Below are 144,179 nucleotides of genomic sequence, written 5' to 3'. Positions count from 1 at the left end.
CAAAGCCAATAGACTTGACAGAGCTAGCACAGTCACAAGCTGACGATCTTGAGCTGAAACGACTGATAGAAGGAGAATCGTCTCTCAATCTACGTAAGACAATCATTCCTGGAACGCAAATACAGCTGTACTGCGATGACAAAAATCAGACTCTAAGACCCTTTGTCACATCACCGTTTCGCTACAGAGTATTCCAAAGCTTACATTCACTCAGCCATCCTGGCGCCAATGCCACTGCTAAACTTGTAGCTCAGCGTTTCGTATGGCCCGGCGTACGGAAAGATTGCCGTGAATGGACAAAGAAATGTCAAGCCTGTCAGCGAGCGAAGACTACTCGGAACGTTTCAACCAGTCCTGGGAATTTTCAACTTCCACGTGCCAGATTTACCACCGTCCATATCGATCTAATAGGACCACTGCCAATCTCAAACGGCTACAAATACTGTCTTACAGCCGTAGATAGATTCACGAGATGGCCAGAAGCTATTCCTATTATGGACATAACAGCAGAGACAGTAGCTAAGGCCTTGATATCCGGCTGGATAGCACGCTTTGGATGCCCTACTGCTATAATCACTGACAGAGGACGACAATTTGAATCTGCCCTTTTCAAGCACCTCTCTGAAATGGTTGGTTTTGAACACAAGAAAACTACTGCTTATCACCCTGCATGTAATGGCATGGTTGAGAGATTTCACCGCCAATTAAAAGCCGCCATTGTTTGTCATGAAAACTCACATTGGACAGAATCACTTCCATTGGTGTTGCTTGGAATCCGAAATGCAATTAAAGAAGATATTCAAGCATCTTCGGCAGAAATGGTATATGGCGAGACGCTTAGATTACCTGGAGAACTTTTTCAACCATCCACGAATAAGTCTGATGACATAACCGATTTTATGGCACGACTTCGGATTATTGCGAAGAACCTTCAACCGCAACCAGCTTCCAGGCACTGTAAGAAATCTATCTTCATATTCAAAGATCTTGCAACGACTAGTCATGTGTACCTCAGAGAAGATGCTAACAGAGGAGCACTCCAACTGGCTTATACTGGCCCACATGAAGTACTGGCGAGGAACGAAAAAGTCTTCAAAATACTTGTCCGAGGAAAACCTACCTCTGTAACAATAGAAAGACTGAAGCCTGCATACATGCTTACCGACGACGACGATCCAAGGGATATACCTCTTCCTCCTGCTACTCCACCTGAAATAAAAAATCACGATGATAAAATTAAAGATAAGGAAAATAATAACAAAAGGACACGATCGGGCAGAACAGTACACATACCTGATTATTATCGCCCGTAGGACGGTCTCTGGAGGGGAGTGGTGTGGCGAACGCGACACTTACCAGATCCCTACAACCTATATAACTTATATAAATAAAATATTATACATATAATCATATAATATCTTATATATTTTTCATACATTAAATAATAAAGGTAACATAAATACAAATATTACTATAACATATGTACATATAACTATACTATATATGTATACTATAATACTTATATACTTATATAAATTACATAATAAATACATATTATATATACATGTTATACACAGTATAAATATCTACACTTTAAAAATCATATAAATAATTAAAATATAATATAATAATTTATGTAATGTCGGAAGGCAGTCGCCGCGCGATCGTGTAATAGAAATGTCTTTTCTAAATAAATTACCGTTACTTTGAACAAAGAAACGTATGCGCATCGGTTCGGCCGCCTTCCGTCAAGCAGTCGAATCCTAGATCTCGTACTGAACGCACGTCGCTTATCGCTTAAATTTTGCTACACGATTTTGCACCTTAAGTCTTTGTATTAAGTCATACTTCCTTCTTTCATCTAAACTTACCTTCATATTTCTTTCTTCTCATTTCTATTCTGTGCTGTGCCTGCCTATCTTCGTGTTTATTATTTCTACGAGAAATAAATTAGTAGTGGAAGAAACTTTGTTTTAATCAAACCTCATCTACAACATCATACACAACTCCGCTACACAGCCATTCAACCAGTCATTCAACCAGCCATTCAACCAGTCATTCAACCTGTCATTCAACCAGTCATTCAACCAGTCATTTCAATCACTCACTCACTAATTTTTCAGTTAAAATAAAATATTCTCTCTTCTGGTCTCTTACGAACAAGTTGTTTTATTAAGCGCGTGAACCTTTGCTATCTTCGACCATAAATCAAAATCATGTCCCAATAGTGGACAGCAGTCATACTTTACAATTTATATAAAAAAGTAAAAAACAAACCTATAAACATTTTTTATTCGATAAATCCATAAAAAGGGTAATTCAGACACAAATTTTAATTCTAAAGCTGCGGGTTGGTAAAAATTATGCAGGAACAGAAAAATATGAAATAAAAAAAAAAAAAACACAATACACAGACGTGCCAAAGACGCATACAGATATAACAATAAAAAATGTTAATAGTTCGCCCTCGTCTCGGCGTCCATTTGTAACATGGAAATTGTGTTAAAATATTGCCATTCTCCATGATGGATGGGAGTTTTAAAACCGTGTGTGGTCTACGTGGGAATGCGCGGTGTAATATAATGTATATAATTATTGCATGATTTGCATGATCCATACATGTCTCTTGATAGTTCTTCTCGATATAATATCCATTCTGAGCGGATGGCAGCTTCCCGTTTAATTACTCCTCTAAAATATCAATTCAATCTCCAAATTAATTTCGGTCGATATAATTGATTTGCTAATGAGTAAATATTAACTGAGATAATTAATGTTATACTTTTGATTAAAACGCAATGTTCTTGATTTAAATAACTCATACTATTGATTTAAGTAACAATAATGTCACTGGCAACTTTAATGACAATTAGATAAATTAACAATGTAAAAACCTTTTTTAGAACAAACTTTATAAAGCGCTAAAAAGAAAGAAATCTGTTACCGTTAACTTGTTACATAATTTCACATTTGACACAAATTCAACAACTCATATTTATTTTGAAAATCTTAATAGCTAAATTTATTAACATTAAATTAATTAATATAGTAATTATCTATCCAAATAAAGCTCGCTACAAGCTTTTGTATCACATAAATTGTGTCAAATTGATATTACCAGAGCTTTCCGTCTCTCGTAAATTTAGCTTCGGTGCCTTATATATACATGCTGTTAATAGATGTATCATTAGTATATTATACGAATAGATTGATAGCACGATGCCAAGGGCCACTTCTTGGTCATATATTTAAAAAACAAGAAGTCCTAATCCCCTAAATATGTCGACACGGCTTATGTCAAAGTGACGAGGGTCGTATTGAGTTTTATAGATGTGTACGAGGCTATGATGAATATTAGATTTTAAAACGGGCATCATTATAAAACACCAGTTTATAGACAAAATATGGTTATTTAGGAGTCTCCCTCGATAGCGATTACCCTAAACTTTAAGGACACTGTCAGTCTTATAATCAAAATCAAAATATACTTTATTCAAGAAAGCTTGTACAAGCACTTTTGAATTGTCATTTAACAACTGTATCGAGTGAAGCTACCACCGGTTCGGAAAGTTTTTTTTTAGTTATTCTTAATTCTAAGTTATTCGGTAGAATCTACCGAGAATAACTAAAAAAAAATTTTTTATGGCTTGAAAAGTTATGAGTTGAAATAGATACATTAATACTTTTAATCTAAAATTCTTAGTCGCGTTGTATCCATCCTCTTGAACTCGACGGAGAATGCGAATTTGGGCATTGCGTTGTTTTGATAGATTTCATTTAAAAAATATATTTATCCTTCAACAAAGACTTAAACTTTATCTGCAAGTACAGCATTTATTCGCTCAGCGATGACATTTTGTAAAAAAAACATGAAGTTTGAAACTAAAGCTTATGTATTTAGCTTGGTTTTCATTCCTTGTTTTCACAAGAATAATAAAGGAACATTTTTTTTATTATTAATTGCAATAAAATCTATATACATATATATAAAAACGAAAAGCCAGTAGCTGATTAATCATGAAATAATAAAACTTACAAATTTGAAATTTGGTAGGTTGTTCCTTATAGGGTGTAAACATTCGGAAACTCCAACCCTAAGGGAGTAAAAAAGGGGTTGAATGTTTGAGTATTATAAATAAAACGCGGGTTAAGTCGCAGATTCAGCTAGTATAAAATATAATATGCCGATGGAAAAACACGAATACGCCTATTTCCAAGATTCGCCCATATAAGTAATTAATTGATAATGAGCCGAAAGCGATTTGACGATTGCAATTAAGGCGAAGTTAATTCTAAATTGTCAAACAATGTCAGGAATGAAAGGATTGAATACATTGTATCGCGTAATCCGAATTGCAATAGTCATGCAAATGGATTGATACTTGTTGATTGTGGCTTTATTTATGTACCAGCGTCGGGCACACCCACGCACTAGCGATTGAAAATTCTTTATAGAAATATTACGATATTATTGATGCAATCGCAATATATTTAAAATATATTTACGTATACATATATACAAATAAAAGATTTCTTGGTTTTAGGGCTTTGTCTTTGACTCATCAGAGATTCTACCACCAAACAGCAGTACTCAGTATTGTTGGGTTCCGGATTAAAGGGTGAGTGAGCCAGTGTAACCACAGGCGCAACGGAAATAATATCTTAGTTCCTAAGATTGTAGGTGCATTGCTGATGTAAGAAGCAGTGCCATTGTCTCTAGGCGGTGGTGACCATTTATCATCAGGTGGCCGATTTAATCGTCCGCCAATCTGTACCATAAAATAAAAAAGCCTATTGTCCCAATCTCTTGGAGAATCGTCGTGATCAGAAAACTCTGCGAAGAGTTGAATCCATTTTAATTGACGTTAACGTAATAGATTAACAAACAACTATGTCAATACCAGCGCAGCGCTTTTTATAGCTCATAAGTGTATTATCTAACACACGTGCATTCCCTCACTCACAACACTACGTAGTATAAAACAAAGTCCTCCCATAATATCTCTCTGTCTGTATCTTCGCGATAAACTCCAAAACTACTGATCGGGTTTTCGTACGGTTTTCACGAATAGATAGAGGGATTCATAAGGAGGGCTTAGGTGTATAATTTATTAAAATTTTTGTGTAAATAAGTTGAAATAGAACGATAATTGTTATCGTCAAAAAAAAGCAACAAAAAATGTAAAAATAAAAGCTATGTCCACCCGTGCGAAGTTGGGACGGGCTGTAGTGCATCTATATTCCCATTTAAAAACAATCACATATGAGTATAGAAATTGGAATATTGTTTTAGAAAGACTTTGTAATTTAAGAAAATGGACAAAACTAAACACAGATTTCAAATGTCCTGACTGATTCATCAATGTTCGGATCTCTTGGATCTAAAAAGGGTTTTCGAAATTCCCGCGGGATAGGATAAAAAGTGTTTTGTTTACTTTCTTTACTACAAGGTTTAGGAATGAAATTGTCCCAAAAAAAAACGCGGGTGGCAATGGGGAATACTTTGTTTTTTTCGTAAAAATGTACAGTGGATGTTTCTGGAGGTTTGCCGAATTATACTTATTAATCAAAACGAGTATCTTCTGTTTTAATTTAAACTAATTTGAAAATACATAATTCGAACATTTTATCTCAACGACATTGTCTGGCTCTCGTTGCTGATACTAAATTCAGAGAAATTTACACATCCAAAATATCCAGAGGTTAGTTATATAGCATTTAATACGATGTGGTATTTACTTAGAATTAAAATCTCTTAATTAACATAGAAGTTACACTTTTGTTATTGTTGTTGATTGATAAAAGTCTATCACCAGTTCAAAAAAAAACACCACAGACGTGAGAAGAACTGGCGACCGAATCTCAGTGGGTTCGTATTTATTTTTCAATCAATATTTAACTGTGATAAATTAAATTATTTATTCAGTAAATTTGTCGAATCACGGCTTCACCTCGAAAAGGCTCCAATTTTTTTTCTATCGTTCTTTACCATCAGTATTTAATATCCTTACTTATTAAGGAGACACATAGCTTATAATTAATTAATATATAATTCGATGGCTTATATTTAATTCGACTTAACCATTTATTTTTGGAACGGCCTGGAGGCGATCATGAAGTCTTTAATGTTATAATAACTTTTAGCATACATACGTATTAGTACACATACATAACGGTCTCTAACAGTCGAAAAGTTTTATACGTTGTTAGATCCTTATGTAAAAGCATAAACACAAAGGAATAACCTTGTGTAAGTCGGGTACAGGACTGATAAATTTATATTTGTCCCTTTTATTAATAGCGTGCACATCTCTAGTAGGACGGGATACAGCGCAGTACAGCGCTGGATATAATATTTAAATAATAATTATTATTACTCTGCTATATTATATCAACCCTTTGTAATAAATACAGTGCGTTATTATATGTAAGGAATTTATATGTAATCTTTACAAGTAATTCCGTGTACTTAATTAATTATGACTAGTGGCTCGCCAGCGAAATCCAGCGTTTGTTGCACAGATATTTAGGAGTATAGAAATGTTTGTTTATATTTAATTTCATTATAAACTAACGATGTCTGTTCACACGTCTTTCATTTGTTTTTTTTATACAGCTATAGCGCTGCTCTCTATCCGGCCAGTATCATTTTCCGCTCTCTTGCAATTGCAATCAAGAATCCTTTTTATTTTTCTTCACATCTACGGCTGGATCTTTTCAATATAAGACCCTAACCGACCTCCTTTGCAGCTGTCGTTCCATAATGATCAGCGGAACAAAAATTACGATACTAAAATATAGGTCAAATGAAAATACTCGAAACCCAACTATGGTCTGCTATCTAAGATTTTTCTATATAATGGAACGTAGGATTTTTTTTTATAAAAGGACTCTGTGCATATTAAGAGACGACGCGTATGAGAATGCATATTCCAGTGTTTGATTTGCATGTGAATAGAACGGATTAGAATTCTATCGTAGATTCACTGTTCGAGTTAAAAATAACAGCGGCAAAGTTCAGTTTTCTATTTATAATTCTGATTGTTTTACTCGTTCATTTGTTTTTTTATTGTTGTAATTACATTATGAAAAATAAAAATCATCTTAAGTATTATTTGTGACTTATTCAAAAAAAGAAAAAAAAATGTATTACTTTAAGGCTAAAAATAAGAGCAATACTCGACGTAAGGCCGAAAATTTGCTTTGAATAATTTAGGCGATGGGCCGACGTACTGGTGAGCACTAAGGTGCCAATTTAGTGTTACCATACCATGACTGCGGAACGAAAGCCCAAGTATTCCGATGTAGCTCTGGCAGAAATGGGAACGTCCTCAAATCGTACATATCGAAAAACGGCAAATGGTGCTATTAGCGGTTAACAAGCAAATTGTGTCTTTTTGGGGTTCAGTTGGATTAGATCCATTAATCGGCCCCAGACTGAGACATAGTTTATCAAAGATACAAGTTTGTTCCTTGTTATAATTTGTTGTTTGTTATAACATGCTTTCGGAACTGTCTCTGCACATATGTTGTGTCTCTGTACAAGTCGTTGATGTGCACAAAAAATAGGTCAAAAACAAAGTACATAGTAGCACATAAGAATTGACAAATTTTAAGTCGGAATTTGTAATGTCACCTTGATGCTCTCATCTAGCAAAAAACTAGCTAGCTAGCTGGTGATCCATTTGCATTGCTTTGACTATACGCGATTGAAGGCTTTCGCTATATTTAAACCGGTTGCTAATGCCTTCCGCTTAGATTCAACTGCTTATATATAAATTTATCATTTACCCGTGCCAGCTACGTTGACATGACCGTTTTGTGTTTAACTACGGTTTTCAAAAATACGTGCAAAAAAAATAACATATACGATTACAGTGATCAATATTATAGGCAATTATTTTTTATTAAAAATTTTTAATTTCAAAATTATCTAAACAATATTTTTAGGTATTATAGTATTATTTATGTTAATTTCAGTTACACAAAGTACAAAAATAAATATTTTTTATATATACATATAAAATTTAACGTCAGATCAAGACACACAAATCCACACAAAGGACCCACAATAGAATAAAATAGAACAATAAAAACTAAAGGAATACCATTTACTTGTTAAAATAGCACGCATAGAAGATTTAACATTGGCTGTTGTACAAAATACCTATTCCTCAACAATCAACAGGGATTACGGATCATTAAATATTTATAATTAATCACATCATGTGGTAGCACCACGTAAGTATGGCAAGGGTTCCATTAGTGCGTGCTAAATGCATATTAATTATTATTATCCAACGTGATCGTTCATTTCTGCGAAATGTATTATGTAATATTCGAATCGAAACAAATTACTTTTTTACACTATTTACAATATATAATACATATATATTACATATATATAACTTACTTTACTCACATGCTTTTATACTTTTTAATACTCTAAACAGATAAATTAAATAAAAACAATATGGATTTGGCCTAAATAAAATAGTCGTACAATTTTATCGACCATATCGCTACATACCGATCTCTTCCAGGAAATCAACGGTGTAAGATAGGACATAGAATATGAGGTGCTGTATAAATAAAACGACATTAATTTATTACTAAAACTATAAAGTGACTAAATGTAAATATAAAAGACACAATTTATATCATACATATAAAATACAAATATATACGATGTCTTCAAACATATCGAGATATAGAAAGAAAAAATAAATAAACAAGAAAAAAAACTAAATTAAATTATTGGCGTAAAGATATTTGAGACAAAAAGTAATCTTTTACGAGATTTTTTTTAAATATATATTTATTTAATATTTGTTGACGTATTAGAAAAATTGGATTGGTGGCTTTGTACAAATCCATCTGGTTAGGTTACCGCCAACTAACCATTCCACCGCAGTTCTTAGTATTGTGTTGCGGTCGTCAGAGTGAGTGGTCAGGGTAACTATAGTATAAAGGGCACAACATCTCAGTTCCCTAGGTCAGTGGAACATCTGTCAAGTAACCATTTTGTCCATTGCGAAAAATATAATTAATTGTTGCTTATAATAACACAAGAGGCTAATTGTCTGATTTTTAAAATCCATTTATTATATTTAGTAGAGGTTATGAAACCCACCATGATTTTTATTTCTAGTACACATTTGACGAAAAATATCATATTTAAATTTCCATATTTAAATAGCGAGCGAAAAGGCTACTTGGACAATATGGCGCTGCAATGGGGTCGGTGACGTCACTTGCCTGTATTTTATTCTGTTGTACATATAGAAGGCGAACAAGGGTACCAAGCAAGAGACTTCATCATAAGCCCGGCCAATCAAGAGCGTTTTGTGTCACGTGGCAAACGTTTAAAAAATGCATTTTTATTTACGGATTTTTGAATAAATTAAGAATTATTTTCAACTTTCATTAATGAATAACCATTTGTCAACTCATAATATATTTCACTTTTTTTTTCGTATTGTCAAATAGGCAATTGTTGTTCATCTCGTACCGACTCGGAAAAGGAAAGCATTGTGAGGAAACATGCAACGAATAAAAGTCTTCCTGTTTTAGAGAATATGCCTCCATTACTCCAGAAGGGGCATTTACTTCTTATACTTTATAATGCCCACATTCTGGTCCATAAAATTACAAAGTTAGAAGGAATATTAAAAGCAATATTACGGAGTTGAATCTCATATCTCAAATTGTGAATGTTAAAAATGTAAATTGTACAAGCTTTGAAATCTTCTACGGAAATATGAACGTATGAATGGCGTCCTGGGATGGACGTTTCATATCGAGACGAGACTGCAGACGCAGGGTAACGTAATGATATAAATTGTGTATTATATGAGGGCTAAATTCATATATAATATATGTACATATATGATGTATAAATAGCTTCGCCTGGCCATTCCACATGAATGGAGAGACTTCAATTATGTAGAGCAGGTTGTTAGGATTCCGTTGACAAAAAACTCATATATTTTATTTTCAATACTATACATTTTAATAATGCGATATTTATATAATTTGTTATAAATAAAAATATTAATAAATATTTTTGTGTGGTTTATAATATTTTTCTATCATAACTTATTCTTCAGTGAGTACATTTTATGACGCAACTTATTTTGCACTAGCGATCAGCCCCGGCTTCGGACGGGTACAATGCTGACACTAAATATACTACAGAATGTGTTATATACGACATCGCATTAAAATCTCCTAAATTTATCAGTGTTTCTTTTCTATAAATGTATTGCATACAAATACTGCATCTCGAATAATTCTATCTATTTAAAAAAACGCATGGGATGTAAGGGGGCGCAAACTACACCTTAGTGCCCCAAGACAACCTCACCTGCCCGTGGTGCATCCTGCCGACCAGCAAACGAGGCTCTGGCGACCGACTGATGGCGGTATAACCATCAACATAATAGGCGTAGCTAAATACCACAGGCCGGTGACGGGCAGCAGCGTCACCGGTGCGAGAAGCTACGCCCTGCGATCGCCAACCCACTATACCACCAATAATCGCCACGCTGGGCAGGCCCCAGCGTGGCGATTATGGGCACAACCTCCACATGCAGCACACACGCAAGCCACGGCCCCCAGTTCCCGGCAGCCCCGCTATTCCTCGTCATGGTGGCGACGATGGTAACGGCGGGACGGGGAGTGCTAAGAATCACCGGGCTACGGGAGGCCACCACAACCGACTGACCCTTGCGACGTACAACGGACGCACGCTACGGCTTGACTCGCATCTAGCGCAACTTGAGGTAGAACTTGGGAAAATTAGGTGGCACATATTAGGGCTATGTGAAGTCCGTAGAGAGGGAGAGGACACCGTAACCCTCGAATCAGGCCACCTAATGTACTTCCGAGAGGGTGACCAACAATCCCAAGATGGCGTTGGGTTTCTGGTAAATAAGTCCCTAGTTGACAACGTGGTGGAAATCTCCAGTGTGTCGAACAGGGTAGCGTACCTCATTATAAAGCTCACCGAGAGGTACAGCCTCAAGGTGGTGCAAGCGTACGCACCGACCTCGACACACTCGGACGATGAAGTGGAAGAATTATTCGATGACATATCGAGGGCCCTCCACTTCACCACGAAAACCCACTACAACGTTATCATGGGGGACTTCAACGCTAAAGTGGGAGTACAGAACTGCAGCGAATCGGTAGTAGGACCCCATGGATTTGGAAGCAGGAATCATAGGGGGCAAATGCTTGTCAACTTCCTCGAACGGGAGGGGCTCTTCTTGATGAACTCCTTCTTCAAGAAGCAGCCGCAAAGGAAGTGGACGTGGCAAAGCCCCGACACTATGACAAAAAACGAGATCGACTTCATAATGACGGACATGAGGCATATATTCAGAGACGTCTCAGTGATTAACAGGTTCAATACCGGTAGTGATCACCGACTCCTCCGAGGCTCTCTGAATATCAATTTTAAGGCCGAGCGCGCCCGTCTGATGAAGTCCACGCTCCGACGAAAGCTGCTCCAAACCATTGCGGGATCTGAAATATTCCAGTCAATCCTGGAGAACCGATTCGCTGCCGTGGAAACCACAACTGACGTAAACCAGAACCTCGAAAATGTAGTTCGAATTCTCAGGGAAGAAGGCACGAGATATTGTGGCATGCAGCGTAAGGGCAGGAAGTCGAACCTTCGGAAGAGACTTTGGGGCTCATGAAGAAACGACGTGAAAACCCACCTGTCACTTCGTCAGAGAAACGGCAATTAAACCAAGAGATCAGCAGGCGCGTACGACACGACCTCCGGTGCTCCAATACTCTTGCAATAGAAAGAGCTATTGAGCAGAATCGGGGGTTTAAGGTGTTCGTACAGTCTCTTGGAAGGAGCCACCTGACGAAGTTGACCGCAGCAAGTGGAGAAGTCGTTTCTTCTAAGCCGGCAGTACTTTCGGAAGTAGAGGACTTCTACGGCCGGTTATACGCAGCGCATGCATCTCGACCTGATCCCGAAAATGAGGATCCTAGAGCTACATTAACACGCCATTTCTCCGAAGACCTGCCTGAAGTCAGTATTGGCGAAATCGAGACTGCTCTTGGACAGCTTAAAAATGGAAAAGCCCCTGGAGAGGACGGCGTTACCACAGAGCTATTAAAAGCGGGAGGTAAACCGGTACTTAGGGAACTTCAGACGCTTTTTAACTCTGTCCTCTTCGAAGGGAGAACTCCGGAGGCGTGGAGTAGGAGTGTGGTCGTCCTGTTCTTCAAAAAGGGTGACAAAACCCTGCTGAAGAACTATCGTCCCATATCCCTACTGAGCCATGTCTATAAGCTGTTTTCAAGAGTGATCACGAACCGTCTTGCGCGAAGATTCGACGAATTCCAACCCTCGGAGCAGGCCGGGTTTCGGACCGGATACGGCACCATAGACCACATCCATACAGTGCGGCAGATTATACAGAAGTCCCATGAGTATAATCGGCCCCTGTGTCTTGCATTCGTGGACTATGAGAAGGCCTTTGACTCGGTTGAAATCTGGGCTGTTCTGGAGTCCCTGCAGCGTTGCCAAGTTGATTGGCGATACATCCAAGTGATGAGATGTCTCTACGAAGCTGCCACCATGTCCGTCCGAGTACAGAATCAGCAAAAAAATCCCATACCATTGCATCGAGGAGTGAGACAAGGGGACGTTATTTCCCCCAAATTGTTCACTAATGCAATGGAGGATATGTTCAAGACGCTGAACTGGAAAAGACAACAACAAGCGGGGGGAATATGTTGGCGCCTCCTACCGCCACCTATCGGCATGAGCCCGCAGTACTCCCACTCAACGCCAATTCAACCAGTCATTCAACCAGCCATTCAACCAGTCATTCAACCAGCCATTCAACCAGTCATTCAACCTGTCATTCAACCAGTCATTCAACCAGTCATTTCAATCACTCACTCACTAATTTTTCAGTTAAAATAAAATATTCTCTCTTCTGGTCTCTTACGAACAAGTTGTTTTATTAAGCGCGTGAACCTTTGCAATCTTCGAACATAAATCAAAATCATGTCCCAATAGTGGACAGCAGTCATACTTTACAATTTATATAAAAAAGTAAAAAACAAACCTATAAACATTTTTTATTCGATAAATCCATAAAAAGGGTAATTCAGACACAAATTTTAATTCTAAAGCTGCGGGTTGGTAAAAATTATGCAGGAACAGAAAAATATGAAATAAAAAAAAAAAAAAACACAATACACAGACGTGCCAAAGACGCATACAGATATAACAATAAAAAATGTTAATAGTTCGCCCTCGTCTCGGCGTCCATTTGTAACATGGAAATTGTGTTAAAATATTGCCATTCTCCATGATGGATGGGAGTTTTAAAACCGTGTGTGGTCTACGTGGGAATGCGCGGTGTAATATAATGTATATAATTATTGCATGATTTGCATGATCCATACATGTCTCTTGATAGTTCTTCTCGATATAATATCCATTCTGAGCGGATGGCAGCTTCCCGTTTAATTACTCCTCTAAAATATCAATTCAATCTCCAAATTAATTTCGGTCGATATAATTGATTTGCTAATGAGTAAATATTAACTGAGATAATTAATGTTATACTTTTGATTAAAACGCAATGTTCTTGATTTAAATAACTCATACTATTGATTTAAGTAACAATAATGTCACTGGCAACTTTAATGACAATTAGATAAATTAACAATGTAAAAACCTTTTTTAGAACAAACTTTATAAAGCGCTAAAAAGAAAGAAATCTGTTACCGTTAACTTGTTACATAATTTCACATTTGACACAAATTCAACAACTCATATTTATTTTGAAAATCTTAATAGCTAAATTTATTAACATTAAATTAATTAATATACTAATTATCTATCCAAATAAAGCTCGCTACAAGCTTTTGTATCACATAAATTGTGTCAAATTGATATTACCAGAGCTTTCCGTCTCTCGTAAATTTAGCTTCGGTGCCTTATATACATGCTATTAATAGATGTATCATTAGTATATTATACGAATAGATTGATAGCACGATGCCAAGGGCCACTTCTTGGTCATATATCTAAAAAACAAGAAGTCCTAATCCCCTAAATATGTCGACGCGGCTTATGTCAAAGTGACGAGGGTCGTATTGAGTTTTATAGATGTGTACGAGCCTATGATGAATATTAGATTTTAAAACGGGCATCATTATACTTAAAACACCAGTTTATAGACGAAAATATGGTTATTTAGGAGTCTCCCTCGATAGCGATTACCCTAAACTTTAAGGACACTGTCAGTCTTATAATCAAAATCAAAATATACTTTATTCAAGTAAGCTTGTACAAGCACTTTTGAATTGTCATTTAACAACTATATCGAGTGAAGCTACCACCGGTTCGGAAAGTAGATTCTACCGAGAATAACTAAAAAAAAATTTTTTATGGCTTGAAAAGTGTTTATGAGTTGAAATAGATACATTAATAATTTTAATCTAAACTTCTTAGTCACGTTGTATCCATCCTCTTGAACTCGACGGAGAATGCAAATTTGGGCATTGCGTTGTTTTGATAAATTTCATTTAAAAAATATATTTATCCTTCAACAAAGACTTAAACTTTATCTGCAAGTACAGCATTTATTCGCTCAGCGATGACATTTTGTAAAAAAAACATGAAGTTTGAAACTAAAGCTTATGTATTTAGCTTGGTTTTCATTCCTTGTTTTCACAAGAATAATAAAGGAACATTTTTTTTATTATTAGTTGCAATAAAATCTATATACATATATATAAAAGCGAAAAGCCAGTAGCTGATTAATCATGAAATAATAAAACTTACAAATTTGAAATTTGGTAGGTTGTTCCTTATAGGGTGTAAACATTCGGAAACTCCAACCCTAAGGGAGTAAAAAAGGGGTTGAATGTTTGAGTATTATAAATAAAACGCGGGTGAAGTCGCAGATTCAGCTAGTATAAAATATAATATGCCGATGGAAAAACACGAATACGCCTATTTCCAAGATTCGCCCATATCAGTAATTAATTGATAATGAGCCGAAAGCGATTTGACGATTGCAATTAAGGCGAAGTTAATTCTAAATTGTCAAACAATGTCAGGAATGAAAGGATTGAATACATTGTATCGCGTAATCCGAATTGCAATAGTCATGCAAATGGATTGATACTTGTTGATTGTGGCTTTATTTATGTACCAGCGTCGGGCACACCCACGCACTAGCGATTGAAAATTCTTTATAGAAATATTACGATATTATTGATGCAATCGCAATATATTTAAAATATATTTACGTATACATATATACAAATAAAAGATTTCTTGGTTTTAGGGCTTTGTCTTTGACTCATCAGAGATTCTACCACCAAACAGCAGTACTCAGTATTGTTGGGTTCCGGATTAAAGGGTGAGTGAGCCAGTGTAACCACAGGCGCAACGGAAATAATATCTTAGTTCCTAAGATTGTAGGTGCATTGCTGATGTAAGAAGCAGTGCCATTGTCTCTAGGCGGTGGTGACCATTTACCATCAGGTGGCCGATTTAATCGTCCGCCAATCTGTACCATAAAATAAAAAAGCCTATTGTCCCAATCTCTTGGAGAATCGTCGTGATCAGAAAACTCTGCGAAGAGTTGAATCCATTTTAATTGACGTTAACGTAATAGATTAACAAACAACTATGTCAATACCAGCGCAGCGCTTTTTATAGCTCATAATTGTATTATCTAACACACGTGCATTCCCTCACTCACAACACTACGTAGTATAAAACAAAGTCCTCCCATAATATCTCTCTGTCTGTATCTTCGCGATAAACTCCAAAACTACTGATCGGGTTTTCGTACGGTTTTCACGAATAGATAGAGGGATTCATAAGGAGGGTTTAGGTGTATAATTTATTAAATTTTTTGTGTAAATAAGTTGAAATAGAACGATAATTGTTATCGTCAAAAAAAAGCAACAAAAAATGTAAAAATAAAAGCTATGTCCACCCGTGCGAAGTTGGGACGGGCTATAGTGCATCTATATTCCCATTTAAAAACAATCACATATAAGTATAGAAATTGGAATATTGTTTTACTAACACTTTGTAATTTAAGAAAATGGACAAAACTAAACACAGATTTCAAATGTCCTGACTGATTCATCAATGTTCGGATCTCTTGGATCTAAAAAGGGTTTTCGAAATTCCCGCGGGATAGGATAAAAAGTGTTTTGTTTACTTTCTTTACTACAAGGTTTAGGAATGTAATTGTCCCAAAAAAAAACGCGGGTGGCAATGGGGAATACTTTGTTTTTTTCGTAAAAATGTACAGTGGATGTTTCTGGAGGTTTGCCGAATTATACTTATTAATCAAAACGAGTATCTTCTGTTTTAATTTAAACTAATTTGAAAATACATAATTCGAACATTTTATCTCAACGACATTGTCTGGCTCTCGTTGCTGATACTAAATTCAGTGAAATTTACACATCCAAAATATCCAGAGGTCATAGGTAGTCAGTTATATAGCATTTAATACGATGTGGTATTTACTTAGAATTAAAATCTCTTAATTAACATAGAAGTTACACTTTTGTTATTGTTGTTGATTGATAAAAGTCTATCACCAGTTCAAAAAAAAACACCACAGACGTGAGAAGAACTGGCGACCGAATCTCAGTGGGTTCTTATTTATTTTTCAATCAATATTTTTTTGTTAACAGTGATAAATTAAATTATTTATTTAGTAAATTTGTCGAACCACGGCTTCACCTCGAAAAGGCTCCAAATTTTTCTATCGTTCTTTACCATCAGTATGTAATACCCTTACTATTATTAAGGAGACTCATGGATTTGGTCACCGTAATAAAAATAAAAAAGTAATAAGTAGATTAGGTTCGTAATTCGACTTTACCATTTATTTTTGGCACGGCCTGGAGGCGATCCTGAAGTCTTTAATGTTATAATAACCTTCGGCATACATACGTTTTAGTATTTAGTACACACACATAACGTTTTATATGTTGTTAGATCCTGATGTAAAAGAATAAACACAAAGGAATTACACCTTGTGTAGTGTGTAAGTCGGGTACAGGACTAATAAATTTATGTTTGTCCCTTGTATTAATAGCGTGCACATCTCTAGTAGGACGGGAAAGAGCGCGGTACAGCGCTGGATATAATATTTAAATAATAATAATTATTACTCTGCTACTTTATATCAACCCTTTGTAATTAATACAGTGCGGTATTATATGTAAAGAATTTATATGTAATCATTACAAGTGATTCTGTGTACTTAATTAATTATGACTAGTGGCTCGCCCGCGAAACCAAGGGTTTATTCTACAGATTTTTAGGAATATAGAAACGTTTGTTTAGATTTAATTTCATTGTAAACTAACAATCTGTATTCACATGTCTTTCATTTGTTTTTTTTATATAGCTATAGCGCTGCTCTCTATCCGGCCAGTATCATATTCCGCTCTCTGGCAATTGCAATCAAGAATCCTTTTTATTTTTCTTCACATCTACGGCTGGATCTTTTCAATATAAGACCCTAACCGACCTACTGTGCAGCTGTCGTTTCATAATGATCAGCGGAACAAAAATTACGTTACTAAAATATAGGAATATTGTCAAATGAAAATCTATACTCGAAACGCAACTATGGTCTGCTATCTAAGATTTTTCTATATAATGGAACGTAGGATTTTTTTTTAAATAAAAAGAGTCGGTGCATATTAAGAGACGACGCGTATGAGAATGCATATTCCAGTGTTTGATTTGCATGTGAATAGAACGGATTAGAATTCTATCGTAGATTCACTGTTTGAGTTAAAAATAACAGCGGCAAAGTTCAATTTTTTTATTTATAATTCTGGGTTTTTTTCTCGTTCATTTGTATTTTTATATATAAAAATTATAAATCAATATGATCTTAAGTATTATTTGTGAATTATTCAAAACATGAAAAAAAATAATGTATTACTTTACGCCTAAAAATAAGAGCAATACTCGACGTAAGGCTGAAAATTTGCTTTGTATAATTTTAGGCGATGGGCCGACGTACAGTTTTCCCTGTTGACTACTTAGGTGCCAATTAAGCGTTACCATACAATTGACTGCGGAAGGGATAGAGGCCCGAAACGAAAGCCCAACTATTCCGATACTAGCTCTGGCAGAAATGGGAATGTCCTCAAATCGTACATATCGAAAAACGGCAAATGGTGTTATTTATTAAATATTTAGCAAATTTGTCCCTTTTTAGAGTTCAGTTGGATTAGGTTCACTAACCGGCCCCAGACAGAGACACAGTTTATCAAAGATACAAGTTTGTTCCTTGTTATAATTTGTTGTTTGTTATAACATGCTTTCGGAACTGTCTCTGCACATATGTTGTGTCTCTGTACAAGTCGTTGATGTGCACAAAAAATAGGTCAAAAACAAAGTACATAGTAGCACATAAGAATTGACAAATTTTAAGTCGGAATTTGTAATGTCACCTTGATGCTCTCATCTAGCAAAAAAACTAGCTAGCTAGCTGGTGATCCATTTGCATTGCTTTGACTATACGCGATTGAAGGCTCTCGCTATATTCAAACCGGTTGCTAATGCCTTCCGCTTAGATTCAACTGCTTATATATAAATATATCATTTATCCCGTGCCAACTATGTTGACATGACAGTTTTGTGTTCCACTACGTTTTTCAAATATACGTACAAAAAAAAAAATAATATATGCGATCACAGTGATCAATATTATAGGCATTTATTTTTTTTAATAATTAATCGTACCGTATGTTAATTTCAGTTATACAAGCAACCACCGGTTCGGAAAGTAGATTCTACCGAAAAGAACCGGCAAGAAACTCAGTAGTAACTCATTTTCAACATTTAAAAAATACAAAGTCATGTTAGTTAAATACAATTATTTAAATTAACATATCCTGCGTGGAAGTCAACAGGTACAGTTACAGTTTAAGTTAACTGCTTCTATTAATCAAATCAAAGTAAATATATGTAAAAAGTATAGATAGTCATTTATTGATTTAGAAAATCATCGATTATAGATAAATAATTAAGAATTAGTGTTTAATCAAATCAATCATCAATTATTACTTCAGTAAAAACAATGACAGTAATGTTGTCTTAAATTTTCGCGATTATTACACATTTAAATAAAACTAGTTATAACGGATTTGAATCGCGTATATTAATTTTTTTGGACATCCCGACGTTTCGAGCACTTTACAGCGTGGTCACGGATAGACTGTCTAGTCAGTCTACCCGTGACCACGAACGCTAGTTTGGCTTTACAGGCATACACCATACACCATAAAACTCATCTCTTATGAAGTTATTAATAAAATTTTACTACAAAATCTATGTTATATATTACGTTAAACTTATTTCTTATCTAAATTAATTTTATTTGTGTTTATTTCTAATTTTGTGCTATATCTTAGTGGTTTTGTTAATTATTATTCATTATGTAATATTTAAAAAATATATTAGATCTTTCATCTGTTTCATTGATTACGTTTACGTTTTTTATTTTAATACTTATTGTGCAATGTGATAGTACATGGTGAGAATCCTGTACTTCTTTTTGTTTAGATGTGATCTACTGTCATTTGAGTGACTTACGTCGGTTGTCCTTCTAAAATTAAAAAAAAATAGTAACATAGAGTCCCTTATTGTCTTAATAAACAGACTTACGTTAATGGCCGACCTCGTTCCGATATTCACATATAAAATTTAACGTCAGATCAAGACGCCACATAAAGGACCCACAATAGAATAAAGAAGAACAATAAAAACTAAAGGAATACCATTTACTTGTTAACATAGCACGCATAGCAGATTTAGCATTGGCTGTTGTACAAAATACCTATTCCTCAACAATCAACAGGGATTACGGATCATTAAATATTTATAATTAATCACATCATGTGGTAGCACCACGTAAGTATGGCAAGGGTTCCTATAGTACGTGCTAAATGCATATTAATTATTATTATCCAACGTGATCGTCCATTTCTGCGAAATGTATTATGTATTTACAATACATTTATATAACTTACTTTACTTACATGCTTTTATACTTTATAATACTCTAAACAGATAAATTAAATAAAAACAATATAGATTTGGCCTAAATAAAAGAGTCGTACAATTTTTACATAGCGATCTCTCCCAGGCAACCAACGGTGTAGGATAGGACATAGAATATAAGGTGCTGTATAAATAAAACGACATACATTTATTACTAAAAGTATAAAGTAAGTAAATGTAAATATAGAACACACAAATTATATCTCAATAAATAAATTGTATTATCAATAAATATAAAATACAAATATATAATCTAAATACACACTACATACAGTAAATTCAAATATATACGACGTGTTCAATATAACGAGAAATAGAAAGAAAAAAAAAATTATTTGCGAAAAGATATTTGAGACAAAAAGTGTTTTTTTTTTTTAATATGATATATATTAAAAAAAAACACTTATTTAATATTTGTTGACTTATAAGAAAAATTGACTTGGTGGCTTTGTACAAATCCATCTGGTTAGGTTACCGCCAACTAACCATTCTATCGCAGTTCTAGTATTGTGTTGCGGTCGTCAGAGTGAGTGGTCAGCGTAACTATAGTATAAAGGGCATGACGTCTTAGTTCCCTAGGTCGGCACGTCTGTCAAGTAACCATTTTGTCCATTGCGAAAAATCAACCATAAACTTAGAATCAATAAGAAACACATTTCGTGTGGTTAATTGTTGCTTATAATAACACAAGAGGCTAATTGACTGATTTTTAGAATCCATTTATTATATTTATATTATTTAGTAGAGGTTATGGAACCCAGTAAAAGTTGTTTTTTTTTTTATTTCTAATACATATTTGACGAAAAATATCATATTAAAAATTCCATATTTAAATAGCAGGAACAATATGGCGCTGCAATAGGGTCGGTGACGTCACTTGCCTGTATTTTAATCTGTAGTACATATATAAGAAGAACAAGGGTAAAAAGCAAGTGACTTCATCATAAGCCCGGCCAATGAAAATGCATTTTTATTTATGGATTTTTGAATAAATTAAGAATTATTTTTAACTTTCATTAATGAATAACCATTTCTCAACTCATAATATATTTCACTTTATTTTTCGTATTGTCAAATAGGCAATTGTTTTTCATCTCGTACCGACTCGGAAAAGGAAAGCATTGTGAGGAAACATGCAACGAATAAAAGTCTTCCTGTTTTAGAGAATATGCCTCCATTACTCCAGAAGGGGCATTTACTTCTTATACTTTATAATGCCCACATTCTGGTCCATAAAATTACAAAGTTAGAAGGAATATTAAAAGCAATATTACGGAGTTGAATCTCATATCTCAAATTGTGAATGTTAAAAATGTAAATTGTACAAGCTTTGAAATCTTCTACGGAAATATGAACGTATGAATGGCGTCCTGGGATGGACGTTTCATATCGAGACGAGACTGCAGACGCAGGGTAACGTAATGATATAAATTGTGCATTATATGAGGGCTAAATTTATATATTATATGTACATACAGATATGTATAAATAGCTACGATACCTGGGCATTCCACATGAATGGAGAGAGTTCAATTATGTAGCGCAGGTTGTTAGGATTCCGTTGACAAAAAACTCAGGTATTTTATTTTCAATTCAACATATTTTAATAAAACGATATTTATATGATTTGTTATAAATAAACATATTAATAAAGATTTTTGTGTGGTATAATATAATATTTTTGTATAAAATATTATATTTTTCTATCATTACTTATTCTTCAGTACATATTATGACGCAACTTATTTTGCACTAGCGATCAGCCCCAGCTTCGGACGGGTACAATGCTGATACTAAACATACTATAGAATGTGTTATATACGACATCACATTAGAACCTTCTAAAATTGTCAGTGTTTCTTTTCTATACATATATTGTATACAAATACTGCATCTCGAATAATTCTATCTATTAAAACAAATGCATAAAAACTTGTTGCGTAATTTTTAAGATCTAAGCATACATAAGGTTAGACAACGGTAAGCGACTTTGTGTTGTTTATATATATGTTGTTGTTGTGTTGTCATAAAATAATAAATAATAATAATAATATAGAGACGTAATAATACGTCAACAACTTAAAGGTAAACGGGCCGCCTTGCAACCTTAAACCACAAGCGCAATCCCTTTCCCTTGGGCTATTGTCATCCCCACTCCTAGCATACCTTTATGCAGGAGAGATAATTATAAATAATCTTATAAATCTCATAATATCACTAATTATTTAATTTAAAAAGGCTCATTTTATCTTCCGCAACCCCTCAGGCTTTCAATTCAGTAGAATATACTCGCTATATTGTATAACGGTAGGTTTACTGGAAATTTATTGTAGTTCTTTATACATCCTATATAACAGTAAAAAAAGTAAAGTAACAGCCTGTACATTTCCCACTGCTGGGCTAAGGCCTCCTTTCCCATTAAGGAGAGTGTTTGAACATATTCCACCACGCTGTTCCAATGCGGGTAGGTGGATGCGCATGTGACAGAATTTCGATGAAATTAGACACATGCAGGTTTCCTCAAAATGTTTTCTTTCACCGCCGAGCACGAGATGAATTATAAACACAAATTAAGCACGTATATATAGTGGTGCTTGCCTGAGTTTGATTGCCTCGCAATCATCGGTTAAGATGCACGCGTTCTAACCATTCTGGCCATCTCAGCTCTTACATCATATATAATAGATATAAAAATTAAACGAATATTATGTAATTCTTAAAACACCATACATCTTAAGGAATGATGAACTATAAAACAAAAACATTACCCGTTGAAAACGACAAGGAATACATTACAAGATAATTTCATGTACCTGATTGATTACGTGACAAATTGACATATTATTTAATACGAGCTCGACAATGCCGGTTTATCTGTAAGTACTCACTTCGTATGTCACTCGTGGCACTTACGGTAATACGAATATCTAGATCGGCGCTATCGGTAAACTGATATGTTGAGTTGAGTAAGATGCTTATGTCAATCGATTAGTAATGTATAGTACGACACAACTTAATTGTAGTATCGGCAAAATTCGTAAAACCGATCACATCCGAATTAAGTACGCTCTCCCAAACTATCAATATTTATTTCTCATGTGAATGAATATGATCTTTACGCAAATGTAATAACTTGTAATATCATATGACCTAATTATATATTATATTAATATTCGTCAATTTGACACGTCGATTTGCCTGCACTTTCTTTCTCTGACGCAAGAATCTATAGCGACGAATAGCGTCGAATGGCGCGATAGGGAACTATTTCTATTGTTCGTGTAAATCGGCAGTAATCGGCTTTATTTCCATTTCATTGCATTTTCCGATGCTACATCTAATTTGTGTCGTACTATAGTGTAATGCTTCTATTATTAAATATTCATTTTTATATTTTAGCTTTAAAATTTTCAATTAATAATGACGCAATACATCAGTTTTGAGTTATTGAGAAATTACTGTATTGTTTAATGCATCTTTAAGGTGTCTGCCCACTATCCCGTAGCATACCATGACCGTGCTAGGAATGTATCCGGCACGGAAAGCAATCCGATACGCTCTATTTCGCCTACTGAAGCGGGCCGACAGCGTTCTGAACCCGTTTACAACCCGTATGTAACCCGTATTTAATCTGTATGATGCCCGTACGTAACACGGCAGGAATCCTTTCAATACACTCGTAAAGCATCGCTTCATTCTCGTACAAATATCAGTGTTGCGTAGACGCGTTAAAGTGGTGAAATATTGAAATAGTTATGGCGACGATTGAACAACTGGCAATGATTGCTATCATTTTGGATGAAGAGGAAGAGGAATGCTCAAAAAACACTCGACGCTACTGGATTCACAGTTCTATAAAAAAACGCAAAACGGAAGGAGAATATTGGACATTATTCAGGCACTTAGTTGATGACGAAGAAAAGTTTTTTCAGTACTTCCGAATGTGTACATTCAAATTTAACGATTTGCTGAAAAAAATTGAAAATGACATTGTCAAAAAAAACACAAACTTTAGAGAATGCCTGCTACCTAAAGAAAAGCTTGCTGTGTGTTTACGGTAAGTAAAAAACAATTTGTTTATTATTAATATTTAATCAAACTTTTGATCTAGTATTCATGGTAAAGCTTTATGCTTGATTATTATTATTATTCCACTCGTTAGTGTTCCAAAGCTCAGGAGACGGAGGCATAGGTGTAGCACTCGCTTGTACGCCCGAAGAAGTCGATGCTGGAGATGAAGCATAGGCATACGGTGGTGAAGCTGTAACAAAGTTAGGTGGTGCGAGCTGCTGTAATTCCATTTCGGAAACTAAACTGAATATTTTGCTTTTTGCGATGGCTTGTAAGTAAGGAGAAAACTTCTTTACTGTATCTGATATGTGCAAAAAAAATCGGTCTAATTCATCGTCTTGCCGTGGAGATTTATTTTGCGCTTCTAACAATTTCGACATCAATACAGCAGATGCTGTTTGTGGTGGCTGGATTTTACTTCTCTTTATTGTCTTGGCCTTTTTTGCTTGACTGAGTAGTGGTTGTGAGGATTTGTTACTGGCAGTAATGTCATCTTCGTTCTGAATTTCGGTGGCTGTAATATTTTCTGCAGCAGGAATATCAACAGTATTATCGATCTCATTGTTGAAGTGATGGTTCTGAATTTCAGTTCCTGCGCTATTCGGCTGTGACTCTTCATCGTCACTTGTCAGCTCAACGGATTCTAAAGATTTTCTTTCGACAAAGAACGAAGCAACAAAAGCCATTTCATCTTCATACTTCCATTTCTTAATGTTTTTCGCTGCTTGTCCACTTTTGCCTTTTTTCTTATTTAATGCTCGTCTATATGCATCCCTTAGCCCTTGCCATCTTTGTTTGCAAGCTGCAGCTGTAAAAAATAATTACACGATTAATATTGATATTTTGTTTGCAGGTACTTAGCAACAGGCGATTCATTTACAACCATTGCTTTTAGTTATCGTTTGGGAATCAGTACTGTGAGACGTGCTGTGTTAGAAGTTTGTGATGCTGTAATAAAAAATGTACTGCGAGAAAGTATCCCGACGCCTGGCATCGAACAATGGGAAAAAAATATAGAAGAATTTTGGAATAAATGGAATTTTCCTAATTGTGTAGCTTCTATAGATGGCAAGCACGTTATTATTTTAGCACCACCAAACAGTGGTTCTTTGTATTTTAATTATAAAAAAACATTTTCTATCGTACTTATGGCTTTAGTTGACGCTAATTATAACTTCATAGCTGTTAACGTTGGTGCTTTCGGCAAAGATAGTGATGGGGGTATTTTGTCAAAATCAAAAATGGGCAGAGCTATATTCGAAAATAAATTTAATATCCCCAGTAATAGATGTTTGCCGGGGACTAATGTCAGTGCACCATGTGTAATATTAGGAGATGAAGCTTTCCCCTTAAAAAACAATCTTCTAAGACCTTATCCCTCACAACAGTCCATAAACGATAGCAAGAAACGCCATTTTAATTATCGCATTTGCCGTGCACGACGTGTTGTAGAAAATGCTTTTGGAATTTTAAGTCAAAAATTTCGTATTTATAATAGACGTATGCATTTAAAACCAGAATATGCCGAAAAAATTGTACTAACTACTTGCATATTGCATAATTTCATAAGACGCAGCGAAACTGTATCCTTTACGGAAACTAATACTCCTGTACAGTTTAACAACCTAAGACACCAAGGAGGTAATGCAGTTTCTACCGCTTTTGATATACGCAATAAATTTGCCGATTTTTTCCAAACGGCTCAAGGGCAATTAGATTGGATATCTACTTTGTAATTAAATAACTTACTCAAATAAACGATAATTGAATAATAATTGACATACCTGGTTGTTTTAGTTGTTCCGAAATATCCTTCCAAGCCATTTCTTTTTTTACACTATCCATATACTTCGGATGTTGTAAATTATATATAAACTCATATTTACGTACACATTCTATTAGTTTTTCGTCCTCCATTTTTACACATCTATACGCATTCGCGCCTCTCGTTGAACTAATGAACGGACAGGCAACAGAGCAACACTGCTACAACGCATTTAGAACGGGTTTGTAACGGTCATACTCCCCGCTCAGTCACCGTTTAGCCGCCTGCGCGCAGCGGTTTGGCAACGTCGCGTGCCATGCAAGTGGCGTGTCCGCACCGGCAAAATATTCCCTCCGACGAATAGTTGACGGCCCGTGCATGGCACGCTACGGTGTCGGCCGGTGACGGAACGGTCTAGTGGGCATAGTCGCATACTTCTCAATACAAATAATAGTTTTTTGTCTGAAACGGTCCTAGTACGGTCATGGTATGCTACGGGATAGTGGGCAGACACCTTTAACCGGAGTATACAGGAACATTCATGGTATGCGTAGCTTTATCGAACTTGCTGTGTTTATGGAATTAAGGTATATTCATTTCTATCCCTTGAGGCTGTCACGTTGATTCCAATTATCTGATGAACAAATAACAGGATACTCTAAATGTCATTAGACAGACTTCTCCAAATTAAATATTAGTATGAAATCAGAGACTTTAATATAAAACTTATTACATTTATATTATATACTTATGTTCGTTAATTCAGGAAACGATTAGTTTTAATAAATAATAGTAAAAGAGTCTATGATACGTGATTCAGAAACTACTTGTATTTGATACTTATGGATAAGAAAGCTACGAACAATGAATAGTAGATAAATAATACAATAGGCAACGCACGTAGGTTTACGCACTTGATCTGTAATATCAAACATTTAGATTGTGATGCTGCCTGGCAATAAAAGGCAACATCAAAACAACATACACAATTATCTTAGGAATAAAATAACAGCGGCACGTACACGTCTGTGGACAAATTATATAAAAAAAAACCTCTTATACAGGTGATTTGTCTAGATTAAGATTCATTCCGTGACTTCATTTAGTGAAGACTTCGTATCTTCACATTGCAGCACGACCATTTATGTAAATAAACAAATAATAATACTCTAAAACTTCTTATTACACAAATAAAATGATGAGTTCGAAATGTGGTATATTCGTAAGTTTAGACAGCTAATAATAAATATTATTTAAGGACCAACTTCACTTGAAAATTAATTCCAAATTAAGTATATTCTGATATCAAATTCGACTTCATTTAAATATCCAATTTGTACGTTATAGACGAGTGGGCTCGATAAATGACAAAGTTTTGAACTTATAAATTCAATTTTGGGGGGAATATGACCAGAAAAAGCCATTCTAATAAAGGTTTTAAAACAAAACTTCGTAATTTGATTATTACTTATTATATTTAGAGTGTCATAGACTTCCAACGAAACTTTTAATATTGTCTTTAAATATTGTATAAACAGATTCATAATAGAATAGAACCTTTGTAAGAGATTAGATACGGATATAATTAAAAAAAAAAGATTGTTTAATACAAAATTTCACTTTAAGTTTTAACTATTAAATGTGCAAGCCACACCAACCAGGCCAAACCGCTAAACTTAATTGTGATGTGAACACATGACTACCAACACCCTAAAACGAGCAATGTCACGGGCTACGGCTCTACTAGTTATACGTCATATATACTACTAGTAATACGTCATATACGTCAGATTTACACTAAATTATCTTAATATGATCACGAGTTTAAGCAACGATATTCTTCCAGATTCATTTGTTAACACTATTTTCACATGCATTTTATCCACTAACCAGTGTTTTACAATACATACCGTATTTTATATCCAAATTTAGCCTATCATTCTCATTATTTCCAAATTAATAATAATTATCACCAAACATTGCAGCCGCATTCGATTTCTTGACATTCCCTTTCTTACCGGCCAGTATCAGACAATCGGCCAGTATTAATCGTGAAAAATTAAAACATCACAACATATTCTAAAAATAGTCAATCGATATATTATTAACTAAATTATTGTAATAAATTATAGTTATACAAAGTGTAAAAAAATACTCTAACAAGTATATATCACCGTAAGATTACACACAGGCAGGCGGAGTGACGATATACGCAAGGCGGCAGGCAGAAGCTGGATGCGAGTAACCGGAGAAAGACCACAGTGGCGTACACTTGGAGAGGCCTATGTTCAGCAGTGGACTAAAACGGGCTGATGATGATGATGATGATGAAGATTACAAACATCGTTAGATTACAATCTATCTCGTGAGATTGTAAACTGACAAGTCTGTCGAAACATTGTGAACCGTGAAATATGATTGCAATATAGATTACAATGTTGTATAAATTGTAATCTGTATGCTTAGATCTTTAAAATTACGCAACGTATTTGGATGCGCTTTTTTCAATAGATAGAGTGATTCGAGAGGGAAGGTTTTCGTAAGTAATACATGAACAATATAGTAAAGAAACACTGATCATTTTAGAAGTTTCTAATGTGATGTAAATAAACAAATTCTTCAATACAGTATCAGTTTTGCACCCGTGCGAAGCCGGAGCGGGTCCCTAGTTATTTAATAGTTATATAGGTAGGTATATATATATATAATACAGGTAGGTATAGTTATTGAATAGTTTGATGGTGGTTCCTATGTGTATTTCGCCCTAAATATATGAAATATTAAATATTTATTCTATTTTTATTTTACTATGACAACATTAAAATATTTTTATTAGTTATGCTCTTAGCAGCTGAAAACTTTAAATCGTCGTTTTACAGGATTCACTTAAAATGTAAAGCTTCGGAATAATTCTCTTTGAAGAACCGGTAAGAAGCTCAGTAATTATTTTTCACCAACTATTAACAATATAATTAGTATAAAGGAATGTTATTACTAAAAAAGCCTATATATTATGTACGAAAAATCGTTAAACACCAACTCAAATTTTATTTTATTCAAACCACAAGCGGACAAAAGGAAAATAAACAACATTCTACATGGTTGAGAGCTTGAATAATATATGTGATATTCATTGTAGGTTTGCAAAAAATTGCGTGGAACACATGAATGTGTTACGTTCGCAATTGGAAAACGTTACATACGAGGTTTGTTCAAAAGAAAAAGTGAATTTTGAAATTTCGCGGGCTGTATGTATTCGATCGTCGATTTTTTCTTTTTGTTATTGTAGTAATATTGAACCTTTTTACTTTATATTATTTTATAACTAATGTCATTATGTCACACTAAGAACTATGTACTATTTTATGTAGAATATAGCCATTTATACGGTGTTGTCTTATTACAGTTATGTTGGTACATATATGGTTCTCAAATGTCGATATTATCAACCATTTTGAATTTGTAGTTTTTTTTGACAACTGAAAAAGAAAAAGGTGTTTTTGAGTGTTCTTCGATTTTTTATTTTTGAACAAAATGGATCAAAGAATCTGTATTAAATTTTGCGTTAAAAATGAAATAAAGTGTTCCAACGCTTATAAAATGTTGAATGTGGCATTCGGCGAGTCTACTTTATCTAAAAAAGTGTTTATAAGTGGTATAACCGCTTTACAAACGGCCGAGAAGATTTTGAAGACGATGAGCGTCCTGGAGTTGCAATCACGTCAACAAGCGAAGAAAACATCGAAGCAGCAAAGAAAATAGTTTTAGAAAATCGTCGAGTCACTATAAGGGAAGTTGCAGAGGATGTTGGCATATCAATTGGCTCATGCCATACAATTTTTTCCGATGTTTTGGGGATGAAACGTGTAGCAGCGAAGTTTGATCCGAAATTGCTAAATTTTTAGCAAAAGCAACGACGCATTAGTATCGCTCAGGAGTTGTTGAATGATGTTAACAACGATCCAGATTTGCTCAAAAGGCTCATAACTGGTGATGAAACCTGGGCGTATGGCTATGACGTCGAAACCAAGGCTCAATCATCCGAATGGAAGCGACCAGATGAACCGAGACCGAAAAAAGCACGTCAAGCTCGATCAAATGTGAAGGTTTTGCTCACTGTTTTCTTCGATTACAATGGCGTCGTACATCATGAGTTCTTGCCAACAGGTCGTACGGTCAATAAAGAGTATTACAACTTCCTTGCTTGCGAGTGGAAAAACAAATCATGGATTCTGCATCACGATAATGCACCAGCTCACACATCAATGCTTGTTCGTGAATTTTTGGCTAAAAACAACACCATAATCATGCCTCAGCCACCTTATTCACCAGATTTGGCTCCCTGCGACTTCTTTCTATTCCCTAATCTAAAGAAAACAATGAAAGGAAAGCGTTTTGCCACTATTAACGAGGTAAAGTCGAAATCGAAGTACGAGCTAATGGCCATACCGAAGATCGCATTTCAGAAGTGCTTCGAAGATTGGAAGAAGCGCTGGTATAAGTGCTGTCTATCTGAGGGGGATTACTTTGAAGGGGACAAAATTAATATTGACGAATAAATGAATACTTTTAAAAAATAATCAAAATTCACCTTTCCTTTTGAACAAACCTCGTATAGTATAATCTCTATTGAGTAATACGCATTATTTATGAAACTTTTTCACATAAGATAACGTTTATAATTGGCAAATTTCAAATTTGATACTTGCGGAATTTTAATATAAAAATAAACACGGAGACTGAACCTTTGTATAATTATGTTTTCGCTGCGATTTTTGAAGTGGATATTAGAAAAAAAAGAAAACATTGGCGGGAAATTTAAGGCTCTCTTAAATACGCTGGAACTTTATCTTACATTACATGCATTGTTTTACCTCACTAATAATGAATAAAGTGGGTAATTGATTGATTTCGAGAGGGATACATACAACTCCTATTAATATATGTCAAAATGTCAACAATTTATTAATATATGTATAACTTTAAAGTTAATAAATGTTTGGATTCAATATATTTTGTGCTCGTATAAATAAGTAAATATTATTACTTTTAGAGATATGTAAATATTGTTTTCTTTTTTAACGTACCATTAGTTCTTGAATTCTGGTTACATTTTATTCAATTATGTAACATGTTGATTTAATTTGCTTCTATAAATGGGTTTTCTACAATGTAACTTACCAATACTAATCGTCGTAAATATTTATATACTCTGACAAGTAGTCAGAGTCATTTTTAAATACAGCCCGAACAAAAAGACTCTTTAGGCCAACAAAGTTGTAGATGGCCTTTTTGGTGGTATTTTTGTTATAAATAAAATAAGACAATATGTCTCAAGATGGACAAATAAATCGAGTCATTGCAAAATGATGTGGACTTTCGTAAAGGTTACACATAATTTGATGATAATAGGAAATCTACGGAAGGTTTTAACAATCGAGCCATTGAAACGAAACTTCTTTAGAATTGAATGTGATTTGGAATACGAAAATTCATCGCGACAAAGAGACGTCGTTTAAATAATTTGATTATCAAGTTTTACGTCTACCGCGTGATAATTGATTTTATATATCTGTCCGATTATGTTACGACAAGATATCCTCAGTATGCTAATGCATTATCAATTCCTATCAGTAGTCTACGTTCAGATTATTTAAATTAATATTCTAAAAATAGATGTCTGAAATAGAACTTTTGACGTATTTAAGTTATGAAATTGTTAATTTGAATCAGAAATGTTTTGTTTACTTTGAATAGTGTAGAGTGTTTTAACTTTGAATCATTCAAATATTTCTCATTGTGGAAATACAAAGCTATAGTGTCACGTGACGCCGAATTTGATGATTTGGATTCAAAGTCAGCTTTGCTATTTGTGGTTACACCAGAAATCTCAGAAAAAAACTATACAATTTACTTGTTAAACAAAATTATTCAAATCAAATATTAACTGATCTTATTATAGCGATCTTTTTGTATCTTGTAACAAGATCAACTTTTTGTTTGCTTTGTTTGTTTGGGTCTTTGAGGATATATCTTGATCTTGCCGATATTTGGCGGTTACTTAGCGAATATCGATATATGTAACTAGTGATTTGGGTATTTATTATTTTCGAGTACTCGTTATATATCATGACGAACTCCGAGGTCCGAGGTCCCGGGTTCGATTCCCGGCCCAGTCGATATAAAAAAGGTTTATTAGTTTTCTATGTTATTTTATTTTATTTATTTATTTAAGATCCACCAGTGATAATTACATTAATACAATATTGGGTAAAAATAATTACAGTGTAGCTTAGTTCTAAATGCATTATCTTTTAAGGCAGATACAGCATGCAAATATTAGGAAGTTTATAAAACATTTATTACATTATATTAAAAATGTATTAACTTATTGGTAAAAAATTATTAAAATCTCTATATATAAAAATTAGGTTACAGGTGGTTCAAAAACTTATAACGAAATGTTTTAAGTGAGTCCCTAAAAGGGTCCAAATGTTTACAACTATCATTTAGAATTTTAGACATCCTGGAAATTGGTGAGTTATTGCCCAAAACAGTTTTTCGAAAAGGTCTTGTAAGAGGATTAATTGTTTTGCGTGGATATCGAGAGGGAACATTAAATTTTATCTTACATACTAAATCTGGATTATCATAGATATTGTTAAGGCTTTTATATAAAAACATCAAATCCAACAAATCTCTTCTTTGGCTCAAGCTATGTATCTTAAAAAATGCTAGCCTTTCATTATACGAAGAGAGTTCTTTAGCCTTTCTTTGAGAGAACGCCAGATGGTAGAGAAAACGCCTTTGTATCCTCTCTATTCTTAGGCAGTGTGTTGCATAATGTGGCCTCCAAATGACACTACCATACTCTAGTATACTTCTTACTAAGCTATTATATAGAATTATTTTGGTATGTACATTTCGGAATATTTTGCTGTTCCTCAGGACAAAACCCAACATCTTTGAGGCTTTGGTGACTATATTATCTATGTGTGGAATAAATGTAAGCTTCTCATCGAAAATCACACCAAGATCCCTGATTGTATTAAGGCGTTTTAGAGGGACATTAGCAATGACGTATGGGTAATAACTGGTGTTAACTTCAAGCTTATTCCGAGTGAACGATATACAAGAACATTTTTCTGTGTTGAGTACCATTCCGTTCACCTTACACCAATGATACAATCGATTTAGATCCTCCTGTAAGCGACTAGCATCTTCAAAATTTTCAATAACCTTTAGGAGTTTAAGGTCATCAGCGAACATGAAAGGTGTTGAGTGATGAAAACTTTTTGGTAGGTCGTTGATAAAAATATTAAAAAGTAAAGGACCTAGGTGTGAGCCTTGAGGGACTCCAGATGTTATGTTGAATTTTATAGATTCATAGCAACTACATAGAAACACCTATCATAAAGATATGATTTTAACCAGTCCAATATAGATTCAGTCATGCCAAATACTGATAATTTTGTAAGGAGAACTGAAATGGGAACCTAAAATTTTGACATAGCGAAGGCCTTCGATCGCGTATGGCACAAAGCGCTTCTTTCGAAGCTTCCTTCCTATGGGCTTCCCGGGAAATTATGCAATTGGATTACCAGCTTTTTGGCAGATCGGAGCATCAAGGTCGTTGTCGACGGTGCATGCTCTGACTTAAAATTCGTCAATGCTGGTGTTCCACAAGGCTGCGTTCTATCACCCACTCTGTTTCTTCTGCATATCAATGATTTGTTGCAAATCGGGAACATTCATTGCTATGCAGACGACAGTACCGTTGACACCTTATACACCGGCCGCGCTAATATTTCTCGGGAAAACGTCGAAGAGAACCGGAACAAACTTGTGTCTGAAATCGAGTCTTCATTAAACGAAGTCTCGAATTGGGGCCGGCTAAATCTAGTCCATTTCAACCCCAAAAAGACGCAAGTTTGCGCGTTAACCGCTAAAAAAACACCATTTGTCGTATCTCCACGATTTGAGAACATTCCGATAGCCGCTACAGGTAGTATCGGAATACTTGGCGTTGATATTTCGAGCCTCGTTCAGTTCCGCGGTCAATTGGAAGGCAAAGCCAAATTGGCTTCAAAAAAGCTGGGCGTGCTCAGCAAGGCGAGACAGTATTTCACGTCGGCCCATCGCCTAAAACTTTACAAGGCGCAAATTCGGCCTCACATGGAGTACTGCTCTCACCTCTGGGCGGGTGCTCCCCAGTACCAGCTCCTTCCATTTGACCGCATCCAACGTAGAGCGGCTCGAGTTATCGACGATCAAGCCCTTTCCGATCTCCTTGATCCTTTGGCTTTGCGTAGAGATGTCGGATCACTCTGCATCTTCTACCGAATTTTTCACGGGGAATGTTCCGAGGAATTGTTCGGATTAATCCCGGCTGCTGAATTTCACCTTCGGACATCTCGTCAAAATTCTAAGTTTCACCCGCATCATCTTGATGTCCGAAAATCCACAACAGCGCGATTTCTTAGACATTTTCTGCCTCGCACAACCACTTTGTGGAACCAGCTTTCGCCGGCGGTTTTTCCGAACCGATACGACATGGGAACCTTCAAGAAAAGAGCCTACTCCTTTCTCAAAGGCCGGCAACGCACCTGCAAGCCCCCGGGTGTTGCAGATGTCCATGGGCGGTGGTAGTCACTTTCCATCAGGTGAGCCTCCTGCTCGTTTGCCACCTATGCCATAAAAAAAAAAAAAAAAAAAAAAAAACCAGGTCAAATGCCTTGCTAAAATCTGTATAGACTACATCAACTCTTTTTCGTTTGTCAACAGACTCGATTAGTATTTCAGTATAGTTAACTAAATTCGTGTTAGTAGATCTCCCAGATATAAAACCGTGTTGATGCTGACTAATACCACCTTTAAACTGGGCATATATATACGGATAAACTAAAGACTCGAATACTTTGGCGAACACTGAAAGAATAGATATAGGCCTGTAGTTCTCTAATTTTTCGTTATTACCACTTTTAAAAATGGGAACCACTTTTGCCACCTTCCACTTAGTTGGAAATGCTCCCAAACTTAGTGATACATTATAAATTATTCTTAGAGGTTAGAGGCAAGAGATGATGCGCAGTTAATTAAATAAATTGGTGGTATATCGTCCGGTCCTGCACCTTTATGCGGATCTAGGTTCTGTAATTTCTTCAATATTTCGTGTTCATTTAGCTGAATACATGATAAGACACAGCTTTTGTTAGCGTCATCAAACATATTAGCTAGGATATCATTGACGTTGTATTGGGTAGCTGTATTACTATTGTAAATTTTAGAAAAATGTGACATTATTTCTCGTCATAGTAGATGGAAATGCACGAGAATTGTTTTGTCTTTTTGAGTTCGTAAATGTCCAAAAATATTTAGATTTAGTTTTGATGTTATCTTCTGAGCGTTTTATATAAGAGTTGTAACATTCTAATGATAATTTCTCACATCTCTTTTCTAGAATTATGAAGGAAATCTCGTCCATAGGATTTTTATATATTTTGTATCTTGTTCTTAGTTTTTCTTTTTCTTTAATTCTTTTAATAAGAGTTTTGTTGAACCATGGAGGATATTTAGTTTTATTTCTGTGTGTCTGTTTGGGTACGTATTGTTCTATTGAAGACCGTATGACAGAATAGAATATTTTTACCATTGTATCGACATCATTGTACACTGAAAGTTTTTCTGCCCAGTTTACATGATTGAGGAAACTATTTATTGCTGCGAAATCAGCCTTAAAAAAGTTATATTTTACATATTTGGAGTTTGACTCTAATAATTTTGCTGTATTGTCATCCTTGTTGACGCTAATATCTAAAGGTGGATGAAAAGGGTCTATTCGACTCAATACATTTGATGATGAGCTAACCGTAACTTTAAAATTATCACTATTAAAGAAAACGAGATCTAAGATTTTGTTTTGTTGATTTTTTATGTGATTCATTTGACAAAAAGAGTTCATTTGAGAAAAGTCTACAAGAGATTGAGCCAAAGAAGGTAAATTGCACTTGTTACTAGCTTTGCCTACCAAATCCCAGTTTATGCAGCTTAAATTAAAATCTCCAATGATAAGCGTATTGTAATGTGTAAATTCTGAAACACGATTAACATTGTCTATAAATCTGTTCAATACGGATTTATTGACCGGTGGGGGGATATAGGCAGCACACAAAACTATTTTATTATTTTTGTGTATGTCTATTGTGATCCATAAATCCTCACAGGAACTCTCCCAGGATTCCATTCGCCGAGAGTTAAGTTTAGTACTTACAGCTACCAATACTCCCCCACCATGTTTTTTGCTCGAATTGAGTCGGTCTCTATCTCTTCTGTAAACATTATAGTTATCGCTAAATAGTTCCGCACTTAAAATGCTACAACATAGCCAAGTTTCAGTCAATACAATAAGATCATAATTATTACAGCACACTTTTCTATGGAAATCAAGTGTTTTTGTACGAAGACCTTTAACATTTTGGTAATATACATTTAATGCCAACATTTTTGCAATGAATCAACGTATTTACATGCAACATAACTTAGGTCTAGGTTAATTTGTTGAGACATTCCACACTATTAATTAATTTGTAGTCGGAGATGTCCGTTTTTCTCATAAATATGCGCCCGTTACGAACCCAAATGTGTTTGTAGTTTAATTCTTTAGCTTTTTGACGAGCGGCAGCGTGAAGAGATTTATTCGATGCGGATAGATGTTCACATACATATATGGGAGCCTTGTTACCTGCTATGCCAAGATGGGATGTATTTAGTTTGTTGGAGGGATTATTTTTGTTGAATTTTATAACTGCCGCTAATAGTTGGTCGCGAATCATAGGTGCGCTGAGTTGTGCTATGATAGATCTGGGTCTTGTAGTTTTTGGATTCATTTTAGCGATACGTGTGCAGTGAACTATTTCATTATCTTTAATATTGAATCCTACAGATTTTGAGAGTTGTTTTATAACATTGATTATATTTTCGTTCTTTGACTCGGGAACACATTGTACTTCAACATTATTAGCTCGTGCATGTTGTTCCATTAAGTTTACTTTATTTTGTAGGTTAGTCACTGTACATTGAAGGGTTTGATTTTCTTGCTTTAATTTATTAACTAATTCCAAATGAGTATCAAGTTGTTTTTTCATATCATCGTACTGGTTGCTAATAAAAGAAACTGATGCTTGAAGTTCTTCAAATTTATTTTCTAAGTTTTTAAAATGAGTACTTATGGAATCTTTTATTGTTTTGTTAATATCTATCATAAGGTTTGACATTTGTTTATTAATTGCTTCATTGATGACATTTCGTATCAGTTCTTGTGAAGGTCCCTCACTTGCTATAGGTGACGTTGGAGAACTAAGCGCTTGTCTTTTTGATGATCTTTTGGTCACATTTGAATCGGTAATTTTATAACTTGTACGACTTATTGATGGTTTAACTGGAGTTTCATCATTATTAGTTCCTTTTAGTTTAGGTCTGCTGCATTTGGGACAATTCCAATCTGTGCACACTTTCGTACAAGAATCAATTCCCAAGCAACCAAAGTGGTACTTTTTTTTACATTCTATACATTGTATATGTTTGTCGTCCTTGTCTTTATTTACATTGCAGCATCCCCACGATGTCTGTTTCTCTGCCATTATAATATTAAATGTTATAATAATGCGAAGAAAAATACAATGTTGTTTAAAATTTAAAATGTAAAATATTTCTTGTTTTTACTGAGGATTGAACTCGGGTATTATCGTATGCGTATACCAATTTTATGCCACTGGTCCAATCTACAGTTGATCTTACTTGCGAAAAAGCGCTGTTTATTTGACTAATTTATATTTGATAATATATAAAAGTGGGTATATGGTAGACACCAACAATTTGATACACCGTCACTGTCTTAACATTGATAAGAATTCACTTTTAAATTTCTATTTTCATCATTGTTTTACACTTTCACTATGAATTTTATCACAAATTTAACCGAATGTCAATAGTAATCACCGTGTATCACAATTGTTTATTATAATTTTTACTTTTACTATTGTTTTTCGAATTAAAATGTTACAAGTGAAAGGAACACGTCTACCTCCTCCGAGATCGAAGTTTATTTTTATGTTATCTTGAGTCTGGGTCTTTGTACCGTCGTTACTTCTGATTTTCCAAAACACAAGTGCTTTAGCTACTTACATTGGGATCAGGGGAATGTATGTGATGGTGTCCAATATTTATTTATTATTTATTTATTTACATATATTGCAACTTACCTAGTACCAACTAACGAGTATTACTCACGTTTACTATCATACATTGACCTTTCACCTTTATTTACAAGCGTCGATTCTTGCGTGATCCCTAAAAATCAGTGTTGATGCGATGTATCCGTCGTTAGGTTGATAAAATACGCTACGACGTGATACTTGAGGCGAATATATTGTATCCTTTTTTATTTATACTGTTTATTTTTATTATATTGTTTGCTTTATTTTCGATTTGTTAGTTCTGTGTCCATTTATAAATAAATCACTATTTGGTTTTCGTTATTCATCAATTTCAGATACAAATATCTTTCAAAATATTTATTGAGGCACAAAAATACCAACATGAAATTAATATAGTACGCGCTTTTACTTAGTAGAGCTTTGAGTAAATTGCACTGCTGGGATAAGGCCTCCTCTTCCATTAAGGAGAGGGTTTGGAACATATTCCACCACGCTGTTCCAATGCGGGTTGTTCAAATGCACATGTGGCAGAATTTCGATAGAATTAGACACATGCAGGTTTCCTCACTATGTTTTCCTTCACCGCCGAGCTAGAGAAGAATTTTAAACACAAATTATGCACATATATATATATATATATAGTGGTGCTTGCCTGCGTTTGAACCCGCAATCATCGGTTAAGATGCACGCATTCTAACCACTGGGCCATCTCAGCCAAACCAACTACCTTAGTTATAATAAATATATATACAAGAAATACACATATAGATACAGTAAGTAGATACTTTACACAATAGTGGTCCATACAGTTTTGGTGACAGAGGTGAATTACGAGTAGAAGAAAGTCGCAAAAACCACTACCACTCGTAACATGCTGACGGTAGAATTTAATAATAATGCTATATTTTATGGTTTCACGTTTCAATTACTGTACCGATCACACTGAAATTTTGCAAAAAAAGGTCGTCAGAGTACACAAAAATAAGACATAATGTACCTAAAGCCTGCTCCCTCCCTCTTCATGCACGGACGAAACCATGGACTGTGTTTTAGACCACCGAAACAGTGGTCTGTATTTTAAACATTTCCGATTCCTATTCGATCGGTCTCTGCATTAAAAATGTAATAAAACAATTTATCATTTATCATAAACGGTTTTATTTCAGAACTTTACATTAATGAAGTCCTCAGAGACTACCTGATAAAAATAAACATTAAAAAGTATCCATTAATTAAATAGAGTGCTTTCTTACATTAAAACAAAGTAATTTTATTAATAAAGATGCCTTATTCAGACACAAAGCAAGCGTTAAAGATTTTCTTATTAAAGAGATAAGCTTTGCGAAATACTAGACATACTATTGTCATCTCTATACCGTATAGAATATATGTATAATACTAGTGTTACCCGCGGCTTCACTCGTGTTCTGGGGTGTTGCTTGCCGTGTGTTAGACAAATAAAAGTAGCCTATGTCCTTCAATGGAGTTCAAGTTTGCTTCATACCATTTCATCAAATTCTATTCATTGATTTGGTAGTGAAAGAGCAACGGACGTGTTTGTCTGTTATAAATATGAAAGTACACACGTTTATTATTATTGAATACGCCAGTAGAAAGTATAACATTTATTTATTGTTGGTTTTATTTTTATATTATTGCCCTGAAGTTTACAAATCGAATCTTTTACAATAATTTTTAAATGTCGTTCCATGCGCGACTTTCTCTTGTTTTTTTTAGTAATCCGTTTTCGGGAAAACATCTTGTATTCTTTTATACAGCCATACCAATGACGTTCTAAAATCGATTACATTTTTACGAAAACGGTAAATGTATTAACATAAAGAAATATTTCTAACATTATATTAGTATAGAAATATAGTTTTCCTTCGTCGAGATGGCCCAGTGGTTAGAAAGCGTGCATCTTAACCGATGTTTGCGGGTTCAAACCCAGGCAAGCACCGCTGATTCATGTGCTTAATTTGTCTTTATAATTCATCTCGTGCTCAGCGGTGAAGGCAAATATCTTGAGGAAACCTGCATGTGACAAATTTCATAGAAATTCTGCCACATGTGTATTCCACCAAGCCGCATTGGAACAGCGTGGTGGAATATTTTCCAAACCTTCTTCTCAAAGGGAGAGGAGGCCTTTAGCCCAGCAGTGGGAATTTACAGGCTGTTGTTGTTGTGTCTTTAAATGTTTTTGACATTTACTATATGCAATTATTTTTCTACAAAGAAGCAAGTCTAATAAAAATTTCAAATTACTAATAAGTTTTCAGTTTAGATAAGATAATTACGTGTGAGAGAAGATTTGAGCATTCCAGAGCAAAGTCTTAAATAAGACAATTTGGCAGAGATTGAAAAACTGACTGGGCTTTAGCCGAATGTTCAAGATCGAATCTTATAGATTGCAACAATAAAGGATACAGGAACAGGATACAATACACAATACAATACAGAGAGTTCGTCAGTTAATGAGGCAGTATTGTAACATTATGCTCAAATTGATTTTTTTTTTTTTTTTTTGACGCAGGGTAAATCTTCATAGATACCCGAACTCCTGGGGGGAGGCCGGGTTATGTGAGATTGCACTAAACCCCCCTGCGATGGCCACAGCACGGAAAACGGAGAGGCTACGGGATCCTTTGCAGCACGTCCGCGGCCTCTCCCGTGCGTTGCTCCGCTCGTGGCTGGCGGAGCCCTTCTCAGGAGGGCGAAGATGGTCTCGCCCTCCCCGCACCCCTCGTCGTGTGTGCCCTTCTCTGCTCCTGCCGCCTGAGCGCTTCGAGGACGCTGGCAGGGTAGGACGCACTTCCGCCGCTTTGACGGAGGGCGCGAGTCTGGTCGTAGACCCTCGCGTCCCTCTCCGCCAGGATGTCCAACGGTGGAAAGCACGCCAGAAGGGTCGCCGCCTCGAAGGATATCGTGCGATATCCCCGCACCATGCGGATGGCCACTCTCCGCTGCAGACTCAGGATCTTAGTCTTGCAGCGGCGGGTGCCCGTCAGTCGGTGTGACCAAACGGGTGCCCCATAGAGGGCCATCGATCGCACGACACCAGCATAGAGGCGGCGAATCTCCTCCCTCGGTCCCCCGAGATTAGGCAGCAGTCTGTGCAACGCACCCACTGCCTTCTTGATCCGGGGGACCAGGAGCTTGAAGTGTTCTTCAAAGCTCCAGCGACCGTCCAGGACAAGGCCCAGGTATTTCATGTACCTGGACACCTGGACGTTTGAGTCACCTACGCGAATGATCTGCGAACGGGGTGGTTCCCGGCCCACCGGCCACTTGTGGAACCATAGCGCCTCCGTCTTATGCGGCGCTATCCGATGATCCAGTTCGCAGATTTTCGCGACAACGAGTTCGACTCCGAGCTCGGCTCGCCGTCTGGTCATCTCAAAGCTCAACCCGCATGCCAGCACCAGCGTGTCATCTGCGTAGCAGATCACGCTGACGCCTGCGGGAAGCTCGACACGCAGAACCGCGTCGTACGCGAGATTCCACAGGAGTGGTCCTAGGACCGATCCCTGCTCGATTGATACCTAATAGGAGAGAGCTGCGGTGCTGGTGGGAATGAATTTTAACGATTCGAAAATTGTGAGTTTAAATCCAGGCCAGTACCACGACAATTATACGTGTTTTATTTTCATTTCTCATTCAGCGTGAAGGAAAATATTATAGAGTACCTAATATAAATAAGGAAACCTGCATATGCCAAATCTTTGCCACACATTAATCCAAACCTCATTGATAGGCTGTCATTTTCTTTTTAGTAATTGCTGTTTTAAATTTTGATTTATTGTAAACTAGCAACCCGCCCCGCCCCGGCTTCGCACGGGTGCAATACTGATACTAAATGTACTACAGAATTTGTTTATTTACGACATATAGGGACAGAGAATGCGACTTTGTTTTGTACTATGTAGTTATGATTATAAGTCAAATTCAAACAACAATTAATACTTGGTCGTAATTTTTACCGAATTAACATTAAAAGCGGCTAGCACTGAATACTAGCGTCATCTATGTTCTCACTACATAACTACGTAGACAAACAAGTAGCGAAGTGAATATGTCACGTTTCGAAAAATCTCCTTCAGGCCAATATAGATGTCACATTTAACGAAATCTTAAAAAAAATAATATCACAATTACATATAATATAATAGAAGAAACTAATATATATGAAATTATTATAATATTTTTCGAAAATATAGCCAATATTTTATAAGCTGATTTTGAGCTGCAGATACTCATAAAAGCCAGGCAATATATATAAGTGCTTAATTTGTCTCGAGCTTGGCGGTGAAGGAAAACATCGTGAGGAAACCTGCATGTGTCTAATTTGTTATAGTTTCCACATGTGCATTCCACCAACCCGCATTGGAACAGCGTGGTGGAATATGTTCCAAACCCTCTCCTTAATGGAAGAGGCCTTATCCCAGCGGTGGGAAATTTACAGGCTGTTACTTTACTTTACTAATGTATGTAAAAATAATGTAAATGCCTGTCATGTAATAAACTTATTTCGATTAAACATATAAAAGTAATCATATCAATACATAGGTATAAAGCCTAACCCTTTGATACCAGTAAATGGAAATGAATTCAACCATTCCAATTAAATTAGGTACATATTTATTCGTTGAATTAAAAAAAAATGCCTTACTTATTATACCTTAATAAATAATTAAATTTAGGAATTCAGTCGCTAGGTAAGCAAACCAAAACTATTTTGTTACTCAACTTTTCAGCCGAGAATAGTTGCGCTTCGTAACGAGTTACTTTCCAACGAGGTCTCATTACTTCATAAATTAGTTTAAACTCCACTCCTGGCCATTGTAAAGTTTTTAATTGGCAACATAGACCCGCTGCAATAATAAATGTATTATACATATACTAAAGTAGCGCCACAGTCGCAAGTGGTGTGTGTTCTTAATTTAATGGGTACCGTCCGATTTTCAAGTTACAAGGACTAAATAAACTGTTGTGAGGCACATAACTTTGTCTTGTTTATAAATACATTGCAATGTTATTTTATTATTTATTAGATTGAAACGTTAAAATTTGTTAATAATAACCAAAACTAATACAAATATAGGCTTACAAAACTATTTAACAATAATGTTTTCAAGAGCCGAGATGGCCCAGTGGATAGAACGCGTGCATCTTAACCGGTGATTGCGGGTTCAAACCCAGACAAGCGCTGAATATTCATGTGCTTAATTTGTGTTTATAATTTATCTCGTGCTCGACGGTGAAGGAAAACATCGTGAGGAAACCTGCATGTGACAAATTTCATAGAAATTCTGCCACATGTGCATTCCACCAACCCGCATTGGAACAGCGTGGTGGAATATGTTCCAAACCTTCTCCTCAAAGGAAGAGGAGGCCTTTAGCCCAGCAGTGGGAAATTACAGGCTGCTGTTAAGTTTTTTTAAGTTTTTTTTTATTGAACTAATATGGGTATTTTAAATTGTTTTTTTTTATGACATACCTAGGTGGCAAACGAGCAGGAGGCTCACCTGATGGAAAATGACTACCACCGTCAATATGGTCATACATGGTATATAGTTATGCATATTTTATTATTAATAAATGACAAAAAGATGCAAATTTTTCTTGGAGTGGTTTGTTTTTTTTTATACATTTAAGTGTACCTATATAACGATTATATTTTATTGTACATTTTTATCATTGAAGTCTGATAACTATTAACACACTCAACATGTGATTGAATCGAATATTTGATCCCATTGTCAACACCCCCAATGCAATATTTAAAAGGATGCTGATAATAGCAATAAGAACTAAACTGCAAAATATCTACCAAAAAAGGGTCATGTGGTGCAAATTATACACTATGTACAGTGTAGCCAATCACTGGATTGCTCTAATTAAGTAACAAGTAACATTGATCACTTTGATAAAATCTGTGATAATTATTGTATAATACACTAGAAGTAAGGATAAGCTTATAACGCCAAGTTTCCGACTCCGCAAAGTCAATAAATCTTTCTTGGGGCAAGGTGTCCGTTTCTATAAAAAAATTCAGCAGACATTTTTAACTTTACCGTTTCGTAAATTCAAATCATTTATAAAAAATACATTGGTAAAAAAGTCATATTATTCGATACAAGATTTTGTAGATGATAAAAAAGCTTGAAAAAAAAACCTGTTGACTTTCAGGCAGGATACATTACATACATATATAATTGTATTTAACAGATATGATTGTATTTTTTAAATGTTAAAAAGAGTAACTACTGAGTTACTTGCCGGTTCTTCTCGGTAGAATCTACTTTCAGAACCGGTGGTAGCTTCACTTAATTATTAAATGACGATTCAAAAGTGCTTGTAAAAGCTCAACTTGAATAAAGTTTATTTTGATTTTGATTTTAAGTAAGTACCTACATAGACAGGCTCGCATAACACCATACCATGTCAGTAAAAGTCACTACTGTTACTGGAAAAATTATAAAAAACATGTAGAAAACCTTTAGTCTGACTGTTATAAATTACCATCATCATATACACACATCCGTCCTAATATAAGTTTAGATTAAGCTCTCCTGTACCTATATATAGATAGCTGAAATGACTAATCCATGATAGCATAAATTATACTAATAGATAGCTAAATATTGTAAAGACATTTAAGATTAATGCATTATATCAAACTTGAGGCATTTAAATTTCAATGTAAATTGTAATATAGAGAACATATTGAAGACTGCTCTATAGTTGAAATGTAAGAAAACAAGATTGTAATGCTGAATTTCACATTTATTAATGAATTAAGCTTTGAATTATGCTTTCATCAATAAGAAAGCATAATTCTTTTAAGTTGATAATGTATTTGAATTTAACAAATTTGATTCTTGTGGGCCATTTTGAGTATGAACACTAAATTTTAGTTTTGAATTAATGAATAAAATACTCTTCTGTATATCACTTTTAATGAAACATTATAATAAACTACTACAAATACATTGAATATCTCAATAAATTATTGTGAACTCCTCCATACTTATATTTCATATGTGCAATAGTTTTACATATTGTGTTTGTTAGCAGCATCTAAAATATATTTTTTTATTAGTTGAATATCCTTAGGTTGAATTGACAAAAAGAACTGTATGATTACACACTAATTACACTATTTAATGGTTGTAATGTAAACACAACATATGTTTTCATTTAATGTAAATAAAGGCTTTCGTGGGATGATCATAAATAGTGTAACATCTTCTAAAATTCTTCTAATGTGCTGTCGTTAAATATTTATCGTTTTCGAATATACATTATTAATGTGTACTTGTCACTTATTATTATTTATATTCCTATCTAGGTGCTGATTGTTCTACATAATTACGATATAAATCAATTATCAAGATATTAAAGAATTTTTCACAAATTAAGAATAAGCTAAGTACATTTTATGTACAAAATTAGAAATAATTGTATTGTTATTTGTTACTTGACAGCGAATTCGTCGTAGAAGTAAAACAGATAATGAAAGAGAATGAATCATGTCACAGATTATAGTAAAATATTTGAGGCACTTGTGAGAGCCTATTTAATAATATTTTGAACTTTGACCACGGTAAAATACTAATTTATATTCAATTATTCATTAAATTACTGTCATTCACTGCCCCATTAAATAATTTTCCATCGAGCAGCATGACGTCTATAACTGTTAGGCTTTAAGTTTTAATTCAATTATAAATCCGCATAATTCGTTAACCTTAAGCCTCTGACTGAGCTCAACTCTCAAGTTCAGCGCAGGGCGCAGGCCAGGGTTGCTCTAGGTGCCAGGTAGCAAATGAAGGAAAAATTGCCAATAAAATAATTCTTATTATGAAATTGTTGGTGCCATTTGAAAAGTACAGATAAGGCATACTTGTGCATGTAATTTGGTTATTACTTTTCATAGTTTGAAAAATTAAAATGTAAACTGAAAGTCGACGAAAAGACTATCGATGCACAAGCTGTCTGAAAACTCTATCCATCCTTCGATGTCTGTGGCATGAGCTTACATGTTATAATGTTCACTATATCTCCACATTAACACAATCAAACTATGAGAACATTGTTCGAGAATTTACTAGATGTACATTAAATAAAAAAAAGTATTAGTACATTTTAATAGCTAGTGATACCGTTCCATTATGCACTAAATCACAATTCATAATACATTGGTTTCATGACATGTATTTTTGAGTCACTAATAAAATGACTTCATATTTATCCTCGGTATTATATTGAGTAATGTACATTTTTGTGTTCATAAAAAAATATTTATCGTATAAAAATAAAATTTTATAATAATATAGTAACTAGTAAGTTTTCCAATTGGGTTTAGTAGATTCTGTCCAACATTACTCAATAGCAAATTGGTTCATCTGACAAATGCAACATAGAAAGTATTTAACTTCAATTTTCAGTCTGTACAAATATAAATAAACAATGACATAGAGGTTAACAGGTAAACATAAAAACCAAAACATAGTCAAATATTTACTATTTCAATAAATGTAATTATAAAAATAGAAAATCTCTCAACAAATGATTATTCTTAAAATTGTTTATCGTAAATACAGTTTTAAGAAGCGTTTAGTATCCGTGGCCGCGCTTTTACATCAGTTTGGCCAACATTCAAAATCGTAAAATACAGGACTGTTTGCTATAGATATAAAATCAAAATTGGCAGTACCATAAAGAAACATATTTTTTTAACAATTATTAATAAGGACTTTTTAAAAGCGCAAATGCTTGAAGTTCACTTATTTTAATTATAGTCTATCAGTTCCTTGGATCAAGTTATTTTTTAATTTGTTTTTCGTATATTTTCGTCTTACATTTCATATTCAGGCAAAGATTTTATAAAATTGATCTAATCAAACTCACTTAAACTGTTCATTTAATAAAGACAATACGATTATACTATACTAAATAAAATTAACATTTAATTTTAGCATTATTATTGCTTATCTTATTATTTTTATACTGTATAACATGCATAGACAACTCTTGACGTCCGACGCCGTTCTTTCTCCTTTTGTTAAGTTGCCATTGCTGTTGCTAACGCCATTTTTGTTATACACTGTAAGCTGCATATGGTGATTTTTTTATACTCATAGGCAAGTTACATAAGTGCGAAAGAGAAAGTCGAATAAGATAGAGTTACGCAGCTGCAACTAACCCGAATATTTTCTTCAAAGCTTATTTACGACGTTTCTCATTGTCTATGCTATAGATACGCATCCCGAGCGATACATACGGTGTAAAGCTTTTAGTAACAAATGTATAGTAAAAATGAAGGAAAACGCTGTACTTAAGTGGCAAAAAGTTTACAATCCAAGCGGCCCTCAACCACGACCTCGCCATGGCCATCGTGCAGTGGCCATAAAAGATTTGATGATAGTTTTCGGCGGCGGAAATGAAGGGATAGTTCACGAGCTTCATGTCTTCAATACTACAACAAATCAATGGTTTGTTCCTGTTACGAAAGGGGAGGTGCCTCCAGGATGTGCCGCCTATGGATTCGTGGTCGACGGCACACGTCTACTCGTTTTTGGCGGCATGGTGGAGTACGGCAAGTATTCTAACGATTTGTATGAATTGCAAGCTTCTCGGTGGGAATGGAAACGTCTGAAGCCCTTACCACCTAAGCACGGCATACCGCCATGCCCTCGACTTGGACATAGCTTTACGCTTCTCAATAGTAAGGTCTATCTCTTTGGTGGATTGGCTAATGAAAGTGATGACCCTAAGAATAATATACCGAGATATCTCAATGACCTGTACACTCTAGAATTGTATCCCAATTCATCTATGACAGTATGGGATATACCCCTTACATATGGGCAATCGCCTCCTCCACGCGAATCCCATAGTGGCGTCGCCTATACAGACAGAAACACTGGAAAATCATCCCTAATAATCTATGGAGGCATGAGCGGTTCACGTCTCGGAGACTTGTGGGTGCTCGATGTGGATAGCATGTCTTGGTCGCGACCAGATCTAGGTGGTCCACCTCCCTCTCCACGTTCTCTACACACAGCAACAGTTATTGGTCACCATATGTATGTATACGGAGGCTGGGTTCCGCTTGTACCGGATGAATCCAAACTTGCCACACATGAAAAGGAATGGAAGTGTACTAACACACTTGCCTCTCTAAACTTAGAAACCATGACTTGGGACAATATAGCACTTGATAAATTTGAAGAATGTGTTCCCAGGGCTCGGGCCGGACACAGTGCAGTTGCAATTCAAACGAGACTTTACATTTGGTCTGGAAGGGATGGTTACAGAAAAACATGGAACAATCAAATTTGCTGCAAAGATCTCTGGTATTTGGAGGTTGGTGTGCCTCCACAAGCTGGACGTGTTGCACTTGTAAGAGCTGGCACTACTTCACTTGAATTGTGTTGGCCTGCGATGAACACTGTCACAACTTACCTACTGCAAGTTCAGAAATGTGGCAAAGTTACCCCAGCTAGATTCCCCACTGCTGCAGAGCCAGTTGCAGCACCACCACCAGCATCTCCTGTTTCTGGGCAACCAGATGCGGCCAAAGCTTTTGGACTAGCTTCCCCTGTGAGCGCTGGCCTGCCTCCCACTCCTACAGATTTACCGGTGCGGCCTGTTGCTGCAGTTGCATCGCCGATTGCTACTCCCATTGTCTCAACGCCGCAAAAGGTTGTATCAGGATCTATTAAAATGCCTGCCCAGGCTGCAGTTAAAATATCACCAAATACACCAACTTTGAAACAAACATACCAAGGCAAAACAGTTGTCAAATCTCCAGCTGCAGGCTCTTCCCAACAGATAAAAGTGGCTGCCGTCACGCCCCAGGGGGTAACAAGAATCGTAAGTGGTGTAGGCACTCCGAGTAGCGTCCGAGTTTCGACTCCCCAGTCTAACGCTCAGATCGTTCTCGGCACAGCTACGGGAGCGGGAGGTACGCCTCGGTATGTACAAGTCAAGACAGGCTCGAGCGCCGGAGTGCCAGTCAAACTAAGCAGTGGAAATGTGCCTGTTAAACTAGCCGGGAATGCAGTACCGCTCAAGATTGGTGCAGCAAATATCCAAGGAAAGATAGCAACAAATAGCGTACAAAAAGTAGGAACAAATGTTCCGTTGAAACTTGGCGCTGGAAATGTTAAAATTGCGACAAGCAATGTGTTAGTAAAGACCGCTGGTGGCGTACCGATACAGGCAGGAGTACAGACAAAGGTGGCAGCAGGAGTTCCAGTTAAGCTCGGAGCAGGCAACTTACCTGTTATAGGAAGCAGCGGCGGCGCGATACAGATTGCTAGCGGTGCGCTCACAGGACAACAAGTCAAGACACCCTTATACAAAATCGTGACTGCCAAGTCGAGTGACCAGGTTACGACTGCGACGACAGCGGGTGGAACCGGAGCAACGGGAGCCACGGTTCTTCGACAAGCAGGAGGAAATGCAGGCATACCTTTTATCATTAAGAAGACTCCTGGTGGTGGCCAGGCCAGTTCAACTCCTCAATATGTGACTCTTGTAAAGACCCCTACAGGTATGACAGTGGCGACGGTCCCTAAGATGACCATGGTGCAAAATAGGCCGACAGCGCCAACGAGCGCGGCCCAGGCTCAAGGTCTAGCTCCCGGTGCTACTATCGTAAAGCTAGTGTCCGCTAACACCGTCGGCGGCAACAAGATCATAACGCTGCCATCCAACATGCTGCAGCTGGGCAAGACGGGCGTAGGCGGCAAGCAAGCGATCGTGATCACCAAGTCGGCGAGTCAGGCTGCACAAGGCGGGCAGCCGCAGTGAGGTCCGCGCCGCGCCCCGCACTGAACAGTCGAGTTGAGTGTCAGCCCGGGAGTGCGTCGCGTGCGTGGTCGAGCCTTACGGTGAATGTGATTATAACTGCGAGGTATCAAAAGGTTGTACATTTACATGAGGAACACTATAGTGAGTCGAACGAACTATATAATATATGATGAATAGAATATTTTAAATCATATGAGTTTTGTATGTTAATGGGTCTGTGTAGAGTTTTCCTCTTAGAGTTTTTACTAAAAGAATATTTTATTTACTCTTGTAATATTATTATGAAAGTTGTCTGTTTGCAGTAGGAATCCTTAACTCGCAATGATCTGCTGTACTCTACTGTACTCTACTGTACTGTCTTGTTACAATATAGCTGAACTGTTTGTTTCATACTCACTCACAAATGAGTATTTTTTTTACATATGTGACCTAGTTTCTTACAAATTATGCGAAAGTGCCTGCTGAGCAATATTTGCCACTGTGCATAGAACGCAACAAAGAAATTTAGAGTATCACTTTTTAAATCTTAAAATAATTAAATTTTAAAAAGATATTCAATTTGAGGTTTATTATTTTATTGTGTTTATAGATTTATTTCTAAATTAGAATATTTTTGTATGTAATGGTATAAATAAGGAGAATATAATATAATTCATTACCCACAATCATGACCAAATACTGCCATGATGGACTTGAACTGGGAAACGTGCCGGGAAAGTTGGTTTCACTGGTTTGCTAAACAGTTATTTTGCAATCTGCAGTCTTCCTCGCATCAGATCAGTTTGAGTTCTCTGTTCCCTCACTTTCATGTCGGTTTCGTTGTCAGTTGCATGAAGCTGAGGTCTGGACAGGTGGTGAACTGTGTATTGAATATGAAAGTAATATATTCTACAATACTTGGTGTAATGGCTGAGCAATCTCACATGGAATGGTTCACCAAGTGTACCGTTCCATGTAAGCCATTAGTGAAGTGTTAGATTTAATTAAATCACAATATATTATATATCATGCACTATTTAAGTTTTTTTATGACAAGCCATTGTTGTTGTTTATGTGGTGTCTTATTGTCAGTATTGGATCTGTGGTGTGTCTGTTAATGATCGTAATTACTGAGACCCGCAGTCTCGAGGCTATTTTTCTATCGCTCCACTGATCTTAATACGTGCCTAGTTGATGCCTTAGGCGATTATTCGAAGTTGACATGTAGAAGACTATGGCGGACTACAAAGTTAGCACGAGAATCGGCGAGTTATTAAGGATGTATGGAAATAAACTATAACATTAAAATTACTCTAATTCTGTGTATAGTTAAAGCCTTGAAGAAGAGGTTGTTGTTAGCAACTGATTATTATAGTTTTACCGGCTAGAAATTATTCTCACTAGTTTTGATGTCGCCATAGTCGTTTGGGATGCCTATAATTATATTATAAAGTTTATAAGTTATAATTTTGCAGTGCCTGAGGTGGGAGGAGTATAGGTGTTTTTCAACAAGCAGTTTAATATCAATTTATTCTTCTAATTAATTATACTTGACATAAACAAATGCAGAATTCATTTTCATTCCAAGCCAAGTTTATCAGGTGAATATGGTGGTTTTAAAACTTAATGAAACTTTATTCTGCATTTCACATGTAGGATAAGATAGTTGTATGTACTAGAGTAATATAAGGTAAGCGAGGTATGAAGTGTAAATAAAATAAGTAGATAAATTTAATGTTATAGTTTGTTCATATGTTCATTTGCTTGAATAAACGATTTGGATAAATGTGTATTTTATTTAATTGCATAATAATGGCTATTGATAATGCGTTACAATTAAATATGTCATAAAAATTTAAAGCTAAGCTCTTCTGTAATGTTGCAAAACCTTTATGTTATATATGACTGACGTAATATTATAATTAGATTTGTTAAGAACTTTAAAACTGTAGAAACTAATTAATGAATATTTGAAGTATGTTAATAGCTATATTTTTTTGGAGCCGTGTGTCAACTCATTTAGTGTCGAGAGCTATTTTTTAACGCATTGATTGTTATTTTTTCTTGTTCTATTGTCATTAAGTTTAAATAAAAAGTCGTTTATTTGTAATGTATTGTGTGCTACATATTTTTTTTAATCACTAAACTTTTAAAGTAATTTTGTAACTGCATTAGACATGACATAAGCACAGGTCACATTTCGAATTTGAAAATTACTTAATTTCCTTTCTAATAGAAAATTACTCCTAAAGCCCTTTTAAACTTTATTATCTAATTTGTTAAAGGATTCTTTTTAAAAAAAAAAATAACAGCACCATCTAGCGCTAAATAATTAAACTATTTGTTAATAAACTAGACAAATTTTTTAGTCTTTCCTAGTTCAGATAGTGGGCACTAGATGGCAATGTAAACAAAATGCGATAACATTTTAAAGGATACTTTTATTCAGTCCTAAAATTTTTAAAGAGATGTAAACGATTATTTTCATAATCCACTTTGACAGTTTTATATAGCTAAGAATACAATTTTTAAATAATATAACTAGGTATGCAGTTTTATTTTTTTAATAATTCTTCATTATAAATAATATTTTTTTTTGGTTTTATTCAAATTCTACGGCACCAATAACAAGGGAGTTGGTATAAACTTTATTTTTACATTGATATTCACAGTCACGACTCAAATAAAATTCACTTAGATTTTTGTTTAAAATAGTTTAAGTGATTCCGATGAAGGAAACCATACTATTTATGCTCTGCTCAATAATCAAGCGTTTCTTTCTGTTTGCTGTGGTGTAATTATTCGCAAAGACATCAAGGTTCGGTACCCTTGTCTCATTTTTCTCTTATTCTATAAATCGATTTTAAATCAATTAAAAAAAATCCCTATTCAAGTTGGCTCATTAAAACGCTATTAAATCGTCACATCACAACACTGAATTAAATGTAAAGCTACCACTGGTTCGCATAGGAGATTCTACAGAGAATGAAGAACCAAGAAGAAATTCAGTTTGTCAGTAAAGCACATATATATATATATATATATATATATATATATATATATATATATATATATATATATATATATATATATATATTATTTATTTTATATGTATTGACAATATAACTTATTAATGGATATATAATTTGTGTATTCTATATTTATATTTATTTCATAGTTTTATTAACACGTTCAGTGCCAGCGACACGCCTAGCGTGTTCATGCGAATTTCTATAGCCACGCCGGGAACACGCTAGGCTTGTTCTAAGAATTTCAGTGATATCTTAAAAACTAGGCTAAATTATTCATTCAAACTAATTGTGTGCAATCTTCAAGCGATAAGCTACTGAGTTTTTAAGTGGCCCGTTAAAATTAATATATTTTTTTATTTTAGAAAAAAAATGTCTTTCGTAATGCCGGCGACACGCTAGGCTTGTTCACTTATTAAGGATAATCATAGATTGTCAAACTGTTTTTTCAACAAACCACATTTTATTTATGGCTTATTTGGTGACAATTGAACTAATTTTGTTATTGTTTTCTCAAATTTGCGGAACTTTGTTACATTTTTTTTTGTACAAATATCTATTATTATAAAAATTTATACACCTTTGTAGTAAAACTATATAAGCCGTAATTCTGCCATTCCTATTTAATGACAAAGTTTATAGTAAATTGTCTTACTTTGTGTTATGTTGATACTGATACTGATTATGTATTACAAGTACCTATACGTTAGTTCGATTAATCATTAACTACCACATACATACACCAAATATATAAAATTAAACACTAAACAAGGCTGATTTACCTTAAAAATGTAAACTCATGTCAACTTCAAATTCGTGTTACAAGAATTGAAGTAATTAAACAATAAAACGAGTTTTAGTCCAAGATTTTAGATATCCGCTCTGCATAAAATCCTTCTACGTGATTTTTCGATTGGATTATGTCGGAGGGTGCCCCCCAAGTATAAAATCGAGTTTCTGTCGTCCGAAACCGCGAGCGTTAGCCGCCATCTTGGAAAACGTTTTTTTGCATATATCTCGGAAACGGTAAGTTTTACGTCGAAAACCGAAGAGATCTTTCTTGTAGAAAACAAAATTTCCCACCTCTTTCATACCAAACTTTTCCTTCTATTGTTGATATTTTCCGAGATATTTAAGTAAATAAAAACCAAATTATTTGTTTTTGTAAAGTAAATCAATAATTTTTGTATAAAATTAGTAAAAAAAGTGTGTACAAAAAGTTTTATATAAAATTAGTAGAAAATTTCATGCTCTCCGACCTAATCCAATCGAAAAATCACGTAGAAGGATTTTATGTAGAGCGGACCGATTTTTGGTGCTAAAATTCCTGGACTATTTAGCTTACAAGAAGCTTGATTATTTTTTAATTATTTGTTTATTGATTATTACTTATTTAATTGTTCTTTATTATTATATATCAAGACATGTGCACCGAATCGATATCCTATGACCTTTGAACATTTCTAGCAACTAATAAGAAAGTGAACGAAACAAGTGAGATAAAAATTGATTTTAGAAATTAATAAGTATGTATTTGAGAAAACAAAAAAAAGAAGGTGGATTTTTATGGACATTTTATGAAGCGAAATTTAAACTCTGTTTTAATTTGTATTGAAAGTTCTATTTTATTTTATTTGATTATACCTTGCTACTTTCAAACTGACCCGCGTCATTTGCAGGGATACAACAGTAGATAACAGGTAACAGTAGATATCATGAACAATTTTTTTATTGAAATAAGAACTAAATCATAACGCGATAAAAAGTATATATCAAATTCGACACCAATATAAATATGATATGTGGGAATTTATTAAAAGTTTTACAACCACTGATTACATTATGATGTTTACTTACCATAAAAGCGGTTTTTTGACATAATCCAGGATAAAACACTGACAACATTATTCTAAACACCTTAATTATTGCATAACACAAGAAATATTAACTAACAAAGACCGTTTTAACAAAAAAATTATCATTTTTTTGTTCCTGTGCCAGTGGACACGCTACGCTTGTCCATACAATTTATCTAGCGATGCCGGGGACACGCTTAGCGTGTTCGCGGCATTATGTATGCCGGCATCGCTATAAGCATAGGAAAAATTTAGGTGGCAGTGAACGTGTTAATAGATTCATATTATTTTATTTATTAGTAGAGCACCACCCACCTTATATTCTATGACCTATCCTACACCTGTTGGTTGCCTGGAAGAGATCGCTATGTAGCGATAAGGTCGCCAAAATTGTACGCCTGTTATATCTAGGCCATATCTTTGTCATTTGTATTTTTTTATTTCACTGTGTGGTGTACAATAAAGAATAAAACTAACTAAAACTAAAACTAAAGCACAATTCAACTTTTATATATCCTGCCTAGAAATCAATGAATATATACTAGACGCTTTTGTGTCTTTAATACTTGTATTGAGTAATATCTCGTTTTTATCAAAAAATTTTTATACTTATATATAAAAAAAACTTTACATTTTTTAAAAGGCCCAGTTAAAAATAGCAGGAATCTTATTATAGAAGCGAATATTGTGCCCCAGGAAGGATGTATTAACTTTGCGAATTCGAACTCTCGAGTATCTATACAATGACTTTCATCGTTTATTTCAAATTGATCCTTATTATTGTGAATATAAATAATATTGTTGTAAGCATATTGTGAAGCTTCAGGTGTACCAACTTTATTGAAAAGATTCTTTAATAATATGAATAAACAGCTTTTTTGTAGCATGTAGTTTTATTATACACAGCGTTACCCCAAAGCAGTGTCATCATCGTTTACTTTTTTAATTTCTTAATCCGCATGTGCTGCACAGATGAGGCTCCCTATCACAGACGATATATTAATAGGATAGACGCTTATGTGATTCCTAGAAATACTGCAGTGTCAGTTATAATGATTACTATTGTTTAAATTTATCAACATTAACAACTAAATTATTTTTGGTAAACCAACTTTGTATCAGTGATAATTCGTAATTTACATCTTCGACATAAGTTTAATTCCTGTAAAATCTAAAGAGATTTTGAAAAATACCTTTACGACAAAAAGGAAAGACCATTTATGTACAACAATATTAAAAAAGCACCCAAAATTGACCCTTGTGGTACGCCCATTATTAGAAGAGATCCATAAGATTTTATTACATTACACTGTTGATTTATTTGATTTAGTATCTGCTTTACCATGAACTTCATTTTTTGTGTTTATAAATCATCTCGTGCTTGGCGGTGAAGGAAAACATCATGAGAAAACCTGCATGTGACTAATTTCATTGAAATTCTGCCACATATGCATTCCATCAACCCGCATTGGAACAGTGTGGTGGAATATGTTCGAAGCCCTCTCCTAAATGGTAGTGGAGGCCATTAGCCCAGCAGTGGGAATTTTACAGGCTGTTACTTTACTTTACCTACTTTACCATTAACACCGTAATTTAACTAGTATTAAAAATTATTAAGCGACTAATAAAGCCGAAATGTTCAATGTGAAAAACAGTATTCACACCAAAGTTACTCAGAAGTTGATTTAACATAATATTTTTAAATATTTTGCTCAACAATAAAAGTATAAAAATAGGCCTATAATTACACGATTTGCTTCCACATTCACCTTTAAAACATTAGTAACATTTTACTATATTTTTATAAACCAAAAAATTAACTCGTTTCTAAACACTCGTGAAAAAAATATATGACTAATAAATATCTAAATTAATAATACTTAATTATTATTAAATATACTTTATTAAATAGCTAGGTATATATTAAAAAAAAAGGACTTAAACTTAAATTGTATTTTGAATTCTTCTTGTTTTACCTTAACATTTTAATGCATTTCAACAATTAACTAGAGGCTTAGCGTATACTGAATAAATAAATAAAAAACATGTTTAAATTTGAGTGCAATAAATTTATAGGCAATACGAATTGAAAATTTTGTTTATTAAACCCTTGTTATGACGATTGAGCATCTTAAATTAAATAAAAAAGGTACATTAAATAAAATAATTATCAATATCTGCATTTTGACTAATGCTTACCATCATCACAGGCATTGTATTTATAACTTAGTGCTGCAATATAAATAACTCAGATTAATAGGATGTATTCATTACATTGAATTTAATTCTATCAATAAAAGCCGGTATATATAATAAGTGTTTTCATAAATTATTATAAAACGTGTATTTGTATATTTTGTGGTCAGTTCATTAAGTTAGTTTGGCCAGACCCTTTCTCGGATAGATTGTATCGATATTAAAATAAATTACGGTATAATTTATTGGTATCGTAGTAACTAATAATTGTAGATACTACATTATTTATTATCATTTAAACATCAGTGGTGTTATTATTTGGAAACAAACTAAAAACATGAACACATCGTGAAATCCCAGAAAACGATATTGAGAATAGTAATTAAAAGATCTAAATACAAGATATATGATAAGACGGTTTTCACATTTCACAAATGAGTTATGAAGTGATTTAAATTCTCACGGAAATATCACCGCTGATCGAGACTCTAGCACAAAATGGTTTCTTAAAATTACTTGCTTTTTCTGTATATTTTAATGTATTTGTTGTTATGTACTTAGTTGTTTTTGAAAATATATTTACAATCCAGTCAACTTATTTTTATTTCAACTTATAAGTGGCGGATAACAATAAAAAAAATCGTTTACTACTAACTAAGAAATAATATCATTATAATTACATGAATATATCAGCTTAAGTTTAATTAAAATAAGAATACGAATTACAACTTATTTAATTCAAACTGTGCTTCAGTAACTATTACTGTTATTACATATATACTGCACTGTCGTACTATTTCTGTAGCTGAATATTAACCGTTTATTTTATACCACTGGCAATGATCAACTGACAGACGTCAGGAGAAGGAGGTGCTTTCTCAGCAGCCTGACTAGATAATTCTGTCTGCTGTTGTTATGATGCTTAATGTGAGTGTTATCAGCCCAGCAGCCCGCAGGTGATCTTATTCATACAGCTCCTGTTGCCTTCTTTCTCAGGCGCAGCCGCTACCACGCGCTTCTTCTTTTTACCATTCGCATCGTATTTTTTTTCTTCCTGAAAATGTTTTCAAAAAGGATTAATTCCAATTCTATTCTAGTGCCTGTTTTGTTTCTAGTTCAAATAATGTTTAGTCTATTTCAATGGCAGCAGAGGAAAGATAAAAAAATAAATTAAGCCTTGAATATACATTATCAAATGTTGATTGGAAAGAAAAAGATTACAATTGAGTTACTGGAAGTTTGAAAGTAAAATATAGGTGGATATAAAGGTTAGGTAGAATAGTGCTGTACTACAATTAAGATATATTTGTCAAATATAAAATAGCAGAGCAATCGCATGCATGAATTAATATGAGGTTTATTTATCATCCTGCGTTTGAAATAGGCTGTAAGTATGAAACAGGTTTTATCACTTATCAAATAACTGTTGATTAGCGATAGGATTTTATTTGTGATATTGTAACTAAACAATTTTCCTGTTTTCACAAAAAAGTTCGAAGTGGGTACATTATTAGTCCAACAGTTATTATACAATGCGAGCGGTCCAACGCAGTTTCAAAGGTCACACGCTACTTTCGGTTTTCATCAAGCGTTCTCAGTAATGGGTTATCTCATGGAAAAATTCTTCAAATCAGACTGAAAGATCCTCACGCATGTTCCAATAAACAAAATCTACTGCTTTATACAAGTAATTGAGATAGATTCATTAGTTAATTACATTCAATCATCATAAATCTAATTAATTACATATACCCCGGACTTAGTCTCGCTCGACCGGGCCGCCTAATTGATTAAAGGTATAATTATATTATTGCATTTTACTTAAAATGCAGCTTTGAATTATGATATACTTAAAACTTGCCATTTCTTCATTTTGATCTTATACAACAAATCATTCTCTAAAGCTAAACTAGGCACGGTTTATTTGCCAGGGGAAATGAAAGTTCTCGACAAAGTTATAACTTAGAGCGCCTTTACACGTGTGATGATTTTATTTTACTAAAGTAAAATTTAGATTTATACAACAGAATCTATTTAAATCAATGTAAAAGATTTCAGTTTCGTCATGTCTAGCAATAAGGTAAGAGCGTACATACATCTTAATTCTTAATACAAGTAAATCGTAATTTATTGAAACAAACGCTTTAGTTTGTGCGTTTTGTACACGTTTTCTTAATAAACGCGCTTTCAAGGGAACACAGTGAGTCTGAAAGGGCAAGCGGGCAATAGCGCCCAGCACTTAACACGATTATCGAAACTACATCATTACTAGTTTAGCTTTCACAATAAGCAATAGGAAATGTTTCTGCGTTACGGGTTTCGTTAACGTTATTGACCCATTGCGCTCCTTATAGGTTCGGTTTAATGGTAAGTTAGTGTGATTATCCTAATAAACTTGTTTGCGCTTTTTATTATGAAACAATCATTATTTTATTATATTAGGGTTATATTAATGATACATTAGTAAACAATACTGACACAAAAATATATGAAGTTTAACAGGTGTGTTTTCTTCATATACAACAACAGCCTGTAAATTCCCTCTGCTGGGCTAAAGGCCTCCTCTCCCTTTGAGAAGAAGGCTTGGAACATATTCCACCACGCTGCTGCAATGCGGGTTGGTGGAATACACATGTGGCAGAATTTCTATGAAATTTGAAATTTGAAATTTGAACCCGCAATCATCGGTTAAGATGCACGCGTTCTAATCACTGGGCCATCTCGACTCCCTTCCCTTCTTCATATGAATATACTTAATAAATGTATATGTCCACTGGGGTATATACATGACAGAAATGTTTTGTTCTAAATCAGAATTCTTGATGATTCCTAATGATGTCGATGACAAGATTACTTGTCGACGAATGACGAAAAATTGCATCTGCCTTTATCGATTCGAATCGATTGATTCGAAATCGATTAAGAATACGAAGAAGTAAAATTAAGAAATTATAATAAAGCTTATACTGCTCGCTCTTATCATAAACAATATTAGAATAATTTATTTTCTTTATGCAACTTTTTATACTTGCTAAAATATTATAAACAAGAGCAAGAACCCTCTCACCTCAACGATTTCACCAATTTTATATTTCTTTAATATGGTGACGGCGTCGGAGCTGTGGTCCACGTCGTCGAAGGCTCTCGTGGCGTCTTTGCCGGCCTCTTCTGAGATCACGTCGCCGCCGGGATGCTGCAAGATTTAAGTCGTGATTACGATTTCATCTCTTATGTCATTTAATATAAATAAAATTTTAAATGAAGTTCATTCACATATTAAAATGGCCAAGGAGCATAACAAAACATCAAAAAAAAACGGTTGATTTTTGGACCCTTAGAAGGTCAATGCGACGGATATTGAATAAATATTTACATTTATACATATAAGTGTCAATGAGTAAGGAATGGATTTTGATTTATATGTTTTTCAAGTATAAATGTCTATGAGTATTGGACCATTTGTAATTCAGTGGCTTAATAGACCTTTGCTTTATTCAATTTAATAAAAAATAAAAAAACAAAAATAAATAAATAGTAAATATGAGACAACATCACATACATTACTCTGATCCCAATGTAAGTAGCTGAAGCACTTGTGTTATGGAAATCAGAAGTAACGACGGTACCACATACACCCAGACCCAAGACAACATAGAAAATTAATGGTAATCTACATTGACTCGGCCGGGAATCGAACTCGGGACCTCAGAATGACCGGGGAGGTCGTCAAAAAAACAAAAACCGAAGTATTCAAGAAACACTAAGATAGATTGCTCAACCTTTCACGGCCACATAGATAATCATTAACATTAACAATCAACGTTATGTTTCGAGACCCTACTTGGAAACTGGATGGTACCACCTACTCGGGACTCGATTGCTGTCATTGCTTCAAAAAAAACTCTTTTTGATGTTTTTTATTTAAATTGAGTATTGTGTAACTTACACAATTCTCTATTTTTGTCAGGTATATATTTGTTTTTAAATTAGAAATTATTCGTGTCGCAAATAAACTTTATCGTTTTTTCTTTCGAGTGTATTCATGGCAATTTTACGATATCTATGTCATTAAAAAAACTCTGCCATGATCAGGGTCTCTAATTAGGGTCCCCAAATTAGGTGACCACTTACTACAATAGCTAACAATGAGGGTTGACCCCCTTTGCTATTACGCCACCGAAACAGAGACAGTGACCGCCACTGGGCGCGTAACTAATAGCCCTTTTACACGGAAGTGCATCAAACTTTGCCAGTAATTATTGCCATTCTTATTTAATTCCATTACAAAACTTAATTCCATTGGTTGACCCAAGAAGATTAATGAATTTTTACTTTAATATATCAGCATAAAGGAAACATGAATATTAAAAAATATTCTTTAAATTTTTTTTTTGTTTCAACTTTATTTTGAACTTGTCGTAGCCTAGCTTAAGGCTGTAAAATGACAACTTAAATGTGCTTGGAAGAGTCTACTGCAATAAAGTATGTTAGAGAATTATACAGCTTGATTTTAAGCTTATGTTATACTAATTGCCGACCCGACTTTGTACGAGCAAAAGTCATACACAGTTAACTTGTCTTTAAAAAGATATTTCCAAAAATCCTTTCATATATAATGCCGCGCAAAGAGTAACTTTTTCTCGTTATGACTCAGGGGTTATTTATACAATATTTTATAATGTAATAAAAATACTTTTAAGATACAAGCCATTTTCAATATTATCCGGTGAAGGCAGAAAAAAATGCAGACTAAACATAATCGTAATATTAAATGATATATTTGACTTTATATAAAATTATCAACGAATGCATTTAATTCATACTAAATACTACAAGATAAGAAACTTCCAGTTTGCAGAGCTCTCGAGAGGCGCCGCGGAATATATTGGGAATCCAAGTTACAATACTTTAAAACTCGTTGATAATCGATACTTTTTGACTCTGTGGACTTTGTAGAGAGTTTGCTGTCTGTTGAATACGTTTACATTTAATTGTAAGCTTTGCCCTGTCTTTTAACGAGTTTATTTAATATCATTGTGTTATAAATTTATCTTAGTTTTACTAGCCTTTGTATATTTATTATATAATCAATTCGAGAGTTAAATTATACCTCCGAATAGTTATTCTTATCTTCTTCATTTTCTTCTGAGTTTCGAAGACAAAGAAGGTTCAGTTTAGACTAAACTTGAGTATTCAAAATAACGCTGACTCATGCACTAGGAACTCATTTTGGTCACGTTTATGGCACATGTTATGACAGTGTTTCGGTAATTTTAGTGATAATTGATTAGATTTCCAAATGATAAACAGCATAATACATACCGAAGTTATCTATCGATACATTTCCGACAATTTTTATAATGAACAAATAATATGAAATACCTAAATACTCATAACAAAAAAATGGGTACGAAAATATTTAAATAATGCCTTAGAAACTCCAACATAGGATTGAAAACATTGATTGTTAGGATTTAAAATTTAAATTGCAAAAATAGTTATACATTCCCAACAACTGACTAGATCTCTCTCATCGGTTTAGTGGTTGACTTAACTATAGCTGTGGATGCATCCCACCTGAATGGTCGGGATTATTAAATTTATTTATTTTTTCGTAGCACGGAAACATGTTTCGTGGCTCGGAAAGCATGTGAAACTCTAGGCCTTAAACCTGATTTCTCAAAGGTCTTTTTGTCTGTGAGAGTGAGGCTGCATTTAGAGTATCTAAGGCTTTTACAAGCACTTTTGAATCGTCATTTAACAATTAAGTGAAGCTACCACCGTTTTGGAAAGTAGATTCTACCAAGAAGAACCGGCAAGAAACTCAGTAGTTACTCTTTTTCAACATTTTAAAAAATCCAAAGTCAAGTTAGTTAAATAAAATTATTTAAATTAATATATCCTGCTTGGGAGTCAACAGGTATTAACTCCACGCTTTTTATCATCTATAAAATCTTTTATCGAATAATATGCCTTTTTTACCAATGTATTTTTTACAAACTACATATTTGAATTTACGAAACGGCAAAGTTAAAAATTTAATGTTATAGTGTGCCAACGACCTGGGAACCTTAGGAACTATAATAATATATCAGTTGTGCTTCTTGTTACATTCACTCACTCGCCTTTCAGTTTGGCGATAGAATATCTGATGTTTGGTGGTTACTTCACAGGCGGGCTGGAACATGGTACCACCAAAAAAATAAATCATGAGAAATTCGGTCAGAAGTGTACTTTTACTATAAATAAATCGGAAAAGAAAACATCTGCTATAGTTTGTAAAATCGTGGACACAAAAAAGAAACAATAGGTTTTATCTTAATTCGATATTAGAAAAAAAAACTTTTGAATTGTTCTTTCATATGTAGTTCGGTATTTAGTTTGGAGTAGTCCCAGATGTTCGTTGCGGTCTAGATGTGATGTTTAATATAAGGAATAGCTCTATGCAAGAACATTACTCAATTCAAAATATAATTGAGTCGGCGTCGATACAGACCCGACATTATCTATAAGGCATCATGTCGACAGTCTGTGAAAACCAAAAGTCTTAGGTATTATCGCTTGCGCTTTACTGTACAATCAATAAGTAGATTTTTCCAGTTTTATTGATTAATGACTTACGTTAATATCATTAACTTATCTGCCTAATTTTTTGTTTATCTGTTTAAGTAATAAAAAAATGTTGCATGTTCTTGTATTATTTTTATTAATGTGAGATATTTTCCTCTACATATCAATGTGAAGCCGCGATGGCATGGTGGTTTGAATTCATGGATCTTAACTGAAAATTATTATTAATTATGTGTTCGGATTTTAAAAAATTTGGAAGTTTTTTTCTTTTCCTTGTTACGGAACAATAAGGAGATATGAGCTCCACACTAAACAAGACGAGGGGCCTCAGTAGTGATGCATTACAGGCTGAGTACTACTTTATACTATACATACAATAGTGTGCCAAGACTTCATAAGGCTCAGCAGTAATTCCCTTTTCAAGATGAATAAAAAAAATAAGATCGATAAGACCATGATCAGACCTGCTATTCCATATGGATCAGAGTGTTGGGTTACAAAACGGAAAACTGAAAGACAGTTGCATGTTGCGGAGATGAGAATGTTAAGAGGAATGTGTGGTGTTACGCGAATGGATAGATTAAGGAATGAGTATAACAGGAACATAACAGGAAGTTTTAAAGTGACACCGATAGTCGAGAAGTTATGTGGAAGGCGGTTATCATGGTAGGGGCATGTAATGCGGAGGAATGAGGAACACAGTGTGAGGAAGGCCTTGGGCATGGATGTGGATGGATATAGAGGTAGAGGACGACCAAGAAAACGATGGATGGATTGTGTGAAAGATGATATGGTTAGAAATAATGTTACTTATGAGATGACGTCTGACAGAGAAGTATGGAACGAAAAGACATGCTGCGCCGACCCCAAATAAAATTGGGATAAGGGCAGGAGGATGATGATGATGATGAGGTATGAGACATGATGATAGATGTTTGTGTTTTAAAAATAATAACAATATTAACAACACAAGTAAGAACCTAGCGAATTACATCGTGAATAAATCAATATACGTAGATATGTGATTGTTAACTGCTATACACATTACACTACATGCCTTAATTAATTTTCAACATACCTAAAAATGTATTTCCATCTTAGTGTGATACATCAGATAGTGTGTAAACGTCATTACTGAAAGTGTTGGTCGTTAAATGTTTGTATGAATACATAATTAACAAAACAAGAGATTAGCTTGCAAATATTAGTAGTGTTGACTTTACCTCAGGGATATAGGAAGTGACGTCGTACACGGAGTCCTTGTATATGAGCCAGACGGGCGCGCCGCCTCGGCCGTTGCGGCTGGCCACGTCCGCTATCGTGTATCTCTGGACTTCTGACATCTAATAACAATTAAAATACATAAAGAAAATTTTAATAGGATATAGGGAATAGGATTTCATACACTCTTAAGAATAAAAAAAACAAATTGTACAAATATACTCTCAAAGAATAAAAATGTAGAAAGCCCTCAATTAATTAGAGAATTAATTATACATATTTGCAACAACAGCCTTCGGTGTCAGAATCAACCCTGCGACATTTATATCACTAGGTGGCCTGTAAGCCATTGAACTATTGACGCTTAAAATTTTAACTTAATCCTGTAATATCTCAAATAGCAGTAAATTTGATATCTTCATCTTTTTAAATTGATTATCTGAAGACAAACCTCATATGGTATGTTTCGGTAAGATAACATTTCCTAATACACTGTGACACTGAAAGAAGTATAACCCACATGTCCCTGGTCAATCTTTCCACATCTCAATCTTCAAATCAGGAATACAACATACTAATACTACGGACTGCACCACCGACTGTGGTTGGGTCCGAGCAGTCCGGTAAAGCCTATCACGGGCCACTAACAACCTAGAGAAACCTGTTACTCAACGGTTCCTCTTACGAACCATTACTAACGAAATGTATAACTATTATACATTTGTAGATATACAAACACATACCTCGATAGAAGTGAATTATTACCGTACGCAATACTTTCAAATTACAAAATTGTATTTTAATTTGCAAAAAATATAAATATTTTTCACCCCACCAATTTGATTCGCCGCTATTTTATGGCTTTCAATTAAAGTTTAGTAAATAAATGTGTTAAAATGTGTAAAATTAAATAAACAAGAAGAAATATATTTTCATTGTATGATAAGTTAAAAGTATTGATTAAAATATTATTTTTTTGACGTATACTTTAAATATATGTTTAAAAAGAGGATTTGATTGAAAGATTTGAATGAAACTTTCCAACTTTGTTCCTGAAATAAATGAAAATAAACTCTAGGTTTCGTCTCCACATTAACAGGAACCGTTTTAGAGATTTTTGCATAAATTTAATTTTTAATTTCTTTAAATTGATATTATTTATATTAATATGTATTCCTCACCTTCAAGTCCGTATTCTTCTATCAGCGGCCACTCTAGCACTGATAGTGTATCGACGTGATGAGATAACGACGCCGTCACGTAGCGAATCATTCAAAAATGCAATACACACTGTATTATACGCCGATAATCTGATTCATAGTACAACCGAGATAAGTTAACGTTATATTGGTATTATCTTTATGTATTTATTTGGGTACTATTAACGATATTATACTTTATTGTACTCTAAATAAAACAAAATAATTGTATAGTGTACAATGGACAGTCAAAGCTGGCACTCCACTTAAGGACAACTGCAGCAAATATGTTGAAAAAATAATGTTTATATTTTTCTAAATTATTAAAAATACTTATTAATTTATTTATATGTCGATAGTGTATATAAAATGAAAGCCTTGTTTTTATAATTAAAATGCTATATTACATCAGGTTATGATTAACGATGGGTATTTTTTAATTATACATACATATTATACATATTGTGTTCAAGTTTCTTCTAATTCTACAATGATTTAAAATTTCTGTAACAAGTTATAAAACTATATCTATACTTATAAATATTTAATAGTTTGTATTGACAGAAACAGATTAACCTACTGAACCTAGGAAGGAGATCTTTGGATCATAAGGTTATTTTAGAATTAATACGTTTTATTATAAATTTCTATTGTGATAGAAAAGGAACATGATTTTTGTATGAAGTCGAACGAAAAGCTAGTTCTAAACAACTTTACAGGAGATACTGCACTCCACAACTGTATACGCAAATACAGTCTCAACTCAAATTTGAGTCGCTTCTCTATTTATCATTATCTTATTGTTATAAACCTTAGGAAAGACAAGGGATCCGATCCAGGAGAGGCTTATGTTACTGTTAAATTACTTCCTAATAACAGTGTGGCTTTACAAAAATACACAGTTAGTCATTAATTACGTTTTTTAATTTTTTTTCTTTTTAGTATTTGTAATATACATTTTTTATAAGTATATTACGATTTATGACCAACTGCAGGGAGATACACTGTGAGGGGTTGTAAGGTTTTAGTTGTGTGGACGATGAATACTGAAAATATAGACATAATTTATCATTATTTAGTATTCGCTTAAAAATCTCTTTGAACACAGCGGACCACTCAGCACTTGGTTCCGGTTGTTAATATAGAGCCTCTCGGGGGGAACACGAGACTTTACGAAATAATTAACGTCACAATGATCTTTTGCGGACAGCGGAGGCTCGTTTGTGGAGGTTATCATGATAAGTAAAAGCTGCAAAACGATTCTGTTTTAAATCGTATCTCACTTGTAAAAACGAATTACGGTTGTATGCTGTGTATGATATAATATGTTGTAATTATTTATTTGTGATTCTAAGTCAAATCCGAGTATCGGAAAAGATCTTATGATAAACTAACTAATAAAAATAATTATATGTAATTTTATATATTAATATCCCATAAGTTTATCTTATTGTTTGTTTCCCTAAAATATAATAAAAAAGGCAAAGCGCAAGATTGTTTAAGGTTTATGCGACGTAAATTAACTCACCGTTATGAGCAAGGCGTTTAACATATAACGTTTCCATTTGCTTTAGTTTTAAGCTATAACTTTTACAATTATTATGTATATCATCATCAATAATTATTGACCTTAATATCTATAAAACAAAAGTTTCGGTAAGGTTTGGGTGTGTCTGTTACAGTTCAATTATCGCCCGACTGAAGGGCCGGGATTTTTCCGCACGAGTAGGTACGTTTTAGGTGCTACGATGACATTTCAAGTCAGATAACGATGCATTGTTTTACAATCCAATCTCGAGGACTACGGAACCTCACAGGATGTACACAGATACAGTAAAATCTAGGAATGAGGGGACAAACAGTGCACTTGCATGAGCCAACACATTTGTGCTCTACAATATCTTTTACACCATATTTTATTATGAGAGACATACATAAACAAATAGACCATTTATTTTGACAGAGTCGAGATGGACCAGTGGTTAGAACGCGTGCATCTTAACCGATGTTTGCGGGTTCAAACCCCGGCAAGCACCGCTGATTCATGTGCTTAATTTGTCTTTATAATTCATCTCGTGCTCAGCGGTGAAGGAAAACATCGTGAGGAAACCTGCATGGACAAATTTCATAGAAATTCTGCCACATGTGTATTCTACCAACCCGCATTGGAATAGCGTGGTGGAATATGTTCCAAACCTTCTCCTCAAAGGGAGAGGAGGCCTTTAGCCCAGCAGTGGAAATTTACAGGCTGTTGTTGTTGTTGTTTGTTGTTATGTCTGAAATCAGTCTGAAGGATATTCTTTTTTTTTAAATTTAATTGAGGAACATATTGGGAGGAAGGCCTTGAGCATGAATGTGGATGAATATAGAGGTAGAGGACCACCAAGGAAATGATGGATGGATTGTGTGAAAGGCGATATGGTTAGAAAGAATGTTACTTGTGAGATGACGTCTGACGGAGAGGTATGGAAGGAGAAGACATGCTGCGCCGACCCCAAATAAAATTGGGATAAGGGCAGGAGGATGATGATTAATTTAACAACACGGACTCTCAGTTGCCCGTGCCTTTTTTAAAGTCAACTTAAATACATTTGGTGTTCTATATTACACATAGGAATGTTGTCTTAAATTTTCGCGATTATTACACATTTAAATAAAACTAGTTATAACGGATTTGAATCGCGTTTTTTTGGCATCCCGACGTTTCGAGCACTTTACAGCGTTTGTGGTCACGGGTAGACTAAGGTGGCATATGTCTATTTGAAGAACAAAATAAATAAATATACGCGATTCAAATCCGTTATAACTAGTTTTATTTAAATTACAAATAGGAATATATGAAGGATATTCTTGTCAGATTATGACAGTGATCGTTCGATAATACATCGCACAGTTTTTCCCAAACAGAAGGATTCTATGAAGTGGGCTTATCTTCGCTCGCAATTTTCCCAACTTTGAAACGCTTCAAGACGTCTGTGAACACGTAGTCGGGCATTCCCGCGGCTCGCATTAATCTCGTCACATCTTTGCCCGCGTTATTTCTTAAGTGATGGTCGCCTCCTGCGTGCTGACAAAGAAATTAATTACTTGGTATAATATTATAAACCTGATATACATATATATGATTACTATTTAGTCTGTGCGTTATTTCGTACCCGAGTGTAAAAAATCTTTTAATTTCTTTTTTTTTATGGTATAGATTGGTGGACGAGCAGATGGGCCACCTAATGGTAAGTGGTCACCATCACTCATAGACAATGACACTGCAAGAAATATTATCTATTCCTTACATCGTCAATGTGCCATCAACCTTGGGCACTAAGTTGTTATGTCCCTTGTGCCTCCAGTTACTCCAGACAAGCTTGCACAAAGCCCTACCACCAAGTAAAATCCTAAATCTTACACCCTGCATTCTTAATGTGGTAACTCATTTATTATATTGTCGTCAAAAATAAAGAAAAATTGAGACTGAGGTGGTTCATAATGTTGCTGTACGGATCAGGGCTTTACAGCAGCATGCTTAAACGATCCCTTGGCGCCCGCTTAAAGACAGAGTGGGTACCGCTGGTTTTTTAGTGAGTAAACCCGGTGGAGCTGGGCGCACTCGGCGTCCAGGAAACCCGGGAGTGACCCTCCCCCCCACTTTCCATCACGTGGGGGAAGCGGGTAATGCGTTCAGGCAGAGAAAAAAAATTTTTAAAAAAAAGGTGCTATACGGATATGTCCGGGAAAAGCCCCGGTTAATTAATAGGAGAAATATTTAAGAAACCTTATATTGTATAGAAAGAGAGTGGTGAAATATTTTGTAATATACATTCTTTCCCCAAACATAGTTTCGCTTCTCGTGAGAGCGCTAAGTGCGTTCATTGCTTTAATATATTAATTATACGCTCCTCTGACTTGCAAACTTCGTTTAAGTTCTTTCTTCATATTTAAATAAAGTGAAGAATAGAATAGAAAATCTTTATTGCTCACAAGTTCTAATGAAATATTTAACAGAAGTTCAGCTTTAAATGAGGGTGTATGATCAGAGCCCAAATATTATCGCTTTAAGTAATACGGACAACCTCGGTGAGAGGGTTTTTGAACATTAAACAAGGCATCATCTTAATATTGAAAATAATAGTTTGTAACGAATTGACAAATTGAAATTTAGAGACTTTCAAATAAATTACGACCAGTTCATTTCCAAAACAACTTAAGTACCGCAGCGACGCGTTTCAATTTTTTTATCATGAGGCGCTTCAATTCAACCGCCGCATCTATAATGAAACTTACCAATAAAAGAAGCTCATAACATATTGATTAAACTTTTCATGTATCGGAAATATGCTGTAATATTAAATCACTTACAAAATTCACAAATTCCGTGACATCGTAGACAGCGCCGTCCGACACGACGTAGAGAGGACGTCCGCCTCGCCCGTCATAATAGGGGAGCTCCCGCCACTTGAAATTCCTTTGTTCCTAATAAAAATATAATAACAAGAGTTCATTAAAATCACGTCACGGTTTTCATGGGTACGTCACTACGCGGTCTTGGGTTCGATTTTCGATGGAGGCGATGCAAAAAAAACCCATTAGTTTTCTATTTTGTCTTGGGTCTGGGTGTTAGTAAAACCGTCGTTACTTCTGATTTTCCATGACACAAGTGCTTTAGCTTAATTGGGATCAGAGTAATGTCATCACATATGACTGACATTATCCAATATACGTAGCGTTTAGGGGAAAGTAACTTTATGCAAATGTATATAAAGTGCATATAACTTTAAATAAAAGTATAAAAACATTTCCACCTAAAATTGAAAAGTAAGACGAAAATAACTGGCAGCGACGTAAATTTTTAAATCATTTTTAATACCTCTCTTAGTTACTTGGATTTCTCGCTTTTAGAACAAATAGTGGTGCTTGTTTCGACACAGAATCCCGTTATTAGTTCTACCAGTATGTCATATAAGACTGGCTCATTTATCTTTTATTCCAACCTATTGGACGTTGTACAGGCTTGAGAATGTAGTTATACAATGGAGATATATCTGAGCAAAGGTGACGAATACAATCAGTGGCGGATTTACCAATAGGCTAAGTAGGCTGAAGCCTAGGGCGGCAGATTTAAAGGGGCCGCATATTTAGCCCCAATTTGTTATTATTTTGCAGAAATAAAAAACAAACTTATAATTATATGTATGTATACACACTACGTCCGCAATCCGTATACTCGTCACCACAAGCAGGTTGGAAAAATAATCTGGTAACTGACAGAAATATCACCTAGTCGATAATCATGCTAATAACGGGAAATAGTCTACTAGCCTACTAGCGGCAGATTTGTAAATCCGCTGCTGATTAAAATCATTTATTGAGAAAAAATAGGATCTCGTTGATTCATTTTTAATTTAATAGACAGGCGGACGGGCCAATGTGACACCTAATGGTGTGAGATCGCCACTGCCCATAGACTATGGCCATGTCTCATGGTACGCATAAAAAATGCTTTTTGAAAACTAAGACGTTGCCTAGTGCCTGTAGTTATACTGGCTATCTCACCTTTCAAACCGAAGTGCAACAATACTAATTTGTATAAATGTATCCCATCAAAAAGATAAATGTAAAATGAGAGCCAAGTACAATATTAAGGTATCAGCCTTGGTTGTTGGCTTCAATGACAAAAGAAGTGAGATCTAAATGGTTGCCAAGTACAATGGCCAGTCCTGAATGTTGTTATAATCATAAAACATCATTTATTTGAATAACTTAGGTTAATATATTGCCTAAAGTCTGACTTGGCTAGTTCTCATATACAAATTATATTATAGCCTTCGCCAGTTCTATACCTGTCACTTGTCAGTTCTCATTTAATTATTTTGAAATATTTGCTTACCGTTGGAAATTATCCATCGAAAATAATATTTCGTATATGAGGACTAGCCAAGTCAGACTAGGCTATAACATATTATCCAAAGTTATGGAAATAAATGTTTTTGAGTTATGAGGAGGTCGTTCGTGTAATATTACACACGGTGCTGCTCGCCAGTACTGTTACCAGTACTTAGCTTTGACATGTTTAGATTATTACTTGTCCAAATATCTTTTACAGTCTATTATTTAATATTGGAGAAAAAATACATTAATTTTTAATGACTATTGTATCTTATATATTTACTCACAAGTTGAGACTTATCAAGAAATCTTTCGAAGTTCTCGACTCCTTTGAGCACGCTTTGAGGATTGATCGGAATAAAGCTGTGTGGCCACGGAAAGTCAGCTCTTCCTGTCAATAATAAAAAAAAAATAAGATATTAGTTCAGCAATATATTTTACATTGGAATAATCAAGGTTTTCATTAATATTAAGAGTAAATATTAAAAAAACTCCAAGTATGTTTATATCGAACAAATTATGCATGTATAAAAAAAAACATTTGACTTTTAACACTGAACCATGTAAAGACAAAAATGTCCGTCGTAAAGATTTCGTCATGAAAACTAATCTGGCGTGTCAACAGCGTTGTTTATGGCGCCTGCATGTGTTGACATGGCGCTATAAGACTGAGCCCTGCGCGGGATGGAGATGAGCAGACAGCATTGATTAAGTGTTGTTGACCTTTACTTATTCGCTAACGATATTTGTGTGATGACGTTTCACTTTGAAACAATCCATGTATATATATTATACATACTCAAATACAAACTTAATATCTTACAAGCATTGAACCCAAAGATATATTAATTTGAAAAACTTTGTTTTTTTATTAAGCCATCGACACATTATATTTTCACACTATATATATAGTGGTGCTTGCCTGGGTTTGAACTCGCAATCATCTGTTAACATGCACGCGTTCTAACCACTGGGCAATCTCAGCTCCACATCGTAATGATTATATATTACACAAAGAAAACTGGCTTCCTCTTAGCTTTATTAACAGTTTAAACCTTTGGACATTATTGTGATGAAACAATTAGTTTAAAGTATAGTTTGTCCGTCTGGCTTGAAGTCACTTGACATTTTTAAAACTAAATCTGTTGGTGCGCCGAGCGGGTATTACAGAAAAGTCTGACCGCGAGTCTTTGTGTACGACGGAGCGGCCGAGCTATTTTAAAAGGTTTTTGTTTCATCACATTTGATAAATATTTTCTTCCTCACATTTGTTGAATTACTTATCTGTCTCAATACTCGAAAGAATTTTATAAAAAGACACTCAAAAAATTTCTATATTAAAATATACTTGAATCAAGTAGGATTTTACAAGCACTTTTGGATCAATAATTTTTATATTAAGTGAAGCTACCACCGGTTCGGAAAGTCGATTCTACTGAGAAGAACCGCTAAGAAACTTAGTAGAGTAACTACTTTTTCGACATTTAAAGAAAACAGTAATGTTAGTTAATTACAATAATTTCATTGTAATGTAAATAAAAAATGAATGCATGTTATATATATACTCGTTGTATTCCTGCATAAGTGTCTCTCTAAAACTTATTGATTGATAAAAATACAGATAATTCCTAGTTTTTAGTGTCATTATTTAATGATGCTACTTTATTATTATTTAGTTTTTAACTTTTTCGATGCTCTCGTTTTATTGAGGTTTCATTTTCCGTTTTTGCGGAATTTTGTCCTAACAAAAACGGATTACCTAATCATTTGATAAATATTTGCGTATAATTTTATATGTATCGAGAATAATAATTACAAATTAAAATACATTTGAAGAACGTTATTATTAAAATTAAGATAACAGTGTTTGTTATCAATAAGATATTGACTGTTTTTGTCTTCTCAATATATATTCTGCAATATTATGTATGTACGAAAAAATATTAATGTTTTATGAGAAAATGTGATACATTAGTACAAGGATCAAACACAAACTTGTTACTCCTGTTACTCGACTGCATAGAGAACTCCTTTATGGGACAATGTATACGGTTTTACAACAGGATCCCAGAAAGCGATCAAAATGCCTCTGATGTCAAATTAAAAAAAAAAGGAAACGCTAAAAACGTTAAGGAACGCTTCTGTGTAAAAGGCTATTATACAATTAATGAGTTTATGATCGATAGCACACCTTGGGAATTAAACGATCGCCTTCTGGCTATTTTATTTCATATTAAATTGTTTATTTAATATATGAGACAAAAAAAACCCCGCTGAGTTTCCTTCGCCGGTTTCTTACTCTAACTGTATTGGGTATTTTCCTGTCCGAACCGGTGGTAGTGTTTCAATTGACCGTCAATAAGAAAGTGAAATACTTTTATATTGAATAAAGTTATTTGAGTTTGAGTTTGAATAGTAAATAGTAATAGACACTCTAACACAGCCAAACATACTGTCGAATATAATATATACCAAACAGAGATAATGAGATTCAGACATAGACAATTCTACCACTTTTACTGACATGATACATATATTCCTAATAGTTCTCAAATTCGTATATTTATAGATTCGTTACAGTGTAAGCCGATCCTTATACCCTTAAAAGCCACTTTATATTATAATCGTCGTAAACTACAATTATGCACAACGAATAAAAATTAAGCGTTCTTGTTAGAACCATGTCGCTGTGGATAGGTAAGAAGTCGAGTCCGAAACAGTAGTGAAAATGAAGATACGTTGGTGTGACAAGGTTGTAAGCGATTCTAACTAGCTTGAATAACTGACGTCTTAGGGAAGTTAGATGCGACATAAAATTCCTATTAGAGATAATTTAACAACATCTCTAATTGATTACCATTGTCGGAATTTTATTTGTTTCCCGTTAAATGAAACTTTAATATTTTATTTGGATAAGTAATCAATTCACCACTATTTGTATTTACTACGGTTTATTTAGGTTGTTTTTATATGGCTTATTATTATATAGATTGACGGAAAATTGGTACTTGATGTAAAGTGGTCACCATCATCCATTAGACATTGGCTCTGTAAGAATTATTGACTGTCTCTTAGTTTTATTGATTGACTCTTAGTTTGCTAATGCGAGATAACAAAGGCGAGGAATAAAGATGTTATACCCCTTGTGTCTGTTATGGGATCGAATTTTGCCCCTTAATTTTAAAACTTTGAAACTGATTTGAATGCTAATGATTCAACGATGATCGAATAAATGTAATAACATAAAAGATCAAAAAAATATTTAATTAAAGATAATATATAATAGTTACACTTCTAAGTTATTACGTATTACTCATATTATAAAATTTTATAAGAAATTTTAAGGCAAAGTCATTATAGCATATGTTTAATTATGAAGATAGTAAATGATTTAAAAACTTTTCACGGTGAACATTTCAGAACAATTGATATATACTAATATTTTATCGAATTGAAATATTTAAATTAAACTTGCTATGGATAGGTTGCCATGACGAAATCCCAAAGGATGTTTTTAAATTCTGGGCCACATCATTCCAAATGCGAAACGCTGACAAGAAATGAAGTACTAACTTTTATTTACCAATTAAACTATGTACAGTCAGAGTAAGAAACCCTTCAGTTTTCAAATACATTTCTTTATAAAGTCTTTATAAGCTCATAGTACCTTTTGAATCTAAACATCAAATCATTGCGACGCAATATGTCATTCTCGATCGGTAAAGCAGACTATCGCTCATACTGAGCACACGAAAATAGATCTTAAGGTTACGAACCTTTGCTTACCCCGTCTGCACATATATTATTTAAATGAAATGACTACGGAGTGTCTCTATAATTGTAATGAATCAAGTACACCTCGGCCGAGCCGGCCGTCGGTCAACGGTCATTTTCTTTACGACGTCATTTAGCGCGGACTCGTTTACGAGCTCCTGTTAATAGTACCCGTTACAATTGCTGTTTACGACGCGCGCTATAAAACAGACGGACGTTCATTTTACACGCTGTATGGGAAATTAACGAAATTTAATAAAATATTAATTACTAAGCATTCTCACCAAAGTTACGCCATTTTTCGTTTCACAGGGACTAATTTTAATAATTGTATAATGTTCTCCTCGCTCTTTAATATCTATATGATGTAAATATAATATAGCAAGAAGCTGAGATGTCTAGAAGCTGTTATCTGGCCGAAACAATGCTGAGTTTTCTCATACTTATTTAGTGTTTAAATCCATTCTAATTTCGTGTTCAACAAAACATCAATAATTAATAGTTAAGATAATTTATCTTTTACATAAATTAATTCTATAAAATAAAGAATAACTCTAAATCTTACGTATTAGAAGGTTTTATTAACGCATTATGCAAACGAATGCAAATATTACAGTTACATATCCGTCGAGTATTTAAGACTGGTGAGATATTCTGTAAAATCTTCTTGGTGGTAGGGCTTTGTGCAAGCCCGTCTGGGTAGGTACCCCCACTCATCAGTTATTCTACCTCCAAACAACAGTACTCAGTATTATTGTGTTCCGGTTTGATGGGTGAGTGACCCAGTGTAACTACAGGCACAAGGGACATAATATCTTAGTTCCCAAGGTTAGTGGCGCATTGACGATTTAAGGATTAGTTAATATTTCTTACAGCGTCATTGTGTATGGGTAATGGTGACTTACCATCAGGTGGCCCATATGCGAGCATATGGGCCACCTGATGGTCCATATCCGCCAACCTATACCATAAAAAAATCGAAACTCACAGCTGAAGCATTGGCTACAACATAATATATTTAAAGGATATACGCATCTAAACGAGTAATCTTTAATCTGTTTTGAACATTACACGAGATAGATATGAAGTGAGTCTTACAGGAGGCAATATGAGGGTTATTTACTAATGATAATGATATCAATTTAAACAGCTAGTAGCTAATTTATTAATATTTTATTCTGCTATATATTTGTAAACTGTAGAGACAAATAACCTTCTGAAAGCGTTCTCGTAGTTTTCGTTTAATGTGTAATTTGATTATTGTTACTCTACAGACCGAATAAGGTTTTTTTTCGTTTTTAAAACTATATACTATGCAAAATTATTTTTAGTTATTGATAATCGAAACAAATTAGACTGTTTGATTTTGTTTCAAAATTACTTGTTACTTTGAGGTAAAAGCAAGATACGTTACATTAATGGCACTAGTCCGTCGCAAAACATCTGCTTAAGGCGTGGACGACAGCCGCCCTTGGATTGGTTTATTTAGACACCAAATAGAGTTAAATGTAATAAATATGATATAGATTCTTCTTAAGTCGTTAAATGTCATACAAAATATGCATATATACATAATGCGCCTCATGAATATAAGTTTTACAGAACTGGTTCAAAATCCACGTATTAATTATTTTGTAATTTTTGTAAAATCTGTCGAAACGATACGAATATAGGGAACAGCCCTCTTGAGCAATGTTCAAGGGAATCGCCACCGGTCCTTATTCATTAAACTAGCAGTCAGTTTCAGCGATCAGTCATTAGAGACTGTTCATATCTTCAGAAATACAAAAAAATTAATATGGCAAAATATTTTCCCAGCGCTCTTTTTCGGTTTCAAATTTAACTTTAGATAGGTGTTAAGTGACACATGACCTTTAAGAGGCTTCTTATTGGCCATAAACGAAATTTTTGTGAGTCATTTGTGACGTCATCCGGTTTTGTTATCAAAATGGGCGGAGCTTGGGGTGACATGCGCCTGAAAGCTCCGCCCCTCGCCCTCACATCCAGCAAAGAGTATATAAGGCTTCGACGGGGTAAAGGGTATCAGTAGTCTTCCGATTACGACGCTGGGCTGTACTGAAAATTCTTCAAAAGTTTACGTCGAGCGAGATAAAGGTAAGCTATGACCGTTTGTCTGAAATTTTGTCAGAATTTGCTAAAAAATTCGTAACAAAAAGTACAAAAACAAAAAAATGGATGTTATTTTCTTCACATGATAAAACAGTAGAGTTCAAATTAAAAACGATAAAATTTAGTTAAATTAAACAAAATATATTGCCAAAAAAGTCAGAAAATTCGTCCTAATATTTAATAAAATCTTACCTACTCGTTATTTTGGTAATTATGTTGAAAAAATAATAATCACAATTATTTTTACTAGTACAATCGTTACTGTGTTGAGATTAAATTTCTCATTTAGCTGAAGTTAAGTAAAATCTTACTGAAGTTGAAAAAAAAATCACGGTTCATTTCAGCGTTTTCTATAAAAGTAGGCCAACTTTATACTTAAATACTCATTAAAGTTAGAAAGCATAATTATTAATCTTATGAGCAGTACGTCCTTTATTGCATTTTGTAATTATTTTGGTTAATAAATTAATTTCGAGATCGTATGTCATACACATCCCAAACCGTCGCGAATGATGTTTAGTGATTATATATTTATCTTTAGTGATTTTCACCGATCATAAATTAATTATTACTAAAAATTTCATTATTTTTCTTATCGGTATTAATTATTCCACGTATTTACATAATTTATGAGTCGACGTTAGGGCGAAGGTCATTAATGAAGATAAGTCAATCTCGCTAATTAACCAAATTTGCAAAAATTACGAATAGGCGTTCAGGAAATTTGCTAAATCTACATAAATAATATGAATCTTTACCTATTTGTCCCTTACGATTTCCTTATCCGATGGGATTCAACAAATTAAGATTAAATTTTAATGTTTTATGTACACCAGCAAATTATTTGACCCATAATGCCTAATCTTTCTATCTATTTAATGTAAACTTTTGGACCGAACTCTTTACATGTGATGCTGGGATAAGTAGCTTGTTATATATTAAAATTAAAAAACATATTTGACAAATCAGATGTCTTGAATTTACTGAAATGAATTTGCTATTAATAAAATTCGTACTATGGTTTTCAGTTTATTGGAATCAATTAGGAATACAGTTAAAAAGAGTTCTCCTATCCATTAAAAGTAAATAAAGAGAGCGTATCAAAATGATTAAACATTCAAAGCATATTGATTCGTAAACAAACGTGTTCATTTAACGAATTTCGACTTCAATAACCAACTGCTACCGTCGTAAAATAAAATGAATAAATAAGTATATCATATAATAATATTAAATGGAAGTAACTGTTTAAAAAATAATCTATATTTATACGAATATTATAAATGTGAAAGTAACTCTGTCTGATAGCTCGTCACGCTTAAACAACAGAATAAATTTCGATGGAATTTGTCATGACATAGATCACACAGAGTCCCGGGAGAGGACATAGACTACTTTTTAATTCACCTCTTAAGGGAACAAAAGGGAGGTGATGGTTTAAACACAACATTTTATAAATCAAAGCACGGGTGAAGCCCCATTTTAAACTAGTATTTGATAATACATTTAATAAATATATCACATATATTTATGAAACCAATTTATATGGTATATAATAACATGTAGCTATAAAAGTACTTTCATTATTATTTCAATAAATATTTTAAAACAGAAAGCAAAATATTTCAAATTCATATTACAAAGTCAAAAATCACAACGACTTTTTAGTTAAAAATTTTAAATAGTGATTATAAACACGTACGTGACTTAGAGGCCTCGTACTGTACTCTGGCACAACTAAAATCCATTTACAATATGTATATCATGGTAAAATTAAATTAAATGAAGCCCGGAGGCAGATATTTCACTTAAACGCCTAAATTGTGAGGAAAATGTGAAACATTGTTCGCGTAACAAGCGCCGCTGATGATCGCGAGCCGCCACCTGTCGCGCAGGCGACGCTCTAATACATCAATCAAGCCGTTTATTATCTGACATTAGAAGAAAATCTTAAATTGTTTCTTTCATCTAAATAAAAACGCGAGAATGTCGTACTACCTGCCTCATTAATTTTGACACGACAGTTGATATTCAAAAAGTTTCCGTAATGTTCATAAAAAACACATTAATATAATTTACTGTAGTTATTTATTTGATTACGCAAACTTTAAGTCATGGGAGGGAAAAATACCATTATTCAAAAGCGGCGGCCGCTATCCCCTGAGCCTGTATGATTTACGCAATTTTTGTAAGCTTTTTATTGTAACTAGCGGAATATCTACGACTTTGTCGAAACATTTATTTTCCTTTCAATATATATTTATTTTACTTTCCTATAATCGTATCTAAACGTTGAAAAATTAATATCAAAAGATAAACGTAACAAGCTATCAGCTACACTATTCTATAAAGGAATGTAAGGAAAGTAAACAAGCGCTCTACAACGAGCAACGTCGTATTTTAAATGTGATTCATATTCACAATTATTTAAATAATAACTCTATAATAATGTCTCCGAATAATACATAGAATACAATATCAGCGTTGACTGCCTCGTTAGTCTGAGACCCACTCGTAAGGCCGTGGAATCCGCGGCAGAATTTACCATTCAAAACGGATAGGTCAGGACATCATCTAGATCTCGGAAAACAATTCAAAAGAGTCTCGAGTTGAATTTTCCATTCGTAGAAATTGAAAATTTTACAAATAACTGAACTAGTAAAGCTTCTCGCGTTGAACTCCATAAACTTATGAAGGAAATTAATCTTAGATTTCGTGACATTTCAGCGAATATTCACGTCAATTTGAAAGTTAGAAGCTGTAACTTACTTTCAGGAAAATAACAAAGATGCAAGTGATATGATAAAATAGATTTCGCGCTTTTCATTTATTTATAACTGTGCATTATAAGAAAATCTTTCTATATTTATGAAATTCTACTAACTGCACAGACCGACTCGTATATGAGCGGTGCGGTGGAGCAAGCTCCTTTATCTTCGAAATAATAGTCGCACATTCACCGACGATTTAATTTTTTCATAAACTACTGATGATTACTGAGCGGCTTAGTACAAGTCCTCGTAGGTAGTGACGAATCAGATATTATATCGCTAAAACAAATATTAAAAATAAAAAAATAATATAAGGCTAGCCAATGTAATTATAGGCCAAATGGATCTAATAATTTTATTCTCAAAAAGGGAGCATTGACGGTGTAATTCCTTTGTTTTCGGTGATGACCACTTACCTAGATGGCCTAATTACTGGTCCACCTAGCCTTTATATATTATAGTTTTTTTTCGAAAGCTTTGCGAATACGATAGCAGTAGCCAATGCAGACCCCACGGAGGGAGTTATTACTCGTATATTACCAGGCCAGCTGTGCAGTAGGAAAGTAAGAATATGGATTAAATTATTATTAATATATGTGTTGGAGCCAGACTATCAATTCCATCTCTCACATTATTTTATATTTGAGCTCATTTCCACTTCACAGGTACACGTAAATGGTTGTAAGAGTTTAAAACAAAACAACAATCTTCTATAGTAACTTTTTTTTTTTTATTTTGACATATTTCTTTTACAAAACGAAATAATCCAATATACTGTAGGCTTAGGTTAATTAAACTTCTTATTAAGCGAACTTAATAGCAGCACGTGTTGCCAGTTAATTAAAGTAATGTCGAAAACTGTTGAGTCGATTGCGGCTCGCATAAAATGCAGGCGGTTAGTTACGCGTAGCAATCTGCTACGGAAGGCCTACGGTAGCTACGTCACGTTCTACACAGTACAATGTGTAGCAACTTAAGAAATTAAATATATATACAGTGGGGGCAAGAAAAGGTTCGCCACCTTAAGATATATTTCGTGTGCTCAGTAAGAGCGATAATCTTCTTTACCTATTGAAAATGACATATTGCTTTGCAATGATTTGATGTTTAGATTCGAAAGGTACTAAGAGTTTAAGACTTGATAAAGGAATTAATTTGAAAACTGACGAAGGTTTTTTTACTCTGACTGTACATTAAATAAGTTACATAAATTAGTATGACAATAAATACAATACGACAATACCGTTTGGTTAAATAAAGCTACCGCTTATCTCAAATATCAACTAATTAATTCTGACACGGCATGTAAATATTATTTATTAATTGGGTTAACAGTATAGCAAAAGTAGGAATATATGCTCATATACATCCAACTTCCGCTGATACGTAAAATTACTGTTTTACAAATATAAATGATTTGGACGGAAATAGAACAATCTTTCTGAAAGACCAAAAATGCTTGTTAAAAATAACTACGTGCTTATAACAGAATTACGGTACCGAATTTTCACTTTTCCTCTTAATTATATTTCTTCCGAGAAAAATTTGTACATATTGTAATATTTGAATATAATTAAAGTATAAGATTAAATATAATCAATTTGATTCAGTTAACGACAAACCTAAATATATTTTTTTTTAATTTGGAACTTTTTGCCAAATAAACTTATATTTTTTTATTAAATACAGACTGTATATGAATAGAAAAATCTGATACCTAGCTCTATATGATTCTATTAAAGAAAAAATATGTTAAAGTTTTTTTTGAAATAACAATATTCAAGTTTTATTACTTTAAGCATAACGAAACAAATGACTCACTTGCGTCGTTTCAGCAAGTTAACGAAAACTCAACTGAAAATTACGCCTGTAACAAATGGTCGCAATTAAAAAGACCGGTTACAATGGCCTTGACAGAGAAACATGATCTTTATTTATACTGAACTAAAACTCAAAATAGAGTTCGATTTATATTCAGATTTCAATCTGCGAAATACATTTATTAAACGAGTGAAATCATTCAACAGTTACTGCTCTTTGTACTACTAAGTACACTTTAATATAAAGATTATACTCATTACTATGTATAAATGTCTCGACGTTGTCGTCGCTAATGTTAATGCATAATACGAGGTGGGATCATCAATTCAAATCCCGTAGTCAAAAAAAATGTCATTGAATTTGTCATTCAAACACTTTTAGTAGTACACTGAGTTTGGGAAGTTGCCCATAAAATACTGCCGGAAAACAGATAAAGTCGTTAGTCCAGCTTGATCTTTTTTGGTCATGTTAAATTTCTGCCCGATCGGACGTTATAAATGCCCGAGGCAATACACTCGAGTGTTTATTTCATACAAGTGTGTTAGCGCGCACGAAAAGTACTCAATATTTGTTACAATATATATTGGAAGAGTTCTTTAGAAAAACCCCACGCCGTATTGTTGGGCGCTCGTTAAAATTGATTATTATTATTACAAAATGTCACAACAAAGGCGAGGAGACAACATCGAAGCTCCATCAAAGTTTCAAATTTCTTTTATTAACAGTCAATGTCTTGATTCCGTAGAGAATTATAATTTATTTTACGATCGAGTTAAGGGACAAACTCATCGGCGACGTTGAAAGACAATAGTTATTTAAAAGGTTTTATTTTACTAAAATGTTTAAGCCATTAACATAATAACTAAATACTAAATTAACGCTGTCTTAGAAGAGTATTTTTAACTTTCATTTTGCATAGGTATAGGCTAATAACAATATAACTTGGTACAGAACCAACGCATATATGGTCAAACTACATTAACTTGTAGTAGATTACATTATGCAAGCAATTTTACTTGTGACAATATCGCATAAAAATATTATGAACTACATATAGTGACAAAACCCTAATAAAAACCTATACAGTGACAAAACCCTAATAAAAACCTAAATACCATGGACAAGTCTCCAAAGATACCTCGGACGGCAACTATTGATTTGATTATTTCGTAAAACTCCACCTTCTTGAACATACTTAATCTATGAAGTGGTTTTCCAATTTTGAAAGTAGGGTATGTATAAATACAATATTTGGCAAATTGGTCAATATTGGTACCACTCACATTTATATACCGCCAACAACGGTACCTTGTAATAGTGGTATTAAATATGCTGTCATTATTCCAATCGGAGTAGAAAAAAAGATATACCTTACAATTACGTTTTTCATACGGTTCGCTAATAACTTAGTTATAATTGTGAACTACTATATGATTATGATTAATACATATTTTTTATAATACACCACAATAACATTTTATTCCACATTCATTTTACTTCCGAAATTCCGATAGCAGTTTCATTGACGTTCAAAACGTTATTTTTTTTGCAAATCCACAGTGAATAACACAGATTAATCAAGCAAGTTCTCGATCAAAGATATCGCGACAATTTGCTGTCAAGTGTTGGTTTTTTAGGCTTTTTTCCTCTTATGATATATAGTATATATATAGTTACATTGTCTGAGGTACCATTTGTCTAATTTTTCTAAAAAAAAACGTCAATACTAATCACAATACGAAAGGAATAATGACCTATATAGAAAAGTATTCATGAGTTTACACAAAGTCAGCCGTGTTGGAGTGCAATGAGCTGCGCGCTGTAAAGTAATGTCCCCCACCAAGCTGCGGCCCGCGACAAGAGAATGCACTACTACAACTATTGGAAACTACAGGACAACTTTAACCACTAAAGTAATTAATAGAAAATTACTTTTAAATTAATTCATTATGTACATCAATTGTACAGTAACTTGCTTTGAAGAAATACTCAAGTTATAATTTAAGAGAGTGTTGATTATTTGGGATGTTTGTAGCCATATAAATATCGCAAATGTATTATTTATAATTCACCTTGAAAGACTAAATTTGTGCTAAAAATAAAGTTCGAGACGTAGTATCCCTACACGGGCTCGCTACTCAATGTTAGAAACTTATACGCTCATTAAATTATTTCCGCCCAAAATTCTTGCTGCTCATTCAACATTTTATTTATTTGATAGTATTTCTGGCAATTTATTTCGTGTTGATATCGCATTTATAGATTTACTTTTTACACACATTTTATAAAACCTCACCTCAGTTGTTTTTTGTCTAGTCTTAGAAAAAAACAATTACGATGAAAAATTAAAAAGACCGCTAATAGTCTACGGCTGGGCAAAGAACTTGTTTTCTGTTAGCTATCACGCATATTTAGTCGGCGAGTCGATTTAAAAGATAAACTTGTGTGTCACAAGTTTGTTTTCGTGCAAAAAGCGTCATCAAAAGTAAAGCCTTATTGTCTCCACGTGTGACAGGAAGGCTGGTTAGTTTTTGCTCAGAGTTACGATTCAGAGGGAAAATGCTGCTAGCATTCTTGCCACCATTCCTCGTAGTAAAGATTTATACAGTAATTATTTTTATACATATTTGTATATATTAAAGCATTTAATGTTCTTATTTATTTGGTAATAAAAAAAATACTAATTAATTTAATAACGGATAATTCAGCTTTAGTAGCATAGTTTCCTCAAAAGCCAAGTGCGATACAGAGTTAAGCCCCTTTTTCAATATTCGATCAAACAGACCGGCGTCCGCCAAAAGGCCTTTGAGATATCGTTCATGTAATATCGGATGCTGGCAGGAATATTATCCGCTACCTAACATGCAAATAAGATACTTTGATGGGAATTTTCATCGGAAATAATATGCGTATTAGTCGTTTCCCTAATCTCGAAAGGAATTTTCTTTGCCAACTTCGAATATATTATTAAGAAGCTAAGATGTTGTTCAACAGCAAAGTCAAGTAAAGTACCACTGCTGGGCTAAGGCCTCCTACCCCATTAAGGAGAGGGTTTGGAACATATTCCACCACGCTGTTCCAATGCGGGTTGGTGGAATGCACATGTGGCAGGTTTTAGATGGATTTAGCCACATGCAGGTTTCCTCCCGATATTTTCCTTCACCGCCGAGATGAATTATAAATACAATTTAAGCACATATATATACTGGTGCTTGCCTGGATTTGAACCCGAAATCATCGGTTAAGATACACGCGTTCTAACTGGGTCATCTCAGCTTCATGTTGTATGCAGCTATGAAATCTGGGGGCTTGGATTCTCTTAATTGTTATGCATTATAAGACTATCTCGTGAAGTCAAACATCTTAGCGATGAGAGATGAATATCAAGGTCAAATTATGAAATTAGCTGTGACCGATTTGTCTTTACTTTTTTTGATTTCTCTATGATGAAACATACATTATATTCCATTCCATTATTTCCATAAAATATTCCATGTACATACTCGTGGCTTTGTATGATTTTCTTAAATTCACCTACGACTTTATACAGTATGGACTGTATAAAGTCGTAGGTGATCCATTTTATCCATTTACGGAATATAGTTTATGATGCAAAAATGATCAGAAGAAATTCGGTAAGCCTTCTCTTTAAAAGAAAATTTGCCAATTTCGTTTCTTGTGTCGGACAAACACGCAGGGAAAAGTTTTGCGACAGGAATGATCAAACATCACCTGTACTGTGATTTTTTATTTATGTATCGTATTATATACATTAGTATTTCGACTATAAAGTTCAAGCAACGTGGTGTCACCGTAGGTAAGTTAAGCGAACCGTATTAATTGAATTTGATTACAAAGTTTGGTTTAATTTAATTATAAGAATGTGGGAACTATTCGTTAAATGCTATTAGTTATAATTCCAACGAGACAACAGACATTAAACAATTCATAGTTTCATTTTCTACTTGTATTTAAGCGGAATACAATCCTCGGAAGGCTAATTAGGAATTATTACCCACTTACCATTTAACAAACGAAACGTTCTGGCGCGGCGACTCTTATGCTAATATCGTAAACCATTGCATTCTTTACACAGAGATGGTAATTACTGTTTGTACAAACGACGCAATCTTATTTATGCAATAAAATAACGACTTCGTAATAAATAATCCTTGAATATAAGATGAGTTTTTAAATAAAAGTTGTAAAAATTTAAAGTCTTAAAACGCACATTAGCCTTCATAACATCGTAATATTTAATTTAAATCGTCATTGAATGGAAAAGTGTTTGTGCCCCGACCGGAAATACAGGATATATATAAGAAATACAGGAAGTTTATTTCATATATTCTACGAGCAAATTAGTATTGTTTTATTGCGTTTTGAATGGTAATAAACGAGTGCAACTGGTAGCATAAATGAGCTCCCAAGATTGGTGGCGTATTGCTGTGACGTAAGGGATAGTTATTATATCTTACAGCACCAATATTTTTGGGCGGTGAGGACAGCTTACCATCAGGTGCCCATTTTCCGTCCGTCTGCATATTAAATATATATTAAGATGTCATTCAAATAAATGTCAGGAATGAAATTAAAAAGTATAAATAAAAAATGAAGAAACATTATCTGCTCCTGAGAAATGTTCTCGCAGACAATTTTTGAAGGTGAGCTTAGTGGAAGCCTTCTAGCCTAGGTGTTTACAGGAAACTTGTTGGTTGCAAGCTTATAGTTCTCGTGAAAGAATTACACTGAGAACCAGAATTATGAGAATGAACTTAAAGTATTATCGAATGGTTGGCACTTAGTCTGCGACGATTGTCACGAATTTAAACTTGATTCCAACAATAGACATGGTATTGTTATAATCGAAAAAAAGCTTTTATAAAATCCTCGCACGCAAATACAAAGCAGATCATACCGCGTGTTTACTTTCGTTCAAATTGCAAAATATCCGCGAGTGAGCGACTCGGCGCTGTTCGTTCATTCGTCTCGATTGCGCGATAAATCTTACAACGTAACGACACACGTTATTCCGTTTAATAAACTGATTATAATACTGTTCTGATTCGTTCTTCATAGCGTTTTCTTAACCCGTTGCTTTATTTCATTAGTGTAACAAACAGGGCGAGAATCACTTGGACACACCATGGACGAAAACTCGAGAGAAAATAAATATGTAAAAAAGTCTTCTACTTGAAAGAGCAGTCCTTTGCCAAAATTAGAAATATAGGTACAGACTGTTGCTTCATACTCATAAGCATTATAAAAATATATACGACAATATAGATACTCCTCACGAAATCTTCAAATTATGGACTTCAAATTCGACATAGTCACTTCTTCCTTACGTAAACTATCTAAGAAACAATTTTTAGAAGTTTCAAATTTAAGGATGATAAGAGAAGTGTGTCTTTGTATGGATTTTATCCGTATGGTGTCAGGGTAAAGAACTGTCTTATTTATTTATAAATTAAATATCTAATAAAACCTAAGTACACGAGATAAATTCGCGTGATATGGACGATGTCGACTAGGATGATGGATGACCGAAGTTTATCAGCTTATTGGATTGAGCTGAATAGCCTCGTAAGCATACATCGACGCGGGCGGCGACGCGAGCGGCGACGCGATACGAGGGAATAGTCGGGCTATAACGACATATCTTGTGTACTTTACTCTCATAATCAAGAAACTTTCATCGTTGGTCATCGAAATGAGTATTGCATAACTGTATCGTACAAGTATCACCTCTACAAGCGACCCCTTTACTAATAATTTGTAAAAAATACATAATTAAAAAATATAGTACCTATTCAATATAAGATTATAATGATGATAAAAAAGGAAGCTGATACCTGTTGCCTTCCAGGCAGGAAAAAGTAATTATTCTTTTCCAATATTTGAAAAACAAAGTTATGATAGTTACTTACATGCATATATAATTGTAGTTAACTAATATAACTTTGTGTTTCAAATGATGAAAAAGAATAATTACTGATTTCCTTGTTAGTAGCTTCGGTAGAATCTATGTACATTCCGATTTCCGAATCGGTGGTAACTTCACTCAATATAGTTTTATTATAACTTAGATTCGAACGTGTTTGTAAAAGCATACTTGAATAAAGTATATTTAAATTTCCTTGACCCAACCGACCCGGGTACTACCAACTCGCGGGAGAGTAGGCCTGGGCCGAACAGTGAAATGAATACGATTAGAAGTTATAATTAATAAATGTAATTTAAATTTCGAACAGTACGCATTTTGATTACCAGGATAGTCGGTTTCATAAAAATAATTGAGCAAACACCTTTAAAATGAAATAAACATAAAGGTGGCCATTTGAAAAGGTTATTCCAGTCGAGCACTTAGTACGCCAAACGTTTAGAATGAACAATTTCAAATGAAATAAAAATGTTTCCAATCGAAATGAATAAAAATAAACAATTAAATGTAGTGAAAAAACTTCCATAAAACGACCACGTCCTTACAATCAATTAACAATAAAAACAAACAGATGTAAGGCCGAGTACACAATGGTAGCTATTTCCATACAAATTATACGCGCAGATGGCACTCGCGGGCTTCGACAAATATTAAAGGAATTTTAATTTCAAATGATGAGACGCCTCGTATTCAAAACATCGCCGCGCTCCGCGACTGTGTTTAGTAGTTCGCGTCTCCAAGTTATGTATATATTATTCCTATTTACGCAAACGATGTTCATTTGTTACACAGTTTTTTACTGGGTAGGTTCTAGTATTGTTGCGTTACTACAGGCACGAGGGTCATAATATAATAGTACCCAAGGTTGGAGGCGCATTGGGGATGGAAGGAATAGTTAATATTACTTACAGCTCTGTTGGCTATCAACGATGGTGACCACTTACTATCATCATTTCCTCTGATGTAGGTAGGCTACCCAACATCAGAGAAAATGAGCTACCCGTAGGTAAGTGGTCACCATCGTGAAAGCCAAAACACAAGTTACAAGTCACAAGTAGTTTATTTGTTGAAAAATGAATCTGTATATGATTTATGTGTGAACTAAGTTGTCACAGATATCTAAAAATTAATTTCAAATAACTGAGAGTAATTTCGTACAGTGGGAGTTCCGGTCGGTTGTATTCAGCGAAGTTATCCGAACCGCTACCCGAACCCAAACTACTCGTAAAGATCAGTTCGAACAAAAGCTTTTCATAAAAACCGATATTTAGGTTGAAAAATTCATTGACTGCTTTATTAAAAAAGTTCATATACAAGGTGATTAAAGGCGCGATCGGAAGCGCCTTAATAAGTATTCATGGACTAATTAAACGATGATTTTTGCTTTATCAAATTTTTTTTTTTGAAAATATAATTTATTGAAACTACCACCGGTTCAGAAAGTAGATTAACCGAGAAGAACCGGCGGGAAACTCATTAAAAATACAATCATGTCTACAAGTATTCATTCCACGCTTTTTTGTCGTCCGTATAATCTTGTACTGAATAATATGCCTTCTTTATCAATGTATTTTCTACAAATCATTTAAATTTATGAAACGGCAAAGTTAAAAATATCTGTGGAATTTTATTATGGAAACCATTGCCCAAGATGGATTTATTGACTTTGCGGAGTCGGAAACTTGGCGTTATAAGTTTATCCTACTTATTTATTTATTTACTCCTAGTGCACATGAAATGATTATCATAGATTTTATCAAAGTGATCAATGTTACTGTGATTATACATAATGTTGTCGTAAATATATTGCGACGCAACAGTGAGTATTCCTTATTTGTTAAAAATATCCCGAAGATAGTCCTATGAAAATATATGACTAATAATTCTTATAAAATTCTTAAAGATATTTCTTAACTAGCTATAAATTCGCACGTCTAGACGATCGCCGATATCACTCGACAAAGGACTTCTAAGCAGGAGAGTGTAACTTGTCACCACTAAGTGCATATAGTACATGTACATACCATACAAATGGATATGTATATCACATATAAAAATAAACTCCAAACCCTCTACTTATTGTTAGAGGAGGTCTTAGCTGCTTATTAATATATATCAGTTCTTATTGGTCGATTATGTAATGAAAATATTTTGAGGTTAGCTCACACCAGCACACTTTTCCGGATCGGGGGATACGATACGATCATGTAGATATTTTCTAATGAAGTTTCCGTCACCGCTGACTAGTTAGTATAGCAGCAGGTAAGTTACTACTCGAGCTCGCGATTTGCAGCGAATATCCACCTTAACCTAATTTGTTTGTCATATGTTTCGCTCGGCAATATTTCTGTAATCTAAGGTGTGTGTAATAAATAACGGTCGCGTCAGCCGAGGGTACGCGCCAACTCCTCTGAGGTTTGACGCTGGATCATATTTAAAGGCTCCTAATTTTGAATATCAAAAACGAAACCATAAAGAACAATTCGATTCGAATTCGAATTTTAAAATGTTTAATAACCTTTACGTATACTTATTAATGCACAAAGTGTTTTATGCAATCAATAAAGGATAAAATGGGTAGTATACTCGGATAGTATAGGTAGGTCAAAGGAAAAAGCAAGCTAAAATCTCAATGGCTCAATTGCTTTTTCCGCTGGAAGCTGTTGCCGATGAAGTAGACGGGTTCTTGAATGAAGAGGTACGACTTCAGATACGTAAGACGTCGTCAGGTGATACGGCTTTATACAAGCCCATCTGGGTAGATACCACACACTCATCAGATAATCTACCGCCAAACAACAGTACTTGGTATTGTTATGTCCCGATTTGATGTTTCTTACAGCGCCATTGTTTATGGGCAGTGGTGACTACTTACCATCAGGTGGCCTATATGCTCGTCCGCCAAGCAATAGCATAAAAAAGGTCGGATAATGTGTCAATAGCTACTAGGATTGGAGCTGAAGATCGAGCTCATAGGCGCACCTTAAGAGAGATATATATCCACGGGCTCGCGATGTTTATGTAATGTACAGTTAAAAGCACTAGCAGTGAAGTCATTGAAATATTGTTCCTTAAAATATTGTCGGATGGGCATTCGCGTCGAGGGTCTGTTTGACTGGCGTGTCGTGGGTGAAGGATCCTCGTTGTCAGTTAAACAAATCCGCGCTCATTAATGGAGTTTTACTCAAGTGACAGGTGGCTTCATCGCTTTTATAATATTATATTTAAAACAATCGTATTTATATTTTATATTCACATTATTCTCATTTTGTTATTTATACAATGTCATTATGATATACTTAATAAATAACAGTATTTACTATTATTGAGTATTTACAAAAAATCTTTAAATAGAGCTCTCTCCAGAAGGTTTAACTTGGACTTGTTCCACCAGGTTGCTTCGATACGAGTTAGTGCATACACATGTGGCAGAATTTCATCCGATGCATGCAGGTTTCTTCACAATGCTTTTATTCATCATGGAGCACGAATTATAAATACTAATAAAGTATATGAAAACGCCATGCAGTCAATCAGTCCTAACCACTGGGCCATATTGGCTTCGAAGCATTTATCCAATATTATTAAGTGTATATATTTGTAGGAGAATCGTGTCTCTCGATAGATTTTATATGAAATCGTCGCAGATAACGCGAGTACAGCCGTTAATGTGGTCGTAAAGGGTTCCCAGATAAGTGATACGCACACATAAACGCGCCGAGCGGCACCGACAGCGCGCCATACGTCCCGACTCGTAAACACGCTTGCCAATACTTTACGTTTAAAATATTAACGTTTTAAACTATATCTTAACTATAAAAGTGTTTAACTTAACTATTGCATCTACGCTATTTATTCCGATGAGCTTTTAATATATAAAGTCCTAGTAGTCGCTTGAGGCTTTACTTACGTTTTGGGGTGTTGGTTGTCATGTGTTAGGCAAAGAAGTAGTCTGTGCCCTTTCTTCGATTTCAAGTTTGCTTCATACCAAATTTCATCAAATTCGGTTCAGCGGTTTCGTCGTTTAAGAGCGACGAACAGACATAGTTACTTTCACGTTTTAATATTAATATTGATAAATATAGACCACTACTTACAATGATTGTAATTTATTAACAATGTCAAACTTAAACAATATATAAATTGTACTGAATCTCAAGGGTCCGTCTGTGAGCTAAGTTAGGGCACGCTCGAGGGTCACCAGCTTCTAAGAAAGACTTTTTATTATTTTTTTAGTATCTGACGAACACGAAGCCAATGTCACTTCTATCAATCGATTGGATCGATCGAAAAACATTTCACAAACATTTCTTATTTATATAACTCATGTAAATAAAACCGAAATAAAACAGTAATTAATTCCAAAACACAACTAAGAACAAGAGACACACAGAATATCTACCTTGCGTCCGGGAAAATTAAAGTTTAGACAATAAATAAGCGGATTGTTGGGTTAAGATGTTTTAAAGCATTTGTTGGCGGGCCGGCAAATGGGCCAACTCATTGTAAGTAGGCATCACCGTACAACATATACATTTTTTCCCATTTCTTACGTAATAATCAGTGCGTTCCCATCCTTAGGAATTGCGATGTGAATTGTGATATTAGTTACACTGGCAAACCGTAACACAGCAATACTAAGTACCTATGTATGTTGGGTGGATATGATAAATACCCAAACGGGTTTGCGCAAAACTCTACTATCAATTAACATTTATATACAATACAACGAACAAACATACGAATATATCCAATTATAATAAAAAAACCTTCACATATTTTTAGTCGCGTTATTTTTATTCGCTTGCTGATGCTTTGTCTCAATCTCTGTATTGTGTTCTCGCTCGTATGACATAATGAGTTTACAAGTGAGCTCTGAATAACTTTCAGGTTCTCACGCGTATTATGTCAGTAGAGAGTGAAAAGGACGCGCCCGTAAATCTCAGAGTTGATAATAAACGATGTACATTACACACAGCCTCTTCAGCTCGTGACAGTAAGCCGTAAATATTTATAGGTCACTCCATTACAAGTTTCATTCAATTTTAATAAAAAAACGTTACATGTGAAGGGGACTTTTCAATCGATATCATTTATGGAAAAATCATTTTATCTTACCAATTATATTTAAGATCGGTTTAACGATTGACGTAAAATAAATGATACGAAATATTCATTATTTACTTCGGACATTTAATTCAACTTTTTAATTCTGTATTAGGTTTTTGTGACATTAGGTCGTTGGTAGTAGGCGCCCGAAGTGACAGCAGGTTAGCGGCGTGCGTGAGCGGCCCGCGCGGTTCCGGATAGTATTTGGACACCTAGACTTGATAGTCTAAGTTACTCCTTATTGCATGAACTAACTGACAGTAAAAGTCCCGTCAAATTTGGTCCTGTGATTAGCCGAAACAAACATACGGACAGACAGACAAATAAAAGTTGTAATAAATGTTACTTTAGTATTTGTACCGTGTATCAATATGTATTTAGTAAAAAACTATTATTTTAATATTATAAACAGACACTTCAACTTTAATTATAGGTATAGATAAAAAATTGATAAAAAAGAAAACATAATAAAACCCATAAAAATCCGAAATGGAAATAAACGGGGCATTTGCAAATGGGGTTGAAGATTGAAATTTTTAATTTTTGCTCGAGGGTAGGAGGCCCCGCCGGCCCGCAGCGCGGCAATTTGTATTAATATTGCTTGTAAATAGCTCTGACAATTATAATTCCATCTTGTATTTGAATTTTCCACGTTTTACTTACAAACGAAAAGTAAAAATACAATTTGTTTAATAAAATCATAACAGCTTAGATGTTATTACGGCGCGAAATTGAAAAGTATTGGCATTTGGGCCTCTATGAAGCGAATCGCACAAATAAAGATTAAAGTACTTCCTGTTTCAATCTAATGACGCGAATTGAGGCAAACAGCGGCCGGCTGTTAATGTAGACGTAATAATTTCACGAAGTCACAAGTTTATATCAGATAATTTATAAAATATCTGTTCCTATTTGTAATTACTTCTATTTTTAGTTTCATTGTGTTAACCCTGGTTGACGGAGAATGCGTTTTCTTTGCATAAAATAAAACAAAGTCCTTTACCCCTAACTGCCCCTTATATGCTTAGATATGTATGCTTAGATCTTTAAAACTACGCAACGGATTATGATATGTTTTTTTAATAAATAGAGTAATTCAAGATGAAAGATTTTGTATATCATATATGGACAATTATTATTATTATCAAATTATAAGTGAATATAAGATCATTTGGCCCGAATTCTAATCATGATAGGTCCATTTTATGAGAAAAGTAAATAGTTTTGTGTATTATCGCCAAGAGTAGTGGTTGCTCAAGCGAACAGCGATGCATCATCATCACGGGCCTACGAGAGTAATCAAACGGCAGCGCGTGTCGAACTACACAATACCGGGATCAAAACGCGACCATGCGTCGCAGCCTCGATACTCGTTCGCTTCTAATAACTTACTTATTTATTACAATTGCCGCTCCCTACATCTGCGACCACCAAATAAATATGATCTTTACGATATTACTACATTAATTTACTTACAATTGCAATTATCAGTGTGAAATTGAGAATATTTAAAAATCGACCTGGTAACATAGATATAATAGAATTTCAAATGCCATATTACGATAAATGATATTTCGTAATTTTTTAACAAGAAGTATCCAAATATTTATTTAGACGACATTATATAATAGCGGCATATCTCTTCGCGTAGAGTTTTCGAATAATTAATTGTCCGAACACGGTAACATAACATATACAACAAACAAACAACAACAGCCTGTAAATTCCCACTGCTGGGCTAAAGGCCTCCTCTCCCCTAAAGGAGAAGGTTTGGAACATATTCCACCACCCTGTTCCAATGCGGGTTGGTGGAATACACATGTGGCAGAATTTCTATGAAATTTGTTACATGCAGGTTTCCTCATGATGTTTTCCTTCACCGCCGAGTACGAGATGAATTATAAAGACTTAAGCACATGAATCAGCGGTGCTTTTTTTTTTGTTTTACGAGGAGGAAAGGCATTTACGCCTCCCGCCCGGCCGGGGGAACGGGACGGGTATGTGGGACTCGACCGGAGCCATAAGTGTCCCCGTGCCAGGGCAGAAGGCCCTGTCCTATCCACTAAAACCTCCTCGGTTTTCCACCGTACCGCGTGATGGAGGGGCTACGGGAACGCTAGAGCATACTTCCGCGAATCGAAGGGGTGCTTGCCTGGGTTTGAACCCGCAATCATCGGCTAAGATGCACGCGTTCTAACCACTGGGCCATCTCGACTATTATAAATAACATATATTCAATCAGATCAGTATGTGGTGGTGTATTCCGGTTCAAGATGGGCGATGTAATGAGTTAGTTATTATTTCTCACAGCGCCAATGTCTAGGCGACAGTCAGTGGCCACCACATCAGTTATAATAAAACGTCATTTGTATAAACATAGCAAATGTTAGGGCTAGTGAATATGTGTCCGCGTTGACGATCTTCATTACACCTTATAGTAGTTAGATAAATATTCCTGCGGCCGGTCCACACTTGTTAATTCAGTGAAATTGTTCTGCGCGCTCATTATTTTATAAATAAGCAAAAAAATTACCATATTGTCGTAATTTACGGCAGCAGGCCACGTGTGTGTGACGTGTTTGTGACATTTAAACGAAAATAACGACACAGAACATTGGAATCATATGACATATTGGCTAATGATTTTTTTGTGCTTTTATTATAAACGATCTGTGCCCGCGACCTTATACGCGTTTGAATTTAACAAAAAAAATATTGTAACTTAAGTTACTCCTTATTACATGCGTTACCTGTCAGTAAAAGTCCCGTCAAAATCGGTACAGCCGTTCCAGAGATTACCCGGAAAGAGACAACCCGGAGACAAATAAAAATTGCAAAAAAATTTTGGTATATGTACCGTAAAATAGGGCTATTTTAATGTTACACACAGACACTCCAATTTTACATACATATAGTATAGATACTCCGCATCATGGTGTGTGACGCGAGCTTACGAACTACAAGGCACATTTGTTTATAATGTGTTAAATATGCGAGAGTGTGTCGTTGATCGGCACGCGACGAAACATTAAAACACTGTTTGCCGAGATCAGCGTTTAATTATGGGCGTAGTTTGTAATCGCTCAGATAATGGATTGGATTTAGATGAGGGAAGTGTAATCTTATAAAGTGTATTTTTTATACATTTTATTTACCATTATCATTAAAGCTAAAATATAAGAGATTTTCCGCTCGCACTATGAATATCAAATTACGATGAATACAATTTTCTATTCAGGCAAGTCTTTCGAAACAATAATTACACTTCGATATTATTACAATGCAAATATTAATTGTGACCTTTTAAATGACAGCATAAGGAAATTAAATATCATCTCAAGACGATTCCAAACACAAACTCAAGTTATATGGTAATTGAGGACTTACGACAGAGGACAATGGTGTCAATATTTTTTATACAATTTCTGGATCGCAGAGCATTGTTAACGAGCATATGTGGTGTAGTATTGAGGCGTGTTTCCTTTTAATGTGATAATAATTATAGTCTATGTGATGCAAAATGTTAGTTCTGTGTTAAGTTACACATTGATGTTTAGGGAATTCATTAATTCATTCATGTCAGCCGAAGGACGTCCACTGCTGGACATAGGCCTCCCGCAAAGACCGCCACAGCGACCGGTCTTGTGCAGCCCGCAACCAGCGGCTTCCCGCGACCTTCACCAAGTCGTCGGACTACTTATAGGGGGTGACTACCTAACCTAACCACGCCCACGGCTTTAGGGAATATCTCAACAAAATAGTAAGACTCACGCAAATCTAACAAGAATGGTCTTGAACCAATGAAGTGACCGGTGTAAGCTATAAAGTATTCGCTACGTCAAAATATAAAAAAAGTCTGAAGTTTTTAAATCATGATTGATTTTTCGAATATTTTTGCATAATGTCGCTTAAAAACTGTCAAAATATGAAAGTAATTAATATTGAAGAGGAAACTTTACCAAACAAGTTAAATGAGGTTTCAGGACATCACCTTGATTTAATTTGAGATTATCAACTTGATTAAACTTTGTCCTCCTGAACAAGACTTTTTTCTGAACAAGAAACTACGCCATCGCGCTCGGCCAAGCCAAGAATAAAGCGCCATCTGCGCTCGACGTAGTTGTCTATGCATAGGTAAGACACTACAGACAGTAAAATGAGGAACACTGCTTTTGAGGACAAGATTTGGAATCTATTTCACGGCTCTGAAGCGGGTTAGTAAATACACAAATTGCGGAACTTTACTCGATATATCAGCAAGTTTCCTTGTGATGTTGTGTTCACCGCTAAGCTCGAAATGAGTTATTATCGTAAATTAAGCGCAGCTAACCCGATGACACCGCACTGGCTTAGCCCCGCAATTTTTCATTAATCCTGATAAAATTTACACTCAAGACGGTGTCGTATAATAATTTAAAAAAATCGAATAAAATACTTAAAACTAACAATAGACCATCTCTACACTAGACAGCTTTTAGATCATAGTGGTCTGTATGTTCTTTTATTTATTAAAAACCGAAATTAAAAAAGCCATCTTTTACCATTTTAATTTTCGAATTTCAATTTTCGCTGGTCAAAATGCAAATGAACACATACATTATTATTTTTCATTTCATGTACGTTATTTTGCGACGCATCTTTTATGTTTGTAAATATAATGTACACGTAGCACATTACTATAAACATTTACTTAAATAATTTTTATAAACAAAAAGTCGCCGAGTCGGCTACGTTCGTAAACATGAATAAACATCGCTCGACTGGCCGGCGACCGGCCCACGACCGGCCGCTCATAAATTAACTGAAGGACGAGCATGTTGTTAAAACAAATTGAAAAATCGCCCTCTTCCTTTAATTCGCGCGTTCAAATATTAACGGCCGCCGCTAAATAATCCCTGACTTTACAATTTCGCTTCTGCCATTCTTACAATTAATATGAGTTGGGACGCGGCGCTCTTTATTTGTAAATTGTTTTTAATTAAATTAATGTCATTCGTACAAGTTGAAGGGAATTTGTTTAATCAATGCATCGTATTAAAAACGTGAGAGTTTTATCGCCCATATTTCGTATAATGTGTTAAAGGGTTCGTCGTTCGTCGTTCGTCGGCGCAGAGTGCGATAGAAATCTTTTAATCTTTCGAGCAGTAATAAGCTCGTATTTGCTCCACACTCGCGCCTGCTCAGTCTTTTAATCTTCAGTAATGAGCACGGATTCTTTGAGTCCTTCCTAACTCTTTAGTTCAAACAGAACCCTCGGCGACGACTCGGAGCTAATCACTTGTGACGCGACTAACTTGTTTCAACACTTCTCTTTGCATTCCGACGTGCTGTAACTTACATAATGCGTCTCCAGGAACTTATGAAACCTATAATACTTTATGGCTATTTCTTATTTCTTTTCAAGTAGAGATTAGGAAAGTACTACTGTATACAAATTCTGTATGTACATTGTACATATACATACATAAGTTATTTGCAATAATAAAATAAAACCCAAGATGCAAAATATTCAAATAAAATAACCTTAGTTAAAAGACGCGACGTCATTAGTGTAAAAATTCAGGCAGGAAAGTATCCCACAAACTGGTCACAAGTCAGAGGTAATAATATAAGTAGGAATCTCATCTCAAGCTCATTAGACCCTCATTACGGCGCCCGAGTGAAAAAAGTATAAAATGCCTGGAAGTCGCCGACCGCAGCCGTTGGCGAAAACTTTCATTTCTCTTGTCTGTAACTCAGTCAGTGTGGGCCACGCGCCTGCTTTAATGCGTTACTCGTTTAAAACGTCGAACTTTGTTTTGAAGTTAATATTAGACTGCCTTATTGATATGTCTGCTCTCAGAGGTTGTGAATTCAAACAAATATACCTCAAAGTAGCATTATGAATCCATCTTATTGAGATAATTAATACATCCCAGTAAGGGATCTCATTTAATACAATATACCTAACAGCTGAGTAATCAATATTGATGTGTGTACTTAAAGTTAATTAAGCAATCGTCTGGTTTAATCTCCAAAATATGAGCTCCGGTATTGAATTACGATTATCGATTAAAATTTCGCTGATGCCTTCTTGGAAAACTATGTCGTACACAATGTAAAAATTACTGTACATTGTAATATTAATAAAATTCAATGAGATAAAGTCTGGGAGTTACTTCGCATCAAAAAAGTAATATAAAAGATTTCATAATATGCAGTTACAAGCATGAGAATATGATTTATTTTTCCCACAGACGTTAAAATAAACATTTTTCACACAAATTCGCTGCGGATCCAACGGGGAACTTAAAAGAACAAAATATTCTATATTCTAATAAATTCTTGTTCTTGTAACCAGTTACTAGGACGGGTTAATATATACTTAAATTTTGAGTTTATTTTCCTTTTTTATCCAGTTCAACTTGAAAGGTATTTCTTGGCAAACATATGTTTGTGCTGAAAGGATCGCTTTAAATTATCTTTTATATATTCAGTTAATGAAAACTTTATTTGCTTCTACGAGTTCTACGATTACAATAACCTAACATGTTATTGTAATATGACCCAGCTCGCCCCATCGGTCCCCGGGTTTAATCCCCGGGCTGGGCGCATCAAAAAATATTAGTGTTATCTGTCAAGCAATGTTAAATAGTAACTCGGAGTTTGGACCTAAGCAGAGGCTCTTTTGCGCACCCAATTGTACAGTCATGTCATACATAGTTGGATGATTGACTCATTTAATTAAAAAAATAAACCTTCAAACAAAATACAAAATTTATCTGTAAAGTTTATTAATTTATGTACTTACACTGAGAGTCGTCGCCGTACCGTTTTTAAGAGCAACAAAAAACTTACCTTATAAACCGGTGACAGTTTTACGCTTCTATTAAAATTCATTAGGCTAATCGAATACGTTTTGATTTTATTTCAAGCCGCTTCGCACGGTTGCAAAACAGACACTTAATATACTACAGTATTTGTTTATATACGACATCACATTAGAAACTTCTAAAATTATCAATGTTTCTTAATTGTCCATATATTACATACAAAAGCCTTCCTCTTGAATCATTCTTTTTATTAGAAAAACCCTATCAAAATCCATTCAGGGACAGATAGCGGTAAGCTACTTTGTTTTATAATATGTAATAATACTCCTGTACTTTTTTTAAATATTCAAATGTAAGTAGGTTTAAGTGGTATCATATACACTCTTATCGCTCTCATCAGGTTCTGTAAAAAGTGTAGCAGCACTTCCGCTGCCGTAACAGCTGCGGCGTAGCGAGGTGCGCAAATAAACACTTGAATGGATTCCAGCTAGTTCACAACTTTTCTCATTACGTGTCGCGAGTTATTTCGCGAGACGCACCCATTGTGCCCGCATTCAGAACTGCAAGTTTTAATTTACCTATCACAATTTAATCGTCCAACTTTTTAATTGACTTTACATTGATTGGATTAATAAATAAATAAGTTTCTCTGTTATAGCAAGTGATTACCTTCTTAACTATTGACAGAAATGATCGTCACGATATGGTTTGACGCTTTATTTCGTCAATGATTTGGATTTAATGATTTGAATTTTACCATTTTAGTTGTGTTTTGGCGAATTTATATGAACTAGTGGCGGTTCGGTAGTGAAAATTCCATCATTCTTAATAAAAATATAAGATGATTTATAAAATAAAAATATTCATATTCTGCGGCACTATAGCTGTCATCATTACAATAAAAAATCCAAATGTCGAATAAAAGCGTCATTATTTTTAAATCCGACATGGAGTGGGAACGTAAATTGGCAAGCTGAACGTAAACTATGATTCGAACATATACACAATATTTACACGCGTGTATGTGTGTATTGAACGTTTTGTAAAATATGTAATACTAGTAGTAGCCAGCAGCTTCGCTCGCGTTTTAGGCTGTCATGTGTTTGACAAAAAAGTAGCCTATAAGCTTTCTTGGAATTCAAGTTTTTATACCAATTTTCATCAAATTCGGTTCAGCGATTTGGTCGTGAAAGAGCGACAGACAAACAGAGTTTCTTTCGCATTAATAATATTAATATATATTTCTTTTAAAAAATGTAATGTACTTCTAATATACATTACATAACGATTTGCAGCTTTTTGCACTTCCTCTCAACATAAACTTAAACTGTGCCAAATTTCATAACCATTCGTACCTTTCGTAAAAAGGGGTGCAAAGTGTTTGCTTAATTTATTAGTATATCCTAACAGCGATACTCTTATTTCGAACGCAACGTGTCCAATTTGACACGTCAAGAGTTCGGTCATTAGTCGGGGGCGGGATCGCGATACGAGCGCCGCTGACTCGACTGCTCGCACTGGAGATCATAGATAACAGCTCCGTGACAGGGCAGACTTTATTACGGACACAGCTGTAAATAATATTAGATACAGTTAAAGTAATCAGAGTCTTGGATAATATTTAAATACATTTGTCCATAGACCAACCATAGAGAGTGCTGTGTATAAGAAATATTAATGATTTAATTGCTTACTCACACTCTCGCGGAAAAATAAAAACATAGATATATTAATAAGTAATATTATAATTTGATTTTAAGACATTTATGATAGTTATGTAGTGGAAGTTGCTATTGTTCGTCTGTGCTGGCGATTTTCTTGATTTTTTTCTCTCCTGTGTTAGGATCAAAGCAACTTCTTATATTTTACCAAAGCCTCAAAGCGTGGTCACGTAAAGTGCTCCCCTAAGCATGACCGGTAAACCCAATAGGAATACCCAGATCGATATGGATACATTTATCGTTAAAAAGATCTCTGAGCTGGAAACAGAGCCCCCAGACAATTACACGCTAATATCCTTATAATATCTGTTACGTAATAAAACAGGATTTATTTCCGTCGGATTAATATAATGTTGCCATTAATGAAACTAACAGTGTACATACATCTTGAGTTAGTTTTCACTTTCATATTGTTTGACCAGTAATATTCAGCTTCTTAAACCGATTCTAGCGTCCGAGCAATAAACAAAAGAAACTCAAACAAAACAAAAGTTGAATGATATTTTCCCAGATTTGAATCGACAATCTTCGGTTTGTTTCTTATATTACGAGTAGTATCATATATACATATACAATGATGATACGTATAAAATGATGTTCATAATGATTAGGCATTTAATCGGAAATTCTCAAAATCTCTTTGACGCGATGATACCAATCCGCTGCGGTGCTGATAGAACCACTCAAATTCGGTTAACTTTGTGATCCCGAAGCCTGGATAATTACAGGGAAAATACGTAATGCCTCATGCGATATACCATTAAACCTAACGAGATTGCACTGCCCGTACTAATACATACATACACATGTTGATCACCATAACTCATTGTAATAGACCATTCATTGGTTCGCCTTCTTATATTTTAATAAATAATAAGAATAATATAAATGTGTGTGGGATTTGTAAGAAAAGGTAGGATCGGCAATCTCCAGAGGGCTTCGTTTTAAAAGTGAAACTAAAAACCTTTTTATGAAATATTTCCCGACATAGTTATAACAAAAGTAGCTTTATTTTTCAAAGACTGTTTGTTCATCAATGGGCCCATTAATTTCAATAAAGATTACAGCCTGTTGACGACAAGACGCCGACGTAGCCGTCGCTCGTTGACAGCTCTATCAGGCGCGGCGGTATTCGTTTATGGAGGCTTTACATCATATAGAAACTGGATGGCTCGAAATGTTCATCAAAATATTGTAATACACTCATTTAATACATAGAATTAAGATAACATTCGTGATAGTTAAATAAAAAAAATATTGAATTCGTACATGTTCTGATATATATTAATGCCTTAATGATTTTATTTAATCGATACAAAATGAAACTTAATAATTGAATCGCGTTTAATTTCAAATACAAATTATATGAGTACGGTATTATATTATTTTATACTGTTATTAGTTAAGTCATATCAGATCAGTTTAATTTATAAATTGTTTACAATATAACGAGCAACAATAGTCGTCACATCCAGTGGGTCTGGCCCATTGTTTACGATCGAAGCGCTGCGATATCTGTTTTACAGGCACGGGAAGGATTAACTCAAGCAAGTTGGCCGTCATTGTGGTGATGTCATATCAACCTTCAACTTGTCCCGCAGATAACGTGGGTTCAGTACATAATTGGAAACCCATTATCTTCATCTCAAAACTGTTGAGATCTCAAAATGACTGCCGTGCTCTAATTACATCCACTGCTATTGAGCCGGTGAATGCGAGTCTCGACTATTATTACCGATTGGATTTCATCTTTACCTTAATTAAGAAGATAATCTATATAAAAGTCTTTTATATAAAAGTGTCTGTTGAGACGAGTGACTTGTGACATCGTTTGAAGATGTATGGCACATGTTGCACCGGGAAAGTTGCACAGATTATATGTATTTAATATATCTTGATTAACTGTTTTTTATTTTAATTAACTGCTACATGGTACCACAGCATATTAAATTATATTTTTTATGAGTGAGATAGAGTGAGCTAAGATAGGATAGGATGAGATAAGATAGAATAGGATAGACAAGATTTTAAGGATACAGATCAAAATGCTTGTTTACGGCAGTTTATTTTAGTTTTTTTAACTATTACGTTTTTGAAACATATTTTTATTATGGACCTCTTTAAGGGCCACCCTCCTTTGCTCCGTCGGGCCTACAGCTCTGTAACACCGCAACGAGTATGCTAATACGGCCGTGTCGTGTTTAGGTGTACGCGTTATTATGATCCACGTGACCCTTCACATATAATCCACTAGAAATCACTTCGACGGAACCTTCTCGGTATCAATTTCGTAATAATAATAATAATATGACTCAAATGAGCTTACTCGTTAACCGTAAAATTGTCCTAATGGATTTAAATTGTCCTAGTGGAAGGTAATGTATATAGTATGGAATGTATTAGAATAGAATAGTATGGATACATTAATACATATATGACATATATGTATTAATGTATAATAGTACTTGTGACTTGCATGTCTCCTCTTATAAAAGTAATCCTTCAAAGAGCGTCATTTTGCTGGTCACAACTTCAAAGTAAAAGTACATTAGTAAAGGCATAATATTATTAACTTGTTCGTTACAGACATACTCAATGTAATTATAATAGTGGAAAGGACTGTACTGTTTGTCTTGCCGGTGATTCTCTGTATAATCTACGTTCCCAGCCAGTGGTGGCTTTACATATAATTAAAACTGTAACACAACAATTGAAAAGTGATATATTTTCATTAAGTTATGTGACAATGGGACACTAGTATTCTCATCAGGCCACCCGATTAGTTAGAGTTTATTCCACGACGCTACTCTATGCCATGTGGGTTGAACACGGATTCGTTATCATTAATGCAATGATATTGATTGTAAAGTAGCACATGGTCGGAATATCAAACGTCGCGTACGAGTTTCTTCGCGAAATTATTTAACTGCAGAGCACAAGATGAATACTTATAATGAAACGTAGTGCTCATAAACAAAATTAATTACTCGCTCGTAAGCACAGCAGCTCACTTTGAGCCGAAATGGCCCAGTGCTCAGAACACGTGCATCTTAAACGATGATTGCGGGTTCAAACCCAGGCAAGCACCACATCGTAAGGATACGTGCTTGTATCTAATTTCAAATAAATTCTGCCAAATTTGTATTCCACCAACCCACATTGGAAAAGCGTGGTAAAATATGTTCCATACCTTCTCCTCAAAAGGAAGAGGAGGACTTAGCCCAGTAAACGCGTAATGTTCGCGATATTAAAAGTTAATATTTTTAGTACCGCCGCTCTTTTCAATTTGATTATTGGTTTTAAAGGATTCTGTTACTGAGAAATCTCCTTCTCTTAAACGCTTTGTTATATTCTATGTTCACGGAAAACGGTTTAGCCCTTAAATTATATTCTCATAATTAATATAATTATTAAACGTGCTGTAATATCGCCGTAGGACACCCATTTCCTGTAATGATATCTGTACAGTTTTGAAAAATAAACAAATATATTCTACCACTAGGCAGTACTTAATAATGTTGTATTCCATTTCCAAGGATGAGTGAGCTAGTGTAAATACAGGTGCAAGGAACTAAATTTCTTATTTGTCAAGATGAATGGCGTACTTGCTGTCCACCTGAATATTTTATGAAAAATAAATAAATATGAAAGGCTTAATCTAGTATCCTTATTTGTAATTTTACTTTACAAAAATAAGTCTAATACAAATGACTGCCTCAAGAGGTCCTGGATAAACATCGCGTCTGGCCCGCCGGCTCAGAAGCAGCCCGACGTCTGATAGTTAATTTCACGCACACCTTTGTGCCCTACAATATGCCTTGCACGGATGGCCAAACTCTCTGAGAATGTCCGCCCCAGTCGGAAATCGATCAGATCAGAAGATTTAAAAAAAAAACGAATTATAAAAAGAAGTTGGTAGGCTTTCTATTAAATTAGGCACAAGCAGGTTTCCTCACGATCTTTTCCTTCACCGCCGAGCACGAGATGAATTACAAACACAAATTAAGCACATGAATCAGCGGTGCTTGCCTGGGTTTGAACCCGCAATCATCGGTTAAGATGCACGCGTTCTAACCACTGAGCCATCTTGGATCTATAATATGAATGAATATTTATTTATCTAAGCATGTATCGCGCGTGTGTGCAACACAAGTTAGAGCAACAATTTCGCAATTAGCGAAGTGAGCCCACGCGTCGCGGCGGCAGCTGAAACTCAAACTAAACTTCGTAATCCGCGCTCTCGCTGCTAAACTGATATTAATCGTTCCATTCACGCAGCTCTCATCGCCGAGATTAAAAGTTCCAGAAGTATCGCAGAGACGGCGTCTCCACTTAACACGTTCACTGCCACCTAAATTTTTCCTATGCTCATAGCGATGCCGCCATACATAAAGCCGCGAACACGCTAGGCGTGTCCCCGGCATCGCTAGATAAATTGTATGGACAAGCGTAGCGTGTCCACTGGCACAGGAACAAAAAAATGATAATTTTTTTGTTAAAACGGTCTTTGTTAGTTAATATTTCTTGTGTTATGCAATAATTAAGGTGTTTAGAATAATGTTGTCAGTGTTTTATCCTGGAATTATGACAAAAAACCGCTTTTATGGTAAGTAAACATCATAATGTAATCAGTGGTTGTAAAACTTTTTAATAAATTCCCACATATCATATTTATATTGGTGTCGAATTTGATATATACTTTTTATCGCGTTATGATTTAGTTCGTATTTCAATAAAAAAATTGTTCATGATATATACTGTTACCTGTTATCTACTGTTGTATCCCTGCAAAGGACGCGGGACAGTTTGAAAGTAGCAAGGTATAATCAAATAAAATAAAATAGAACTTTCAATACAAATTAAAACAGAGTTTAAATTTCGCTTCATAAAGTGTCCATAAAAATCCACCTTCTTTTTTTGTTTTCTCAAATACATACTTATTAATTTCTAAAATCAATTTTTATCTCACTTGTTTCGTTCACTTTCTTATTAGTTGCTAGAAATGTTCAAAGGTCATAGGATATCGATTCGGTGCACATGTCTTGATATAATAATAAAGAACAATTAAATAAGTAATAATTAATAAACAAATAATTAAAAAATAATCAAGCTTCTTGTAAGCTAAACTCGTTTTATTGTTTCATTACTTCAATTCTTGTAACACGAATTTGAAGTTGACATGAGTTTACATTTTTAAGGTAAATCAGCCTTATTTAGTGTTTAATTTTATATATTTGGTGTATGTATGTGGTAGTTAATGATTAATCGAACTAACATATAGGTACTTGTAATACATAATCAGTATCAACATAACACAAAGTAAGACAATTTAGTATAAACTTTGTCATTAAATAGGAATGGCAGAATTACGGCTTATATAGTTTTCAACCGACTTCCAAAAGGAGGAGGTTATCAATTCGATTCAATAACTATAACTACATTATATAATCGTAAATCGACTTTTAAGTAGTCTAATATTTTTCATTTCATTTAACTTAGGAAGACTCTAAAAAATATGTTGAATACGCAATTATTTTTATTACTTTTTCGTGCATATTAATTTGTTTTAAAATAGTGTTTTGTTTGAAGTCGGTTTTTCTTTTTGTTAAAATTTTTATTTATACTACAAAGGTGTATAAATTTTTATAATAATAGATATTTGTACAAAAAAAAAATGTAACAAAGTTCCGCAAATTTGAGAAAACAATAACAAAATTAGTTAAATTTTCAACAAATTGGTAATAAGCCATAAATAAAATGTGGTTTGTTGAAAAAACAGTTTGACAATCTATGATTATCCTTAATAAGTGAACAAGCCTAGCGTGTCGCCGGCATTACGAAAGACATTTTTTTGTAAAATAAAAAAAAAATATTATTTTTAACGGCCCACTTAAAATATCAGTAGCTTATCGCTTGAAGATTGCACACAATTAGTTTGAATGAATAATTTAGCCTAGTTTTTAAGATATCACTGAAATTCTTAGAACACGCCTAGCGTGTTCGCGGCGTGGCTATAGAAATTCGCATGAACACGCTAGGCGTGTCGCTGGCACTGAACGTGTTAAGATTGTACTCGGTGTTCCATTGGACATTACTTGTTTATTATTTACTAATAAATCCAATTAAACTCGCCTTTTGATTTAGATTTATAGAGAAGTGTTAAGTAAAATTTAAGTTACACTTATTAAAAAACGTTAATTATTTACTTCTTGACCTTCTTTCCTTAAAGGGAACGCTTATATTTTACAACAGTGCTCAGGTTGGATATATCAATCATTGATTTGGCAGAATTTCAACCAATACGTTCAGGTCAAAATTATTTCGATCAGCGCCAGCCTTCACAGTAGAACACTTAACTGTAGACAGCGGGTTCATATCCGAACAAGCACCACTGACATTTAATATGTTTATAATCAATCTCGTGCGCTAAAGAGATAACCGCCATAAAAAGCAAGCTTGTTGAAGTATCGCATATGTATATTGCTAAGACGCAATAGAGAAACATTGTGAAATACACGTAATCATTTCCCTAAATAGGAGATGGGGCGTTTGCGCAACCGTGAGATAAACGAGCTGCATAACTAGTATTAGTATTCAAGACACGATTTCGATTGATGGATAAATAAATTTATATTGATAAAACAACATCAAAATAACTGATAGTTCGAAATAATAAGAATTTACTCACGTATTTCTATTAAACCAATTACAAATATCACGACACAACGAACGTACACAATGCCTAATTGATATATGGTATTGAATGTATTTCCAACGAAAACCAAAACGCCGCTAGTAAATCTAATTTAAATTTTAACCAAAATATTTGCGTCACAGCTGAGCTAACAGTGACAATTCGATGTGACCTTAAATATATATTTTTGGTATAAATTAATTTCTACATAGTTTAGTTAGCATTCCAGAATCTTAGCCGATGGTTGGGGGTTCAAATCCAGCCAAGCAGCACTGAATTTTCTGTCAGTATTACGACCTTAAAAGAGTTACTTCCGCACATATAAAATGAATATAGATTATTTTTAACGTTACTTAAGTACGATACAGAAATCCTAACGGCAACATTTGGCGATTTAAAACTCCTGTGTGAAATTTATTTTATTAAATTGATTAAATGTGATATTTGAAGTCTGCCTATGTGAATAGCAACTCTCCAAATTATAATAATACAGCTGAGCCGGGATCAATTCTGTAATACAATACATGTCGATCGAAACAGATGTCAACTCGTATATTGAATCGATTTGATCGATGCTTATATTATAATAAATTAATGTAAAAATGTTCGTTCATTGCTCTTGTTGTAAATATCTTCAGTGTACACAATCGATTAAAAAGGCAATTCGCTTGCTCTTAATTCGTTTACGAGGTCAACACTTGCATGAAATATAAGATTCGCCAAACTACCAGCCCCCCTGACGCCAAACCTCCCTTTACTGGTGGATAAGCGTCCCACGGACTGGTGATAAATGCTCTTAATAAAAGAATCCTCGCCTTTCATAACACGTGTTGAATTGAGATGTGGCGATGTGTATCTGGTTTTCTTTTTATCCAATCTTTGTTGGAGATGTATTTGTTGATTTATTGAATTAACTAGCTTTTTTAGCTAATACAAACGGACGTCACGATTAGAACGTTGACAAATTCACTTGAACAAATACACTTTGTCACTCAATACATACTGTAACTAATTAAAATTGAGCTACCAAACTTATTTTGAAAACATTGAAACCTGTCATCCTCTTGAAGAGAGAGTTTAGAATTTATTCCAGGCACCTAAGCAGAACCAGTCTCCCTAAACACAAATCGGGGCAATAGAATGGGCACTTAATTTACTATTATGTTTTGACATAGGTATATAGTGTTGTAGTAAAAGGAAAGTATTTAATACTACGTTTGTTTCCAATGTACAGAAACTCGTAAACTCGTATATTAAAAAAGATTTTCAGATGCAGGTGTATGTCAAATATGTCTAAAAACCGTCGACAATATTGCGAGTAGCCGAGGCATCCCCTATGTTTTAATAGTATGTCCTCAATACTATTGTCTCGCACTAAAGCCACACACGTCCGACCTCAGACTTTCAGACAAACAATAGCCCGAAACAATAGCGGGTAGCACTCGTCGCTCCGGCGGCGGGAGAGGTGTCCGCTGTACCGGCGACTTCGTAATTACGTTAGCCGAATTGACAGACAAGCTATAAACCACGTTCGGTATAGCCTTATATTTGTCAAAGCAATCAAATATCAAATGTATATTTGCCTTTTGCGAGGCTACTTCAATATTTGAGTAATATATACGTATACTCGTACATTAGAAATAAATTTATTGATAAGTTAAATAGTTGACTAACTTACAATGTTAGTGCCAGTGCAGCTAATGTTAAAGTTGTCTTAGGTGTAAATAGCCGGTCAGTGCAACAAGTTCAAACAAAAGTTTCCAAACTCTTGACATTACATCGTTAGCCTCAAACGCGACGGCCGCAAGCAATCGCCCTCATGAATTACTAAGCGCCGCCATCGATTGCTGACGTGAAAGCGATCCCTCACATTCTTGGCACATTAATATTGCAGCGCTGCTCGTCATGATACAACTAGTTTATTTGTTGGTAGATTTTACAATTTTTAGTTCAAGGCGATTCTAAGGTTATACTTTACTGTACGCCATAGAGAGAAAATAAATAAATACAACATGGAAACAGCCTAAATAAAACTCATCGCTACATTGCGATCTTATCCCGGCAACCAACAAGGTTAAGGTTAACTATAGAAAAAAATAATTTCAGAGTTTAGACAATGTCATGTAACCATATCGCTCGTATGTCGCCAACTTGTAAAATACGCATCTATTTCATTCCATTTTTATTATGTGTCAAACTTCAAATTGAATTGAACCAATTTTATAAACTTATTCATAATAGTTTGCCTGTTATTTACTATTATAAAATATCTATTCTTCCATTTTCGTCGATCAAACAAATGTTTTTTTTTTTAAATAACAGAACCGCGTGGACGCACTATAATATGCAGCAAACAAATGATGTTCTTCACATAAAAAAATACAGTAATAGGGAACAAATATTTAATGACTACTACAAACCATTCAATAAAATGTTCTTAGAACACATGCATGTGTAATTATCGCAGAAATACGGCGAAACGTATTCTCGATTTAACGATAAAACTGACTACCAGCTACAACTTATGAATAATTTTACTTTTTCCAGGTAAGCGTCGCAATAATAAAAAAACGGTACGATCGATTTCAGGAGTACTGAGGAGAACGGTAAGTGTCGTCCGTCCATTAGCTCTTTTGCATCGACACTACCTTCAAAACCTTAACCCAAAGAATGTGCCTCCTCTCACCAAAAAACCCACAACAACAACAGCCTGTAAATTTCCCACCGCTTCGGCTAAGGTGTCTTCTCCCTTTGAGGAATGTTTGTAAGATATTCCACCACGCTGTTCCAATGCGGGACTAAACACCCGTGGATATCTAATTAATTGTTACTGATATTACGTTTTGATTAGAGAGAGATGTAATCTATGTAATTATACCTGTCATATGTTCACAGAGCGGTTTTGATAGTGTAATTGTACCCACCTCGTTATTATCTGATAGTCTCAAAGTGGTCTTCTGTACTAATTATGTGCATCACAAGAGTTGCTTCTAGTCTCTCTTTCTCTTATTGTAATGGGAGTGCAATCGGTCACAATCAGAAAAAAAGGCTTTACGTACTTTCCAAGGCAAACTAAGGACTGAAAACTTCAAGACAATAGAAATCAATAACTTTCAATCATACCACTTACCGTTGAAACCCAAATTTGCGTTATGCAGTTGCGATCCTTCCATTAATTAGGCAATTATACATCAATGAAATATGGCATCACAGATGCATTCATTATCTCTGCTTTAAGTCTATTTTGCTAATTTTTATAATTATGTAAAAAACTGATCATAACACACAAAACTCAATTTGCGGCTTAGATAGAGGGCGTCTTGAACGTTTCGACTGACTTTGGAACTTACTCGAATTCTCAGTCTATTAACTAATGTCGTCAACCTGATACATTATGTCTGAAAACTTCCACGGCAACCTGAGCGCTGTTTCGCTTTTGTTCAGCTTTAAACGCCGAGATAAAACGTCGGAGATTTCATTTTTATCACAACTGTTCAATGATTTTACGAGATTAAGCGATAAAGGCAAGAAAGGGAGTCCTCGAAATTGTTTAAAAGGAAAACTTCATCGCTAACACAAGGCGTTAAAGTATTAACGATTATATACACTCGTTTGGGAAAATCATCTAGTGCTGTAATAAATTCGTAAACTAGTTTATACAATACTAGTCGTCGCACGCCGCTTCGCTCGCGTTTACCGGTGTTGGTAGGCAAAAAAATTAGCCTACGTCCTTTCTTGGAATCCATGTTTGCTTTATACCAAATTTAGGAGTTTTGGTCGTGAAAGAGCGACAGATAGAAAGACAAACAAAGTTACTTTCAAATTTATAATATTACTATAGATCATATGTAGGAGGTATATTGACTACTCGTCATCACAAATTGAAATCTTTCAGCCGTTGACGTGTTCCGTAAACGTGTGATTCAATTATTTACGAACTAAATCTCTAATTCTCAATAGGTTGTGTACAACTTGCTTATAATTTGGTTACGAGGGGTCAAAGTCGACCCACAAGAAGTCAAAGCGGTAACTTATCTGGTGAACTTTGAATATAGGCATATATATTTGGTTATACCTACTATCCTAATGTCACCGTTGAAGTTTTACGCCTTTGGTCGTAAACTTCTACGTCTCGACGGTTTTAATCAATTTTGTTCGTTCAAATCCTCTCAGATCGATTACTAATCGCCTGATAATCGAGTCTCATTCGATTATTCGTAATAAACTGCTATTGCGATGAAGGAATTCATCCATGTTAATGACAGTCGACTGCGAAAACAATCGCTCGGATTAGACGACGTAGATCTATGAACTCTTTAATAGATTATAGTTTTTTATGCCCTCACTTACTTTATTTATTAGATTCAAAGCAACTTTATTTTAAATAAGATAATAAGAGAATCACGAGAACGTATGAAGAGATATTTACTAAAATAAATATAATCTAATATTTACTTGACGTTTGATCTCAAAGACTTCATCTTTATAACACCTTCAGGTTAGAAGCTTTTTTTAAATCGTTAACTAATTTTGAACGAGTATAATATCGTTACCTAAATATTCTTAAAAACAATTATAATGTAATATACTTTGAAACAAAATATAGAGACAAGTACGCCGTTGTAATATGGTCCTTTTCCCGTTTGTAATAAGGGCTAACCAAGTGACGTTGTCGTCCTGCGCAGTTGTTTACCAGAAATGACAGGTTATTATTTGGGGCAAATATGCGCGACATGTCCGGAGGACGTGTGCTTCAATATTCATTAGCTGAACTGAAATTGTTTCTGCTTTAGAGATAGATAAACAATCACTGTTCACACTCGACGATGCGATCACGACTTTATATTGATACGATGATTTGTTTAAAGACGATGATTTAATTTATTAGTAGGTGCGAATTTTTAAAACATGCACTCAATATAAGATTGTAAATTAACATGATTATTTTAATTATTAAAGTTATTGATTTCGGGATATTTACCATGTTTTTATTATTTTTGTTCGGTGGAGCTCGATATTTCGACATGATCTACGAATGTTTTGTTCACGAGACTCAGTCTCCGAACAAAAATAAAAATCATGGTAAATATTCCGAAATCAATAACTTTAATAATGCATTCAATAATCTGTCGATTTATCTTTCTGGTTTATTTATAGCTATTAATTCTTTTAACGTAAGTATGTAACAAAACACGACATTAATTGTGCCTAATCTAATTAATTTATAGATGGTAATGTGATATTCGATAACTAATTAATTACGAAAATCTCTTCAAATATATTATTAACGTGTATAATTTAAAAAAAAAAAACAATCACTAGCCTAGAAAAATTGCAATTATCAACATGTTTTCAAATACCCTTGTTTTTGAGATTTTTTTATGTTTGAACCTGGTTTCCCAAATCAATAATAATCGTTGTAGTCCACCCAATCGTCTTCATGTAATATGTAATATTTCGTAATAGTGCATTGCCTTTTAATGGACTTATTGATTTTTTTCTATAAATAGGATTATCGATTCAACTCGATAGAAGTTATTGATAGAATTTATAGTTTCTGTTTTATTCTTGTCACGACTTTGATCTCATAATTTTATACTTACTTTATAAATAAATTTACAATATGTAAAAAAACACAACATTTTTGTTTTAAATATTATTAAATTACAAATAAGTTGAGTCTAATTTTGTAAGATATTAATGCTTTATTAATCATGTATCATTAATCACTACACTACACTTAAAAATGTTACAAAATATTAAGTATTAGAATAATATTTTGATGTTTGTATCGACATGCGTTTGACACGTATTCCGCCCCTTTAAATTACTTGAGTATCTTAAGTAACTACAGGCAGGCGTTTATACCATTTATATCATCATTCTAGTAACAATTTCTGTATAAGGCGATGACGCCTTTGTTCAGAATTTACATAGTGTTTAATCTAGAGATGTTATTTGCTCAGCAGTGGCATATTGCGTTTATTAGACCATCATTAACTCGGTGACGTATTCTTCTCTATCTCAAGTGACTCAGTATCTTTTGCATATCTTATCCATCATACGATAAAAAGAAATTAAACATCCAACACTCAAAGCAATCTGACTTCTGTACAATGCTTACGCGAACAATATCGTTATCTTAAGTTCTTCAAATAACTATTAAATTAAACTAGACAGTTTGCCTCACGAGCAGAATTGAGCCCTTTCTACGTACATTGTTTATTTAAGACTGTACCCTTCGAGTCAGCAAAATTCAGTTTTGTAAGAGACAGCTCTTACCGAGTCTATGCAAATGTGTTATAATCGCGAAACCTGGAGACTATGAGCAGTGTGTTCATGTAGTTGGCTCTTGAGACTTGCTAACTAAACTGCTCTAAACTTGTGTTTTTATTACTCTTAAAGTGTGTCTTAACGCACGATGAGATGGAAATATTTTCACTAACTTAACGTAAAGACTTCTGAAGCTCGTATTTTTATTAACTTTGTTTTATAGAATAATACGTCTATTTACGTATTCAATATTATATCGTACTACTTTAAGTACACGTAACATTTTGTTAGGAACTAAATTTTATCCATAAACAATACATTTCGACATATACAAATAATAATTATTAAATATATTATTACTAAAGGTACAGTTTCCATATTGGCTTAGACATAAATAATCAAACAATTATTGAAATTAAATAAGTTAGCAATTAATAAAGTTACAAATCAGAAGCTAATCATAGCTACTGCGTCTGAAGACCGGAATGAATGAACGAATTATGTATTCGCAGCTCGCGCTCCGCTCCCATTCCTGAGCCATTGATGCGGAAATTGAGATTATTAAAACCCTTTGAACTTGATTGACTCTCTCGATAACATTATTTTAAATTATACAAGAAGAATTAAGTCTTTGCATAATGTTTTTACATATTTTATATGTCAACAATCATTCGTTATGAGCGTTTGTCAATTTAAATTGAATTAAAGTTTAATAATTATTGTACAGATTTTCGATACGCAATTCGAATTTATTGTTTTTGGTTGTTCAAGTTGATGTTAAAGGTATGATATACGACCTCCATTCATAATAATTTACAAAAAGTGCAAGTTCGTACATTATGTATGGAAGTCATTTGTATTACACAAATGCATGTTTCCGAGATGATGTGACGACGTGTTCCCCATTAGTAAGATTAAGAGAAACGTTCGACGAGCAAACACAAGTCTCCAGCGCTGCTGTAGTGTGGTGTGTGTTAGCTGACGAATGACTGAGTGCGGATATCGATTTATACTTTATTTCATTGCACTAAAACAGCACTACTGAGGTTGTTCTTGTTGACATTTCTTGGTAACATTTCCTATATCCTGTATTGCATCATACTTTTTTATTCTTGTAAAACGAGTTTTTTTAATGTCTTGCGACTTTCACAACAATTATGACATAGTTTTCTTTGATATTTGATAAGAATAATTTGCGTGATGTATGAATGTCAAATCAAAATAAACTTTATTCAACTAGGCTTTTAGAAGCACTTTTGAATCGTCATTTTACAATTAAGCGAAGCTACCACCGGTTCGGAAAGTAGATTCTACCGAGAAGAACCGGCAAGAAACTCAGTAGTTACTCTTTTTAACATTTAAAAAATACAAAGTCAAGTTAGTTAAATACAATTATTTAAATTATTTTTTTTTTCTTTTAATGTTTGAACAATTAGCCATAATTACTTTTTTTATCTTTAGGGTTACAAAAAAACAGAGGAACACTACAGTAGTTGGCGATTTTTTTGTGATGGCAATCATATGGCACTCCAGCATTAAAAGCTTACTTAGACTCTGCGTCGCGTTCGAGATGTGCTCGTCTTTTTAACAACATTTCCTTTTTTATGAAGAGGAGGCTCATAAAAGTAATTTTAATTACTTACAACTAAGTATTACGTCAAAAGCATATGTAAAATATTACACGCAACAGTTTAATGTTTACACGTTTGACAGTGTAGTGACTTCCTTATCCCTTCAATATTTAAATGTCGTGATAAATTCAACACAACATTTCATACATTTACTTCGTAAAAGTATCTTAGTCGATACAAATATACAATGTGGATAAGCCACGTTAGCCTTTGTATTACGTATCGGTTGTATGTGTGTATATGTGTTGTAGTGAAAACTTACGTGTTCGCTAATCCGGCTTTGTATAATACTTCATTGAAGTAGACATCACATAGACAATATACGAGTCGGTAAGAGCGCCCTCACACTATTTATAAAATAGTGTAACACGTGCTTCATTCATTTTACTTCTTCATTCAATATTACTGTAATTTTTTACATTTTTTCACACGAAGGAAGGACTTAATATACAATTGTAGTACATATGATCCTCTATGTTTTAAATCACTTAACAAAACAACATCATACGTACTTCTTAATTAATTTATGTCATTATAAAGACGATTGTTGTTCAAATGCATTAAAAGTCACTGCTTGAAATTACTTTAAAAAATATTTATTTATTGCATAAACACGATTATAAAAATATATTTAAATGTATAATCGTACATGTTATAAAAATATATTTAAATATTATTACGAATGGCTCGTTGTAGCTTCCAAAGCGACGCACGAACGCCGCGCTGCTAATCATCCGATGTGGAGCCGGTCTTAGCGCGCTGGTCACCGTAGCGTGGCCACTCCAACTGCAGGTCATCGCTTCAATATCCTATTTATAATGCAATATCGATCCCCGTTTATCATACCTAATTGGATATGAGGGTAAAATTAGCCTTCGTTTTACCCTCCCCGCTCTGCAGAGCTCACGGAAAATAAAGTACAAATTGATATTTAAAATCAATAATTGTGTAATCGACGAAACCAAAAATAAACTTATATCAACGTGTTTCCAATCAGACAAGGCCAACACGTCTTCCCCAAGACAAGATGTTTATTCTTCTAACACAATGCCGAGGATGTTTTTAACTTTGCCAGTAAAACTTGCAAATTTAAGTTATCTCATACTACACGATATAAAGTTGATGTTATAAATTTTGAAATACGTTGATTTTTAAGAGCATTTAATTAATTCTAGAAATTTGTGCCCCTTGTTCCTTTAGTTGCACTAGATCATTAAATGTTTAATAAAACTCAACAGTACTAAGTACGAGTTAGGTGTACAAGAAGTGATGAGTGGGTGGGCTACGCAAACGGGTGTTTGTTGAAGACGTCACAGACCTGTCAAAGTGCCGAATATGTCATTTGTTACAGGCATCTGGAACACTCAATTGTACAATTACTCGTATGATACAGTAACCAAAACTATCCTCTCGGCGAGAATCTATGCCACCCACGCACATTTAACTTTAATCATAGCTATAATCTGACACTAATTAACTCGTTGGAAAAGGTAGCATGTAAATATTTGCTGTTGTTATTGGTAACTCAGCAATTGTTATCAGTGTAGTGAATATATAATTAAAACAATTCTAAAAAAAACGCTTTTAGGAGTCATGTATGCAATGTCATGTCATGTTATGTCTTGTAACACACTTGTGATGTTGTCTCTAAATTAAGATAATATATCGACGGATCGACATTAGTAATATTAGTGGGTGCTCATAAATGCCTTATTCCAATCGAGTGAAGGCAATAAACAATTCGTTAATGGATCTTCGGGATTATATGAATAATTGACTATGAAGCAATTACACGGCGTCTGTTTGTGTATCGATTTTATTGAGTGTTAACATCTCCGCGGTACCCGAGTCGCAGAACACGCACGGAGAGCGGCCTGTTTGAACACGACCGCCGTCAAGCAATTTATTCGATGTACTCGAAATGAGATGAATTTTTCAATTTCAAATGAGATTAAACTATCGATGCTAGCAAAAACTATTTTCAATTAATCTTATACAATATACAAATGGGAAAATAAACTTTTAGGTCCTGAGTACCCATTGAATCCAACGTACTGGGTGTAGAACCACAATCAGGACTAACAAAACTTTAGTAGGTTTTCGTGAGGAATTTTTTTTTATGCTATCTGGAGTGTGGTCATTACATTGTCGTGCCTCGGAAAGCAAGTAAAGACATCGGTCCTGTGCCTCAACTCTTTTCTGTAGTGTGAGATTAGCACGTTTGTTTAGTTACCACGCATATCATATGCGTAGTCGGCTAGTCTCCTTTGAGAATGGCAGCTTTGGTCGAAACCGGTAAGCAGGATTTTATCAATACAATTTTACTGATACAAGTTGTTAGAACTGCTCAATAGTTTTATAGTGGCAGTTCCTATGGAGCAAGGGGCTCAACAGAACAAAGTAAATAGCAAATATCTCGAGGGGTGAGAGTAAAATGTCACACTGTATGCGATTCCAATGTGTACTCCGAGCACAACTAAAACACTTTCAATGTTCGCAGAGTGTTCTCTGTTTATTGCTCGCATTAAATTCACCTGATCTGACTTCGGAGCGGCTCAAGTGTAGACCGACACACAGTGCACACGCACACGCACACACACACACGCGCACACATGCACACGTATCGCTTGTCATTCACTAAAGCGACCGTGCATTTGACGTAATTTATAAATAGCACTCTCCAGACTGTAAACAATTTATATACAAAAATACGCGGTTGTCAGGAAAAGCGTTGTGAATGTGTAACATCAACATTTATATTTATTTTAAATTAAAGATAACGAATAAATAAATACGGAGCTAAATAAAGTTATTGACATAAATACGTTTATTATTCAAATAAAAAGGCGCGTCATTAGACGTTACATCAAAAATCACGACGAAAACTGCAATACGTTTATCATTTATAATGTATGTATACATATATATTTAATAACAGTTTGTTCAAACAACAACAACAACAACAGCCTGTTAATTCCCACTGCTGGACTAAAGGCTTCCTCTCCCTTTGAGGAGAGGGTTTGGAACATATTCCACCACGCTGTTCCAATGCGGGTTGGTGGAATACACATGTGGCAGAATTTCTATGAAATTTGTCACATGCAGGTTTCCTCACGATGTTTTCCTTCACCGCTGAGCACGAGATGAATTATAATGACAAATTAAGCACGTGAATCAGCGGTGCTTGCCTGGGTTTGAACCCGCATTCATCGGTTAAGATGTACGCTTTCTAACCACTGGGACATCTCAACTCTACAGTTTATTCGTTTATTATCAAATAACGGTTCTTTGATGATACAATTACTGTATTGGTTATCCTTCGTTCATAAATATTAGTTTAATGAGTCAATAATTAATTATATATCAATCATTGAAAAGATTTATAAAATCAAGGCGTATAATATTGTATGTACATCTGTTGCATTGAATTTGTTTCCGGTCGCATCAGGACCTAATCCGATAATATTTGATCTCCTCTCATGGTTTCATCTGTTTTGTTGGCGTCGACACTAAAAGTGTAATTTATAAATGTATTATTATTTATTATATACTCAAATCACTAGACTCATATGATTGAATAAACTTGTAGCAACTTTTCTACCTGTAAAGCAACCCACTGTTCTATGGTTGATCGAAGAGTTCAACAGTCTCAAACAATAGGCTGTCGATGAAAGAATCTGAAGCGCTTGAAGCGCTCGCAAACTCGAGACACACAAACATAACGACGCTAACTATACCATCAGTATTTATTACTTGACATTTCATGTATCGCAGACTGTTTTCACCTGACATGTGGCGCCATTGCGAGTGATTTTGCGAGGCACGTAAAATCACTGAAAATTTTCAGTGGAATTATAATGTTATAGATCGTAACAAACTGTGACGTTTGTTAAGTAAGTTATTCGTGAAAATGCGCGATATAATCGCATCACGAGTCCCGTACTCGCATTGAAATAACTCGAATAGCGTTGCAACGACTTATCCGACTACTTGTTTGTATTTGTTTTGTATTGTATGCAGCTTTCTAACATTCGTATCAGACACCACACAATAAGGTATTGAAAATAAGCACAATTTTAATCTCATTTGTGAATTATTGTACTTAGAAAGATAGGATTTGAAAACAAGTCTTCAGTCCGCCGCTTACTTTAAATAATTAAAAAAGATTTCTTATGTATATGGACAAATCACATATTATATTGCACCCGCCAGTTTGAAGTCAGTGATCTAGAGTGTTCACGGGCAGTGTCTATGAGTGAAGATGATCATAGGGTGCGCTATTTCGACCTTCATAATACACATTTAAAATATCATATTTAAACTCTATAAGCTTTCCTCTATCTGTATTTAAGACGAAAGACTTGGTTTGAAATTCTAAGAGATCAACAGCAATAAATCGAATAGCAGTGAATTGAGACTTGCATAAGTTTCTAAATCCTAGTTAGTCGCGTGCGCGGCAAGTTCCTCGCTCCTGTTTGATCTCAACTCCTCGCTCCAACTGTTCAGCTTCCGTAGTTCAGGAAACGCATGAGTTGTTTTTACGTGAACGGCTTGTTAACTAATATGTATCAAAGACTATTGAGTAATTATACCGCGCGTGTGGCAGGCGTTACGTTAGCTATGTCTTCGTGATATTGATGCTAATTCTGTTGTACAACCTTTCAGCTAATCTATCGTAGAATACTGACATCTCCTTCTATTTAAGAGGTTAAAACTGTGTAAGAATAATTAATAAAACTTATAACTTATTTAAGACCATTACTATATTTCGCATTGAAATGGTTAAAAGCTAGTAGAGTATATGGTTATGGAAAGTTGATTAAAATATTTTCAAGCCATCCCCTCGCCCTAGCAAGAAATTAACCCATTAATGAATTGATAAATAAATGAAGTAAATCTCGCTCATATAACACAAACGATCCGATCAGCTACGATTCATTTAGTTGTAAAATACTTAATGCTAACAAACAATATTGGTTCAGAGTCAACATTACCATCGCGTTAATCAAACCGTAAAATGCACGATCTGATCAAACGAGTGTCCGTTTTATCGTTACGTAAGCGTACGAATAATATTTACTTGAACATTACAGCCGGTACAAAATAATTCCATGAATCATATTGATTGCACGCGCCGCGGTCACTTTGACGACGCGCTCTCGGCGACGGCTTCACAAATGTAAATACTAATACGCTTTAATTAGTATGTTATTTAACGCGGGGAGCGGAATTCAAAGGTCACATTTGTACATCACTGCCGTTTGATTTATTATCAACATTCGAATTGAACTTATTAGGACGATTAGATCTTCATTTGAGACGATGAATTTAATTCAAAGTAATTCAGTCAGTCATCATCTTAGAGATATTCATAAATGTTATTCGAATAAGTCTTTAGAGTCGTAATATACAGATTAAAATTAAATTATAATATTAATGTTATTTTATGGGATACAATAATATCCCTAGCTTTGACTGAATCTTATCTTAGAACAAATATTTGTAAGCATTGCATAATTATTTAGAGATCTCCAATATGACCAGAACTCTCTGAATGTAACGTAGAATTCGAATGGCTCTCTATCAGTCCTTTGGGTTATATTCAGTTATAACTCTCATTGATGGTGCTTATTCGAACTCGAATTCGATTTCACTGACTCAAAGTCTCTCTACCTCAGTATTCCATCCAAAGTTTCATACAAAGTTCGTTGCTGCTCGAAATCTTTAAAACACACAAGTGGGTCCCACGCGAAAGTTTATTCAACTGATTTTTACAAATTTTGAAACCTATCAGTAGTCAGGTTTTGTTTTTTAATTTAATTGTAAAATGACTTCGTTTGTTCGCACTTTTGTGTTTTGTTTTCTATACAGCAATAGCCGTTGCCTACAGTTTAGTAAATTTAAATATCAATCAAGTACCCTCTTTAGTTTCTGCACATTTAAGGCATGAATCTCCTAAAAATACCATAACGTGCAGCTTTCGTCTCACAATAACTGCGACAAAAATCAGCTTACGCTATTAATATATAAGATTACCTCGCACGTGCAGCGCTCGCCGCTCCGAATTACAAACCAAAACATGTTTTACTTATGAATTTATTTTAAGTTCAAGTTGCTTGAGTGTATTTTCTCTATTGAAAAATGTAAGTGTTCAATTGTGTTCTCTAATCTTTAAACCCTAATTTAGCCATGGGGCCACAAGTGTTGCATTCTATATTTATTACCTTAAAAAGTAATTATAACGAACGTTTTAATGTAAGAATTAATCTATATTTATTTCCGATAAAATCCGAACGTCAAATGATCTACAAATTCATAGGTGTACTTAATCCGTAAAGTTCGCGATCACGAGTAACCCCGACGCGGCCGCAACTAACTCGGGGAGTTAGCTGCGGTGCCCGCGTCGCGTGTCAAAGCGACCGCCGCGTAATCGACAACTATCAACTATCGATTGTCGGTACGAGTGAATATATCGAGCCCGCGCCACAGCTGATCGAACTTTGCCCTCGAGTCGATTCCGATACACTGCTTATCGCGTACTTAATCTTACAGCTACGAACTGATTCGAAATTAATTCCAGCAGCACGAGCTGCCTTAAATAAGAGTTATTACGAAACAACGTGCTGATTAATTAATAACAGCAATATTATCCATATAAATCATGGTAAGAAAAATTTTAGTACTTTCAGCTGTTATCAGTTTTTAGAGTATTTGCAACAAGTTAAATTCGACGGAATTGCAATTACCTATATATAATAAATAAATATGAGACAACATCACATACATTACTCTGATCCCAATGTAAGTAGCTGAAGCTGTTAATGTGTGACAAATCTTAAAATTAAAAGTCACACACTATTGATTCTTGTGATAATATAATCTACACATAAAGATCAAATAAATGTTCGTTCTTATTAAAATATTTTTTAACAGATAAAAACTGTCTAAGCACTGAGAATTAAACAAAAAATGCATCAATTTAACAAATGCCCCAACGACAATGTTCGAAACTCATTTTAATAAAACATAAAATAACAACGGTCGTAAAAATCTTGACCTTTATATAACCTGGTAGGACTTAATAAAAACGATTTAAAAGAAAAACTATGACACTATCTATTATGAGTGGGTCGCCTTTAAATAGATACCGACTATACATAGTATATACCTAGTAGGACAAACCTGACCTGCTCCTTAAAGCGCCGACGTCACTTGACCCCTGCCATTCTACGCATTGCTCAAAGAGGATATTGTCGTATACGCACTTAACAGCGATCGGACGCTATTGTACATAATTAGATACCTTTTTTAAAATCCTAAAGTGATTCTCATAAATATAAGTCTTCCAGACTTCACTCCACTCACAAACCATTCACATCTCTGTTGAACTCATAAGTCAAAGTCAAAAATCTTTATTCAAAATAGAAATGTTAAAACTTTCTTATTGATAGTCAAAAATCTACCACCGGTTCGGAGTTTAACACCTCAGACCTGAGAACCGGCGAAAGAAACTCAGCGGGATCATTTTTTTTTTATTTTTTTTTTTAAGTTTGTTACATTAATTTGTATACATAAAATGTAAAGCTACAGTCAGTTTGAAAATAAAGTAAAAAAAAAAGTAAAAGTAAAGTAACAGAATGTAAATTTCCCACTGCTGAGATAAGGCCTCCTCTTCCATTAAGGAGAGGGTTTGGAACATATTCCACCACGCTGTTCCAATGCGGGTTGGTGGAATGCACATGTAGCAGAATTTCGATGAAATAAGACACATGCAGGTTTCCTCACGATGTTTCATCGCAGGTTTCATCTCATGCTCGGCGGTGAAGGAAACTTCACCGCCGAGCATGAGATGAATTATATACACAAATTAAGCACATTATGTATATAGTGGTGCTTGCCTGGGTTTGAACCCGCAATCATCGGTTAAGATGCACGCGTTCTAACCACTGGGCCATCTCAGCTCACGTTTGAAAATAACGGCCAAGAAACACAGTGGCCGTACTTTTACTCAAATAAAATACGTAATTGATTTAAATACATTTATTACCAATCAAATTTAAATATATATAAAGAGAGAACGACATGGCGCAGTGGTTAGGACGCGTGCATCTTAACCGATGATTGCGGGTTCAAGCCCTTGCATACTCTATGGTCGTCGATTCGTCTGTCGGTGTTGAATAAGAATTGTTTTGAAAATAGAGTGTCGTCTAACTACTACTCGATCGTAGCGCTTTGTGCTGCCCCGTCTGGGTAGTGGGAGTGAGTAATCAACATAGTATTTTTTGTTTCATTTTGAAATCCATCGCAGAGATCCAGTTTAATTACAAACATAAAGAGATTAATTACAAACACAAATGAAAACATGAAAATGCAATGGCGCCGGCGCGGGCCTGGTCTTCCGGCTGTGTAATGTTAATGCGTGCACTTGGTGTTTTAGTATCGATTTCATATCACGTGTAATGCGAGTCGAAGCTGATCCTCGCCCGCTTCGCCCACTCGTCTGACATTTTAAAGCCTCGTGTTGAGTATTTATATAAAACCTGCAGCGTATAAACCAATCACTCGTGACGTCGCTTCACGAGCGTGTGTTTTTATCAAGAAAAAATGGCGTTTCGTGCAGATGGAGTGATGTCTGGTCGTCGTTTCAGATGCGTTGCTGCGTAGCTGCGCTGTGTGTGGCGCTGTCGCTGGCGGTGGCGGTGGCGGCGGCGGCCGACGCTCCCCACGACGCGCCTCCGCCTCAAGTGAGCACCACCTTCAAGCCCCAACACTATACATCGAATAGAACACTCATCGCACACCGACACACATTCAAAAACATTCAGAACCTTTGTTACTACAATCATACACTTTTTACTGATAAAATTCAACATCTATCCTATATTTACTAATAATGAATAACCAATTACTGCGTCACTACTCTTCTCTTTTAATTAGCGATGATATTATTGTTAGTTAAAATATTTCAGTTGAATTAATAGACGGATTGAATGATATAATTGCATTACGAGGAACAACTATGGGCCAATATTTTATTGTCCGCGAAACAGAAAGGCTTGAACCATGGCCTGTATGCACAAAAGAGTTTAATTACCGTAGCCGGTGTATTGCGAGCGCATTACGCGAACAAAGGCGCACATTCAGACAATCAGTGTCCGCGCCGTGAGACGCGCCCGCAGCGGACGGACTTTAATAGTGTCTTGTCATGTACCGGCCTCGCGCAAATACTCTAATAACATTGTCACTTCACTTGTAAAGCTATTCATGTCATGTCTCCAATAAGAAATGTGTCTGCGCCGAGTTCCATCGACTCACGTTGACTATTTTATATTATTATATTAAAGGTGGTTATTATTTCAAAGCGATCTAGAGCACATCTCACTGAGTTGATGGCGAACTGGTATTTGTTATTTTGAGAACACCTACAAAATGCAAATTTAAACAATACAAGCTCAAAAAAACATATAAGCAATTCAGTTTTATCTCAACTCAAGACAAGTTCAAATTCATACTTTATATACTTACTACGACAGAGAACAGATCTGCTAATAAAAACAAACGCAAGTAAGAATTCGTATGTAAAAAACAATCGGTTGAACGAGTTGTGATCACAGAATGTAATCAAAGAATATAAGCAGACTAATCTCAAGTTTAGTGAAACCGAAGATCAGCGCGGCGCACTGCTCTCGCCGGTAGCTCGAAGGCCCACGAAGCGTTTAAGAGCACTCAGCATTCCCGGCACGGAGCGAATAACAGCAAGACAATGGATATATCAGCGATCCACAGACAGACAATCTGATTATGATTAGATTACGCTCGGACCTTAACTCGACTGTGTTCGGCGTAAATGGACACGAGACAGCACATACATACTAATATACAGCGTGGGTTTACTTGGGTTCACATTCTGGACTAGTTATGTATATAACTACAAACCACACGACCTACTGGATGTGACATTATAACGTTGAGCGTAAAAAGTATTATGTACCTAATCATAACAAATATAAATACAACCCATTGACTGTCTGTCAAAAGATTTTCTTTTTTTAAGTAATTATTGACGCGCTTTAGTGTTCATTTAAATTATCATTTTTTGAGAATAAGAGTCGTAAGAACCTTTCGGAATATATGCTTCATTATATAGTACAGAACAAAGTACTTACCGCTGTCTGTCCCTATGTATGCTTAGATCTTTAAAATTACGCAACGGCTTTTAATAGATGGAGTGATTCGAAAGGAAGGTTTTTGTATATAATACATGGACAATATAGCAAAGAAACGCTGATTATTTTAGAAATGTCTAATGTGATGTCGTAAATAAACAAGTTCTGTATCTGTAGTATATTTAGCACCCTGTTATTACTGTTACCTTTACTCTAGTTCGTTTAAGAAGGCACTACGCCACATGGCAGCCAGTACGCATATGCAAATACTACGTTTGTATTGAAATAAATACCTAAAGAATATCAAGTACATTTGAAAACTGTTCCACGGTTCTTAGTTCTTTGTGAACCATTTTTTTTTATTTCCGTTGACTCGTTTTGTCCACGCCTCGAAGAATAAATCTCAATAGTACGTTTTGCCATCAACATTTGTCAGAGCCGCGACGAGTGGACAGCTTACCGGAAATCGAATATTTTCAATGTACTGAAATATTTGACCGCTATAATTTTCATTAAATCAGTTGTAATGTCAATGAAGTGGATGTCTAAGGGAGAGGCGGTCTCCGAATGTTACTGATTTAGATAATATGAATGTGATAAAATCAAGGAGAGCTCGTTTCCAAAACAAAGTTATTTAATTCTAGTAGTCGCCCGTGACATTGCTCGCGTTTTAGGATGTAGGTTGTCACGTATTAGCCAAAAAAGTAGCCTATGTCCTTTCTTGGAGATCAAGTTTGCCTCACACCAAATTTCATCAAATTCAGTTAATTGGTTTGGTTGTGAAAGAACGACAGAGAGACAAACAAATTTGGTATGAAGAAAATATGGGTGGACATGGGCTACTTTTTTGCCTGACACAAGACATACAACCTCCTATAACCCGAGCGAAGCCGCGGGCTGCATCTAGTATGAATACTCGTACAAGTCAGGTTGTCACCCGCTCCCTGCGACGGCCCGCCGCCGCCTGTGACATGAGGCAGCCCGTCTGTTCCCGCATCTCACGCGCTGTTAATTTTAACGGCGACATTTATCATTTAAACAACATCAATTTTCTCAACTAAATATTTGTAGAACGAATTTTGTCAGAAAATTATCTTTTATAAATTCGAAATGCTATTCTTTTTAATACAAATTTAATGTCTCTAAAGAGGCTAATGTATGTTTATTCAGTATAAGCGGTTTCATTGCGGGCTTAAAGATAAAAAGCTTTCGCACATTAAATCTTTTAAAATTCCCTCTGGCGCCGTATAATTCATATCTCACGATTTGCATAGTAAACACTGGACGCGGACATTATAAAATGGGAAATCTCGGAAACGGATGTTTGGGACGCTCTCGTAGCGGTTCAAACTATTTGTAAGGGGACGAGATCATCATAGACAAGAAAATCACTTCTCAGAAAAACTCGAGGTACTTAAGTTATAGAGACAACAAGAGTTTAATTATGGCCCACAAGAACTGAGTGACGTAATTACTCCTTCAACCGTTGTGCAGTCTCAGCGCATAGTTTGAATTAATTTGCTTTTTTAGCTTCAGTGTAAGTACAACTTAAACATTTCAAGCCGTACCGCCGTACCTATTACCGCCGCAGACTGCTTTTGTTCTTAGCAGTTAAATAACTTGAAAGGAACGCATTGTTCGACTCAAAGCGAGTTTAAAACCTAAAAAATGTATACAAATACAAGCGGTGAAGATGAAACAACGGAAGGGAAAGCTTTTACCGACTTGATTGTTTGTGAATTCTTCGTACAGTCGATAGACGGTTTCGCGATCGCGTCAAGTATTTAAATTCAATTTAATTTATTTTGTGAAAAACGTTTTCGAAATCATTGTTGACTCATGCAGCGAACATCTGCCGCCGAGTTAAAAATAATACAGTTTCAAACATCAAATAACTTGGGAATGATCCGTCTAGAATAACATTAAGTAATCTTTTACAAACGACCAAAGCCGCAGTTTGTGAAAGATTACGTATTTGAGAGGCGAGGCCCACCAGGCTAACACAATTAACATTCCGAGCCAACGGCGTAACTTTGCGAAGTCGTTCATGCGTTGCTAACAAAACCGATTTTTCCCAATTAAAACAAAGCTTTGATTCAAATACTCGGCAACTAATCTAATAGAAACAACGATATAATCCGCCCCATTACAAAAGGAACGCTATCGTCTCGACGAGCATCGAATCAAAGTGGCTTAATGTCTTATACATAAATAACGAGAGCCTCGCTACAAGATGATTTGTATTGAATGCTTAATGCGCTCGAAGGACAAATAAAATAAGGGTAATCTACTAGAAGCGATAAATAAACGATTAAAGTACACAACGGAACATTTACCAACATAATGGACATATACACACTTATGATGTAGGTATCATATGACAGCACTTTTTTTTAAGTGTAATTAGCGGACGGACTAATGTGCCCTTCGGTCGACAGGTCACTACGCTTCATAGACTTTATCGCTTAAGAAATATTAATAATTCCTTCCATCGTCAATGTGTCACAAACGTTAATAGATCTGATGTTTTGTGATCAAATCAAATCAAATCAATTTTATTGAAGTAAACTTCACAATGAAGCGTTTTTGAATCTTCGATAAACTAACTCATCTCTTAAGATAATTAATTGCCGATAAAATATGTGATGAGTGGGTGCTTGTCTGAAGTCCTACTACCAAATATTAAACGAATAATTAGATTTGTAATTTTTTATGGAAATCTATCAAATAGAATTACGCTAAAGGAAACAAAGTAGCCGAATCGTATTAGCCGCACACGGTTTCAGATTCTCTACATTGGTGGCATATTTTTTTCTCAATCTGACATTTCTTCCAGTCGGACACTGACATGGAACTAACGGAAGAAGATAAAAGAGCATGGTCAAGTCTCCATGGCGGCGGCGGGTGGGGCAAACGTGGCTGGCAAGACATGAGCTCCGCCTGGGGCAAACGTGGGTGGCAAGATCTGAATTCCGCTTGGGGCAAGCGAGGCTGGCAGGACCTTAACTCAGCATGGGGCAAACGCGGCTGGCAGGACTTGAATTCAGCCTGGGGTAAGAGAGGTTGGCAAGATTTGAATACCGCGTGGGGCAAACGCGCATGGAGGGATTTATACCAGACTCCATGGGGCAAGCGAGGCTGGCAAGACCTTAACTCTGCTTGGGGCAAACGTGGTTGGCAAGACATGAGCTCTGCGTGGGGCAAGCGCGGCTGGCAAGACATGAGCTCCGCTTGGGGCAAACGAGCACCCGTATGTATTATTCATAACTTACAAATAAATTTAACTAAGTAACAAATAAATTTGTACTTATATTATAGTTAAACGAATGCATCTATGTTTAGGAGAAATGGTCAAACTTCCACGGTTCTTGGGGCAAACGATCCGGACCTGAACCCGACTACGAAGACTACGAAATCGCCTACGAACATCTCATCCCTGTCCAACAGGTAAGTGCTCTACAGAATAGGTTTTTTATATGAATAGCATTATATAATAATAAGTAACAACACGGATATTATTTACATCTAAAAGGAAACCTGTATCCATTAGAGGACACCATCCAATAAAAATAATGATCACGAAGGTCACAGATTTGAGCTACAGGAGATGATTTTACAATGAATTGAACTCATTAGCGTTCAGGAAAAAGTGAATTGAACTCAAACGGGAGGCGAGCGACAAACGACCGACTAATATAATTCTGAATGCTCTCTTGTTCTTTTTGCCCATTTATATTTAAAGGTACATTTTTGAGTTTATTCTAACACGCTGGTACTTTGCGCGACGGTATGGAATATTTCTTCCTGCATATGCAGGTTTTTTTTAAAGTTCCGTTATGAGTTTTTATAAAAAACTAAGGCCAAGAGGCGTATGTTTTATCCCAGTGAATAATATTCTGATATTTTTATTCCGAGATTATCAACCGACTTCAAAAAGGAGGAGGTTATCAATTTGTCTGTATTTTTTTTTATATTTGTTACCTTATAACTTTTCACTGGGTGGACCGATTTCGATATTTTTTTTTTGTTTGAAGGCTAGTGCTTCCCGTGTGGTCCCATTTTAATTTTGTCTAGTTCTGATGATGGTATTCATATGAAAACGATAATAAGTCTTAAATTTCCATTATGTAGGACTCTAAAAAATATGTTGCATACGCGATTATTTTATTACTTTTTAGTGCATATTTATTTGTTTTAAAATAGTTGTTTGTTTGTAGTCGGTTTTTTTTATGTTAAAATTTTAATTTATTTAAAATATCTATACTAATTAGTAAAGTATTATCTATATGAACTAGGTATGTATAATTACGAATTATTAAGACACTATCATTCAGCGCAAAATAAATAAGTCATGTTAAATAGATAACCATAAAAATTGTTCATTGTTGCGCAATTTTATTCGTATCTTATTGTGGACTGTAAAGGTTTACCGGAGTGGATGTACAGGGGCGGTCGGAAGGTGAATTATTACATGAAACATATTGGATCGGCGCTGATCACAGTCGCCATAATTCTCCGGCCGAGATTAATTGCTGTGCTGGCATTCGCGTCCCATACGGTCGCAATACTTTCCCACCTACACCTACACAAAACATGCATTAAAGAATCTAAAGTCCAATAAATTAAAGAATCGATTATTACATTCCATTTTTAATAAAAACTTTATTTGAATATTCTTCGGTGTTTAATTAATTATTAAATTACAATAATATTAACAAAGGAGGATCTTTTAGAATACTTTTGAATTGTCATGTTTTAGGAATTGAATGAAGACGATCAAAATTGATAAAATTTCATATCAAATAATTATTCATTTTAAGTTTTTGACGCTTGATAAAATTTAAATTTATTTGTTCTGGATGTAAATAAACGTTTGTAAATTTTTTTTTATATATTATATATCTATATATTATTTATTTTTTATATACATATGTTATCAGACGTAACTATGAGATTTATTAATAGGCTAGTGTTTTATATAACAATCAAAATGTACTCATTTGTGTTCAGGTGGAAGCTGATCGCTTAGCTATGGACGCTCCTGAAAAGAAAGCGTGGTCGTCGCTGCACGGCGCCTGGGGCAAGCGACCCATGAAGCAGGCGCAGTACAACAGCGGTAATGCTTTGTAGCTTTGCCTTTAAACCTAACTCTTTAGACATTACAGATATCGAGCTATTGGCATTACGTAATAACGAAAGTGATAAATTTCTACTACTATTACAGAGTCGTGAATAATATTACAATTAAAAAACTGATCTTCGCCACTAAATATTGTGTATTATTCACATAATACTGAAGGTAGTTAAGTCATAATTGTAATGAATAATTATCAAATTAAAAAGCACTTCCTTGTCGTATATAATATTTGATCCCTTTAGGCTATCTGTGTTTTTTGTGATTCATTTATTGGTTGAAAGTTTATAGAAATTATTTAGATAGGAAGCTGTATGCGATGTGTGCCATACGACATCAACTCGAACGAGTTTCCGAGGTTGAATGGCGACGAAATTCATGCGATATACTCGCGGCGGTAAGCCCGACGCTAATATAGCCGTGAAGCATTTCATTTCTACTTTTGAACGTCAGATGCGAGTAGTTACTGTTTGAAGAGGAACGCAATACTGCGGTGTCAAGTGTGTCAGCGCGGTATCACTTTTTTCATGACCCATTTTAATTTAAAAAGCTATTTAAAGCGAGCGTTTCATTCACTGGGAGCTATTTAAGTTTGCTATAATTAATATCTACAGCGAAAAGTACCAATCATTATTCTAAGCGTGCATTATTGCAATTCTTACTTTCAACTATGTGCGATTATGTAAAAAATATTTATTTAAAAAAATGACTAAAATTAAATACGATACTATAATTTTGTTGCTCTAAAAGGTGTAACATGAATTTGATTATGCATTCATACTATTTTTTGTATTATATATTAAAACAATTAAATTGACTGCAGTATATAAAAATAAAATGAATTATATCATAACAACATAAGATATACATAAGAATAACAAATAGGTTACCATCAAACTAAATAGTAATTTCATTTTTATAAATTTAATTAAATTAATGTTTATGTATTAATAACTGTAACGCCAGTGTATTTCGCATAGAAAACTTGTTCGTACCGGTATTACTTTTAAATGTGAGACTAGAACAATGGCAAAAGACATTAAATACAGAAGACATTTTATTGACTGCACTGATTGATGTGATCGCGTCGAGCAGATTGATTCGCGATCGCGGCCGGTTTCCTTCGAACCAATTACCATTCCACGATTGCCTCGGAGTCGTTTAACCTTAACAATAATGACGACAATTAATATTATTTATTACGCGTCTAAATCGAAAAGTTAAAATATAACCGCTACAGAACTTCGCACCGCGTCGTTACTCCGAAATCCTCGTGTATCCTCTTAAAGTGGACGTATTAATTGTAAATGATTTTAATTTTACGACAAACCATAGAGATTAACAAAAAATGAATGTTTTTTTTTATTTTCTTGTGGAATTCGATTTTCTTTTTCAACTTCTATTTATGTATTGTGACTTTTTATATTAATAGAAATGTTCCTCTCATCTGCTTTATTTAATATAAGAAAGGAGTATTAAAATTATAAAGTCATATAAAATGTCTTAGACTAAGGCGACACTTAGGTCTTAATTTTAACCTGATACGAGACGCAGCTTTAGATCATAAATAACTTTGAGAGAGGCGCATAAAACATGATTTAGTAGCGTTAATTATTATTTGTGATAAATGCAAACACTAAGGCATGTCGACATATTGAAATACCTTGGCACTTTCTAATTGAGAAATATATTAGTTGCCACAGATTAAAAAACAACGAGATATTTATTAGCGGGGTTATTTATTTAATCGGTTGTATATACATTATCATACAATTAATTAAATAAGTCTTTTTATTGCTAAAATTCTTTAAGATAATAAAATACTTTTGTCATTAATATAAATGGCGGATCCGTAGCTCGAGCCCGACTGTCGTTAAAGTTTAACTTTTCTTACTGTTAATGCTGGTGCGGTTTTTATCATTGTCACAAACGTTCATAGACCAATGTATAGAGTGCTGCGAAAATATTTGCATTAAGGGTGATTTTAAATTGTTTAAATATGAACAGTCCATAATGATGATAGCTGCGTACATAGGTCCATGATAGCCTTTTTAAAATGACGAGGGACGAACTTGAGAGGCATGTGGGGCAAGTGGGGCATTCATTGAAAAATGAATATGGTACATGGATAAGTTCATAATAGAAATTAAATAAAAATTGTATATGGTAGGAACACTCATAAAACATTTCACTAAGTGTTCCAGCGCTAAGGGACTAGCAAAAGCCATAAAACATTTAACAGTTTAAAAAATACTTGATTAATTTTTGGGCGACGAATTGGACTTATTTGAATCTCATTATTTTACAAATCGGGATTAATCTTTTGAAATGAATCTTATTGAACGTCGCCACTCGCTGTCAGTCGCGCTCTCGACTCTCAAAAGCCTTTAAAAGTATTCTGATTGCCTTTTAATTACAATTCAATATTAAATCATACTTTTATTTTATTTTAGTTCTTAATAATTAGAATCTTAAAAAGGTACTATCGTTCTACCGGTCCGGCACCTTCACAAAATTATTTAATAAACGATATTTAATTTGTGCAAATATAATAACTACAAAAATATTATCATTGGCTCCAATTGTCATCCCTGTGCCAACGTTTTTATTCAAGCTGAAATAAATAATTTCTAGTAGTATAGTAGTTCGTTGAAGCGTATTGAGTGGGAAGTAACTCGGAAGCAAACCAACAGGAGCGTATTACTGGAAGAGGGAGCCCGGCTGGACGAACTTGAGGGGCATGTGGGGCAAGCGGTCTCCGGCGAACGACCAGCCCCTGGACGAGGAACACGGTAACGCGCCGCTTCCGCACAGCGCTGCACCGCACCTTCTACTCGCAACCACTCCTTCCCCAGTAGAGCTGTCTGTGTAGAATTGATGTCTAGTTTCTTCTCCGCTCTCTTCAGTAGATGTGTGTTTGATGTTAGAAGCAGAAAGCACCAGTCTCTCCGACCTCTCTACGGCACCACCTTTCATCTCACTCTAGCGTTCTTACACTGCAGCACTTTTCACTCTTTCACCTTAATCTTTCCACTGTCTGACGGGTTTACGTATATTAATGTTATATTATTTGCAAATATGGTCATTATTTTTAATTTTTTACTTTCAAGACTTCCGATTTACATACTTCCATGGAAAATAAATTAGGAGAAGGCCTATGTATCCTTAGTACCTACTACTAATAATATAGATTTATGCATTACAGTGTGTTATTGTTGCACCAAGCACATTTTCTGTCTTCTAGTTGTAGTTATGAATGTCTAGTAGACTCGGTGGGGCGCTTCGTGCTAGCCCGCCTCGTTATTAAGTGTCATCTATCTTTTAGTTTTCCTTCAATCAGCACTTCTTAGCACTTCTGAATTAATTTGAGTCCTGGCTTGAGTAATGAGTGAGCCACTGTAATTATAAATAATACGTTAATAAAATCACTACTTCGATGGCGCGTCGTTATATAAATACATATATAAGCGAAATACCACTAGCTCATCAGACATCCGAAACCGTCGGTACACGACTTAATATTTAGCGCAGGTATCATTTCACAGCAGAGACAATCATGAAGAAAGGATTGGATTGGATGGGAATTTCGTCTCAAGGGGGTGGGGTAACTTTGTATGAATTTTACTCGTGCGAAGTCGGTTAATCTTAAAAACTCAAAAAAGTCGAACACTTGCTAACAAAATTGTCATTTATATTACTAGTATTTTGAAGTTATCCAAACATACGATGATCCCGAGAGCAGTCATTGAAGCGTTACCAAAGCAAAGTCAAGCGATAAGGAAGCAGTTTTATAGATATTAAGTAGCATAGCGGAACCCAAAGCGACGTAAGGGCGAGCACACACTGCGCACACAACGATGTAACATACCAAGATGTTTAATAAAAACTAACGTTAAAAATATTAACATTTCAAATTTTTAGTATACGAGGTAAATACGACGGTTACAGTAGTGATATTTTACGAATGTGAAACATTGTAAATAATTTCTTATTTATATGGCAAAATGACTACGGTATTTAGCTCTACGAGATATTGCGAGGCTCGTTTCCATCGGACCTAACTTAATATTACTCGGAAAGCTAAAAGGTTGGATCGCAAAAAGCGAAATGACGAGCATGAGTAATTTTTTAAGAAAATAAATACGCGAACGGCGCGCCCGATCCCTTCGAGTGGATTAAACAAACACCTGCGACACGGAGACCGTGTCTCGGGATAAAAACGTATCGACGTTACCAAAACTCGCAGATTTTAATCCAGGTTCCGTCAAAGTTTTAGCAAACGACGAATTACACCTTCAGTTCAAAACATCTTTTTACATAATTGAAGTAATCTCTTTAACAAACTAGAAGAAGACATCGCATGGGATATGAAATATTTTCTATAATTAACCTCATATAACAGATGTGGTAAAGTCGTATTACTTGCAATGTATTCAAATTTAAAACGAACGTTTCATTTTAAATTTGAATACATTGCATAAAAAAAGGTTAAGTGAAATGTATTCAATTCGTAACAATGCATATAAAAGGTTTATGTCAGGCGTAACGCGCATCTGATGTTTGCTTGTCTCGTTATAAACCAATTCAAAGGGTTAAATGATTTATCTCGTACGAAGAGCAAGTGAATTACCACAATAAAAGTTAATTGTAGAGAAACGGAAGCGTTTGTTTGACCCCCAAGTGGACAGGGGGCGGCCGCGGCGCACACTGCGCTCTGAGAGTGTATTTGCATATGACGCTAATTATGTATCCGCCTTTCCTGTGTGTAATTGCCCTTATTCCGAGGATTTACGAGCGGTGCTTGCGGTTTCTAAGCACAGCATGCTCTCTCTATATCGAATACACTGTCCTTAGCAAAGTTACATCTTTTGTAATAATATTTGAGGCAATTAAACAGCGACAGGCTTGCATCGAGTATAAGAAACAATCATCTAAATATACTTTATGTTAGAAAACGTTAGAGTCTCTTTACAAGATTAGCTTTTTAGTATTCACGAGATCGTATCGTCGATGGAATAATAACTAACACTCCAATACTTCGTTGACATATGTAAACAAAGACCTCTAATGAGACAACATGGTCGTGAGATCAGTTAAGGGATTCCGTCGCCATCCAAAATACAGCTGGTCACAGTAAGTCACGTATCACAACTCCCCCCCTCCATGCTAGGGACCAACGCCGAATCTGTATGATTAATCCTTTAATATTTTCACATTTCAGAATGTCCATAATGAAAAGCGGCTTATGAAATTAAACCAAACCCTTCCGATGTCTATCAAACGTAATCGCATAACTCTTTAACTTTTCGAAAAATATCATTTATGAATATATTAGGCACAGACACAGAATATTATAAAATTAAAAAAAATTAGAAGCAGTTCCACAAAAAACATTCTATTCATCAATGCACGCAGCCGTAGCAAGGTAGCTCGTTTTAATAAGTTTAGGTAATAATACTCAGTTGAAAAAGTGTAACTACTGAGTTTCTCACCTGTATATATTTATGGAACAATTATATTTTGATATTTACGAACTATACAATCAGGAAATGGTCAGAGGAGCTCTTCATTGGTGTGTGTTAATAACATGTGTTGTAGTTCGTTCTAGTATGATTTATAATATTTTGTGGAGTACAACATATATTGCCAAACCGCACCGAATATCTGTAAATTAAACTAATTGTTGTGAAGCTGCTGTACTGTAAACGTAATCACCGATGCGAGCGCTAACTTGATATTGTAATTTCCAGACGGGGCCACCGGGGACGACGCCTAGACCACTGGCAGCTCTGACACTAACGAGATTATATTAAAGTCTTATCAAAACTACGATGTATAATGTCCTTGAATAAATAATTGTCTGTTTCGTCACTATCGCGTACTCTCCACAGCCGAGCGCGAGCCGACTGCGGAGCGTTGGTTTACTTCGGCGGTAGCAGTTCCTAGTTGTTTTATTTATAACATCATCGATTCAACAAAGTCTTTAATACGAATCGTACAAATATAGCTCTTACTAATTGTCACCTTCTAGATTACTACATTAACATATTAAGTGTGATTCTGAGTTACTTCATACGGAATGGACCCGCATCTTGCTAACTCTGAATGTTAGAAATAGCGTTGCGCTGTATCAGTTCTGTATGGAGTAATTTATATGTTTTTAAATAAGATATTTATTTTTACGTTATCTGTATACGTAGAATATAAGATAATATAACGAGGGACGGTGTAACTATGTATGTAATAGTTAGTTGAATTAATTACAGTAGTTATGTATGAATAATTGTATTTTATTAGTAAAGTTGATGTACATTGACGGGCTTCGTTCGCTGTTGACGTTTGTCCAATATAAGTTTATTCGAAGCCGAATGCAGTTTTATTTATCAACCTTATTTACCTTAAATAATCATTATTTTAATTATAGTAAAGATTGATTTGAATTAAGATTACTGTCGTGCCCGAGCGAGCGAAGTTTATTGGTTAAACTAAATTGTATTGTCAACGGGAACAAAAGTAGTTGCAATTTTCAGCTTAATCAATTAAGTGGAACTAGTTTAAAATTAAGTTGGAAGATTTAAACTACACTAACAAGTGACGTTGAATAAAGGCATAAACACAAGAAAAATATTTATTTCAAAATGCAAACATGTTTCTATTTTCTATATCAAACTGCACAACATGTGGAATATGGATCACCAGTTTAAAAACATGTCACAAGTGTATTAATCAAAACAGCACAAACGATCAATATCTGTATCATATATTGAAACATTGAATCCTTTTCGAATTTTCAATTTATTACAACCAAAGACAACAGTGACAGGGGCACAAAACAACAGTCTGTACTCCACGGAGACAGCTCTGAGCCGTATCACGCCGGGCAAAACTGTAACCGTAAAGACAAAATTTGATACCTATACTAACTCCTGGTTGAAAAACAAAAATCAATCTTTAGATAAGTGACTTCGCAATGATTTCCTAGAAACCTAAAAATAACATAAGTCATAAAGAAATTAACTTGTGCTCATAAGTTAAGCCTGTACTAATGACGGGTGTATGAGCTTCTACCATACTTGAATTAACAACTTAAGAGTTCTGTTTTCGTTTGAAACTGAGCACGAGCGCTCGTCTCCTTGATATTATTGAAAGTTTTTATATCATTAGACTCGATTAGAGTAAAGGTTTGGGCAAATAAACACACAAGCTCTCATTTTCTACTCTCAGCATCATGCAAGTTAGTTGTCATAAATCAGCTGTTTACATAGAACATATTGATGAAAGGCAAACTCGTTCAAATACTGTTTATTTTACAATATACAGATTAAAAGCGACGAGCGCAAACAAATCGCTGGTCATATTTGGCCAACAAACCGACTGACTCCCATCCAATTTCCCGAACCGAGCCGAGTGTTACCAGCGCGGCGGCCGATTTGTAGAAGTCATTTTGGTAGATCAAGTTTTCAAATTCAAGTAAATAAAATTTTATGAACAATTTTCATGAAAAAGCACAATCAAAAAGATCATAAAAAAAATTAAAATTCTATCATTTATCGTAATCTGAGTGCTCTTTATGTAGCTCCTTCATTATTATTATTTTTTTCCTATATATCTCTTAATAGCTCTTACATATCTCATTTTTTTAGAAGTATCTCCAGATCTCATTTCGAAATTTCAGTGATTAAAATAAAAATAAATACTCATAATACCAGGAAATTCGCGAAGCTTTCGGCTCTAATTTCATGGTCACACTAGCAAACGCGTCGATATAACGAAATAGAACCATCCAACCAACGCACGCAATCTCGCTGATTGTGTACATTGTGTATTGTTTGCACGTTTACATGTATCTACATGCACATGTACGTGGTACACTCTGACGTCACGTCGTATGTTACTTTGAACACTTTCAATCGATTAAGAACATTTACCGAAGAAGTGTACTTACTTTTGTTTTTGATAACTACTTAACAAGACATATAAAAATAGAGGCAGGCATATACGAAATAAAAAAATCTTTGTTTTGAAAATAATCCTGCAAGGGTGTTGGTCTGAGCCCAACAGTTAAAAAAAGAGGAAGCTCCACTTTTGGCACGTTCTCTTGTATGTTCACCGGTTGCCCGAAAACAGCTCGACCGATTTAGATGATTTAAGCTTTCTATTGAATTAGATTCACCGCTGGGTCCACGTGTTTTCTATATTGTACAAAATCCTACCAAATTATAAATTTTAAAATTAAAGTCGGATAATACTACTATGTTTACGAGTTTATCAATGAAAGAAAAGCACATTACTTGTATTTTTTTTTATGGTATAGGTTGGCGGACGAGCATATGGGCCACCTGATGGTAAGTGGTCACCATCACCCATAGACAATGACGCTGTGAGAAATATTAACTATTCCTTACATCGTCACTGCGCCACTAACCTTGGGAACTAAGATGTTATGTCCCTTGTGCCTGAAGTTACACTGGCTCACTCACCCTTCAAACCGGAACACAACAATACTGACTACTGTTATTTGGCGGTAGAATAAATGATGAGTGGGTGGTACCTACCCAGACGGGCTCGCACAAACTCTACCACCAAGTAAAAGTTGTATAAGTTTATTTTGTCAACAACAATGATTCCAATAACAATTATCCCGTTTTTTCCCGGATTCATGTCGAGATCCTCGGTTATAACCGATATTTATAATAAGCAACAAGAAAATAAATAAAAAGTATTTGTACGTGAGTGAGAAATTAAAAATATTCGATTCATCGTTAATATTATTTTGATCCGCAACGTCGTTGTTGTCAACTTTCGTAAAACTTTTTGTTTGGGAAATTATATTTTATTCTGTTACTTTAAGAAGAGTTAACCTTTTTCAAACTTCTAAGATTCGGGAAAACGTCGCCGACCGCATCTAGAGTTGTGAGCCATCGCTGCGGAATAGAAGCTCCGTAAAGCGCTGCAAGCTTTTCCTGCAAGCGATTAAAAGTAACTAATTAAGGACAAAACGCTTTGTTTTGTATGCAATGACCACAATTTCCATACTATAAAACTTTGTAAGCCGGCAGACGGGGGAACTATCTGAAGAGCGATCGGTATTAATTATTCTGAGGTTCGATGAAAAAGGAGGCAACTTGAGGAATGCACTAATTAGTTTTACTAGGAGCAAGTTTAGTTGACAGTGTCGCCGCCCGACCTCGTCGAAGACGACGCGCCTGCCTCTACACAGCCGGCACCCATCGGCTAATCAAATAAAGTTTTTGTCACTAAAACAAAAGGGAAAATCATCTTAAGCAAAACTGTTTGCCGAGGGATTAGGACTCTGTTGATTTCTGTTCAGAATAAATGATAATTTAGTTTACTCACTAACACCTGCCAATTTGTGGCTCAAGACAATGGTACACTCAACTTTCAAAATACCAAAAACACGTAAAATAAAGTAGAAGAAACTTTTAAATGCATATACGGTTGTATGTATTTAGACATTTCCAACTTTCCGTTTCGTAGTTACAAGATTTCATGTCAGTTAGCATTGAAAACATATTTATTAGTGCACTCGTACGAGGGCGTATACTAGGTGACTTCCTTCGCTCGCTGAAAGCCCTCGAAGGTCACCGGCGGTCATTGGCTAAGTGTAAATGTTTCAGTGTCAAAGATTCAGTTCAATAACATCTTATGACACAAAGTTGGCAGACTGGACCAGTTTCCAAATTTATTACACTAATATTTAATCAAACTAAAATTTTATTATATTAACACTATACACACCCAAAGTGCATATAGATCTAGTTTATTTTACACACAGTAGATTGTGTCTACTGTGACAATTAAGCCCAACAAACAAACATAAAAAACAGAAAAATATATATCAATACCAAACTACGTCACCGAACAAATAAAGTAGTTCAACTGTTTCACGAGACATTTACCAAATGCGAGTAACGAAACAAGAAAGCGCTCTCCGCTCTACACTATTCACCGCAGGCCAATGTACCACCAATATGTACTTCCGCGAAAATAAACAACCGAACTGACGCTCAGCGAAAGTAGTGTCGATATATGTAGAATTGAAATAACGCTAATGGAAGCTTATACAGCAACAAGTAGAGTACACACATGTGCGTTCAACTCCAAGTGCCTTGATCTCATTTAAAACTATTAAGTTAGGTCGAAAACCACATGAACAAACACGGCGTCTAGCGCCAAAATGTAGGAACAACACTGAGAATGGGAAGCTGAACAAAGAAATCGCTTACGTGCACTCGTGCACGAGTCTTCAACCAATGTACATATGTCAACTGCTATGACTCAATGTGCGGGAACGTGGCCCCAAGCACTGGGCTAGTCAACAAAGTCAAGGTTCATCAATGGATCTCAAAATCAAATCAAATCAATTTAATTTAAGTAAATTTCACAATGAAGCGTTTTTGAATCGTCTATAATTAAATACTACCGTTTCGGAAAGCAGCCTCTAGCGAAAAGAACCGGCAAAAAACTCGTATAGTTGCTTTTTTCAAATAAACAGATTTACAATGCTGTTCTTTACAATAATTAATGTCCTGTGTTGGAACCCAAACCTAACTTCAGGCATTTTGTTCTAAAAAGTACTCTTTTAATGAATAATAAGATTTATTTATCAATTTAGTCAGCGAACTACGATCGGAGTTTCTCGACGCTCTATTAATGCCTAATGTTGCAATACTTTCGCCCTCAGCTGTCAACAGTGTAAGCAACTTCAAAGGTTTTCTTCGTTATATAAAGGCTCGATTGCCTGAAAGGCCTGTGTATCAGTGATCCGGTTCTAGGACGTCAGACAATTATCAATGTTAATTATTTAGATGAATTCATTTCGAAGGGGCAAATGAAGGCTTAAACTGAGTCGCGGCAGTATTTAAATTGCTAAACACCGCCGCCCTAAGCCCGGGCTTGTTAGAATCGGGGCACAAATAAATGTATTATGAAAGACATTAAGGTAAATTATATTTCCAGAATTGTGTTACTGGGATTGATATAATTTATTGGAAGTTGAGACAGAGGGGATCGCGCCGGAGCAGATAAACGCTCTGTTCGATAATATCTGCTCCGACGTTTCTATTAAACCGCAGATATTTTATCTTTTTATATTATCTTTTTACATTTTTTTGTCATTTTTTTTATGAAATAATAAAAATTTATAACATAAGAATTAATAACATTAAATGCTTAAATATATACAAATATGAACTAACACTAGTTACTGTACAAATCTTAACCGCGTGGAAAGGCGGCAAAAATGCTAGCAGTCTTCCGATCTTCTGGGCAAAAAACAAACTCCTCCTTTCCCCAATTGAAGCAATGAGGCGAGGTGTTATACTTTTTATGAAGCTTTTTGCACAACTACCTCAAGGACCACACGTTTCCATAGCAAATAATTATATTTCACGTATTAAAAAAATCTGCGTTTTGAAATGCTCGATCTCTAATTTCAGTTAGTTTTTTGGAACGCTTTGTTTTAGTTAAAATTACGTTTGATGTATTATTTTAGTGTAAATTTATGTCAAGGCGAATCAGGAAGTCATTTTAAGGCTCGTGGGTGTACAGTCTCAGTCCTCCCTAAATTTAATGCTACAAGTTGATCTTACACATCGTCAGGATCATAATTTTACATAATATAAAATATAAACAATATATTCTCGAAATGTAAACACCTACAGTACAATATTTACTTCCAATTTCTGAAACTTCGGGCATGAATAGCACAACATTTTCTTCGTTTAAAGCGATGTTGATTAATACTCCGTGCAAAAATTTGTTCAGTGTTAATGTAACTTGCTTAGCCAAAATTCATTATACATTCAGAATAAATTATATGAACAAAATATTTCTGAGACTTCGAGGCGCGGCCGCACGCAGTCGGACACTGTCACCGGCATTTGGATTTATAATTTAATCAAAATATTCACAACTTACGTTCAAATCTCTCTCGTCATTTTAATTAGTAAGTTTTTCTTATACATTTTCAGGCGTTATATGTAAACTGTATAATTTTAGCTCGATTTTTTGAAGATCTGAAATCATAATAGTTATCAACTTGAAATCGTTTCTGAAATGCAATCAAGAAGACACTTTTTTACTTAATTCAAATATGTCTCTGCAGTTTTCAAAGCGAGACCAAGATTTGAGTAAATCAGAGATTAAAAATTCGATTTATTGCCGTTTGAGACGAGAATTGAACTCGACTTATTTGAATAACACTATTGTACTCTACTTCACTGTATAGTCAATATAACTTATTTTTCATTTCATATTATCATTTAA

General features: G+C 34.7%; 6 protein-coding genes across 8 annotated transcripts; 3 read left to right on the top strand and 3 right to left on the bottom strand.

The window, feature by feature from the left end:
- The first annotated feature begins 23,583 nt into the window (after positions 1–23,583).
- LOC124537887 (putative nuclease HARBI1) lies at positions 23,584–25,961 on the top strand. Its single transcript, XM_047114845.1, has 2 exons — positions 23,584–24,164; positions 25,032–25,961. Exons 1-2 carry the CDS (start codon positions 23,863–23,865, stop codon positions 25,912–25,914), a joined length of 1,185 nt encoding a protein of 394 aa, XP_046970801.1. The 5' UTR covers positions 23,584–23,862; the 3' UTR covers positions 25,915–25,961.
- Positions 24,180–26,448, bottom strand: LOC124537888 (transcription factor Adf-1-like). The gene is made up of 2 exons (XM_047114846.1): positions 25,963–26,448; positions 24,180–24,986 (listed from the first exon to the last, which is right to left on the bottom strand). Exons 1-2 carry the CDS (start codon positions 26,093–26,095, stop codon positions 24,235–24,237), a joined length of 885 nt encoding a protein of 294 aa, XP_046970802.1. The 5' UTR covers positions 26,096–26,448; the 3' UTR covers positions 24,180–24,234.
- A 20,801-nt stretch (positions 26,449–47,249) lies between these two features.
- LOC124537785 (host cell factor 1-like) lies at positions 47,250–51,746 on the top strand. Its single transcript, XM_047114686.1, has one exon. The coding sequence runs from the start codon at positions 47,480–47,482 to the stop codon at positions 49,979–49,981; it is 2,502 nt and encodes an 833-aa protein (XP_046970642.1). The 5' UTR covers positions 47,250–47,479; the 3' UTR covers positions 49,982–51,746.
- A 5,971-nt stretch (positions 51,747–57,717) lies between these two features.
- Positions 57,718–66,121, bottom strand: LOC124537878 (cytochrome b5-like). The gene is made up of 4 exons (XM_047114830.1): positions 66,014–66,121; positions 64,835–64,954; positions 60,109–60,234; positions 57,718–58,095 (listed from the first exon to the last, which is right to left on the bottom strand). The coding sequence occupies exons 2-4, from the start codon at positions 64,952–64,954 to the stop codon at positions 57,979–57,981; spliced, it is 363 nt and encodes a 120-aa protein (XP_046970786.1). The 5' UTR covers positions 66,014–66,121; the 3' UTR covers positions 57,718–57,978.
- A 2,760-nt stretch (positions 66,122–68,881) lies between these two features.
- Positions 68,882–73,039, bottom strand: LOC124538085 (cytochrome b5-like). The gene is made up of 4 exons (XM_047115091.1): positions 73,033–73,039; positions 72,199–72,302; positions 70,385–70,498; positions 68,882–69,098 (listed from the first exon to the last, which is right to left on the bottom strand). Exons 1-4 carry the CDS (start codon positions 73,037–73,039, stop codon positions 68,946–68,948), a joined length of 378 nt encoding a protein of 125 aa, XP_046971047.1. The 3' UTR covers positions 68,882–68,945.
- Positions 73,040–77,744: 4,705 nt separating this feature from the next.
- On the top strand, positions 77,745–138,239 carry LOC124538082 (prothoracicostatic peptides). 3 transcript variants are annotated; one of them, XM_047115086.1, is made up of 7 exons: positions 77,745–77,800; positions 125,240–125,335; positions 129,594–130,007; positions 130,100–130,204; positions 131,768–131,873; positions 134,585–134,683; positions 137,642–138,238. In XM_047115086.1, exons 2-7 carry the CDS (start codon positions 125,240–125,242, stop codon positions 137,665–137,667), a joined length of 846 nt encoding a protein of 281 aa, XP_046971042.1. In that variant the 5' UTR covers positions 77,745–77,800; the 3' UTR covers positions 137,668–138,238. The 3 variants fall into 3 exon arrangements, with proteins under 3 accessions (XP_046971042.1, XP_046971043.1, XP_046971044.1); XM_047115087.1 differs by lacking the exon at positions 134,585–134,683 and having other exon boundaries at positions 137,642–138,239; XM_047115088.1 differs by lacking the exons at positions 77,745–77,800; positions 125,240–125,335 and adding an exon at positions 125,732–125,935.
- Positions 138,240–144,179: the final 5,940 nt, after the last annotated feature.

Source organism: Vanessa cardui, chromosome 19 (assembly GCF_905220365.1).
Source record: "Vanessa cardui chromosome 19, ilVanCard2.1, whole genome shotgun sequence".
Classification (NCBI taxonomy): Eukaryota; Metazoa; Arthropoda; class Insecta; order Lepidoptera; family Nymphalidae; genus Vanessa; species Vanessa cardui.
The sequence above is the reverse complement of the archived record's forward strand: the minus strand, read 5'-3'. Positions and strand labels throughout refer to the sequence as shown.

Coding starts and splice junctions, on each gene's coding strand:
- LOC124537887 (XM_047114845.1), top strand. CDS start 23,863: ATGGCGACGATTGAACAACTGGCAATGATTGCTATCATTTTGGATGAA. Junction 24,165..25,031: donor AAGCTTGCTGTGTGTTTACG/GTAAGTAAAAAA, acceptor TTTTGTTTGCAG/GTACTTAGCAACAGGCGATT.
- LOC124538085 (XM_047115091.1), bottom strand. Junction 70,499..72,198: donor TTCTTGATAAGTCTCAACTT/GTGAGTAAATAT, acceptor TATTTTTATTAG/GAACAAAGGAATTTCAAGTG. Junction 69,099..70,384: donor TCACGGAATTTGTGAATTTT/GTAAGTGATTTA, acceptor TTTCTTTGTCAG/CACGCAGGAGGCGACCATCA.
- LOC124537785 (XM_047114686.1), top strand. CDS start 47,480: ATGAAGGAAAACGCTGTACTTAAGTGGCAAAAAGTTTACAATCCAAGC.
- LOC124538082 (XM_047115086.1), top strand. CDS start 125,240: ATGCGTTGCTGCGTAGCTGCGCTGTGTGTGGCGCTGTCGCTGGCGGTG. Junction 125,336..129,593: donor ACGACGCGCCTCCGCCTCAA/GTGAGCACCACC, acceptor CATTTCTTCCAG/TCGGACACTGACATGGAACT. Junction 130,008..130,099: donor CTTGGGGCAAACGAGCACCC/GTATGTATTATT, acceptor ATCTATGTTTAG/GAGAAATGGTCAAACTTCCA.
- LOC124537888 (XM_047114846.1), bottom strand. CDS start 26,095: ATGGAGGACGAAAAACTAATAGAATGTGTACGTAAATATGAGTTTATA. Junction 24,987..25,962: donor GGAACAACTAAAACAACCAG/GTATGTCAATTA, acceptor TATTTTTTACAG/CTGCAGCTTGCAAACAAAGA.
- LOC124537878 (XM_047114830.1), bottom strand. CDS start 64,954: ATGTCAGAAGTCCAGAGATACACGATAGCGGACGTGGCCAGCCGCAAC. Junction 60,235..64,834: donor TCACTTCCTATATCCCTGAG/GTAAAGTCAACA, acceptor TAAATCTTGCAG/CATCCCGGCGGCGACGTGAT. Junction 58,096..60,108: donor AAATTGGTGAAATCGTTGAG/GTGAGAGGGTTC, acceptor AAACATTTTCAG/GAAGAAAAAAAATACGATGC.